The sequence below is a fragment of the Saccostrea echinata genome, unplaced genomic scaffold (assembly GCF_033153115.1).
Source record: "Saccostrea echinata isolate AGI-Se365-2 ecotype Australia unplaced genomic scaffold, CSIRO_AGI_Sech_v1 ptg000017l, whole genome shotgun sequence".
Lineage (NCBI taxonomy): Eukaryota > Metazoa > Mollusca > Bivalvia > Ostreida > Ostreidae > Saccostrea > Saccostrea echinata.
Genome location: NW_026889766.1, coordinates 6,023,466 through 6,167,644, shown reverse-complemented (window position 1 = coordinate 6,167,644; position 144,179 = coordinate 6,023,466). Strand labels below are relative to the sequence as shown.

The 144,179-nt window shown below is 32.3% G+C and overlaps 3 protein-coding genes across 3 annotated transcripts; all 3 read right to left on the bottom strand.

The window, feature by feature from the left end:
- Positions 1-45,908: 45,908 nt before the first annotated feature.
- On the bottom strand, positions 45,909-82,864 carry LOC133189289 (uncharacterized). Its single transcript, XM_061324688.1, has 10 exons — positions 82,794-82,864; positions 82,266-82,356; positions 69,579-69,717; positions 69,245-69,458; positions 56,822-56,846; positions 56,424-56,486; positions 48,468-48,507; positions 48,051-48,224; positions 47,483-47,558; positions 45,909-46,049 (listed from the first exon to the last, which is right to left on the bottom strand). The coding sequence occupies exons 1-10, from the start codon at positions 82,862-82,864 to the stop codon at positions 45,974-45,976; spliced, it is 969 nt and encodes a 322-aa protein (XP_061180672.1). The 3' UTR covers positions 45,909-45,973.
- A 22,191-nt stretch (positions 82,865-105,055) lies between these two features.
- LOC133189357 (kunitz-type serine protease inhibitor spermatin-like) lies at positions 105,056-112,681 on the bottom strand. Its single transcript, XM_061324746.1, has 5 exons — positions 112,637-112,681; positions 111,133-111,172; positions 108,433-108,606; positions 107,356-107,431; positions 105,056-105,216 (listed from the first exon to the last, which is right to left on the bottom strand). Exons 1-5 carry the CDS (start codon positions 112,679-112,681, stop codon positions 105,141-105,143), a joined length of 411 nt encoding a protein of 136 aa, XP_061180730.1. The 3' UTR covers positions 105,056-105,140.
- Positions 112,682-136,062: 23,381 nt separating this feature from the next.
- On the bottom strand, positions 136,063-141,799 carry LOC133189358 (kunitz-type serine protease inhibitor spermatin-like). The gene is made up of 5 exons (XM_061324747.1): positions 141,755-141,799; positions 140,108-140,147; positions 139,602-139,775; positions 138,524-138,599; positions 136,063-136,375 (listed from the first exon to the last, which is right to left on the bottom strand). Exons 1-5 carry the CDS (start codon positions 141,797-141,799, stop codon positions 136,300-136,302), a joined length of 411 nt encoding a protein of 136 aa, XP_061180731.1. The 3' UTR covers positions 136,063-136,299.
- Positions 141,800-144,179: the final 2,380 nt, after the last annotated feature.

The window sequence follows — 144,179 nt, the reverse complement described above, 5'->3', positions numbered from 1 at the left end:
ATTAAAGGTGTACATACTACAATAAATTAATTTTACCACAGAAAAGACTCAAAACTCTATCTATCCACTTGCAACACGTATAGGTACTTGTGGACAGGACCCCCCTCCCCTCCCCAACCGAATATACCCCACGGGTCAAAAATATTTTTATGTATTTTTTTCATAAATTATTCTTCTAGTACACATTTACAATGTATTCCATAAGAAAAATCCAAAAAATAACGCAGAATTAACCGTTTAATAAAAAATCATACCCGCGGTATTATAAAATAGAGAAGGTAAGTCACTTCCATTTGCTTACACTGGACCCCTCTTGGATATCAGGCCCGAAATATCATTTACCTAATACATGTCTCCAAAATGTGTCATGATATTAAAGATATTTCTGTCTTTAATCGTGATATTCAATTGCCCAGGCACTCCATAATAATCCGAGTATTCATCGTCAAACGTGAAACATGCTACAAGATTTGGAAATGTCAAAGTAGAAATTACGGAAGTGATGCAAAAACGACACCTAGCGTGTAACTCACGAGTTGCGAGTGTTATAGAATTAAGGGAAAAGTCAGAGGTCTACGAAAAAAAAGTTCGGGAAAATTTTGATAAAGAAGTCGAAATTGATTCATTAGAATTAAATTCTGCTTAAGATTTTCGAGATGAGCGAGGGTAGTCGTCAATATTCCCTTTAAAGGATGTTATCACTGATACCAAATAGCGGTTTAAAAATCGCTTAAACATTATCATCTTGACTTGTAAACCCACCCACCCCCCCTCCACCTCGGCCACCTTCCCCTTCTGTGTGGACATGGAATTTTCATTAAATTATGTCTGCGGAAAGGTGGATATCCGTTAAATTAATGCGGTAGTAAATATAATTTTAGAATGATAAACTAGTTTTAAAAATAAGTAAAGACAGAAATGTGATTATTTAAAACTGTACAATTTTTTTTTATTTGTTATGAATTCGCTACATGTATAATCAATATTGATTAATTTGGGGACGGGGGCTGTGCACGTCATTACAAGTTATAGTGTTGAAGAAAAACAATTGACCGGTTGATGAATGGTTGTACAACCCAGCCAATATTTAGACGTCAAAAGTTACGTACTACAAGTTGCAATTATCTAACTATGACTGTTAGATAAGACGTGCCTAAAGAAATTTTTTAAAAGTCTTTATTTTATAGAAGTTAAGCTTCCGTTTGTTCAATTAAAATAATAGCAGCTTGATATATATATATAATCAAGGCCAGAAATAAACGCAGTGCGACGCGAGAGTAAAGAAGAGCATAAAAATTATTTTTTTAAAAAAATGAAAAAAAAAAAAAATTAAAAAAAATGGTGTTCTGATTTTCATTCTTAAGGATTAATATTGAAAAGTCTCACACTTAAATTCCTTGGCAAATGATAATCATCGCATAAAAACATTAAAGTCGTGGGTTCGAATCCTTTGCGGGACGTGGAGACCAATTCTTCGGATGAGACTGTATAAACCGAGATCCCTTGTTGCAGTAGTTGTTGGCACAAAAAAAGATCCCTCACTGCTCAATGGCTTTAACGTCGACCATAGGTTAAAATTTGCAGCCCTCCACTGGCAAGTGGTGGCGTCTCCATATGAGTGAAAAATTCTCGAGAAGGACGTTAAACAACAAACAAACCCCCTTCTATACTAAACGTATAAAATAATATATTCATTATGTACTTACCGCCTGTTATAGGAACTGTTAACTTGAATAATAACTAGAATAATAAATCCAATTAAAACACACACTATATATCAATAATCCCAGTGGTAATAATGATGTACATACACCATGTGCAAAACAATAATGATAACGGTAAAAGTAGTGCTCGCAGTGTGACGTAATTCCACGCAAGAGTATAGAAATTTTCTAAAAAGGTGTACATTTGTAAAATTTATATTATAATTACATACAATTTTTTTTTCATAAGTTTGTGCTATCTATTCTAAATATGACAGGAATCGTGGATGAATCGTGGATGGGGGTTGATTTTTGACAAAGTTGACTGGGTCAAGATTTGGAAAGGGGTTCTCAGAGTCCTACCCAAATACTGATAAAAATTTGCACAAGTTGTCATTTTGGCATCTAATTTTTTTTAAGTTCATCAAAAAAGCTATGCACTAAAATAATAATAATATTTGTTGTTTTGACAATAAATTCAAGAAGTTCCAACTATAGGTAGAAAATTAACCAGCCCCCCCCCCTTTTTTTTTTACACAAATCTTGCAAAAATTCTCTCTTTATCAGAATTTACTTTATTAGGCAATATCAGACTGGTAATGAAATATTTATCTTAGCGGATCTAGAGGGGGGAGGGGGGGTCCGGAACTTATATACGAAATCCATCTACGAAAGCAACTAAAACTGGCCTTGGACCCCCTCCCCCTTAGAAAACACGGACCTCTGTTAAGTTGGTATGAAAAGTTATACACATGAAGCTTAAAAAGTGAGCAGCCAAACCCCCCTCCTCCCCCCTTCACCACCATCACCACCATGAAATAGGTTTTCACATATGGGAGAGAAGTTTAAGTGTTTTTTTTTTATTATTTATTTTTATTTATTTTTTATTTATTTATTTTTTTGTGCGTGTCAAGAAATTTCTGGGTTGGATCCCTCTGGAAAAAATTCCTGGATCCGCACCTGAGCATTTTATGCTTGATTTAAATGTGTACTTCCTCCCTGGTTACCAGAATTTGAAGGAGAGCAGTCAGAGCACATTTCAGGGACGTTGCAACGTTTTTGAAAGGGGGGGGGTGCAGCCAGAGAAAAAAAATTCAACTTACCTGTAAAAACTTGACAAGCCAATTTTTTTTTTCAAAACTCAAAAATCCTACTTCGTAGGGTGGGGTGGGGTTGGGATGGGTTCCAACTTCTTTCAGTACCCCAATTCTATATGTACGCTACTACATTTCCTTTATTTGACTATAATGCAACAAAAAGTGTAGGGGGGGACCACCCTTTCATGAACATTTTCAATAGTAAAAAGTTATGTTTCGAAAAAGGAGGGGGCAGGCCACCTCTGCCCCCCCCCCCCCCCCCGATGCTACGTGCCTGCTTTTGGGAGGCAAACACATTAGTGCGGGTATTACTGTCTTATGACAGCATCTAGTTTACATTTTTTTTACCATGGTTCATCTAGATATCGAATACTTGCCATTCATGTTGATATATTGGTGGTCTTTAATGAAGAATGAGAAGGGCGGAGATATTGAACTGCTTTAGTGACCGATCTTTAAAAAATCTGTCAACAATACAAAACTGTAAAGAGCCGTTAAAACGGACCCCTGGGAATTCCAGAGGTGGGATCAGGTGCGCCTAGGAGGAGTAAGCATCACCTGTTGACCGGTCACACCCAAGTTATTGCACTATTCCATATTTTACTACTGTAACAACGACATGTTTCATGTTCATTTACATGTAAGGTATACATTTTCTTTGCCTTTGTCAGGGATTTTCGTGAATAAGAGACTGAATTTGACTAAATCAACATCAATTTAACAATGAAGGATTAAATGTGAAAATCCTTGTATAAGATATTCATGTATATCGTTTCTGATATAATTTGTATATTTTAAGTGATTTATTCTAAAGTCATATTTTCCGTTTTCCCTTCCGTGCCGTTTTCCGTTCCGCAATATAGTAACACCAATCTTTTTGACTGGAATTGTCTATTCAACACCTATCCATTTATAAATACCAAAAACACCTATATTGCGAGTACTTTTTGTTTGAAATCACCAATGGGTTTTGGTCAGCTGCAGGTACTAAAATTGTAAAATGGCACCAACATTGGCAGTAAGGAAATGTTTAAGGAAACATCTGTTATAAACATAAACCAAGCTTTTATTGAGTTCATCCGAAATTTAAATCAGACAGGATTTATTGAATTTCTTTTAACTACCCCATTTTTAAATAAAATAAACAGCTTTGTTTTGTACAATTTAATGTCAATTAGACTTGCTTACATTCTTGGGTACACATGCTTTATAATTACTAGAACAGTAATAATGTCTATTAATTTAACAGAAAAACTAAAACTCGAATAAATACCACATACATGTAAAATTTTCCAGAGATGAATATCATTTTCAGCTGTAAAAAAAAGTGGAATAGGGGAGGGGGGGGGGGGGGGTCAGCGTCGCCAGCCGGCGTGACGACACCTGAGACTTTGAGAGAAGGTAAAGGTCGGCCATATCTATATGATTGTTATACGGATCAACATTTTTTCGAAAGCATAATTATTCTTAATTTAGGAATAAATTTAATGTGCACGGTTTTAAATAACATTTTCGGTATTTTTTAGTACATAACTTCAAAAATTCATGGGCTTTAGATCAGAACAAAGTTCTCAAACAATCTATTTACATATTACTCAAATCATTACTCTCTGAACACTCTATTATGAAATTCATTTCATATCTGTTTACTTTCGCATATTTCAAATTATTCATTTCTTGAGTGAAATTCCATCTACCTGTTTTAACAGAAAGATACTGGTTCAAATAATCTAGATTAAATGCTTGAATTAATACCAGACATGTGCTAGTTTTACAATTAAATTTGTCCGCTGGCGCTTGCAGAGGATACACCACCTCCCCGCCCTTCACAAAGTTAACACGACACATTTTTTCTTTTCAGTTTTGATTTCCGTCTTTTATTGAGTTTGGTCTTTCAATCATGTTATGTCATATTTGTTGCGAGAATGTACTAGTACCATTATAATGTGAGGTGTTATATATGCAAGTCCGTTTTAATGTGTTTTTTTTTTGGTGCTTTTTTCTATTTTATACCGGATATTTGGAGTCTACATATACATGAATATTTATCATCGTAAATGGCCGTCTATGTACAAGAGAGACGTTTACTAGGGAATTTGCGGGTGAAAACTTTTTTTTTTATTTTGAAAATTCAACTGTCGGACATCTTAATACCTCTGCTTTAATGTTAATATAATCGGATAGGAACGTTTGGCACATATTGATTGTTGTCATGGGTTTAATTTATTATAAATTTTATTAGGCTAGTGAATGACCTGTAGAAGAGATATATTTTGGGAGAGGGGCTCCGTTTATGAAACATGGATTTAGAATACATAGTTGTTCGTATACTTATTTTAACTATATTTTTACTCACTTTATCGCTAGATTCATGCTGAATTCTGTTGGCTTGTACTGTAATGACTGTATCATTTTTTTTTTTTTTTTTTTTTTTTGAATTTCCACTTATTTTTATGCCGTACTTTTCTTTTTCAGCAATACGGTGTAAATCTTTTTTTTTTATTCAGTGTATATACAACTAGTAAAAAAAAAAAAAAATAAATAAATGACTAATATTTTGAGCAGTATTTGGTATTTTTTGTAGCGCTGTATCATAGGCCTTAGTCATGTTAATTACGATAAAACTGTCATCAACATTCAAAATATGAATTTTATTGAAAGGTGAAGAAGATGGAGTGTTGTAAATTGTTTAATTAATTTTATTTACATCTACTTACTTTCTGAATAGAAATATTCATATATGGTCAATATTTGTCATTTTAAAAGCAAATGTGAAGGAAATGGGTAAAAAAACAAAAGAAAATGAGGGGGTTGAATGAAATGAATTTAAAACATGGTAGAAACTGATATCATTCAGGGGAAACCACCTTGTGATATAAAACTGGCAAACCAGGTAACAAGGATAATTTTGATTTATTTAAAATATTTTTTTCCGACGGAATTTTTTTTCTAAAAAAAAACATGGGAGTAATCGCTCCCGACAGAAAGCACAGGACTATTAATACTTCTACGCAAGTTAAAGTGAAATTTTCAAGGCAGGGAGCCATAAATTTATCTTTTTTGGATAATCAGGACGTGTTGATCTGACCAGCTTCATTCCTGCTGTTTTGCTCGGCATGAAATACATTACCATGGAAAATAATTCACTCGAGATAGAATGGATCAATGTTATACAATTTGGAAAGGTTGATGCGATTGTAAGTTTTCACATTAATCCTGTCTTAGCGATACTGCAGATGTGAAAGTATCACATAACGCTATGAAACAATGCAAATTCTTTATTATGCGAAGAATCAAACTTGAATCCAGCGTAATCAAATTAAATCTAGAGAGTCTAGAAAACGTTTAACTCCATTGTCATCAACATTGAATAAAACTCAGATATCAATTTATTCTAAATACAGAGTTACTTGTAATTTCTTTTCTCGTGGCCGTAGAAACCGGGCGTGAGAGCGGGAGGGGGATCACCATGCCCCCCCCCCCCCCAATAATCATGATATAAGATACTTAGTCTAGTATACTACAGAAAACAGCTTATTAGTCCCCTACCGGTGAAACCGGAGGGGACTATAGGTTTTTTATATTGATATGTCTTCTAAATCATGTGAATTATAACTTTTTTTTGTTTTTGATCGACATGCAATAATTTTTTTTAATAAACTTGTAACTAGTACGTAAATTAACATCTTTCAGTTTGAATTTTAGCACAAAAAATCAACATCCATATCTTTCACATGAATATTATAGTTTTGATTCCTGAATAAATCAAAGGTCTGAAAGATATGACTACTACTATGTGAAGACTTTTAAAAGTCTAAAGCTTAAGTTAAAGAAACGTAGTTTGCATTCAAAAAAGACATCTTTTAGAGTTATACCGCCAAGTGCTGACCCGACCAGTTTCATTCCTGCTATTTTGCCGCGGATCTGAATGATGAATGATGCATTCAAAAATGGCCAAATGTTATGTAACTTAATATATAATGTGATAATATTGACATCAGGTCTTATGCTCTGTTTCCTTTAGGTCATTAATCCTTATGATCTTCATGCTACTGATTATCGCAATAATTCTATTGAACTAACTGACCAACAAGACCTATTAAGTCTATAATGTCTGACGCCAAGACATTAGATAACAAGTAAATCTCATTAAAAAAACTTCCAAGGTAAAGATCCATTCATTCATTTATGGAATTTAGACTTTGGTTTTTTGTAATCTTGTTATTCAATCCGTTCTTTGCTCAAACTGCATCAAATTGTATTTATTGATTCAATTTTGTTGCAAAAGTATATGAATATTTCCATACATAAAAAAAATAGGAAAACAGGTGCGGATCTAGGAATTTTTTTCCAAGGAGGTCCCCCCCCCCCTAAAAAAACACCACAATTCCTTGTCAAGTCAAAAACGTGAACTCCTTTCCATACGTGAAAAACATATTTCATGGGGGGGGGGGGTCAAATCTTATGCTTCATATGTATAAGTTTTCTAACCAACTTAACAGGGATCTGCGTTTCCAAGGGAGTGGGGTGTCAAAGGTCACTTTTAGTTGCTTTATAATATACATTTAGTAACTCTGCAGATTCCAGGGGAGACCCCCTTTAGATTAGCCCATTAAAATGAATTCACATCAATGACGCTGCATTAAACTGAAATTATTCTGTTCCCTGAAAATAAAATATAGATTGAGTAAATATTGAGAATTAGAGAGCTGAAATAGTCACTTAGGTAATGTGGGAATAAGTTCAACACAACTCAATACAGGAAATTTGTGTATGCAATGGCCACATGCTGTGACTGGTGATAGTCTTGACTGGGCTAGGCGTACGAAATGTACACAGGACGGATCTTACAAATGTTCAGCTTTGTCTTCACTTTCTACTAATTATTAAATCCAAGAGCAACAAATAACGTTTTATGTGCCCACTGGACCATGCAGAAGGAGAATGGAAATAATTCTAATTTAAAGGTAATTCTTTTAAAAGATGCTAGACTCAATTTATTTGTTGAAACAGAAACTTCTAGAAGTAAAACTTTACTGTACTTCTGTTTAATGCGCTATTTTCAGGGAGTGAAAATATTCTATTTAAATCAAAGATGGGAATGCAGAAGAAAACGCAAGAACTTAGGATGGTGAATTTCAAGGAGCACGTACATCCTTTAGTGAACATGTAATTATATTCTTGGATTTACATTTCAAGTGGTGCAACATATAAGTGGTTTGGCTAGAATTTATCTGCGTTTTCTGTGTTGAATCATCATCATCTTATTTGAGGATTTCTATAACATTGCTTATTCTTCGAAGATGAAACAACTTCTCCGTTATATTTTACTATTTACTAAACATGCTAAAGCACTCTAAAAACTATAGTCTTTTAAAGTATCAAAAGCTGCTTCTGACAGAGAAGATAGTGGAAAAGTATTTTGAAAAGTTCAAATTTGACCAAATCTACATGTTCAACTGAAGCGGAACGTCAGCAGTACGGAGATAAATGAGACGTTGACGAACTAAAACAGCATTTATCTTCACCAAAGATCCAATCAGAAGTTTTACCTGTTGGTAGGTATCTCTCCTCTTTCTAGGACAGAGTAAAGAGTTATTGCTGTATTTTTTAACTAAAAGTATTAGTTTTTTTTTCTTCTTTTTAAATGTCATTGTTAATTAAGACCCCAGAGGAAAAGTGTGCACAGGAGGAAACATAGATAAAATTATTTCATTAAATTATTTGGTCTTATTTTTAGTGACATTTTATAGCGAATTTTAATTTGAATGTTAAACTGTCCTAGAAAAAAAATGTTTTGAACACCGTATCTGTCTATTTCTTCATAATCTTCATTTTTCAAAATTTGCTTGTCGTAAAGACAGAAATCATACAAAAAAATTGGTATATATTTATGACGTCGACATATTTTTGCTGTGAATGATTTGAAAAAAAAATGCTATAATTAAGAAATTGTAATATTTCTACGATGTCCAAAATTCCATTTTCTGCAACCATCCTTATTTTTCTATACAAATTTCTGTCATTTTAAATTAAATTATGTTGAAACTTTGGGAAAAAAAATAAAATTCAATGCGGTTAATATTTAATCTTAATCATATCATGAATTAAATTTTTGATAAAAGTTTGTATCATCCGTCCTTAAGCTTGACATATTTGGGTACATGTAGGTTGCTAAGGGCTATCAGACACAGTCTGTCTAAATCCACCCATTTCTAGACAATTCAGTTAAATGGAATAAGATGAGCGATACTTTGAGAAAAAATGACTTGATATACTGTTGAATTTTAAAAATGGCTTTAAATTTGATTGTTTTTTAATGGAATTTGTTGGCGTTATAATGGTAAGTCGCATTTATTTTGAAACTCAGAAATGTAATATGAAGAATGTGTGTCTATCTTGTTGGATATTTTGTAGATAAAGAAGTAAAGAACATTTAAAAAATATCAGGATTAATAAAATGGGACAAGTGAAATTTTTGTAAACAAAATGGGTTTATAATTTGATGAAGATCTACATATACTTTCCTTTTTTATTTGTGTGTTCAATCTACTAGTGTTGGTACACACAATTGTCATGTTAATACGCGCGTCCTTTACTTAGCCCATTTGATTTTTAAAAATTATATTCGAATACTTTTGAATCATAAAAAAAAAACTTTCGGTTTAATTTTTTGAATTAACTCATCGATACATGTGATAAACACACTCATAAAATGATTAAAACAAACAACATGGTCCAGAGAAATGTCTGAAAATTTTATATCAAGCACAAAGATTTCCGGGTTCTGATGTGAAAAAAAAAACGTTTTCAAAGAAAACAAAGAATTCAGGATATACTAGTATTTATTTGTTTAATTGGGGCTATAGGGAATAGGATTGGAATTTTTTTTCATTTGCATGCATTGTGGAAAAAAAAACCAAAGTACGTTCACTTTAGATCATGAGTACTGAGAGTCAAAGCCTACTGTTGTTAAATCTATAATTGATAGAATTAAAGATAAAATTCTAGCTAGTGATTCTCATCCAGCTATAAAATTTTGCTTAGATTCTATTGAAATAATTGATGATTAATTGTAAATCAATTTGTTCCTCGAAAGTGAAAATCAAATAACCCAAATTTCAGAACATTAAAATCCAGAGCTCAATTTTTGAAAGCAGAGAACAAACCTGGTGCAGTCAGGCCTGTAAGAATTTTTCGTAGTCATGTTAATGTTCTCATATTAAAAAGAACAAAATAAATCAAATAACAAAATTGTGAAAACTGTGTTCTCAAGCAGAGTCATTTTGTCAATATAATTTTGTAGCCCTCTCTCCCACAACAAACACACATGTACTATTTGAATGCGTTAATTTATGTATACGTAATGCATAATAAGTAAAATTTATTGAGAAGCATCCTCAGGTGGTGTAGATACAAATGTGTTCAAATCATCTGCCTGGTGTAGGGCAATGCACTGGAGATCAAATGTCGGGACAACTTTTGTATTTAAACTTTTCAATACTTAATTGATTTCAGCGATGTGGCCTATGGGACTCTTTTTTTAAATTCTGTTTACTGGAAATGAATTTAATTACTTGTTCAAAATTTGAAATTCTATAGAATATAAAAAAAAACAACAGAAAATAAGAATCATTTGAATTTTGTGCACCATTCATAGACTTTGTTCATGTACTTCTATCATAGGGCATAAGATGGAGGTAAACAACCCAGTAGGACCGCACCCACCAAAATGTCTAAGGAGTAAAAACAGAAAACACATAGATGTCTAAAAGATACATTTATAAAGAGACAAGAGAACAGTATTAAACAGGAAATCATCGGTATGATAATATTCTGATGACGGGTTTAACGTAAAATGGTTAACAATAGTGGTCCTTTTATTCAAAAACATCAGGGGAAGTACTCAACAGTTCATAGTGGAAGGATTGCTAAAAACGTGTATATGAAAATTCATATCAGATGTCAAATGATACAGATCAAGGCCCAACCACTAGGATTTTATCACAATGTTACCTACGAACTGGAACAAGGAAACCCGCCTCGCAAACAGAATTTGGAACAGTCAGTAATTTGGACCTTGACTCTAGCAAAGCATGTCAAAGTTGTGAAAAGGGATACAATAGTATTTCCATCAATCTTAGGGATAACAAAGACAAAAATGCATAATTTCTACTCTTGCATATTGTGTTGAGCTTGCATGTATAATTTTACTTCTATTTGGAATGACTTCATAATCTATAGGAGACTAATACATGGTCTATTTTTTTTATTCGTAAAGTGTGTGCGGTGTTTATTATTTCCTCTGAGTCTGTCCCTCCGTCTGCCTGTCTGTCTGTCTGTCCCTCTGTCTGTCTGTCAGTCTGTCCCACTTGGTTTTCCGCACTTTTTTCCTAAAAGCTTGCAGATATTGAGCTGATTTTTGGTATGTGAGTGTATCTTGATGAGTTACAGATCAAGTTTGCATTTCGTTCCGCTTCATTGATTTTTGACGGAATTACGGCCTTTTCAATTTTTACGGGTTTTCCACAATTTTCTTCTAAACGCTTGTAGATATTGAGCTGATTTTTGGTATGTGGCTTTACCTTGATTAGTTATAGATCAAGTTTGTATTTCGTCCCGCTTCATTAATTTTTGACGGAATTATGGCATTTTCAATTCTTAACAGGAACCAGATTACACTTGCCGGTAGGGGACTAGTTCATATTAGACATCAAAAGAAATTTCAAAGAATGCATACACCTATCTCACCAATTAAAAATGTACTTATGTATGTAATCATTCTTGTTATTAGTCCCCTACCGGTGAAACCGGAGGGGACTATAGGTTTCCTCTGAGTCTGTCCGTCCGTCTGTCCGTCCATCTGTCTGTCTGTCTGTCCGTCTGTCTGTCCCTCCGTCTGTCTGTCAGTCTGTCCCACTTGGTTTTCCGCACTTTTTTCCTAAACGCTTGCAGATATTGAGCTGATTTTTGGTATGTGAGTGTATCTTGATGAGTTACAGACCAAGTTTGCATTTCGTTCCGCTTCATTGATTTTTGACAGAATTACGGCCTTTTCAATTTTTACGGGTTTTCCGCAATTTCCTTCTATACACTTGTAGATATTGAGCTGATTTTTAGTATGTGGCTTTACCTTGATTAGTTATAGATCAAGTTTGCATTTCGTCCCGCTTCATTAATTTTTGACGGAATTATGGCATTTTCAATTCTTAACGGGAACGGAACCAGATTACACTTGCCGGTAGGGGACTAGTATTGCTAATGCAATACTCTTAGAATGCTTGTTGTATTTTGATTGCATCACCCACAGATTTTATCAGAGGAGTGTATGAATTGAAATGTTTAGCTCAAGATAATTTTTGAGGCTCCTATAACGAAATGGCAAGAGCGTTTGCTCGAGTATCACGCAGCTAAGTGTTAATCCCTACGTCGTGGGTTCGCATCCCACTACAGGACGTGCAGTAGGTGCAGGCACGGAAATTTTTCAAATAGCAAGGGAAGTTTAAGAAACAAAGTATTTTTTCGTTTATAAAAAATGAATTAAAGAACTGTTTCATTCAGCTATTTATTAGCGTGCAGATAAAACAGTATATGGAGGCATGTGGAGGGTTATTTTTATGTATTGTTTATATAATATTGTGTCTTAATTGGAGAATGCACATTTGTTTTTGAACTTTGACATTGTATTTCATATTTATTTTGATCATGTGTTGATAGGTCCACTTATTGTTGAATTTCGAATGTATCAACATAAAGTAAAGATGTAGATTTTCGACTTTTCTGTTGAATCCACCAGTTTTTTTGTCCTAATGCATAGAAAGGAACTTAGTCATTTGTAAAGGAAAACTACGAATGCTTTTTGATTTTAATGGTTTTGGTGGATCCACCAACCATCCCAACCCCCACTTTTAATAAATGCAAAGGCAATTTTGACAGTATATCATTCAAGTATCCTTGTGTATTCCTGTTTGTATTTTGGTGGATCCACCAAGTATTTGTAAGTGAAATTGAGAATGCTTTCTTATTCGATTTTTTTTTACAGTTTGGTGAGTCCACCAAACTCCTCTCTGTATTTAAGGACAATTTAGTCGAACTTTGGGTTACTTGTAGATTTTTGACTTTTCTGGTGGATCCACCGGCTTTTGCCCTTGTGTATATAAACATATTAAGGAAGTGTCACTAAGTCATTGTAAAGGAAACTTATGAATGCCTTTTGATTTTAATGCTTTTGGTGGATCCACCAAACTCCCCACTACTGATAAATACACGCGTAATGTTTACAGTATATCATTCAAGTATTCTTGTGTATTCCTGTTTGTATTTTTGATGGATCCACCAAGAATTTATAAGAGAAATTATGAATGTCTTGTTATTTAAATTTTTTGCATTTTGGTGAGTCCACCGACTCTGTATTAAGGACAATTTAAGTTTTTTTTTTTTTTTTTTTTTTTTTTTTTTTTTTTTAATTTTTTTTGTGGCTTCACCACTCATTTTCTTTCAATGGGTTGTTTCAGTGTCTTAAAACTGGTGGATTCACCAAAGTCGTTTTTAAAAGTATCATCATTATTAAAAGTAATATTGAGAATTTCACCAGATCGCTTTTATAAGTTTAAGCCAAATTGTCTATTTGTAATTTTGGTGGAATCACCAAGTTCTCATGAAGATATTCTAGTTGTTTTGTTGTTAAGTTCATCAATTCTTTGAATGGATTGTAGAATGGTCAAATTCACTCTTGTTTTCTTGGTGGAACCACCAAGATCAATCTTTATTTGAAGATATTTGATAATTCAAATTGGTGTATTCACCAATCCTTTGACTGTTTATATAGAACACCGATACCTTATTGATCTGTTTTAACATAAAAATTGGTGTTCTCACCAATTTTTAATCTATTCAATCAGGAAAATGAATAAAAAAAATCGTCGATTTCTGAAATTGCACTGTCTTCATTTTTCATTTTAAATATAAAAAAAGAGGACAGGAATAGAAAATCCTCTTTCTTAATGGAAACAGTTATATATAATGTAACTCTCTCTCTCTCTCTCTGTCTCTCTCTCTCTCTATGATTAGAAATTATTTTGTTTTGTTAATGAAAACTTTTTAGCTTCCTTGTTCATTTCATTTAAAAGCATTTTTAAATATCCTTGCAGACAGATTAATTAAACATAGAGAAAGAGCCTCAATAAGGCTTTTATGTGGTTCCTGGTTACTCATTAAATGTTAAATGTTAAACCTTTTTCATGAACCTTAATTGGATTGTGTGATGATCTGAAGTCTGTCTTTCTTCAGTGAACATCTAAAATGTCAAATTTTTGATATAAAGAAAAAACGAACACAGAGCTGTGTTTTAAAGAGGTTTCCCTTGGTTGATTTTTGGTTTATTTTATGGTTAGTTTTATTATCTAATGTCAACCCCCCCCCCCAAAAAAAAAAACAAAAAAACAAACAAACAAACAAACAAACAAGTGTCAGATACACACTTTACAGCTTTGTATACTTCGATAAAGCAGGTTTGTTCAGAGTTGAGTTTGAAATATAATGCATATTTTACGTGGATCAAGATTGTCTGGAAATATAAATTGAGTTTGAAATATAATGCATATTTTATGTGGATCAAGATTGTCTGAAAATATATTAGTTAACCAACCTTGCCCATTATGTTTTCTAAAAAACTATTATTTTGAATCGGTAAACTGACTTGATCAATACTATGGACCTCTTTATGACCTGTTTTAAATATGACATGTGGACCTGTAATATCATATTGAATGCCCCTGCGTCTTAATACGAAAGTCTTATTACTAAAAGATAATGTCTGATTTATGGTTCATACCTCTGTTGTGTCTAATTTATATTAAATTATCCCTATTATCCAGGAACGTGATTTAGATTTTTTAGGCTATAACAACACTTTTCTTTTCATTTTTTTTTTAGGAAACGCTTCTAGTGAGCATTTATAAATATATAAACATTTTATTAGAATATTTTGCAAAATAAGGTTACAATTTGTTTTAATCTAAACAAAATATTCAATACTGACTACACGTGAATTGTCAAAGAAACTGTTAAGCCTGCATAGTTAACGTGATAGGTAAGCCCAGTCAAAAATTTTCACTGTTATGAAAATATGATATTCGTAGATGACCAGATGTACATTGAATTTAATGATTAATCTTATACTAATTTTTAACGTGCATATATCGTGTGTATTATACAATGTACTATGAGTTCCTATCATCCTCTTCGATAACTAACGATCAATTCACATGCATGTTTACTTAATTCGAAATGCATTTACTTAACTCTTCATAGTGTGTACGATGTGCAATTCTAATATTATTATGTTAAATATTTAACACTTAATGCAAAATTTAGTTGATAAGATTTAATCGTTAACTTCCCTAACTTACACAGCTAGGTTAAGGACGCCCATGAAATATACGCCTTGATATATTCAGAGAAAGTAAATACAATTTTTTTTTTAAATGGCATATATATATATATATATATATATATATATATATATATATATATATATATATATATATATATATATATATATTACAGAATCATAATGCCTACTTTATAGAATTTTTCTTGATCCAATATTTGGACACGAGACCCTCTGGATTTTGTCATTCTAAAGATTACGATCGAGAAAAAATTTGGGAAAAAAACAAACAAAACACTCCCCCCCCCCCCCCCAATTGTTAATTGTCATGGAAAACGACCTTCTGTTGGTCAAGATTGAAAACACCATTGTCATGTTCAGACTTGAAAAGCCTGTTGTTATTGTAAAAGTACAATTGGAAATGTATTTTAAAAAATCATTTGTATTTTGTTTTGTCCTAAATGTTTTATAATGCCTTTTGAAAATATGTTTGAAAACTCAGTATCTTCGTCACCAAACTTTTGTTGCTTTTATTTGGAAATGTATATGAAAAGTTATCGAAGTTGCGATCTGATATGTAAAGAAAACAAGAATTTTTTTAACATTGATCAAGTAAAGTTGTACCAAATGCACCGTAACAAAAACAGTTCTGCTTCTAAAAATTTTGCATCAATGTTCTTTTGAACATAATTCTTTTTCAGTCGCTCTGTAATTTAAAAAAAGAAAACATAAATGATAAAATAATTTCGAATTTTTGAATACCATGAAGTGAATGTATTTCGTCGATTCAAATGAAAGAGCACAATGTTTAATTTTTCATTGAGTTCCTTGCGATAGAAACGTTCTCAGGACATAAATTTTTAAGAAGTCTAACTTATACTCACACGCAGGTGGCCCAAGGATACGCTGGACAAGTTTGATTAGAACAGGCTTCAATTTGACATGATCTCAGTGGACAGTCTAACACAAAGTAAAATCGTTTAAAGATACTATAATAATTTCAATATCACAAAGGATGAATTTCGTAATTTTCCGACAAAACGACAAAGTTTCTTTTTAGATATGTTGTTTTAGGTCAAATTGATTTAATTTACAGCTTCGATGAGCATAATAAGACTCTTAGCTTACCTCTGTTATTGCAAACCTTTTCACAGAGTTCGTTTGTTTTAAAATTGTTTGCGTTTCCTCCACAACATCCATAGTAAAACTTCTGACAAGTTGAACTGTTTATGTCATAGTAATATCGGGGACAACGGCCTCTGCACCAACCATCAGCCGCTTGTAAGCTACAGATTGCATTTGCTTTTTTTGGAAAGAAAATGTTTTCATGAGTACTAAGATTTTGTCGATTTTGTGCATCTTGTATCAAATTAAATATTTAAACTTTTACAGGTAGAACACAGATAGGTTTTGAATTCTTGGAAAATGTGGTAGATAGCACAGGCACTTGGGTATGGACCCCCCCTTTTCCAATTTTTTCTTTTTAAATCTGGGGTGGAGTCACCTTTTTCCTATTTTTATATTCTAATATGCACTCTATGTTATCAATAATGTAAAACTTTTGTCTCTATATGCTGTTTTTAAATATACCGTTTTCGACTGATACATAAAAAGAGAGAAGGCTTGCAACTCTTTTCTCGTCGTCTGCCTCGCCTGGCTTAAACTTCGCCTGATTATTTATCTAAAGCATAAGAACACATGGAATATGCATACATCAATAAATTTGTTACACATTCTTCTTCCTTTTCATATTTCCATTTAATTTTTATGTGCCCCCGATTTGTAAATATTTCGATAAATCAACCGCATCTAGAGTAAATTTTGTTGATGTGCACCAGCTGGGACGGAAGTGTCCGGTATTTTCGGGCGTCATCATTAAGTGTAATGTCATTCGAAACATTAAATGCAAGATGGGGAAATCCCGACTTTTCTCTTCATATTACATGTAACGGTAAGTGCATTTCGCCCCCCCCCCCCCCAAAAAAAAAAACAAAAAACAAACAAACAAACAAACAAACAAACAAGTGTCAGATACACACTTTACAGCTTTGTATACTTCGATAAAGCAGGTTTGTTCAGAGTTGAGTTTGAAATATAATGCATATTTTACGTGGATCAAGATTGTCTGGAAATATAAATTGAGTTTGAAATATAATGCATATTTTATGTGGATCAAGATTGTCTGAAAATATATTAGTTAACCAACCTTGCCCATTATGTTTTCTAAAAAACTATTATTTTGAATCGGTAAACTGACTTGATCAATACTATGGGCCTCTTTATGACCTGTTTTAAATATGACATGTGGACCTGTAATATCATATTGAATGCCCCTGCGTCTTAATACGAAAGTCTTATTACTAAAAGATAATGTCTGATTTATGGTTCATACCTCTGTTGTGTCTAATTTATATTAAATTATCCCTATTATCCAGGAACGTGATTTAGATTTTTTAGGCTATAACAACACTTTTCTTTTCATTTTTTTTTTAGGAAACGCTTCTAGTGAGCATTTATAAATATATAAACATTTTATTAGAATATTTTGCAAAATAAGGTTACAATTTGTTTTAATCTAAACAAAATATTCAATACTGACTACACGTGAATTGTCAAAGAAACTGTTAAGCCTGCATAGTTAACGTGATAGGTAAGCCCAGTCAAAAATTTTCACTGTTATGAAAATATGATATCACGATTATCATAAAGATTAGTTGTAATTTACCAATAAAGACGTAAAACATCCAAATTTGTAACAGACATGTCACACTCTGTGATGATTTTATTCCGAGTTTATTGGGATACATGTATATCGAGTCAATATAGGAATGAAAACAAATATTATTAATTGATAAAACTTCTTCGATTTAACTAAATGTTGAATTAAAGACCACGACAAGACACTTTCTTTACATTTAGAGGTTATTTTTAATGAGTTCTGTTTTATAAGAATACAAAACAGGTCTGCTAAAAATGGTAAGTATTCATTGGAATTCCAGAAGTTTGTAAGAGAACATTGTCTCCAAAAGATACATATGTATTGTGAATGGGGATTTCATAAATTTTTTAATACCAACCTCTGAGTACTACCATGTACATGTACAGTCAGAATGTTGTTAGCGAAATAAGTCTTCAGATGACCACGATATCTTAATTTCCGAGTTCATTTTTTATCGAAGAAGAAATTGTTTTCACTCATATGGAGACGCCACCACTTGCCGGTGGAGAGCTGCAAATTTTGTCCTATACTCGGCACTTACGGCCATTGAGCAGTGAGGGATCTTTTTCGTGCCAGCACCTACTGCGACACGGAACCTCGGTTTATACGGTCTCATTCGAAGGACCGGTCTCCACGTCCACAGTGGGATTCGAACCCGCGACGTAAGGATTGAAATTTTTAAAACCCACCATAGATATGGTATTTGAATTCATTTTGGCTGTTGAGAACATTACAAATATTTAGAAACTAACTGAAGAAATTTATCCTTAGAAGGGGAAATATGAGTATTCTGTCGTTGTTGAGCAATCCTCGAAATTCCAAATTATTTAAAAATATGCTAATAAAGTAAAAGGAGTGTAACTTAATAAACCTTTTGTTATCTAAATGAAAAAAATCCAAGAGTGGAAATGTGTTTGCCAAATGCAACAAAAAAGCGTTGAATGTGACTTATCAGACTAAGGGAAACATTGATAGTTTATTTTTATTAGCTTATTGTTATCAACGAACAAATTACGAAATTAAATTAGATCACCTGGAGTATTCTTAAACTAAATTAAAAAAAAAACCCTGATAAATTTAACAAAATTTACTCACAAGTAAAAACGGTAGCAATAATCCTAGAAAAAGCGTTCGCTCCATAATTATGTGTTGTCAGCTGTTTTTCATTGTATCAAATTCTTAAATTTATACTGGTTAGAATCGCGTGATTCTATCAGGGCTTCCACAGGGACAGCTAAATGTTGTGATGTGATGACAGAAATGTGGATATTATGTTTAGTTTATTGATCTCTAGGTTATCCTTAGAGAGCAGAGTAAAATTATACCACGATTGATGAACTGTCTACAATGAAATAACTTCTTAATTCTACTAAATGATATTTATAATAATGATACTTAAAAAAATTAACTGTAAGCAAAACATAAAGTAAAGAAGCCTTAAATTAATACGATTCTACCTTATGCCTGTAAAGATGCCTTGAAATTGATATTATTTCTAAATAATTAATTACAATAATTTTATTGATAAGTAAGGACAGGTAATGGCTGAGTAAGCTATTAATTAGTTTGAAATAATAGTAATACTTAAACCTCAACATTTATTTTAAAGATAATATTCGACAAAGAAATTAAACTTCATTTTTAAGATGATTTGAGTTGATTCCTTGGTAAAAAGCATACTAAATTTGAAACCTTGTGAAGTTGTTTATATCAATAATTACAACGTTCTTTGTTAAAGTTGAAATAAAAAAGAGGCACTGAAATATTCATAATATTCTTAAGATTATATCCTAGGCTAACTGGAATTAATATTGTCAGAATAGTACAGAAATTATTTTATGCAAGTATAGCAATGAGGTGAATGTTCAATAGATGTTGGTAAAGCCACACAAAAGCACTGCGAGACATTTTCTCAGTACTTTTCCTGTGTAAGAAAAATAAAAAAAGACCTGTGACCGGGTGCTTTGAGCGTATATCTCAATTTATTGATAATGATGCGATTTATTTGGCGACAGATTTGTTGTGCGTTAACGCACGCACAAAGGTAAATCTACACCCTTAATATTGGGATGTTTCTCTCAAATATGACACTGTAAAAACGTTAAAAGTATAACATTGAAGAAAAGTCATGAAGTTTTTTTTAATTAGTTAAATTATAGTTGACCAAAAAAAAAAAAAAATGAAAAAGAATGGGAAATTAAAAAAAAAAGATAAACAGAATAATTTATAGTTAAAGCCAGAAATAATAAGCACCGCCCTTAGATGTACCTGGTGTGTTTCAGCAAACATTACAGACTCTTTATGTAAAGTTATGACCAAATTCTTTGCATTGTATCAAGCAAAGATCATATTCCTTCAAAATCATATTCCTCGAAGAGACGTTATCTCTCATGTAATGGCAAAGGCGAAAAAAAGTTTTCCTGAAGGTCTGATTAAACATTAATAGTGAATGAACTATTCTTTTCCTGTTCGAATTGTGATTTAATTTGAAGATTATTCAAGGGGATTTTTTATCCTACCAAATTTTAATATTAGTGTGAAAGAGTTTTTTTTTGCCCCTGTAGAAATATTAAGAAAGTTAAAAATGAGTCTTTCTTAAATGATCAAATTAGTGATTCAGATTTGAATATAGATGGTTATGTATTTGAAAGAAAAGATCGACAAAATAAGACAGGTGGTGGAGTAGTTATTTATGTCTCAAATAATCTATCCTATAAACGTCGAAAGGATTTAGAAATTAGTAACATTGAGACAGTATGGTTAGAAATCAATTTAAAAAATACAAAGCCTATTTTTTATTGTTCTGCATATCGCCCACCATCTGCACCCACCTGCTGGGTGGAGGACCTAGCTAGGGAGATAAACCGTGCCTCCTGCTGTGATGACCAAGAAATCATACTTACAGGTGACTTTAATGTTGATCTGCTAAAAGACCCCCCTCTATCCTGGACAACTGCACTAGAAGAATTTGGACTAACTCAATTAATTACCACACCTACTAGAATTACTAACACCTCATGTACCCTTATTGATCATTTCTACACTACCCAACCTGACCTTATCTGTGAAATCCAAGTACCACCCATAGCTATGTCTGACCATTATCCTGTTTGCGCAACACGCAGATCTAACAGCATGCAGCGTAAGGGAAAACATACTGAAATTCAATACCGCGACTTTAAGAATTTTATTGAAGAAGACTTTCTCTCTGATTTACGAAGTGTCAATTTTGATGTCCTTATGAATTTGCACAATCCTGATGATATATTAGAAAACTTTTACAATATGTTTAATACTATTCTAAATAGGCATGCTAAGGTAAAAACTAAACGTGTGAAAACTGAGTCTCGTCCAAAATGGTTAACACAAGAGATTAATGATGCTAGACAATTACGCGATTACTATCATCAACACAAAGACTTTGAAAATTTTCGACATTGGAGGAATAAAGTTACGCTTTTGATTAATAATGCCAAGTGTACTTACTACAAATCAGCAATTGAGGAGAGCTCTAATCCTAAAGAAATGTGGAGCTATCTCAACCATTTAGCCTCAAAGCCAAAGTATTTTTTCCCCACTCATATTAAGGACAATGGATCGGAAATTGACGATATACAAGGCATTGTAAACGTTTTTAATGAGCACTTCACAAAAATTTCTAGCAATTTATTAAATAAATTACCAAAACACAGCTTTAAACCAGAAAAATTAAAAGAATTCACAAAGTCAAAACTTGGTGATGAAAATGTATTTAGCTTACTTCCTATAAGCCGAGACGAGGTCTTATCAATGCTACGCGCACTTGACATTAATAAATCGGCAGGTATAGATTTCATTGGTCCGCGTCTCTTAAGACTTTCTGCGGATATAATTTCTAAGCCTGTAACTCATTTAATTAATACCAGCATTACTAATGGCATCTTTCCTTTACATCTGAAACAAGCTAAAGTCACCCCTATATATAAGAAGGGCGATAAAAATGATCCAAGTAACTACAGACCAATATCTATCTTATCGACTCTGTCAAAAATTTTTGAAAAGCATATTGCTAAACAAGTACGTGAATTCACCAGAGCTTTTGACCTCATTATGAGCTCACAGTCTGGTTTTAGGGAATTCCATTCTTGCCAAATGGCACTAACCAAACTTACTGACAACTGGTTGCATGCAATGGACCAAGGAAATTTCATTGGAATAGCATTTCTAGATTTCAGTAAAGCATTTGATTTAGTCAGCCATGATATCTTAATTGAGAAATTAAGACACTATAACTTTGATCCACTTGCAATTAAGTGGTTTCAGTCTTATTTAGATGAAAGGACCCAGAGTGTTAAAATTGGCGCATGTTCTTCCGATATTTTACCTATCACAGCAGGGGTGCCCCAGGGATCTATTTTAGGTCCATTACTATTTTTATTGTATATAAATGACCTTCCTTTATGTGTTAATCACTGTAATATTGATATGTTTGCAGATGATGCAACTCTGCATTTATCTGACAGCAATGTACATAATATTGAAACATATTTAAATTATGATTTATGCGAAATTGAAAATTGGTGTATACAGAACCAAATGACTTTGAACACGAACAAATCAAAATCTATGCTTATGTGTACACAACAAAAGAGGTCAAAATTAGATATTCCAGAACTTCATACAGAAATTTCTGGAGAAGAACTGGAAAATGTTAAAGTTGAAAAACTCTTAGGTGTTCAGATAGATCAAACTCTTCAGTATAATTATCATGTAGATACAGTTTGTAAATCCTTATCATACAAGTTATTTACACTTCGTAAAATTAAGAAATTTCTTCCATTAAGTACCAGAAAACTTTTCTATAATGCATACATTTTGCCTTCAATAAACTATTGTCTTACGGTTTGGGGTAATGCATCTAAAACTAACATTGAAAGAGTCCTTAAACTTCAGAAACAGGCTGCTAGAATTATTCTTGATGCAGCACCTGACGAACCATCAAAACCATTGTTTGAAAAACTGGGATGGCTAAATGTGTTTGAATTAGTCACGTTACATAAGTGTATTTTATTGTACAAAACTTTTTATGGTATGAGCCCTGAATACCTCCAGGACCTTTTTGTTTTTCATAGCCATGACTCATATTCCCTGCGTTCAGAATTAAATTATAATCTTCGTTTACCAAAACATCGAACAATTCTATTTACAAATTCGATTCAATATTCAGGTGTACATTTATGGAATAACCTACCATTAAATGTAAAATTGTCACCATCTTTACATATTTTTAGAAGAAATGTGGAAAAAATTATTATTAGCCAACGTCTGTAAATATATGTTTGTATATTTCCTTTGTACATATTGTATGATTATTACTATTGTTTTTAAACTATGTCTCCTGAACTATAAATATTGACTTATCTATTTTGAGCCTATATTTCATTAAGTTGAATATTACATTTAATTATTCATGAATTAATGAACTTATCATTACATGTTTTATCTTTGATTGTATCATTTTATGTAATATATTGTTTGTTATTTAGAAGGCCCCGGGGAAGAATAGTACCTTGTACTAATCGGGTTACCTTCTCTAAATAAAGCATTATTATTATTATTATTATTATTATTATTATTTGATGTAACATAGTATATCGCACTCTGTATTGAATTTAGTTTGATTTTTACTGTGAAAAAAATTACTTGATCCTCCTCTTGATTCACATAAAATGCATCAAATTTTATCATGATGACGCCATGTCGACAAGTGCATTGCGATCAGTAACTTGTGTATACCTTGCTGCGTGGGATTTAACTAGTGACAAAAATAAATGTTGTTCATTACTCTTATACAGTTTAAAATCACAAATTATTTCATCTTCTGGTATTGTGAGGAATTGCTATTTTCGTATGATGTCACTGTAAACATTTTCCGTATACATTCCGCCCCGTCCCCCTTATGCAGCTTTAACAGTGCTGTAATTGTCCGACTTTGAGAAGTCAAAGATTTAGAGACTGCTATAAGAACAGAAGAAAACTATGCTTTCAAGCATGATAATTTACCATTCTGTTACCTATAAATGTTTAACTGAGATTGTTTTTGGATTGATCAATATTAACACTTGATTTATGGTGCTGCATCTAGGATATAATTGTTTACCAAATAATGAAAAAAGAAACAAGCCTGTCAAAAACGATTAAGCAAAGCATGCAATGCCAGATGATCGAAACACATGTGCTTGGAGTATGGCAAAAAGCTAAAAATGGCATAGGGTTTTATAAGATATAATCATATCATGGTAAAAAGAAACACAGAAACAACACATTTGTTTTCTCTGGAAAAAAAAAAAGAAAAAGAAAAAACCATTTCTTTCAGTGGTTGAATCTCGTTTATTACTTTAAACTCTTTTTATCATAAGGTAACAAAAATCATTGAATGATGAGACTGAGTTTTATTTTTTCAAAATTAGCGCAATGCTTACCTGTGTGCTGATTAGCCTCTGTTGAAACAGCGGTCTGTGACGTCTTCTCCGTTATATATCCAAACAGACGTGCAAGGACACACAGCTCTGTCAAGAACGAGTATAATGTAGACATATTGCATAAAAATATTGTATACAGTGGCGCCTCGTTTATTCGGACGCCTCTGTCCCCAACTAAATCGTCCGGATAAATTAATCGTCCGGATAATCGAATCACATCTCAAAAAGCACTCTCTAAGCATGTATATATGCACATTCTTGTTTCAAATGTTACAGCAAAGAAAAAAAACTTTTAATTATATTTTAGTTAATTGTTTTAAGGGAGCCGACTGGGGTTTTATTGTGTGAAAACTACTATAGAGAAACTCTTTAGTTTATACACTATATACCTTACATTGACTTCAGTATACATGCCAAGTTTAGTGAAAATCTACCGTCTGCTTATTTTTCAGGGACCGTCTCAAAATACGGGTACATTTACTATAGGATTATATAGGAAAATACCATTTTTTCGCACTTCGGAGCAAATTATACAAATACTACTATAGACTTTTTGCTCAAATTTTTTTATTTGATGGGTAATACTATATTGTACATTTTGTGCAAGAAACACAAAATTCTACCGTCTGGTTTCCAGAGGGGGCATCTCAAAATGTCAAAATTCATGATATTTTCCTGTTTTTATGGAGTAAAACAAAACATGACAGATACCACAGATTTACATAAAAAATAGTAACAATGATTGCTATATTCTCAATTTCCTTTGTTTAAAATTCCAAGAGCATACATTTTATACTTTTTATTTTATGGCATAATTAATGACCCCGCTTAAAGAACTTCGGTTATTCATAACGTCAAAAACACACTATTACGACGTCTTTCTACCCATCATTTGAAAAATCGTTAAAAAATCAGTTAATTAAAAACGTAATTAGATTTTTTGACCTCATATTTCCTAAATTTGTTATTTTTTATAAATTATGTAAAACTAGTTGCTTTAAAAGAGTAAATACGCTTTATTTTACTATGCTGCGCGAAGTATTGCGCAATGAAAACCCCAGTCGACCCCCTTAAAAGAAGTAATTGATTAATAAAAAATATATTAAAATGTAATTTACACAATTAAAAAAAATGGATGGGCAATCTTATGCCGAGACCTCTTTTTTTTTTTAATTCGCCTTCCCTTTGGCATGTGACTTCATGGGTTGAGCAAATTTTGATCTACTGTTGTTTTATTTTGCCATTTATTATAATTGTTGAAGCACATATGATAGGACAAAACTGTTCAGCATCATCATTGAAAATGTTCAAATATAAACTAACCCTGTATATTCCCCGTATATTCATTACACAGAGTTAGTATAAAATTAACTGAACACTGCAAACTAACTCGAACAAAGTATCAAAAACATTCGTAAACACAAGCCATCTTTATGATTATCAATATTAATTCTTTCTAGAGACGCTAAGTTTGAATTTCGATCATTAAAAAATACCTTGAAAAACGTAATCAACTTCTGTACGTAACGCCAGTTTCATATGTAATTGACGTTTGTAAACGGTAGTACATTAAATAGAGATATTTCTTCAATTATGTACCTTTCTATACTGTCTTGTGGGGAAAGGCGTTTCAAATACATTTACGTTTTTTTAGAAATGGAACATCGTATTTTAAACTAACGCAATCGACATGATAAAGAGCATTACGAAATCGCTCGTTATTTATTGTTCAGTTTATTTACAACTCTCCAAAATTCTCCTGAATTTACCGCTGTATATACGGTTAGCAATATGATTTTGAACGGATTATTATTTAATTAATGTACAGTGTCAGCTAAATTCTTTGAGCTTCATAATAAGGATAAACGTGTGATTGAATTGGGGTAAACACAAGCTAATTATAGACGCTTTTGTTTGTAGGTCACAGGTAACCGCCTTCAAACTGACTGCATGGCCAATTTTTTTACAACAATTAACACGAATGCAAGATAAGTGTGAAAATATTGTTTCTTGAAAAATTACCGTCCGGATAAACGAGTCATTTTTCAATAAACTATTATGTTTTGTAGTAAAAATTGACCGTCCGGATACGGAACGCGATTTTCCGGATTAATGAGACAAAATAACGTGGAAAAAATCGGTTCCCAAAAAATATCTTCCTGATGGTGAAGCATCCGGATAAATGGCGTCCGGATAAACGCGGCGCCACTGTACATACAGAACCGAAACAGCTGAGGTTACCAGAATAAGCGTCTTTTGACCATCCCATTTCATTCTTATCTGAATCTTCAAGTACGAAACTTGTCATATTTCAAAAAAAAATCTACATTGCAGAGGAGAGTGACTTATTCCTTAAATTTTACACAATGATGACTTTAATATACTGTTGTTATTATTGTCATCTGAAATCAGTAATGCCTTTAATGCTGAAACTTCTTGATTGTCTATTTTAATTAAATGTAACTTAACATGAAAATAATATTTTTGTATTTATTTTTTCAATTATTGTTTTTTCTACAATAGACTCTCCATACTTGTTATATTCCATAAGATCTAAGCAATGTCTAGATGTAAAAAAAAAAATAATTTTAATGAAAAAGACCGATTAATGAAAGTAATAAATTGTTACATGCAATATCTCTATAAAAAAATCATGTTGCCATATTAAATTATTATTATAATTATTACTACTTCTTTGCAAGAATCGTTTATAATTCCTACTTCGATCTACTTTGGGTACATGTATATATTTATATTTCAAACTTTTAGATCAAAAGGGAAAAAAATGTTATTTATCAAAACAAACTATAAACTCAAACTTAAAGATGTTAATTGATGCAAAGTATTGTTGTGACAACTTGATTTTTTTTTTAAATTTGGCCTTCATATAGTATTGTGGAATACGATTTAGTTTATATAGATATAAAATTAAAAAAAAAAATGAAAGAAAAGTTTCAACATAATATCATTATTATAATAGTTTCGAATAAGTTATCTTTTGAAACCTTAAGCATATTTTATTTATTTTAGAAAAGAGAAAAAAGGAATAATATGACTATTTCTTATGATTATTCCCCAGCAAAAACGAGACATGTTAGCCTTTGTTTCAAAGAGCACCTCGTATGCATTTGCTTATTTATTGCATTTGGTATAGATCAGTCTTCAGTTAAGTTACGTTTTCAATAGTCTTTATTATACTCACACGCAGGTGGCCCGAGGATACGCCCGGCACTTTTGACTAGTACATGCTCCAATCAGGCAGGCTATTGCTGGACAGACTGAAAATAAGTGCAATAATATGCAATCTCTTTCAATATTTGATCCTTATTTTCATCCCCACTTTTATTTTCCATGTTCTTTGTGCAAAATCCTGACTTTAACTGTATGTCTCTCGTTGCTTGTCAGATTTGACAGTATTTTACTGTCCGCAAAATGTAACAGGGGATAAGAATATCTATATAACAGGGATTTCGTAATTCGATATTACAAATGGCGTGTCAGATCATCTATTGTTGAAACAGAAAATGAACCAGCACTTCAGACGTTTAACATGATACACGTACAATAGGATCTAGAATTATTTTATATACCTTAAACATATGCCGCAATCTTTACAGAAAATACATGCTTACTTTTGTATCCCCCCCCCTCCAAAAAAAAAAAATGATTATTTCGAATTTGAAATTAAAATCTCAACAAAGATCAAAAAATCGATTCAAATGAAATGTGTGGAAAAATATATCAAAAGGAATCAATGTTAACCTTTATTTCTTCAAACCCTATTACAGAGTCCCCTTGATTGAAAATTGTTGGCATTTCCCCCACAGCAGCCGTAGGTAAACTGGTGACAGATTCCTGTTCTGATGTCGTACTAATATCTGGGACAGGAGCCTCTGAAGGGACCGGGATCACGAGGTAACGTACAGATTGAATTCGCTAAGTAGGCAAAAGATTAAATAGACACTTTCTATAACTTGTCTTGAAAAAGTAAGACATTATTACTAATTGATCAAATGTGAATGCAATAATTCATATTTTTCTTTGAATTTTTAAGGCTTTTCATATGGTTAATATAATAAAGGGTTTAATAAGATTTTAAAGTGTTGGATCTGTCTCTAAAGACTCAACACTGTTGCTATTAATTATGGGTTTTTTTCTAAATAGCATTATCATTATTATTGATTTGTAAAATGCATAAGTATCATTGATTTTGCTATTACACACCTGGAGGTCGAGGACGATATCCTTGTCCGCTGACTACAGCCTAAAATGAAGTAATGACATTATTTTAATTAGATATGTACTAAACTTATGAAACTTGTCATAGTTGACCTATTTTTTGAAATCCTAATTATATACCCTTAATAAACTGTTATGCTTGTTGCAGATGTGCAGCACGTCTGCTGAAAGCTTGACACAAACAGAATTGTTCGCAGGAAGATATATCTTTAGTTCACAATTAATTGCTGCTAGTTGTGATTTTGCATACAATTATTTCTGCAAGCTTGCAGAGAACTGGCATGGAATCAACATCTTTGAAGGAATTTTGCAAAAAAAAAAAAAAAAACACTCATAGTGATCGCTTATTCGCGGAAAATTGGAATCTTGTTACAAATTTTGGAAGAACAATAAATAAGTCCAAACAGCTGTTGTGCCTGCATTGCCAACTTATATTTTGTTTTAAAATAAATTTCTTAGTTATTTCCCTAGAGAAACTTAGAATGATTGTTTACATTTCGTGCGGTGGTTGTCCGTTGTTATGCTGATTTTACGAGTTACTGTTGTCTATATGAACCTTAAGAGTGTCCTTAGAATTGTCATAATGTTTCTAAAGTCTTACGATATAGTAAAGTAAAAGAAATTCTCTTGTGAATTATTACCGTAATTTTGTTGGATGCTTACTGGAAATGGCTTTTACACACTAATTGTAGAACCAGTATGGTAGAAAATACGGATCTCGGGATAAGTTGCTACATACGCCGACATACCTGTACACTTTCTATACAAAACTTTATAAATAAGATGTCTAGTCTAGATTAAAAACTATAGATTAATTAATGAGTTTTATAGATGTTTTATTAGTAAATAAAGTAATTCAAGTACATTGAGTAAAGAATAGTTTTTGAAGTTTTACGAGTTACATATGACGTAGACGATGCATCATTGCGTCATGGTATAAAAGACAAGATTCTGAGAGAGCGTTGTCAGAATCCCACCTGGTAGATCTAGAGAACTGAACTGCACCTTGCACCTTGATCTGAGGTATTATTTTATGTAAGTGAGCATTTTAAAGTAAAGATATTTTAAAATAGTTTAATTATAAGTTATAGCGCAGTAAGAAACAATTATCAAGTTTAAAAGTAATATTGAATATTTAGAAACTTAGATTTATTTCATATTTAAATTCAGCGATAGTTAAATAGTCGGTGCACTCGGGGTTCTGACCCTGGGAGACACAGAAAATTGTCTCTCCCAGTAAATTTATAGTTGTTATTTAAAGTTTGTAATTTGTTAGTAGTTTGAATTCGTATTTTATTCTATTTCAATTGGCAAGTAAAACTTAGTCAATTCTTATAGTTCGGTGTGAAGTTGCACCGTTTGACTGAAATTACGACAGTGCACCGTACTTGAATTAATTGTGTCTTTTGCATGAATGTATATGAGGTGATGGTAAATTTGCATGGCATACTTTTCATTTTAATGACATAGATTAATTTATTCTATAATCAGAAGTTATAGATTTAGGGTGGTGGACTTTAGTTTGAGCATGTACGGAATTATGTTTAGATAGTTGGTGCGCTTGCACCTTACACCGAGTCACTTTAAGAATTTATGTTCGGAGATTAGACCAAGTATATTTTAGCAGAAACCTAGCACCTAACACCGAGTAAGGTTAACACCAGTCCAGTAAAGATGGAACTTAGAACCAATTAGCTTATATCAGTAGCACCTAGCACCTGAACACCGGACACCTAGAACCAGTTTGCTCCAATATCATCGGTAGCACCTAGCACCTTAAACGGTACCACCTTTCACCGAGTATAACGCGCAACTGTGACATTTGAATGTGATTATTATTATTGTACATCACACTGTGAATTGGAACGTTATATAAAAATTTGTATATTAATTGAACTATTTATTAATTTAATAAATGTATTTTAATTGATTACACTTGTTTCATTTAAATTTACTTGACTGCACAGGTACCTTCGAACCCATTATTGTAACGTGCCTCATAGGTACCTACTAGACAAAGTGAAATCTACACGTTACAATTGGTGGCAGCGAACTAATATATTTACTTTTAAAACCCGAAACGTTACAATTGGTGGCAGCGGTGGGATGGTTTTGGATACCATTGGATAGCCTTAGATCGAATTGGATAGTTTTGGATTGCATTAGATTGCATTGAATTGCCTTGGAGATATCTTGTAGTTACGGAGTCTAGTGAATAGTAGTAGAGTACAACCAAGAAATACTGATTAAAAAAAAAATAGTATAGAGAATAGAAAGAAGAATAAATCGCAATACGTGGATTTTAGAAAATAGATGTACAAGTCCTGGAAGTTGAGTTGTCGTCTTTTTAATTTCTGATTACAGAAACAAATTGTTTCTAGGTGTTAAAAAAAATATGTGTACAGTGTAGAAGAAAACTGAACTGTTTACGATATCTAGGGTGCATGTAGATCTATAGACACAAAATGGCTGAAGACGATTCTAATACAGTAATTTTAGATTTTCGTAATAATGACGAGCACATTGACAGAGATGACGGTCATAACGCAACTGTAGACACACAAGATGATGATTATAGATCAATAGATGGGAATGATAGGGATTTGAATTTAGATTTCAATGAGAAGTATGACTCAATGATAAATGCGTTTGAGAGACGAATGTCGCGTCTCGAGAGGTATATGACAGAGAAATTTTCAGATTTAGACAAAATGTTAGGATACAGATCTCGAAATTCAAGATCGACTATTCTATTTTTACGACAAATATTGAGTAGTTCTCCTGTTAGAAGAACTAATTTTCACGAGCGTTCTGGCGAGCACAGCGATTAGAATAGAAACGAAAATAAGCATTTTAGCAGAATCTCAGGTTTTTCATCTAGTCGCGCACGTAACAGTAGTCCAGATTATCAAAATCATGATAGAATCAAAATGAAACCTCAGTTATTTGATGGAACGGGAGATTTAGAGGAATATTTAGCACAATTTGAAATTGTGGCTGAAATAAATGATTGGGATTATAGCAAGAAAGCTTTGTACTTAGCCGCAAGTTTGTCTGGCACAGCACTTTCAGTGTTAAGCGAGTTACGGTCAGGGGAAAGAACAGACTTCAATATTTTAGTTAGAACTTTGAAAGACAGATTCGGGTCAGAGAACAAGGCCGAAGTTTTTAGATCTAGACTTCAGACAAAAGTAAAGGGCAAAACTGAATCGCAGAGCTAGCACAGTCAGTGAGAAAACTAACTAGAAAAGCATATCCTGGTGCTTCTCAAATTTTACTAGATACGCTTTCGCTCGATCATTTTATCGATGCAATCCCAGATGCTGATATTAAACTTAGACTTCGAGAAGCGAGACCGAAAGATTTGAATGCTGCAGAGTCTCTCGCAGTAAGATTAGAGTCGTATCGTGAGGCCGAGCGTCAGCGTGGTAGAACCATTCGTACGACCGATACAAATTGAGATTCAAATACTACAGCTAGTGACATGAATAATATTAAGCAAGATCTTAGCTCATTAGCAACTTCCGTAGAAAAACTTCACAAATCTGTTCAGAGTTCATACCGTAGTAGGCCTGTTGGCAGTTTCACTCGCCAGCAAAATTTTAGTTCTAGACGAAATAATCAGAGAAGATATAAAAATACTAGTGTTTCTCAAAATAGACAAACTCAGAATTTCCAGAGGCATGAATCTAGACCCAACCGAACGGTAACGCAAGGGAATCGTTCGGAAAATGAATTTCCGTCGGGTTCAAGGGGCATAACTCGACCTCAAATCAGCAGCCCCAATCTATCACAATAAACAACTTGCCTCATAGTGAAGGTTTATTTCTCGACTTGGATATAGAAAATGTTACTGTTAGAATGTTAGTAGATACGGGAGCCAATCATAGTATTCTTTTTAAAGAAGTCTAGTTGACAAATTACAGTTGTCTGATACAAGTATCCAACCACTGAGAAATATCAATATCATAACAGCTACAGGAGAATCTTCTCCTTGTTTTGTTGATCTTACTCTTCCCATTACAATTGGAAATCAACAGTTTGCACAGAGATTTCTAATAGCAAATATTCAGAATGAAGGCATACTTGGGTTAGATTTTCTCTTATAAATTAAATGTTTGGTAAGATTAGAACCTCCAAATCTAGAAATGAACGGTTTACACGTCCCCTTAAATTGAGGATATGAAATTGGGATATCATGTTGTAGAATATCTGTTAGTCAAAACGTAGTTATTCCCCCTGAAACAGAAATGATAGTACCTGGAGTTATCATTGATAAACATCTTCCTGAAAGTTCTGTAGCGATGATAGAGATTAATGAACAATTATTAGACAAGAAGGAAATCCTTGTTGCTAAATCTTTGGTTTCACTTGGCAAATCTGTCATTCCAGTTCGCGTAGCTAATTTTAGCTCAGAAGCATGTACTTTACACATGAATACTGTGGTAGCTGCTTGTGAACCAGTTGAAATAGGAAATATAAATAAGCTCGATCTTGTAGAATCTGAAAAGGGAAACGTAGATAAGAATTGCGAACTACCTGAACATATGAAACCTATTGTAGAGAAGTGTTCAGTGCACTTGGATAAATTTCAAATGAATAAGATCAAAGCATTGTTAAATGAATATTTAGACATATTTTCAAAAGGTTCTAGTGACATAGGCTGTACTGTTTTGGTCAACCATGAGATAAATACAGGTTCAGCTGCACCTGTTAAACAGCCACCAAGAAGATTGCCTTTTGCAAAGCGAGAAATTGCGGATGCTGAAATCAAGAAAATGTTAGATCACAATATTATCGAACCAGCTAGTAGTCCTTGGAATGCAAACATTGTTCTAGTTACTAGGCCTGGAAAAGATCCAAGATTTTGTTTAGACTATAGGGGACTTAATGAGGTTACTATTAAGGATAGTCATGCATTGCCTAGAATTGACGAAACTTTAGATTCTTTGAGTGGTTCTCAGTGGTTTAGTACCCTTGATTTAAAGTCAGTATACTGGCAGGTCCCAATAGAAAAAAAGACAGAAATAAAACGGTTTTTTCTATCTTAGGTGGGGGCATGTGGCAGTTTAGAGTGATGCCATTTGGTCTCACAAATGCTCCTGCCACCTTTGAGAGACTGATGGAGAAAATTTTATCTGGATTATCATGGAAAATATGCATGGTTTATCTTGATGACATCATAGTATTTTCAAAGTCCTTTGATGACCAATTAGAAAATTTGAAACAAGTATTTCAGAGATTAAGAGAATCTAAATTGAAACTGTCCCCAAAGAAGTGTGTACTTTTCCAGAGACAAGTCTCATTTCTAGGTCACATTATTAGTCCTGATGGAATAGCTACTGACCCTAACAAAGTGGCATGTATAAAAGAATGGCCAGTCCCAAAGAATGTAAAAGAACTTAGGAGCTTTTTAGGGCTTTGCTCTTATTACAGAAGATTTGTTAAGGGGTTCAGTAACATGGCTAAATGTTTACACAAATTAACAAAAAAGAATGTTAAGTTTAGATGGACAAAAGACCATCAAGAAGCATTTGAAAAATTAAAGCATTTCCTTATTACATCTCCAGTATTGGCTTGCCCTTCGAATAAAGGTGACTTTGTGTTAGACACTGATGCCTCCAACTATGGAGCCGGAGCAGTGCTTTCTCAAATAAAGAATGGGGAAGAAAGAGTAGTTAGTTATTTTTCCAAGTCTTTTACTAAGTCAGAGCGTAACTACTGTGTTACAAGAAGAGAGCTTCTTGCCATTATTCTTGCTGTGAAACATTTTCACTCATATTTGTATGGACAAAGTTTAAGATACGAACAGATCATGGAGCCCTTACTTGGCTCATGAGATTTAAGAATCCTGAAGGACAAATAGCTAGGTGGCTTGAAATATTATCCACTTATGACATGACCATTGAACATAGAGCTGGTCGACTGCATTCTAATGCAGACGCATTGTCAAGACGCCCTTGCTTAGATGAATGTAGCCATTGTAGTAGGAATGAAATCAAAGAATTCAATTCGAAAACTAGAAATGTTTGTACTGATGAAGACTATATACAAAGAGTTCTTTAGATTTAATGCTATCTAGAGCTTCCTCTTCACAGCATTCCTGTTCCTATCCGATAGATGACCAGTCAAACATGCATTCAGAGAGCAATACTGATTGTGAAGTCCTTCATAAAAGCTGCTCCTCTTTAGCTTCTGTAAACATTAGTAAGAATGAAAATAAGTCTTCAAATACAAGTACAATTCCTGTTCAAGTAACATCAATGAATACAAATATTGAAGAACTATTAGGGAATCAGAAACAATTAGTTGATTTACAAATGTCTGACCCAGATATTAAGTTACTTCCGCAATGGAAGATAGCAGGAGAAAAGCCAGATTGGTCTGAAGTGCCACCTTGTACTTTAGCAGTGAAATGTTATTATCATATATGGGATACTCTTTCGCAGGCGAATTAAGGCTAGGTATAGGTATTTCTTTGCGAAAAAACTAATTTAAATGTCTAAAGTCTATATCTATTATGCAGAGAAAGTTAAAACTTATTGTCTAATACATACTTGGTACACAAGACATAAAATAGCCAGTACCCATTATGACGTCATATTATGACGTCATTGTTCTTTACTACACAAGATTATAATGGACATCAACGAAAAAGCTTCGGCGCAAGGGCATGCTCTATTTTATTTAACTGAAACAAAGTATATTCACAAACAAAATATTCCAAAGATTGCGGATATTGCTGCACAAATATCAACAGCTCAGTTGTATAATTTCTATTTGTAAAGTTTTAAGTTGAATCAGGGTAAAAATGAACAGTCCGGTATAAGTTTCCTCGAATTCCGATCAAATAAGAAAATGCCTAGGATTTGTGCAGCAGTTTTATTAATTCATAGAATATTCTTCTCAGCATTATACAATTTTTATGTAAAAATAAATAGGGTAATCCCTTGCGCCGAAGCTGTTTTGTTGATGTGTTTTATTACCTCCAGTAGGTAAGATTAATGACGTCATAATATGACGTCATAATGTGTATTTGCTATAACATATCGAGGATACTAAGAGTGCATAAGAAGATAAATCAAAACTTTCTCTGAATAACAAATATACTTATTATGCGTTTTTATTAGCTCATTTGCATAGAAACGCCTATACCTAGCCTTAACTCACATGCGTTGTTTGCGAAATTCAGTGTTGTACAGAAAATGGGAAAATGACAACTCAAAAGAGGTTGAATGGCATTTAGTCCTTCCCAAAGTTTTAATACCATTAGTATTTGAACAATTACATTGCTCAGTTACAGCAGGGCATTTAGGAATGAAGAAAACTTTTGACAAAATAAAGAAAAGATTTTTCTGGTTCAAAATGAAACCAAATGTTGAACATTTAGTTAGAGTCTGTGATACCTGTGCTAAAAGTAAAGGACCAGGGAAGATGAATAACTTTAGCGTGTAGCTTTAGATATAATGTCTGGTTTACCACGTAGTAGTTCTGGGAATAAACATCTTTTAGTCATAGGCGATTACTTTAGTAAATGGGTCGACGCCTACCCCATTAGAGACATGGAAGCCACTACAGTAGCTAAAGTTTTAGTAGAAAGATTTGTTTCTCAATTTGGAGTACCCAGTGAGATTCATAGTGATCAAGGGACTAGTTTTGAGTCTTCAGTATTTAAAAATATGTGCAATTTATTAGGTATTAGCAAGACTAGAACATCCCCTTACTATCCACAGTCAGATGGAATGATAGAACGTATGAATCTTACAATCAAAAACATGTTGACATCTTTTGTTTCTAAAAACCAGAAAGATGGGGATAAACATATTCCTCTCTTGATTATGGCCTACAGAAGTTCTGTCCATGAAGCTACTGGTGTTTCCCCTAGTCTGTTGATGTTAGGGAGAGAAATTAGAATGCCTATAGACTTAGTTTTAGGTAGACTATGTGATTCTAAAAATAATGAAATGGACATGTCAGAGTATGCTTATCAACTACAAGAACAAATGGAGAAGATACATTCCATAGCAAGAGAAAAGCTAGCAATTTCTGCCAATAGCATGAAATATTATCATGACAGAAATACGACCTTGAGTACCTACCAAGAGGGAGATGTTGTGTGGTATTACTGCCCACAAGCCAAACCAGGTCTTAGTAGAAAACTACTAGCAAAGTGGCAAGGTCCCTTTGTAGTCACATAGAAATTAAATGATCTATTGTATAGAATACAAGAAAAGCCTGGAAAGAAATCCAGAGTAGTCCATTATAATAAATTAGCTCAATATAAGGGAGATAATCTTCCCACCTGGTATCAGAGCAGAAAGTAAAATATGACTAAAGTACATAGAACTAGATAATTTTGAGGAGGATTAGATGTGGATCATATAGTTAACATTATGAATTGTAAGTAGTGTTGACATTAAATACATGTCTGCTGCAGGTTGCAGAGTTCAAATAGAAAGCCTTAGACTGTATGGAACTTAATTATGAGCAGATTTTACAGAATTTCATAGCCCTGGGTGCATCCCCTATGATCCTATGGATTCCGTGAGAAGTTGAACGTTTTGAGAATAGTTGAAGTTTATTATAATAGATTCCAGTAGAGGTACATTAGCCCTAGGTGTATCCCCTCTGATCCTATGGCCTCCAGTAATTTACTGGAATATGACGATGTTAGATTGGCAGAGTTCACATATTGGGATGGGCCCCCCAAGAACTTTTGCGGAGTAGTTTTGCATGGCCATGCCTATTATAGCAATGTGCTCGGATTTGGATTTTCTTATAAACCTACCGGTAGTCGCTTTCATGAAGTGTTTTATCTACTTGATGTAGAGTTTATTTTATTTGAGGAGTTGAGTAGAGTTGTGAGTGAGTGTGGAATGCTGTGTAGAAATTAGAACATGTATTTAAAGTTGGAAATCCTCCTCTGTCAGAAACAGTTCTATAGAAACTTTTACACCATGGTTAAATAGAAGCAGTGACGATGCAGATTAACAGCTTGATTCATAAATAATAAACATTCGTATTGAAAACTCCAAGATTTTATAAAAAAAATTTGCCTAACCACGGTTACAAATACTTTGTGAATTGTCATGTACTATTTTCCTTTCTAATTCATTTTCAGAATGTCTAGAGTAGATGATCCAACAAAGTTTAAATGCGGAGTATGCAGATCGTCGCAAGTTTTTGATAGGAAGTTTTTAGTTCGCAGACACATTTTAGAGCAGCATTCTGGGTTTGCCTTTATGTGCTTGGGCTGCCAGATGATTTTCCCAAGACAGGACAATCACTCTAGCTGAATAGGGAAGTACAGCACCACTAGGCGGATGGAAGTGATTCGAAGGAGTGGTGGCCTTACAGGACTAGAAGCAGAAGAGGCGCTTGAGGCCTATAAACGTGGCATGGAGGTCCACATAGTGTATGTTGAGGGCCGATCTAGAGCTGTGCACAGAGGTTTTAAATCCCTTCCCAGAGCTGCGTCACCTGAGCGGGAGTTAAGCCTACACCCCTCGGGACGAATCTCTCCTTCCCCAAGAAAACGCAGAAGGAGTCCCTCTCCAGAGGTCAGGCGACGTAGCAGATTGACTAGCTCCAGTAGCTCTAGCAGCAGCAGTAGTGGAGGTACTAGTCCTAAGCGGAATCCATCAGCCGAGGTGGTGGCCTCCGTTTCTACTCCAGTACAGCCCTCTGTTTCTGTTCCAGTACAGTCCTCTACAGTGAAGAGGTTTGAACTAATGCCAGGGCTGACTCTACTTCTAGATGTTGCTAAACTGAAAGAAGTTTTGTAATTAAATAAGATATGCAAAGCTAAAAATTTGATTGCAATAAAATTACTTGATCCCAATTCATTTCTTATTTCACTTGCAGATATGAAGAAATTTAATAAGTATAGGAGAATTACAGATAGTAACTATGATAAGTTAAGTACAAATCAGACTTTCTTTTTACGCCCCAGTTCGGAGACCAAACCCAGAGTAGGTGGGGGCAGTGTTGTGCCTGCATTGCCAACTTATATTTTGTTTTAAAATAAATTTCTTAGTTATTTCCCTAGAGAAACTTAGAATGATTGTTTACGTTTTGTGCGGTGGTTGTCCGTTGTTATGCTGATTTTACGAGTTACTGTTGTCTATATGAACCTTAAGAGTGTCCTTAGAATTGTCATAATGTTTCTAAAGTCTTACGATATAGTAAAGTAAAAGAAATTCTCTTGTGAATTATTACCGTAATTTTGTTGGATGCTTACTGGAAATGGCTTTTACACACTAATTGTAGAACCAGTATGGTAGAAAATACGGATCTCGGGATAAGTTGCTACATACGCCGACATACCTGTACACTTTCTATACAAAACTTTATAAATAAGATGTCTAGTCTAGATTAAAAACTATAGATTAATTAATGAGTTTTATAGATGTTTTATTAGTAAACAAAGTAATTCAAGTACATTGAGTAAAGAATAGTTTTTGAAGTTTTACGAATTACATATGACGTAGACGATGCATCATTGCGTCATGGTATAAAAAACAAGATTCTGAGAGAGCGTTGTCAGAATCCCACCTGGTAGATCTAGAGAACTGAACTGCACCTTGCACCTTGATCTGAGGTATTATTTTATATAAGTGAGCATTTTAAAGTAAAGATATTTTTAAATAGTTTAATTATAAGTTATAGCACAGTAAGAAACATTTAACAAGTTTAAAAGTAATATTGAATATTTAGAAACTTAGATTTATTTCATATTTAAATTCAGCGATAGTAAAATAGTCGGTGCACTCGGGGTTCTGACCCTGGGAGACACAGAAAATTGTCTCTCCCAGTAAATTTATAGTTGTTATTTAAAGTTTGTAATTTGTAAGTAGTTTGAATTCGTATTTTATTCTATTTTAATTGGCAAGTAAAACTTAGTCAATTCTTATAGTTCGGTGTGAAGTTGCACCGTTTGACTGAAATTACGACAGTGCACCGTACTTGAATTAATTGTGTCTTTTGCATGAATGTATATGAGGTGATGGTAAATTTGCATGGCATACTTTTCATTTTAATGACATAGATTAATTTATTCTATAATCAGAAGTTATAGATTTAGGGAGGTGGACTTTAGTTTGAGCATGTACGGAATTATGTTTAGATAGTTGGTGCGCTTGCACCTTACACCGATTCACTTTGAGAATTTATGTTCGGAGATTAGACCAAGTATATTTTAGCAGAAACCTAGCACCTAACACCGAGTAAGGTTAACACCAGTCCAGTAAAGATGGAACTTAGAACCAATTAGCTTATATCAGTAGCACCTAGCACCTGAACACCGTACACCTAGAACCAGTTTGCTCCAATATCATCGGTAGCACCTAGCACCTTAAACGGTACCATCTTTCACCGAGTATAACGCGCAACTGTGACATTTGAACGTGATTATTATTATTGTACATCACACTGTGAATTGGAACGTTATATAAAAATCTGTATATTAATTGAACTGTTTATTAATTAAATAAATGTACTTTAATTGATTACACTTGTTTCATTTAAATGTACTTGACTGTACAGGTACCTTCGAACCCATTAGTGTAACGTGCCTCATAGGTACCTACTAGTTAAATCTACACGTTACAATTGGTGGCAGCGAACTAATACATTTACATTTTAAAACCCGAAACGTTACACAGCAAACGAATTGCAGATTGTGCCTAACTCAACACAGAATTTGCCATTTTGTTTGAATGAAATTGAAGACTTTTTGTAATTTTGTAATTTGTAATTAATCAAGAAAATGAACCACGCAGCATTGTTGTGTCTTCATAAAGGAGGCGTGTTGTTGTTTATACGGGAAACGCTTACTATGACATCACGTACGCAAAAAATATCAATTCTTCATAATATCATGAAACGAAACAATTTGCGAGTTTAAACTGGTTAATAGTGCTAAACTACTTCAAAATGTACCACTTCATTTATTTTTATCGATAGTAAAATCCCACACAACAAGATATAAACTGATCTCAATGCACTTGTCGACATGATGTCATCAAGGTAAAATTTGACAATTTTTTTTGCAGTGATTGGCGGATCAAATGATTTTTTCACAGTGAGAAATGCATTGTATTATTAAACAGAAAATTATTTATATACGTTTATAAGACCATTATTTCATATGTATAACATTGATTAAATGCCATTGTTAAATTTTTATCGAGAAAGTGTATTGAATTTATTATCCCGTGTTTTGTGTAAAGGAATGGCACGTTTAACATCGAGGTGTCTCGATAAATCGCCCTAGCACCAAAGCATACACTTAATAGATTTTGACCATTTTTTTTTTTAAATGTAGACAGAAGAAATGTCCCTTAGCTTGAAAAGTGCTGCTGCTTTCGTGAAATCGTAATTAATAAAAATATAGATCAAAAAGTAAAGGTCACACATTTTTCAGGTGGGGTCCCATTTCTTGAAATTTAAACTAATAAAATGTGAATTCTGGTTAAAGCAGCAGCACTTTACATAAAGCCCAAGATGTATAGAAAATATTTATGAATTAAAAATTTACTTTGAATGAGGGCATGCCCTTGCGATATTGAGATTTGTTAATGACCTCCATACAGTGTACACATTATATGCATTTATCACGTGACTGTCAATTAAGGTGACCAAGCTAAATTCACTATAGTTGGGTATACTATGTAATTACAATTAATATTAAAGTCATGTGATAAAATAATGGGTATACAAAAACAAAGTCATTTAGAGAAAAGTATCTATTTGTGCAAGTTAATATTCCATTAATTTCCTCTTAGTATGCCTTCACAGTGATGCACATTATAAATGTTTGAAAAAAAAGTTCCTTCATGAAAAGACATGTATTTTGTCACATATAAAATGTTGACTGTGCTACCGTTAGGGCGAGCGCAGATACATTTTCCATGTTTTCAGTGTACTGTTTATAAACTGTATTTAGATCCTTGTCTTCAAACCACACGTGACATTTGGTAAGTTTGACTATGACGTCAAATGACGTCGTATTTAGGTTATATTACCGAACCGAAGCCTGAACAGTGCTGATTTTAATGAAGAACGTTTTATAGTATATATTATTACCTAACCTACTATATAAATTGTAATTAGGCATTTTGAACTGTTTCCTGATTCTTTTTAATGTTTTTGCAAATCATGAAACAGTCAAATCTGTTTACCCGGTCACAGAATAAACTGTTGCATGGCTGAACTGTTCCATTATGACGTCATAGTTAATTTCGCGTACTTTACAGCTATAATATTGAATTATATATAAATTGAAGCATTTTTATTCAATTTGAAATTATCATCTGAAAAGTAAACCTGATACCAATTTAAATATGTATTCAATTTAATATCATTTCAAAGAAGAGGCCATGAACACCTTTTCTGAGGGTAGTTTGGGAAAAATGTAGGCCCCTTTCATTCAGTATAGATCTTTGCCATAAACGTGCAATATTCAAATCTTTAAGACATCATTATGTTGTTTACTACATGCTTTTTTTTCAATTTATTAGTGCATGATAATATCACACCCATTAATTTTTCTGATTTTACACCAATCGGTGTGAATATTTAATTAATATTCATCTTGTTTAGTTTGGTTTTAAAAAATAATACAAACTTTTGTCAATGTATTTTAAAAGCCATTGATTATTATGTCGATATCATTACTTTAAGAAATTATATAGTAGGTTAGGTAATAAAACACTTATTTCATGACAACTCGGGAAACAGTCAAACTGTTGTCCCTCGATAATGGGGAAGACCTCGTAGTCATGAAATAAGTGTATACTATTTTATCTGCAATGTATCCACTAAATCAAGGCGAGTTTATTTTTTGTTGAACTTTTGTTGTTATTCTCGAGAGAACCTAGCTTTAACAAGCGATGCATTGTGGGTCCAGAATAACTGTCTGCGGAAAGAAAATCATTGGGATCAATGTGCAAAGTCCGAATTTTCTCTTCGCCCAGGCGTTGTTTTAAGAGCTAGAGGAGACGAGCGGCGATTTGCGCCGCTCGCCATTAATTATTGTTTGATTTCAAATTGAATATCATTTTCTTCTTTCTAGTTAAACACGCTTAATTAGCTAATACATATTTCCTTGATGCATTATAAGTTCCGGGTCAATTATAGTGCCGAGTAATACCTAGGTCACATTTAAGAAGGTGGTCGGGCGAACACATTTTTTCGTATCTTCTGCTGAAAAACATGATTGGCCGACATTAATATCGGGCGACGCGGAGCAGTCACGTTAATTCCCAGAACAACGATGATTTTAAAAGTTTAAATATTTATAAGTCGGTCAATCGTCGACCGATCAAATTCGCATAAAACAAATGCCATATACGTATACATATTCAATATTCTTAAAAACTTTTTTGATGGTTTGATTTTTTGACGAAACCTTAAAAATTATATTTTATTGAAATGTTATTTAGATAACATCGACTATTTTTACCGTGTTAATCGAAATACAAACCAAATACATCATAAAAATGCATTGCTTACATTTTTTTTCCTGCAGACTCTTTTAAAGAGTGCATATTCTGTATATTTTGCATTTTATTGAGTGTACATTATGTATATTTTGCATTTGTGATATTAAAATGCTTTTTTTGCAAACTTGATTACTTATGCCTAGTCAAGTCATTTAGACTGAAAAATATGTTGCGTTTCTGCATCTTTTAATCGGGGCATTTGATGTAAAGGTACTAATGGAATGCATGCAATTGTTTTTTCAGCTAAAATTCTAGTTAATTTGCAGTTCTTACTGGTTCCGTCTCTACTGATTCAGTCTTAGTGTTCTTTAAATTGATCTGTTAGCTGCACTGAGACATGGTTAGTCGAGGGGGACTGTCGAGGGACTGCTGCTGGTCGGACTAGGGAGGAATAATACAAATTAAGAAACATTGGAAAAATGTCCTTAAGCAAAACCTGTCAGATTTGCGAAAACTCATATGGTGACATTTTAACACGGATCAAATACTATATACACTATATATCCAGTACATGCACGTACAACTATTACATAACAAAGAGTCACGTGATCTAATTGAAATGTATTAATTTACTTTGTACAATGTGCAATCAAAGCAATAGGTTTGGTAAATTCCATGCTTCTGTACTTTTTCAGTAATTCTAAGTAAATTTCTGTACTTTTTCAGTAATTCTAAGTAATTTTCTGCTTTTTTATGTCTGCTATCATATATCAGCTTAGATTTGTCACTTTATCGTACACATTGTATAAGGGAGGTAGCATTGTATGTAACTCTCGATGCATTCAGAGGGTATCGCTGCCTGAGTTTATGCAGTAATACAATTAATCTTTTCACACCATACATTAATCTATTGATTCATAAACAGGTCGAGTAATCTACCTTATATGGCAGTTGTTATTATGGCACAGAGCGGAGATTGTCCAATCCGATAAAGGAATTGCAGAGCATGATGGTATACTAGATGTTTTCATTTTACTACTGTAACAGACAAGTGGTTCGGGTCACGAACTATGTACTCTAACTCTCGATTCCCGCCTACCCAGGTACATTTTACACACATTTAATTCAATATAATGTTAATTTGGTCATTAAAACTACTTTGAATACAAAGAAGAGTTCAATGGTAATTGATTAATGATTTTAATAACAGTGTCAATTTATTAATTACCCTTAATTAAATATCTTTTTATAAGAGGGTAGACGATGTTTTCCATTGAATCAGGCTTCACATTATCAACAGTTTTTAAAATATTCTTTGATATTAATAAATGTCCCTTAAGTATGTTTGTACAAATAACTCCTGTAAAATTAAACATAAATTATTGATAAAGTACATTTTTTTAGTTGTTAACCCAGTTAAAATTTGTGATAAAATGATCATTTTTGCTGTTTTTGTCTCACATTATGCCCCCCCCCCTTGAAACAACAAAATCTTTGGTATGAATTAGATAAATAAACGATTCTTAATACATATAATAAGGAATTTTTGTTGGGGTGGATGTGTTTTAAAAATATTTTCCGTTTTCCATTGATTTCTATAGTGAAAAACACAAGTTTTACCAAAATTATAGAGTTATCTCTCTTTTTTTCCAAATAAATTATGTTTTGTGAAAATCCATATAAATATCTATATAAGTATGAAAATTTATTCAAATCTGTTAACATTTGAAAAATTACTTAGAGGTACATGGGAGAACAATACTATCGTTCGCAGTTCTTTAGGTGGTAATCTTTATTCGACTAAGGGAAAGACAATTAAAACTAATTTTCATTGCTTTTATAAAAAAAATACAAAGATAAGGTACAAATAAAGATGTTCCAAGCTCACATTAAAAATCGAAGTTGTGTTTGTAAGTTAAATAATAGATTAAAATCCCTTCACCAAACCATCACAATACTAGTATTTAAAACATGATAATAGGTTTGGACAATTTAGTGACTATTATCTTGGTCCAGGGAATCCACGTGATTTTTTTTTTCACTGATACTAGAAAGTGGAAATATATACAATCGTCCACAAATGGCCTTAGACAATAAAATGGATAAAAGTAGAATTCTACGTTTATTAATCAATTGTTTGTAAATGTGAGCATGAAAATAGTAGATAATTACATACATATTTTACTCAATCTTTGAAATACATAAAAAAATATAATGTGCTCCTCAGAAAAAAGTATTCTTGTAGTAACCCATAACGCAATTCAAATCATTAGCTGACTGGTTAGTGTAAAGCTACCTTGGTACCTTATTTACAAATTAATTTCGATGTCAGGGTATATAGTTTCCCCGACATGATAAATTCTAAAACGAAATAATATATGCAAATTTACATATTCAAACCAACAGGCATGTGACAATTGTAAGCAGAGTCCGACTTTGAAAAGTCAAAGATTTAGAAAAAAAATGTTTTCAAGTTTGCGAATTTACCATTCTGTTACCTTTATATTTTTAATGAAGATTGTTTTTCTGTTGATCAATTAACATACTTGATTCATTGTGCAACATCTAGAGTATAATTGATTAATGCGATATAACAAATAATGAAACATGAAACAATTCTGTCGAAACAGATTTAACAAAAAAATAAGTTTCTGCAATTCGAGGAGATCGATACTCATGCTTTTTATGTATTGCAAAAAGCTCAAAAGGGTATAATTCTTATAGGGGATAAACTTATAATAAAAAGACGCACAAAAAAATCATTTTCTTTGAAAAAAAAGAACCCCACTAATTTGCATGGTTGCATTCTCCTTATTTGCTTTAAACTGCGTATTATCATACTATTATAAAATCATTGAATGATGAGACTTTTATTTTTTTATTTTTTCAAATTTCGCGCCATGTTTTCCTGTGCGCTGATTAGCCCCTGTTGTTACAGCGGTCTGTGACGTCTTCTCCGTTATATATCCAAACAGACGTGCAGGGACACACAGCTCTGACAAGAAAAAGTATAATGTAAACATATTGCATAAAAATATTGTATACATACAGAACCCAAACAGCAGAGGTTGCCAAAATACGCGTGTTTTGACCATCTGCTTATATTTCATTCTTATCTAAATCTTCAAGTACGAAACTTATCATATTTGAAAAAAAAGTCTACATTGCGAAGAAGAGTGACTTATTCCTTAAATTTTACACAATGATGACTTTAAAATGCTGTTGTTATTATTGTCATTTGAAATCAGTAATGCCTGTGATTCTGAAACTTCTTGATTATCTATTATAATTGCAGGTGTTTTCAAAATACAATTGCAAATAACATTCTCATCAGTATTGGTAAAAGGAGCCCAAATGTAATATAACATGAAATAATATTTTTGTATTTATTTTTTTAATTATTTTTTTTCTGCAAGACTCTCAATACTCCTTGAATACAATAAGATCTACGCAATGTCAAGATGTAAAAAAATCACTATGATGAAGAACGCCAATTGATGAAAATAATAAATTGGTAAATGTAATATCCGTATAAAAAAAACCAAGTTGTCATATTAAGTTATTATTATAATTATTACTACTACTTTGCAATAATCGATTATAATTCCCACTTCAGTCAATTCTGTATATACATGTATTTGTATTTCAAACTTTTAGATCAAAAGCACCAAAAATGTTATTCATCAAAACAAACTATGAACTCAAACTTAAAGATGTTATTTAATATTTAGTAGTGTTGTGACATCTAGAATTTTTAAAATTGGTCTTCATGTAGTAATGTGGAATACGGTTTAGTTTATATATAGTTTTTTTTAAAAAATGAAAGAAAAGTTTCAATATAATTTCATGATCACAATAGTTTAGCGTACGTTATCTTTTGAAACCTTAAGCATTTTTTATTCATTTAAGAAAACAGGAAAACGATTAATATGACTATTCCTTGTGATTACCCAACAAAAATTACTATGATTAACTATAGTTTACTATAGTATCAAAGTTTTTTTTTACTATTTTTTTTTTACTATGGAAAATCAAACTATTTTTACTATGGATTTCAAATTGTTAAATATTTTGTTCTTCAATTCATATATGCACATATTAAATGGAAGTATTATTGGTATATAGACATATTATTTCCACATTTTACATAACTGTTATCGAATTTAAGAGATTTTAAGCTTTGAAATCTCAAAAAAGTTCCAGAGTAAAGTTTCATAGTAAATCAAAGTATCAAAGTGTTCACCATAGTTAACTATAGTAAACTATAGTTAACATTAGTGAATTTTTGTTAGGGATATTCCCCAGCAAAAATAAGACATGTAAGCCTTTCTTTCAAAGAGCACCTCGTATATATTTGCTTATTTTTAGCATGTGGTAGAGATCAATTTTAGGTGAAGTAACCTTTTCTATAGTCTTTATTGTACTCACACGCAGGTGGCCTGAGGATACGCCGGGCACTTTTGAATAGTACATGCTCCAATTAGGCAGGCTATCGCTGGACAGACTGAAAATAAGTGCAATAATATGCAATCTCTTTCAATATTTGATCCTTATTTTCATCCCCACTTTAATTTTCCATGTTTTTTGTGCAAAATCTTGACTCTAAGAGTTTGTGTGTCAGATTTGACAGGATTTTACTGGACTATAAATCTAAGAATATCTTCATTGCGGGAATTTGTGGGAATTTGTTATGTCTATAATACAAATGAGACATCTTTTGATGCAACAGAAAATGAACTAGTACTTCAGACGTTGAGCATGATACATGTGCTATAGGATCTATAATTATTATATATACCTTAAACATGTGCCGCAACTTGTACAGAAAATATATGCTTACTTTTGTATTTGTCACCAAAAAAGTTTGATTCATTTTTTGGACATTATCAACATTCAACTTTTAATATTAAAACGTCATAAAAGATGATAGTGATATCCTTTAACCAATTCAAATGAAATGTGTAACACATATACATTATAAGGAATCAATGCTTACCTCTATTCCTGCAAACCCTATTACAGAGTCCTCTTGATTGAAAATTGTTCGCATTTCCCCCACAGCATCCATAGGTAAACCGCTGGCAAGTTCCTGTTCTTGTGTTGTAGTAATATCTTTGACAGGAGCCTCTGCAGGGACCGGGATCACGAGGTAATGCACATATTGGATTCGCTAAATAGGCAAAAGATTAAATAGACGCTTTTTATAATTTATATTGAATAAGTAAGACACTATTACTAATTGATCAATAATGGGTTTAATAAGATTTTAAAGTGTTGGACCTGTTTCTAGAGATTCAACACAATCGTCATTAGTTATATATTTTTTTTTCTAAATAGCATCATTAAAATTGATTTGTTAAAAACATTAGTATTCATTTATTTTGTTATTACACGCATGCGCACTATTGCTTACCTGGAGGACGAGGACGGTATCCTTGTCCATTGACTACAACCTAAAATGAAGTGTTGATTTAATTTTAATTACATAGGTACTAAGCATAAACTTTTTCACTGATGACCTCTTATCTTTTTAATAGTAATCATATATAATTTTCAAACTGCTATATTTGCTGCAGATCTGCAGCAAGTCTGTTAAGCGTCTGCAGCAAATAAAATTGTGTGCAGAAAGAAATAATATAGTTCGCAGATAATTGATGGTAGCTGCGATCTTGCAGCAAACATGAAGTAAATTCTGCAAGCTTGCAGAGAATTGACAGAAAATCAATATGTTTGAAGGAATTTTCAAAAAAACATACATGCCAATCTCTTGTTCGCCGCAAGTTGCAAGAAAGATGTTACAAATAGAATGTTTACAGAAAGTTCGCAAGAAAAGTAAATTGAATCATCCAAAGAATTCCAGTTTATGCTTAAATCAACACAGAACTTGTCATTTCGTTCAAATGAAGTTAGACTTTATAGTATTATATCAGGAAAATAAACATTTTAAACTTGTAAATAAAAGTCTAGTCCTTCCCAAAAAGTTCAAGTATTTTGTCAGACATTCATTATTGTTTTATTAACTGAGGTAGATCAAGCCCACTGATTTCAATCTTTTTAAACTCACATTTGCATGTTTTTATTGCGTTGTTTTTTATGCAATATAGGTTCCTGAGCAATTAGTATAATGTCTCTATATGTTTTAATAGGTATTCCTAATAAGTACTAGAGTATTTGGAAGTTAGTCTTAAATATAGAAATCTGAGTTGATGTCCTTATCTTTTGTAAATGAATTAAGAAATTCATATAGAATATACATCAGAATAACATTTATCTGTAAAAAATATATATACGAGAAAACCGACTTACAAACTCTCTTACAATTCATGTTAACTTTAACAACCTAGTCTGTTCTAAAATATACATATTTTTCATTCGTTGAGGTGGTCATATTCATCGTTGAAACATTTGTGATACAGAGAGAGTACTTGTTTGCCTAAGGATTTCAACATTACTACCTTATTGTTACAAGTTTCTGGAAAGGGTGTGGATTTTCAATATACATAGGAGTGAATAAACTCATTTCACATAAATGAACATTTACAAATATGCTTTTTTTTAAGCAATCGTTTACAAGGTAAAAGTTGTAAAATTTCTATGAGTTAAATAGAACTGATGTTAACTTGTTTTTTTACGACCAGCAATACTTGGAAGTCTTAATTATTGGGAAAATGCCCTTTCAAAGAGGTGTAACATGATGACATGTTTATGCATTTCATGTTTTATTGATGTTTACGTCTCACTTCATGTATATGGAAAATCAGAACAATAAATCCTAAGGATTTCTTTCTTAAAAAGATAATTATATAATCAATGAATAGTTAACAATAGATTATTATATCAAAGTTTTTACAGTATTAAAACGAAGAATTATAGAGTAAATAAAGAAATTTTACTATGAATTTCATTTTTTATATTCCATTCTCCAAGTCTTACATACAATTTTATGACATTAAAAGGAAATGTTACTGGTATATTCACATATTATTTCTATATTTTACTTCATTGATGTTAAATAACGAAATATCAGGACCTTATGTCTAAAAAATATTAAAATTTAAAGTTTCCAATTATCAAAGCGTATTCTATAGTTCGCTATTATACATTTATTGACTGAATTTGAGGGCAACACGCGTTTTGTCGGACTGAAGAACCAAACAGTTTTGTTCGAGGGGTCGACAAAATGCATTTTGTCCGAAAACACAGTCAATAATTGTTTCGTTATACCTTTTATTACTTTTTTTGACATACATGTATCTTTTGCTGGCTTGCATGAGGTAATTTTTTTTTACTCGCACTGTGGTTAAACTAGGTCAATTCTGTCACTGTCGAACACCAACGAATGGAAATAAGATTTAGCTGATTCACAACCCCTCCCCCCTCCCCACAGTGTGAAATGCTGTCCGATATCTCACTCTGCGGTCAACATTCGATTTATTTTTATGACCTGAAATTCTAGAATTTTTGAAGTATAGATTTATATTTGAATTATATAGGAACCAATTTTCAAAGGTAAAACAAAATATTTTTTGAGAGGGAAACTACACATTTCCAACAGTGGTTACTTGAAGGCATGATCTGATATGTTTTACATGGGCAATGTCCTTAGTTCATTTCCTCATAAATTTTCAAAATTTAAATACTTTACTCAAAAAAAAAATCAATCTATTTCATTCATCTCATTTAAACATGCGTATATTGACAATTCATCGAAGGTTGATTACCTCATCCAGACTTACATTCCTGTCTACATTATTACTCCTCATATATTATGAGGATGGGAATTAATTTTTCTAAACATTAAATCTCATTCAGATCCTACATAGTTAAAAAATATGTTGCTGAGCACCAAAAGATTTTTCACAGCTAAAGGATAATAAGTTCTTGAAATGTAGAGAATTCAAAGAATTTTAAAAAAATCAAAATGTTCAGATGTGAAATGAATGATTTATCGGAAAGTTATAGTGAAACACACTTTATGTCACTTGAAAGAAAACTACACAAAGTGAAAAGGTGTTTGCTGACATATAAAAACATCTCTAATGAATAAACAATGAAGACGGAATAGAATGTAGTGATTTTTTTAAGTGTGGGTATAAGTTTATCAAAGGATAGTAAAAAAAATTGATATTGTTTATTTAAAGCCTAATTTATTCTTCCTTTAAAAATAGAAACCCTGAAGAAATTCTTTTCAAAATGTAGTCCAAAATTTACTTACAATTACAAAGCTCAATAACAATCCAAGTATAAACTTTCGCTCCATAATCTCTTTCGTCAGCTGTTCCAATTTGTATTAATATGCATACTTTATATACTTGTCAGTTAGCTACAATCACATGATTTTCACAGATGACCTACCTCGACAGATTTTCCTGATGATTAATATCAATAGATTATGATTTTATTTCTGTTCCTTTAAGCAAATTATACAAAATTGATTGTATTTTCTAACAGAACTCATATTTTCGTGATATGTAATTTATAATCATTTTCATTTGGATGTAACATTTGAACTTAAATAGATATTAATATACATGATAACCATATCTGTATTTGACTGTAAAAGTTTCAAGATTCTTTTAAAATATAAAGAAAAATAGTTTGATTACATTTGAAAAAGATGAACCCCTTCATGATTAACATAAACAACAAAACTAAATCATTTCTAACTTTATAAAATACTGATATTTTATTTATAGGTATAAAATTTAATCTAACTGGTGTTATATTTGAAGGCTGAAATAAATTTTGACAAATTCCTTTGTAATATAAAACTGAAATATGAACATAATGAACAGTAATCAAAGTCTCAAGGTCCATTCTGGTTTTAGATTTAGATTGATGAAAACAATGAATACTGCTATTTTTTCTCCTTCATGGATCTTCGAAGTTCCTTGAATGCAGATCTCGTCTTTTTTTTCTTTTTTTTCTTTTCTTTTTATCTTTATCAACCACAAAAAAAAAAAAAAAACACGATATATCGATCTTTTTGCACTTATTAGCACGCATCACAGACGTTTAGTGCACAGTTATGACAAAAACTTTCACAATGCTATATCAAGCTAAACTTTATTTATCTCTGAGTCGTGATTTTACTGGAAACAGTAAGGAAAGATGTTGAAATTAATTTTGGGGAATTAATTTCATGGAGTTTCAGACAAAAAAAAAAAAAAAAAAAAAAAAAAAAAAAAAAAAAACCAAGTTGATGAGACTGATCTAGAAAAAATCAAGATGGCGGCGATGTGTACCTTGTGAATTATTTGGTATGGGGTTAAACATTTTTAATAAGAAAAATATGTAAGGTCAAGTGCTTGTGGCTAATACTGGTTCTACAACACTGTGTTTCATTAAGAAAAAAACTGTAGCATTTAAAGTTGGTTTCTGTCATAAGAAATCATTTGAAATTTTGCAATTATTTTAGATTGGGCCTTTTAGATCGTTGGTCGCTGATTTCTTATGGCGAATAAGGATGGGGTTGGTCATCTTATAAATTATACACTTGCATCCACTCAAAAAGATTGATTTTTTTTTTTTTTTTTTTTTTTTTTTTTTTTTTTTTTTTGCTTTTGTTGATAAGCTTCACAATGCGGCATTTAAACTGATAAAGATCTCCATATTTAACAAATCGGTTCTTTTTAAACAGAAGGACCATTTCTTATTTATTTATAAAAAGAATGTGCTTTTTACATTTAACAAGTATTTTATTCAAATAAGACAGTTTTCTCTGTAATTCTGAAACAGTCATTTTAATATATTGTTAATTATTAAATTTTGTTATTTATCAATGCTGGAATTCCATATTTAAAGCCTCAGTTTATACAACTGCAATTAGACAATGTTAACATCACTCTTAAAAGAAAGCAACACCGTTTCATTTCGTTTTACAGGCTTTCCATTGTTAAGAGGATTCTGTAACTTTCTAATAAATAGTGTTTGCATTGAATAAATTCGCGATGTGTATATAAACCACCTGTTGCACGATGAAACGTTATCGTCGATCATACCGTTTTGAATTAATGAGACTCATTTCCCTTGCCTTGCTAGAAGGTTGTTTTAGTCCAATTCGCATAATTTATGGTAATGTAATATGCTGAAAAAAACTGCTGCCTTAGGAAAAAGTACCCCGGTTTATTGCGCTTTATATTGCACAGAATTGTTGTGACCCGAGTTAAATGAAAAAAAGTGAAGAAAACAAACAGTGATTGATCTCAAAAAATCTTCAAGCAATACAAATCTGTGAACAAGGCATAAAACAAGGACCCTCGGAAATTCCAGGGTTGGAATCAGGTGCCTAGGAGGAGTAACCATCCTCTGTCGACATCCTCTCTGAGCCCTATGTATTGATCAGGTAGACGGAATCTTCCGTAGTTAAAATTAGTATAAAAACAAAGGCGTAACAATTGATATGAAGAAAAGTCAGACAGAATACAACACATTGGTATGATATATTGGCTAAGAAGGTCATAACAACATAATAACCATAGCATTAACAAAATGCTGAATTTTAAATGAGGTTGTTGAAATCCCTGGAACATTGACTCATCTGTCAGTAGACTGCCTCGGATTAAAAATGTTTCGTACTCAGAGTATGCTCTTGAGTATCGAAGAAGTTTTGAGACGTAGAATCTATGCATTTAATAGCGGAATATTGCTACATAAATAAGGAAAATGGAAAAGCTGGAGTCATCTCGATTGTCATAAAATTTAGTTGTTAGTTGGCCCTAATCGTATGATAAACAAATTCAAAGGTCAAAACATTCTTGTTCCAAAAGTGGAAGAAAAGATTTGTCCGAGTTCTTTGAATAAAGGCAAGTGTTAGCCACACTTAATGAAGCGACTGGTTTTAAATTCGTTGCATAGGGGAGACCTGTACAAGAATTTCGTAGAACATTCTTTTTTCCCTTTGATGCTGATTGCTTTGCAAATAATCCTACGATTCTGGAAAAATTATGTAAATTTCGATCTTTTTTTTAATTCAGGGCACTGTCAGATATCATTATGTTTCTTCGAGACCCGCTGTTAAAGGAAAACAAATAAATTAATTTTATAGAATATTGAAAAACCTTCCTTCCACTGAGGATCAAATCTTAGCTCATTATTGTTTGCTTGTGTTTACTATTGTGCTACCTTGAGGAAATACTGAGAAAAAACCTTTCCAATCTTAACCAAAACAAAAAATAAACAAAATAAATCGTGAACCTTAAAGATGATTTATTCATGAATGGCTAAATAACGTAAAAGCTAATAAATTAATAATTAGCATTTCGCGACATTTAAATTTCTCTGCCCTTGGGTATTTAGCAAACACAGCAAATGCATGGATATGATGTGCAAGGGTTCTTCTTCCTACATTACATGTATGAGTTTCTCTGCCCCTGGGTCAGGGGCTTTGGTGTTAGGGTGGGACTCTATAAATCATATAGTGAGAATGTACTAATTCGTTGAAAATCTTCTTCTGTGGTCCTAGGTATCTTGCAGATAAACTAAGTATAAAGTATAAATGATGAGCAAGTATGTTTTTCCGAATTTGTGAATTTCATGGCCCACAAGATCAGGGAATTTTGAATTAGGGTGTGCTGTGTTGAATCTAGAGTAAAAAGGATTATTTCTTTGAAAATCTGTTTTTCTGCTCATGGGCAAACAGAGTACAAAAATGTAATAATCAAGGAGTATTTTTACCACATTTGTGAAATTCTAGACCACTTGGTCAAGTGCTCCGGTACATGCTGGGCAGGGCTCTTTTTAATTGTATTCTTCTGACAGAATTTATTCCCATTTGTTATTCACCTGTGATAATAATAATAATCAGTGGTAATAATGTCAATGATTGTCAATTGATTATAAAATTATGCAAGAATTTTTATAATAATACTATATAATACAAATAGTACTTTCAATGTCTTTAGTGGTCAACCATATTTTTAAATTACAGAAGAATAAAAATGAAACAAAAATACCTGTTCTTTATATGTATTAAATATTCTTCAAAGACAAAGAGAAGCCAATTTGAGAGGGAATAAGATTGGCTAAATAATTGTGCTAAAGCACTACTTTTTCTTAGTAACTGAGTACTAGACTAATTATTTTGTTGATCCCTGATCATCCTTTTTCTCTTCCTATAGGGTAACATAGATTCATCTATCAGTTTTATTTAGCTATACTTCTACGGATCCTTTATAGTGTTGTATTATATGCAGGTGACTGTTAAAACCCTTGGTCCTCTTGTTAAAGGATATTTTGGAGAGATTTGACATTGACTTTCTTAGTAGTCGGTACAATTTGAATTTTCAGATAAATTCTCTTATGGATTTAACTATGTTTCAAATAAAATTTTGGAAAATGACACTGATATATTATCTTCTATTAACAACAAAGGTCAAGGTATGGTAACGGCCGAATCTGGTCCTTTATTTGATGTAAAAATCAGAACACAGTTAAAATTGTGATAGTTTATAGTAAAGAACTTAAAAGGATGCTTGTTTTAAAGCTAGCACTAATTTTGATTCAAAGCTTACACGGAGACCACAAGATGGTGCAGAAGCAGGACATTTTCCCGAATTTTCTCAACTCTGGTGGAAGTTCGTCAAATTTGAGATACTTTTCACTTCAGGAAACATATAGCACAAGCTTGCCTATCGGAGATTTTTATACATAAGATGTATCTGATACTAATGTATGAAATATATAAATTTGGTAGATGTGCTGTATGTTTTCTGAAACAAAATGTGCTGTAAAATTTGCATAAAAATGAAGAAGTTCGGAAATTGACATATTTTCTGACCTTCCTGTGACCTCAGTGTATCCCATAACTTAGAACCAATACTCATTTTGTGGCAGGGGTGACAACAGGTTTCTATTGATAAACTGTTGCATCATTCTAAAAGACACCCCAAACCAGGGACCAAAAAGGGGTCTAAGCCTATCTTGTCCTTTGTTGCTACTGCTAAAAATGTCAATTTAGATCAACGCTACACATTCTTATGCAATTATAGACAACGGTATGGCTTTATACAAAAAAGGCTACGAAAATCAATTAAACCATTTCTTTAGAAAATCTCTTCGAAATAATAGCTTAACATAGGAAAATTATTTATTCGTTTAATTTTAATTAACGGGCATACTACTCTCAGTTGGGCAAATTTAAAACAGGGCGAAATCAAAGACTACATAATACTTTCCTAAATAGAACTGTGACTGGGCGAATTTAAAACGGGGCAAAATTGGTTGCAAATGCGAAAGGGTGAAAATAATGGGGGGGGGGGGGTTAACCCCGTATACAGTAAATATATATTTTAAATTCAAAGCTGCAATTCTGTTGAAAATTCAGAAAAAGTATTTTCTTTCCCTTTTTTAACTTACATGTAGGTCTCACTTGGAAAACGTGGACATCCGTGAACTGGTTAAGCTCCAACAACGCAAAAGATGTTTGGACTTTCTACAAAAAATGTTACATGAACATCAATTATCGAGTGAATTCAATAAAAATATTGTTTTTATTGATTTCAACATATCAACGTAAACCTTGATGGATTCACAAAAATATGAACATTTTTTTTTTCAATAGAGATGAAGTTTTGACAATTGAAGAGGGAATGAAAGTTAAAGAACAGATTAAAATTTGAATGATTTCCTTTTTTCAGAAAGTGGTCCCGACGTTTGCAGAGAACACTTTTTAATCAATTCTACAGGATTCCCCCACTAACTTGAATTTGCTATTATCTATTCAGCATTAAATTTCTTTTTTACCATTTCTAGACCTTGGTTAATTACCATAGCTCCTCCCCGTCGCCAATACCTGAAATTGGACAAAGAATTGCACTCAACGTTTTGGGTAATAAACATGTTTTGAAATGGACCAAAATAGTCATCGCCTACAAGAATTAGGTTTTATTTTCTGTGTTATATTTTTGTGAAACATATAGAAAGATTCTTTTAAACATTTTTTTTTTTCTTTGACGGAGAATTATTGCACTAGCATTATTTCAAACATCTTTATTGTAAACGTCTTGTATTGTAGGTATTTTGTTTTGAAACCAAGCTTGTTTATTTTAAAATTATAGCATTACAATGATCCGATATATGATCTTATATGATATAAATGATTTACATATCTGCATTGTCAACATACTAAACTCGAAGGCCTTTCAAAAATCACGCATAATTTGCTATTACTTGCTTTTACAGATAGTAATGCAATTTCACAAAAAATATATAGGATTTTTGCGATGCGATCCCTATGACAATAACTGCAGAAATGACGCCTATTGATTTGTCGAAGCAACACACTATTATCAAATTATTTGTAATGCTCGAGAAATACGCAAGCATAGACCCAAATATGCTTGATAAAACAAGTAGTAAACCAGCGGGATTCCCGACATATGTCTACATATAGGAAAAGAGAATTTTAGACGGATAGACATAAAAAAAAAAAGGGAATGCAGGAGGGGACGAAAAAGATCATCGAGGAAATTAATTGAGAGTAATCACATGCTCAATATTTTTTTTTCAGAAATTTCAGCAGTTTTGTGGTTTAAAATAAACTAAAACACACTATACGAGTTTTATAGTTTTAAGCTGGACAAGAAATGATATATATGGAAGTTTATTCTGATTGGATACGGTAACCCAAACTGTACAGCATCAAACACTAAGGGAAATGTTGAAAAAAATTAAAGTCCCATTTTCTATAATACCTGTGACGTTGAAGATTTTACTACACCGTGACGTCATAATGTTCTTTTTGGAATTCTTTGACTTTGATACGTATAGCATTAATTAGAGTAATTTAATTAGAATAAAGTACAGGTAATTAACACCTGAAGAAAATTTCTTTCTAATTTGCACATTACATTCCTCTGGAATACGTATTTTTTTTCTTTTCCTTTTTTGAAAACATACATGTTTTGAATACATTTATTGCACCATTCCCATACATACTATTCGTTATTAAGGTGAAATAATCATCGTTTTGTCGTTGTTCTTCTAATATCAAAAAAGTAATTGTAGATCATTATTTCTGCTATAAGAACTACATATGATTTAAAAGGGGGATTGGATATTCGATATATATGCTTAAGCTTAAAAGTTTTACGTCACTTATTTAAGATAGATTAAAAGTATTACGTCAGTTATAAAGCTTTAGATGAAATACATGTATGAATTAACTGATACTTAAATATTTGAATTATAAAAGAGTGAGAGAGTTTTTTCAAGCATACAAATCAAATCCTATCTGTATTACAAAATACGATACAAATACAATACAATAGATGTTGGATGAAATGAATGCTCTTAACATTGTATTCAGTGAGCATTTCTTTCAAACATCACATTTTAAAAACAAAATAAATGAAGTGTCTTTCTCAATCTAACGCTGGCGAGTAAGGCCTTGTCATAACTAGCTGACTATCACAATACATGATTAAGAATAATAAATTTCTCTCTGTCGTAAATATACTTTAACCTTCCAAGTGCGTAAATTCATATCTTGATCAAAAGGTGTTATTTGTCCTTCCATTTGTCAAGCTGCCAAATTTCAAAATTTCCTGTTTTTGTATTTTTTAAATGTTTATTTTTTGATAATTTATTTATTATTTATTTATTTTGCTCTAAAAAATCATATTTTTTGTTACTTATGATTTAGCCTTTTTTAATGTTAATAAAAAATAATAAATAGATAAATAAATAAGTAAATAAACAGAATAAATAAATAAATAAATAAATAAATAAGTAAATTAATTATTAAGTTAATTAATAAATAAAGACAATTTTATGTGGTATCTGTCAAGCGTGCAGGAATGTCGTCATCTTGTTATATTTGTAAAAGGAATATTTTATTTAATAAACAAATCGCAAATTAGAAATATGTGTCCACATACTCAGTTGATTGATAGGAAATTTTATCAAATATGACGTCAGAGTAATTATTTTGGTTTTTATAATGCATTCTCATTTCCCGGCCACCTCAGCTGTCAACAATGTCATGCAAGTGAAGTTCGAAAAAAAAGAGAGGAAAATATCCTTTTAAATCCTGAACAGGTTAATACGTAAAGAAAACAGGATTGAAATGTTATACATTGATTACATGTCTGGAAAGTCGGTGTTTCATGGGGAATATATTGGGACTTCTTGTTTAAATTCTTGATATTCTGACATTCTACATATCAAAAAAATGGTAAAATCATTTTGGAAGGGAATGAGCTTGTACACTTGCATCAAAAATTCTTACAAAAAGCAATTTTTTGTGTTCTAGAACTATTTTTATTATTTTTATATTGATTATTTATTTATCTATTTATAAATTTTTTAATTTTTTTTTTTTTTTTTGAGGATTAGTAAAAAAAAAAAAAAAACCACAAGATACAAATTCAAGACTGTATTTTTTACTTATTTATTGCAAGTGATAAAAATAGAGGAATTGCTTTTTTCTGAAAGAAATAATCAGATCTATGACAATCGTAAGTTGTATCAAAAATTAATTAATGAAATAAATTAACTAATTAAATAAATAAATAGAGAAATAAAAAATAAATAAATAATTTAATTAATTAATCAAAGGAAAACGTAATCAAACAAATGAGTATTCACTTTATGTATTATTCATGAAATGAGAAATTAAATGCGCCGTAAATATTGACGGTACTTTATCTTCAATCATAATGAGTCGTATCATTCAGTTAGGACAGTGCATATATCACACATTTATAAATTAAAAAATAGAAACGTACAAACATTAAAGCCAATGTCAATCCAAATAATTTTTTTTTCCATTTTTCCAAAAAAAAAAAAAAAAAAAAAAAAAAAAAAAAAATCACGTGGTTGTGTCAGGCCACTGTGTCAAGGAGTGCTTGATCAACATTTTGTATTTTCTAAAAATCCTGTTTTTTTTCTGTAGTGATACAAATAAAAATTGACAAGCTTACAAAATAGCTAGGAGAAAAAAATACAACAAAAATTAATTAATCATAATTCATTGGAAAATTGTGAGCATTGTTTTTAAAAGAAATCAGTTTTTGAATACAAATCACAATTGTATAAACATATGTATTATAATCTGTCTGGTAAATTTCAAGCAACAATGTAAAGGAATACTTATAAAAGCAAAAGACTTTCTCTACACATTTTAGTTTTTTGAAGAAGAATAATAGGTGCCATCTAGTCATTTTTTGGGATTGATTCAATTCAATTCAAAAAAAAAAAAAAAAAAACAAAACAAAAAAAAAAAAAAAAAAAAAAAAACAAGAGGCCCATGACCCTCAACACTCAGAAAAAGCCATGGGCCACAACCCTCACAAGAGTCATTTTGGTCCTACTGTTCTTCATCAGTAGATTTTTTTTTTTTTTTTTTGAAATTCTCTTTTAATTCAAAATGAATGATTCCATATTGTGGGCTGAAATTTAGCTATAAGGGAGAAATGATTTAATCAAATTGAAATCCACAAAAGATCTAGATGCTTGAAAATGAAAATGAACATGGCCCAGCTGACCTTGAGAAGAATGTGGATATCCATTTCTTAAAATTTGGAAATCTATTTTCACCCAAAACTAACTCATTTACAAATTTACAAAAAAAAGAAAAAAAAAAAATAACAATACTTTTATTCGTTGAAAGTTTTAAATTCAGATATCAAAATTTAACTATAAAGGGGCTCTTAAATTAAAAATTATTGGTCTTCTTCTACTTTGGTTCTACCGTTCACGATAGCTCAGTCGGTAGAGTGCTCGCTCCGTGATCGGGAGGTTGTGAGTTCGAATCTCGGCCGCGATTGACAAAAGTTTGAATTTTCACTCGTATAGAGACGTCACCATATACCGGTGAAAGGCTTCAAATGTTGACCTTTACTCGGCACTCAGGGCCATTGAGCATTGAGGGATCTTTATCGTGCCAACGCCTGCCGTGACAAGGGGCCTCGGTTTTTAAGGTCTCACTCGAAGGACCCACAACTTTCACTTCAAAGTGCCTAGCGCATGGCGAAGGAACAGTTGCTACCCATTTTTTATCGACTTAGGTCAGTCGCGGCCGAGATTCGAAGTCACGACCTCCCGATCACGAAGCTAGCGCTCTACCGACTGAGCTACCGTGAACGATCACATTCCTTTGAGAAAAAGAAATCCTTTGAGAATTTTTATAAGCAAAAACACTGTTTTGATTTTTTTTTTTTTTAATTTTTTTATTATTATTTTTTTTTTGCCACTCTTATACATCAATGTATCCAATAGTGTTGTAGTTTTTCCTTTACTTATTACTAAAACAGTTTGAAAGAAAAAAAAGCATTTTTTCTTCTCAAGACGGAAACAATCACTTTTCTGAGTAGAAAATTTTCCTCTACAAATTCCATTCTTTACAAGTCTTTTCATCCTTTGCCCATATCTTTTTTCTATGTAAAGCAGGGACCTTTGGAATTTCTGAAATTTCATTATCAAGTCTTACTATTTTATTATTAATTAAATTTTGACGAATAATTCCAAAAGCTTTAAATTGATTGATGTACATTTGACTAAACTTTTACACTTCTGATGATAACGTATTGGAGATCATTCAGAAGTCTATATGAAATATATGGTGCTGCATTTGATTTAAATTATCTCATGCCAAGAGCCTTATTTCTTTTATATTCATATACGTTTGGTAATATGTAATAGTTTACATGGATCAAAAAGATAAAATTATACATCATAATAACCCAGATTTATGTGATGATACTACAATTTTCAAAATTAAACGAAGATAGAATTTTCTTATCCTTTTACAAATATAAAATCAACCAAATAATTCATTGTTCAATGAAGGAAGATAGAATTTGAAATGAAGTCCCAAGTCTAAAAGACTCACTTTTGTTATTTTACAAAGTATAAAAGTACTGAATGAAGAAGGCCTATCCTACATTCATCTACACATGTCTTTAATTTCAGTATTGGGAGCATTTGTACAGGGCTAGTTATATTGTAAAAGACTCAGGGACTATGAAACCATGCAAAGAAAACTCCTTGTTTGCCATTCCATAATTTAATTTCTAATTTTTTATCACCTCCGAATTAGTGAATACGGAAGAATATATTGTTCGCACACTGCCTTATAACATCCAAATATGATTTTTCAATTTATTTTCGAAACACTTAATCCTTTCTGACAAAGAATTCAGTTGCTTTTTTGCATGCATATCCCAGCAAATGGCACAGTCTTCGACAGAATTCATAAAAAAAATGTAGTCCAAAATTCATTATAGGAATATAGTCCACAAGACAATCTTAAGGCTTCCCGGAGGTTTAAATGCGTACAAAACATAACACTGCATTACAAGGCCGATTTGTATTTTTATTTGTAAGTTATGTACTAAGTACGGCCAATTTATATAGAGAGTTCTCTAAGCTGTATATAAACGTATTTGTTACGATATCACATGACCCCGTTGATCACGTGACAGGTTTTTTTTTTTTTTTTTTTTTTTTTTTTTTGAAGTGTTTCACATGAATCGCTTCGGCGCAGCTGATTAACACAATTATTATTAACTTTTGTCAAATAAATAAACTCGTTGCATCCTTGTAAATCCGAAATGTGCTTGGGAAAAGTTATACCATTACTCTGGTACAAAATATTTCACAATAAATTCAATTTACCGAAAAATTTGAGAGTATTTTCCACTCAATATCGTCATCTGTATTAAAACAAAGCCATCAGACATTTTCCCAAGCAAGATTCAGTTAAAGGGGAAACTCTTCTTACAAATTTCCACAGAAGATCTCAAATAATTCTTCATCAATCACCTGCGCCAGGCTCTTTTATACACATATTATAAATTCTACTTCTATTTCAAGGGTATAAAAAAGGGTAAATGTCAAACGTATATTTTCATATATATTTTGAACACGCTGACTTTTAAACAAGAGTAATAAAGCAAAGTTATCTAAAATATTCGGATATATAATATTTTTAAAAAAGATTAAATCATGTTTATTTTACACTACCTTTCTGACACTTTATATGCAAGTTGAAATAAGGTGTAAAGTAATTACACTCTCTCCATCATTACAGCTCAGGTTTGCAGTGACTTGACGTCATTTTTAATTATGACGTCATACATTTGTAGTTCAGAGAAGGCACAGAGTACACTGCGATATTCTCTGGGAAGCCTTAACGTACCTGCGCATTGAAAAATTTCAAAGGAACCGAGTAGTTTAATGTAAATGTGATGAAGACCTAATTGTTAAAAAACGTAAGACAAGAGTGAATCAAAAGAGACATCATGTATATTTGGTCTGCTGTATGATCGATGTCCATGACTACACGTCTAGGTGTATTGTTAAAAAAGACATCACATTCAAATTGGCACATTGTGCATTTGAAATATTCCGTACCTTATTTATGGACCATACGGAAAGCCTTGCCTAATTTCCTGATCTAGTATTCTTCTTGTTATCTACGGAATTGAGTGCTCAAGGCGGAACTGTTCGTTGGATGATATGTTTTTCGATTATCTTCTAACCTTCATTGAAAAAATGAGTTGTCAGGCGAATTAATATCTTAACAAAGATGTTGATAGTCCCCATTATTTATTTCAAACCTGTGCCCCAACATTCTCTTATTGAGTAAACATTCTGTTTACCAACGATAAACCAGTCCGCATGGAGTACATTCAATTCCATAAACAACGTTTCAAGGTTTACAAGTCAATTTTCACCAGTTTTAGTATAAAACCTTTGCCCAGTAAGGCTGCTACAGATCTTTGTTATGAAAATTTGTTATGAAAATATCACAGGTTTTGCAATTTTAAGTAGAACATTTGGAAATGGAGCACACAGGGTCCGAAAAAGATTTATCAGAAATAACTCTGATTGAAATCTTACAATATTTAATTTTAGTAAAGTTTTTTTTTTTTTTTTTTTTTTTTTTTTTTTTTTTTTTTTTTACCAAAAATGGTATTTTCTGAGTGTATGTATGACAAGTTGTTAAAGTCCAGAAAGAGAATCTGTGCCACTTATAGGCTCTACAGATTGACACCTTTTTATACTTGGCGCCGTGTCAGCCAGTATGGAATCGTTTATCTTTTCAATATCCATAGTTGAATATATAAGTATCCTCGGGGACGGCCTGTCCACTGTCCACTGGCAGAGATACATTCTATGTGGTTAAAATGACAAGGTGAAGACATAAAAAAAAGATCGATAAAAATCTACAAACAATACAAATTTGTGAACAGATACATGTAAAACACGGACATCTGGAAAATCCAAAGGTGGGAGTTTTGTAATGAAATACTAGGGATTTGTCAGAAAGTTGCGAAAACAAAACAATATGAAGATTTTCTTTTTAAATTTCACGAGGCATCTACATGATACACACACAAAATTTGAAAACATTTCAAAATAGATCAGTTAAAATAGCAATGAACAATTTACATTCAATGCTTTAGATGACATTTTCATTTGATATATTGTTCGTTGCTCAGGTCTCAGATATCATTCGTTGCTTACTTTCCAACCCTTATTTTTTCATACTATGTCTTTGCGCTGTAGTTTCGCTTTTCTCTCCTTGTTTTGATCGTTCTCTTTTGTGCATGAAACATCTTTTTGTGTATGTTTAAAAGTATGCTTAAATACGTGTTTATTGATGCATTGTGTCAAACAAACATATACATAACATTATTTCAATGGTTTAGAGAAAAATCTCAGATACCATGTTGTCAGCAGCAAATAAATACAACTTATTGCTTTAAAGTACATTGATTGCCATTGCAAAAATTCGCGAAGGGTTCTAACGGCTTCTGCATGCATGTATATAAATAAATGTTCTTTAAATAGATTTCACCTAGGAATGTGTTCCTTAATTTATTGAAGAAGACTGACAAATATTTTCTGTTAAATGTTTACAACATCTTTAATCCATCAAAGTAAAGTTGATCTTTATTATCAGCACTGATATTCAAAGGGAGTTTCATCAGGTGCCCCTATCAATATATAGATAAAAATACAATAGATGTTACTTCGTGCAAGATTCTCAATACATTTGTAGTAGGCTGAAAATTATCAGATTTAAGATATTTTGCGGGCAATAATATTCTATTGCGAATATTTTTCTTTGAAACAAAAGAAAAACACACACACACAAACACACTTTAATCTTCAATCCGTGTCTGTGACTAAAACATAAACTACGCAACATTGTTATGGCTAATAAAGAGAGGGGAATATTAACTGGGACATCACAAAAAATACATACTTCCAGAAAATTTAATAATTTGCGTTTCTAATTAATTTAAAAGTTTTAAACCACGTCAAAACGTTCCAATTTATTCATTTTTGTCCCTTGTTAAATCAAACACAGTAAGGTATTAACATGGATCTGGCTGTAATACACTTTTCGTCGTGAAGTCATCATGGTAAATTCTGACATCTTTTATGTGCATAGAGGAGTGCATCAAATATGTATTTTTCACAGTTAAAATGCAATATTTTAACGTTTTTTACGACAGATTTACGAGATTATCCCCCCACCTTCTCAGGTAAATCTATTTAAGGTTAGATGGAACTAAATCTTATCGAAGTTATGTCCATGGGACAAAAAAAAAATAAAAAAGTCACTAAAACAAAGAAAAAAAAACAAGAAAGAACAACTAGCACTACAAATAATCTACTGACCCTTCTCTATACGCAGGTTTACACGTTTTACTTGAAAGTTGAAACTGTCTCGGGAGAGATTGATCTCTGGGAAGAGAGCAGTATGTTCCATTCAGTCATACTAATTTTATATCTCCGTAGCTAAATGTAAAAAAAAAAATGCTCGTTTGATCATAGAAGAACAGAAGACATGTAGCACATGTACAAGGTAACTAAAAGGTTACCGTTTTCTGAGTAAAAGAGCATTCATTGATTCGTATTCATATCTATTTATTTCACAAAAATTTACATCAATGATTTCCCGTGCAATGTTTATTACATCTGTGTAAAATTTTACATAACACCACAATATCTATTTCATTTTATTGCTTATTGTTTTGAACAATTTTTTCCATGAACAGAATTACTTCACGAATGATGTATGACTGTTCTAACTCCCTTGTGATATGTGTTTCATATTATCCTCATTTCGAAGCAGGAAGGGGATGTAAAAAGATTTTATTAACATCTTTCAGTTTTTTTCTTGGAAACATTTTCTAGCAATATTTCTCCTATCCATTACATTAACAAAGGGGTTTATTAAAAATAAATAAATTGCTTAATCATCATAGCTACTGGACTAAACAACGGGATATGTAAGCATCACTCAGTTGTTCTGCTTTGGCAAGAAAATACGAGAAGAACAAGATGCTACAAAAATACATTCGATATTATTGTTAATAACAATGGTTGCTCCTAGACTTGAACCACACCTCTCGATCCAATGTTTTATCTGTACTTTATTTTTTGTTCCTTACGTGCCATTTACATGGTTTTGAAAGGATAAATTGAACAAAACAAATAAAAATTACAACTTTGTGTCCAAAATTTTCCTTGCAAAATTCTGAATTCTATACATGAAATTATTCCTTATTGAAGCTTCCTTGTTTATGAATAGCTGAGAAATTCCCTTGAATTCTTCTGTGAACTTCATGTTTTCTTCCATAGTTGAACAGTTTTCAGAAACAAGGCACTTTTTGCTACACTGCAGTACAAAGAATATATTTCTAACTTATTCTTATCATTAAGAAAAATGTGTTTATATCCCTTCAGATCACCACCTCTGGTAATTAATTGAAGAGATTTATCCAAAAGACTTCTGAGGTCGGACATGATTAAATGAATAACAGACTTTTCTTAATCTATTTACAGCAAACACTATAACAACAAAATCGGGTGACACATTTTGTAAAATTTCCAAAACAAACGGTATAGCATCATCTCTTAAGCCTGTTGTATCCCCCAAAATTTCTTTTCCTGTTTCATATATCGTAATTTCTTTGGTAAGGGACTCTGCTTCTAAATTGCTTCCAGATTGTGCTGTATCTTGTTGAAGCAAGGTATCGATGGGCGCACTTTTTCTTGATCCTACAGGTCCAGTAAAGACGATTCCTTTTTTTCCTTATCACAAGGGATCGGAGGCATTCTTACGTATTGAAACAAATAAATTAGAAATTATGAAAAATTAAGAAAACATCTCTCTCACTGAGAAAAATAACATATATTTGAAATTCTTACTTTTGTTGCCAATACCCCAGTGCTCATCACTTCATTTTCTCTTTCATTTAACAAACCTAAATCTGTTCCATCCAAGGAAGCTTCGTAGCAAATTTGAATAAAATTGGAGTACTGGTTCTTAAATTAAAGATTAAAATGTGAAAACTCTACTACGAGGACGATAAACTAGTGACAAATATTGGTCAGAATAGCTCATTAATGCTCTGTGTAGCTAAAATGTCATAAAAACCTCCTGTTTGTCATTCCAAAATACAGAATTTGTTAGGTAAAGGCATATATAGTTTTTTCCTCCAGAATTTAGGATTCATTTTCGATATCCTACTGAAATATTGAAGTACTATGCATGTTGTGCAAGTTTCATATGAAATGCATGCATGTAAATATGTATAAGCTTTTTATAAGGAAGTATGTTGAATGTATACTTTTCAAGCCACATTCACATTATGATCATTAAACTGTTAAGGTATACAGATCATTCAGGTGATCAAGTCTTAAAATACAAAGTCTTTAAATAAGGAGCATTAACTCATAGGCAACAACCTTTGCCAGATACAAATACTTTTATTCTCATTTGACATGTTTCACTTGAAACTTGAAACATTTTATTTCACTAAATCCCCAACATGGGGTATGTTAGTACAATGAAAGTTTAAAAATTGAACAAATCAGCATGTGAACAGTTAACATAATGAACTACAAAAAGATCTATGATATGGACAGTACTGACATTTAACAAATTTATCTTGACAGCTGAACATTTAAATACACGAACTCTTTTCAGTGACATAGATACAGGACATTCATAATTTTTAAATGCATCCTTTTGTTAATCAAAAATAAGGTGATATTAGTTTCTTTTTAATTATTCCTAGAATTTTTAGAGTGAAAATAATCCATACGACTTGTAAATGTTGGAAACACATATCACATATTTAAAAACCATCAGGTAAGAGAAAGTAAAAATATACGCAGAAGTTTGAATTTTTTTTTTCAGGTCCTTTGAAAACCAATCTTTTCAAATCCAAGCATGATCTTTTTCCGCACGAGAGCTCTAGATCTGTCTTCACGTTTGAGTCGTTTGTAACATCTGAAAGAAGAAATAAATTAACCTGATGAAAAAAAAGACAAATTAGACAACAGGTGCCATGCGTACATTCATGAAGTTCCTGACTACAATTTTAAGTGGTAATGAGAGTCCGTTTTAATTTTAAACAAAACAGTTTTTTTCTGTTATTTTGGATATTATTATTATATTCTAGCATGCATTATCTTAAGAAATGACTTTCATACGCTTTTCTGATAAGTTAAATTTTTGCATTCCTTGTAAACTTCTCAATTACTAAATACATTATATATAAATGAACATTCTCAATGATAGCATTTTCAAAATGTTGAAGAATTATATTCTCCAATAAGAAATGTTTGGAATATTTTTCTAAGGAAAAAAGTTATTAAAAGACCTTAAATTTACGTCTGTGTGGAAGAAAGATTGTTCGATTCGAATAATTCCGATATCTTTAAACATCTTTTCCTGCTTGTGGCCTTGTCAATGATAGGTAAAACTTTAAATATATTGCAAGGAAAAAATTGCAGAGAAAAAGTAACATTCTAAAAGTCACTAATTTAGTGTGGTAAAATTGTAAAAAAAAAAAAAAAAAAAAAAGTTCTTTGAGAGAAACGGAGGAACATGATACTGCAGTTTGAATTCTTTGAATACGAATTTGTAGCATTCTTTATTCCACCAAAACAACAAAAATGAACCCATACAAAATTCATCACAGTAGTTTAAATATAAGGAAATGCAAACTGTTTGCCTAGTTGTTTACTATCTTGGATAATACTCATCACAGTCTGTCCAAAATATAAACAGAAGGAATAGACTCCTCAATCTAAACGTTTTAATCTTAACCATATTGACAAATTTGAAAAAAAACAATAATAATTTAAGATACAGCCATTTAACATTGATTAATTGAATGTAGCTTACTGTAGAATTGAGTAAATGATAATAGTACATACTGTAATTTTATTCCGGCAAATTTTAGAATTTTTGCAGATGCTTTGTATTTTGGTGTCTCAGCTTTGTCATTGGCATAATAAATCACTTTACTTATTCGTGATTGGGCCAGCAGTTTGGCACATTCATTACACGGAAACAGTGTAACATACACGATGCAGTCTTTTAAACTGGTCCCATGTCTATTTATAACAGCATTCATTTCAGCATGACAAACTAAAAAAAAAATCTCAGAATTTTCACAATATAAAACAGACATTTTAACCTAATTTAAGTTTGTTAAATAGTCTTGCGAATTGGACATTTTATTGGCGTATGAAGTAGCAAGAGGAATACCAAAAAGACTTTGCTCTGCCTTGTTTTTTGAAAATGTTGGATCATTTTCCCGCTTGCTCTTTTTTCTCTCCGGGTCAATAAAACCATTGTATCCAGTTGTTACGATTCTTTTTTCGCTGTTTATTATGCATGTTCCAACCTGAAAGTTTGACGTGATAGAATTACAAGAAGTTTGAATTATACAATATTAATTTTTTATACGAGAAAATATTTTAAAGGATATTTCTTTTTTAAATGCGAATAAAAAAAACTTTTTGTATTGTATTCTTTGCAGAGACTAGTTTTCAATAGCATCGTATGATATCTAAGGTAAAAGATAATTTCAGTTAGGATTTTGAAGGACAGTAATTATAGCTTATAATTTTTAGATTTCGATAAAACATGCATATGTGTATTACTAGTATAAACCAAGGGGATGTAAAAACAGAAAATGATTTTAATTTTGATGTAAATTAATACAAGAAATATTTGATTCTTTGCAGTTAAACACTAAATTGAAATTTTGTATCAAACTTTTGTTAGTTTTTATCATGGCATGCAGAGGAGGTCATAAGTAGGTAACGATTTATTTAGATTTATTCAAGGATTTTTTTTCATACATTATTACCTTGAAATGGTGCTCGAGAATTATAAAAGATAAATAGATAAAGGGTGGATAGATAAATTTTGGACCATTTTAAGCATAATAGCAAGTTTAATTCTTAATTAAGTGTTTATCAAATCAGAAAGATCTAACTATTAACCTTTTAATTCGTTCTGGGTGTCATCGGAAACATCCACTAGAGTACAGACTTGGACAAGTGAATGCAACAAAAAAAGATAATGTGCCAATAGAATTCTCGGTAGATTGACAAAAAAAAAAATAAATAAATATGCGAATTTTACACAACGTTTTGCATATACTTAATCTTTGATATATTTACCTTCATTGAATACCACTTTTACCGAAAATAAGATCATATGTTAGATATATAATATAGTTTTTGGTAGGGTCACACAGTTTACATTCAATTTCCATTCATTCTTAGCCCCGCACCCACTTTCGAAAATACAAATGGTCTTCCTAATTATAAATGATTGTTGCTTACATGGCTTGAACTCACGTAACTCACGTAACCTTTCATAACCTTGCTCACCTGTCCACTCACGCTTTACTTTTTTTTTTCTCAAATGTGATCAACGCTACTTGTCAGCTCTTATCATCGCAATGTTTGGCTTCGTTTATATAAGTAGATAATAAATCAATAGCTTCGTAAATCGTTGATTATAATAAAATAAAAATTACCGCTAAAAACTTCATAATAGTATTTTGATAATTACCCTAGTAATTGATTGCTTGGTTTGTTAACATATGAACCTTCCTTATCGACTGATAAAAATTGTCACGTTGTAAATATATCTATTCTGTCTTGATATATATCCCTGAATTGTAATGAGACCTTCATTTTATTCATCAATTTTTTCATAAACAACAAACAGTCACAAACAGAAACAAAATTTGATGTTTCAGTGTGTAAAAAAAATGAACGGTAGTGCAGTTTTCCTCATAATTTTAAAATATCCGAACTTTCGAAATCTGTTTATAACATGTCTTTTTAATTCATTCTTTTCAAAATTATCCTAGATTTTTTTTCAAATCCTCGTAAAAAAGGTGCCCCAGACATAAGTCATGGCAATTCATCTTTTGTTTCATTAAAGTTGCATAATGAGACAAAACCATGTGTTTCTTTTAAGAAAATTGCATCACAAAATAAAAGATTTCTGTGAAATATGATTATGAATATATCGAAGTTTGACAACTCAACTCAACTGCACTGTAAAGCAAGAAAAAAAAAACTGCAAAATATAAGTGCCGGAAAAACAAATGTTGTATCTATCGCTTTGTTTTTATCGTCAATGTCAACAATGTCAAGGTCCCGCGTCCTTTATTTTTTAGCGTGACACTTGTAAACAACATTAAATTGGGGCAAGCAGAAGTAAGGAATAAGTTATGATCAATTTTTTTTGAAGATTGTATCAAAATTCTCAGTCATCCGACTTTTATATCTCTGGAATTGAAATCAAGGTAAATTCTTACGTGGGTGGGTTAAGGCTACACCCAGAGATATCCTACTTGCCTCTACAATATGACGTCATAGTAAGCTGTATGACGTGAAGTATAGAAATAATGATTTCTTAATATCTATATTTAAAGTTTAATTTCAGGTCCAAGAAATGAAAGAAATCATTCAAAAACATAATATAAACAAAATCTTGTCGTTTTTGGGTGGTATAAATAGCTAAGTATTTATCACGGAGGTTAAATACCAGACCCATGACGTCATAACTATTGATCAAATATTTGCCGAGTGAAAATTAAACGAGAATTCATGTAAACAAATATATAAAATAGGAGTTTTAAAGCATATACCGTGAATGTTATGTGTGATTCATAAGGAATTAAAGATTAAGAATCAGATACGCTGATATTTTCTTATCATGTTTTCTTATAATGAACACAGGCAGTGCTTTGAAATCCCGATCAGCCTTTCCTCTGTCGTTCTATAACAATAAAGTTGCAAAAGTTCAACACTACGCCGCATACTTTGACACATAATTATTGTTTGTATCGAAAGCTTGTATTCTATAGTACTTGGAAAGTGCTGCTACAATCGTGTGATTAATATGAATTGATGACAATTCCTTGATCGTTTGTACAAAATGTAATAATTTTGGTAAGGTTTCATGCGAAACTTTGGAATAATTTTTTCTGTGTCGGGGGAGTAGGATGCTAGCAGCACTTTTCATGACCCAGTGATGTTTTTACATAATTATTTTCACTAAAAGAAATGAATTCTCCCCGGGGTAGTGTTGAACTATTCAGTTTTTCATTAAGGCAATTTTTCTATTTATAGAGGTCACGTCGTAGTGGAGTGCTTCTTTTAGCCTATGACTCAATGACGTTTATACATTGGAAAATAATAATATATGTTTTATCTATGGCTTTTCCGATTTATCAATGTTACATTTTACGAAAAAAGACTAAATTCGCCGAAATATGATCTGTGTACTGCCTTAGCATACCTGCGTAAACTTTTCAGCGCAAGCGTACAATAAAGAGGAGGAAGTGAAACAATATTTTTGTGATGGGTTATACAGATTTTTTTTTTTACTTTTATTTTTCTCCATTAAATTGGATTTTTTAGGTTTTGAAACCTGTAATTTTCTGAAACCTAATATCTTCAAGAACTGAACAAAATTTGCATGTGTCCTGCAAAAATTCTACTGTTGTCAATTTTCCGTTTGTCCGTCACAGTGTCACTTTAATTTTTTTCTTTTTAAAGAGGAAATGATTATTTTTTTCTACAAACTACGTCATGCGTTAGGCTACAAAAAAGCTTCTAACATTTACATGTATGCTTTGAGAAAGTTCAAAATTAAAGAATTGAAACGATAGCCTACCGTTCGAACGTCATACTTGCTTCTTTTCGCCGACAGAAAAGCGACTCCCATAAAATACTCATCCCATGAAATAATATCATCTTTCTGTGTGCTGAAATAATTTATGTTATAAGCAATCTTTGTATCATTAAAATTTTGTTTTAGACATTATTGTTTTACTTACTTATAATTACTTAAAACAATTCAATAGAAAAAAAGGATAACTATTGATATTAATTGATAAAGATGACGTAACATGTTTATTTTTCCTTAGCCAGATTACTTTTACAATCATCCCATTCCAATTTATTATATCATTATACCTTTTTCTTTTGCGTTGCCCTACTCTTTTATCCTTTTTATCGTCACTCATTTCTGATTTTCGAGTATTAGGCATGTTAAATGTTTAAAATTTATCTCAGATATGATATTACTATCTGTTTGAAAATTTTCAATTATCTACATGATTTATGTACACAAGGAAATTACAAATACTTGACATGTGATCAGTATATACTTTTAAAAAATCCTTCTTTAGAAAAATACTTACAGGAGTAACCTAAAATATCCAAGCCCTTTATTGAGAATTTCAAAAGAGAAAGAGAAATTTGATTTCAAATGCTTCCAGGGTAAGTCAGTGCTATATACACTTACCTTTGTATGTATCACATATAGATTGAATTTAAAATATGATTAAAACTACGCAGATTACCCGGGAATTCATTTTCGGAAAACTGCGCAGTTTATTAAAGTATTGTGGGTAGCCCTTTTTTCAACAGATATTATGCAATTTTTAAATGCAATATCCTTTATCTGTTAGAATTTTTTTTTTTAATTGGAATTTGACTCTTTCAATGTGAATGAAAAAACGCAAAAACCTTTTTAGTTGAAATAAATATTTGTGGTTATTAAAATATTTAAACATTGAATTTATCTGTAATTAAAAATAAAAAAGGTATTAAACCTATTATATATGTTATTTTAATGATGGAGAAGTCAATCACAATGTAAATTCCATCGAGAATAAAACACAAATTAAATCCTTGTATTTTATATAACAAAAACAATATTCAAGTAGGATTGAATTATGATTTAAATCAACTTGAACAGTGGTCTAAACAGTGGCTATTGAAATTTAATCCTTCGAAAACCAAAGCTATCTTTTTTAGTACTAAGAAAAATTTCGAACTACCAAGGCTTAAATTTCAAGACTGTTATTTAGATTTTGTATCATCACACAACCACTTATGTATTCTCTTTTCACACGACCTTACATGGTCAGCGTACATTGATTCTATCGTTGCCAATGCATATAAAAAATAAGGTCTACTTAAAAAATTGCAGTTCAGGGTAAGTGCTAAAACTTTAACTCTTTTATATACTACTTTAATAAGACCTCAGTTAGAATACGCAAATTAAGTTTGGTGTGGGTGTTCTAGTCAAGATTCCGAAAAACTAGAAAAATTACAGTTAGCAGCAGCAAGAATAGTCACTGGATTAACTTCTTTAGCATCGCGAGATTCTCTCTATTTTGAAACTGGATGGGAACCACTTGCTATTAGAAGAATGTCGAAAGTAAGAACAACTATGTACAAAATTTTTCATAATATGGTACTCGAGTATCTGAAAGAAATATTTCCAAACATTCGATCACACGAATCAAATTACGTAACAAGACAATCACAAAATTATTGCATCCCTAAGTGTAGATTAAATATTTATAAATCATCTTTTGTCCCAATGGCAATAAGGGAATGGAACTCTTTACCTCTTGAAACAAGACAATCCACTACTATAGGTTCCTTCAAAAATTGTATAAACTCTCAAAAAACACTTACTCCTGCCTTTTTTTTCTTTTGGTGATCGTTACTGGAATGTAATTCATACTAGATTAAGACACAATTGCGTTCTGAATAAAGATTTATTTAGGTGCAACATCATTGACAGAACATTATGCACTTGTGGAAAAATAGAAGACGCATATCATTACTTTTTTTCTTGTACGAAATACACTGTCCCAAGAAACGATTTGTTTAATGCTATTTTTAGAATGATTAATTTACGTATTGTAGACACTCACGTACTGTTATGGGGAGATGATTCGATTAGCATTTCTGAAAATAAAAGTTTATTTTTAAATGTGCAATTGTTTATTAAGATATCTGGTCGTTTTTGAATTTATATATTTAATTCATTTGTACATACTACATCAAGTCAACTTTGTACATGCACAACCTGTGTAAGATAATCGTATTGACCTTTGGTTCCAGTGTAGTTTAATTTTTAACATTATTTTGTGTAATGAATTGTTATAAAGGAGAGGACGTTCTAAGTTTTAAGAACTTGCGTTCGATCCTTTTGTTGTAATATCTAAACAATAAAATATGTTCAAACCAACAAAAACAATTTTTCGAAGAAAGAAACACGTAGGTTTATCGGACTAATAATGTAGTCAGCATTGAATTCATTAACTACACGAATCATCTGATTCAGCAATTAAATGTAATTCAGTTTCAGTTTTAAATACAATACAAGCTGGTCAAGGAGAAAATATACTTTGATAAGCAAAATGAGATATCCCCCTCGTTTATAGATAAATCACAAGATTAGTTTTATATTGTTGCCATTATATCGGACAGTTTATTATCTATCTCTCTAATTGGGTTAAGGACCTCCACGCTTACATCATCCTATACATGGATCGGACAATAATTATGAGGTCACGTTAAAAAAATGTAAATGAATACGTATGAATAGATATAAAAGTTCTATTTTCTAAACACTCAAATACTTTCCTTTTCCATGTCATGTACCTAACATTAACCAGACATAGAATGAAAGCTTACTGGATCTTGCTGTATACTGAATGACGTGACGTCATCGACTAGTTTCTCTGCATTGTTGGCGTGGATTAAGTTATTATCGTACTTGACAAACAGCTGATGAAAGGTACGTCGGTTAAGCAACACTTAGCAGACATGATATACATAAAAAACAAAGAACAAAATTCCCAATTATGAAAGATATGCTGTTTAATATATTCTACAGTGTATACATTTTCACTGAATATTTTAGGGTGTAGTTCGTAAATCCAACTGCACCCCTCTCTCAAAGAAACGAAAGCACAAGGAATTATTGAACTGTTAGGAGCTATTTCCATTAATCTACACAACTATTGAAACTTATTTACAGACGTTTTAAATGCATTAATATCCTTCAGCGCATAATCTAATGTGCGGTGTAAAAGCACATCCAGGTTGCAGTTTGGTAGATGATGCAATAAGATATGAAGAAAACAAATAGTAATCAAGCTCAAAAGTCCAACCATTGGTCTCTAAACTAAACTGATAATATAAATGGTCAATAACACTTATGAAAATGTAGAAGCAGTAACCTTTGTGTAAAACAATAAATGTCTGTAATGGAAGCCCAGTGATTACATTCAGAAAATATAAATTAGGATCAGTTTATCAAAAACGTTGTCAGGAAGAAGATACTTTTTTTAACAAATGATCAGGTTTTACAGATCAGAAATTATTCAAATAAAATCATTATCATCAGTAGTAGGAATAGAGGCATGTCCTAAACTTTTAATGTTTTTAACGTTTTTTAACTCCTAAAATGTACTGTTTTTTTTTCTGTAAAAAAAGAATATAGTTGCTTCGTTCTTTTTCTAATGGTCCAGAGTTCAACAGAGCATTTTAATGGAACATTTACATAAATTAAAAGTACATGTTCAATTGAATCAGAAAACAAGTAAATACGATTGATGAAAAGTAGAAAAAGTTCTTTTTCTTTTGCTTTATTTTATAGTTTTGATTACGGGTACATGTATTTAAAAACTTTTTGGAAAAGCAATTTCTTCAAAATCTAGAAAGATTTCTTTCCTGCCTAGAGCTCTACTTTCTCCTTCTTCTTTGTAGCTTCTACAAAAAGAGAAATTTGAAGATAACAAAAATTAGTATTTATAAGAACAGACAAAAAAACTAATATTTAATTTCCAGTTACATATTCTATAAAGCCTAAGGTTTCAGAGCTCATTTCATTCCTGATAATATTTGAAATAAAAATAATTTTGAATTGTATCTTTGCTAATTTATCATATTTTTTAATATGCACAAGAATTTTTATTCGATAATCCTTTCGTGAGGGGACCCAGAGCATAGCATTCATGATGTTTTCAAAAATTATCTTTTAGATATTCATTTTCAATGATATATTTTTAATTCAAAACTGAAATGTTTAGAATTGGCTGTGTTGAGAAGCGTTTTATAGAAAACTTAGTGCCTGTAATTATGAGTATTTTACTCTATATTTTGTATAAAAGGAGCCAGATTATTCTTGATAGTGACTTTGAACTATAATAAACATTAACATTAAAACACTGCGATTAGACATTGTGTAAACTATCTGGAGCTACAGTGGCTGCAACGTTATTGTTGACAAACCAATCGTGTAGAATCGTTCGTGTAACGTGCGTGATCGTTCGTGTAAAGTGCGAGATCGTGCGTGTAACAGACTCAATCGTTTGCGGTTTTAATCGTGCGTGATCGTGCGTTAAGAAACGTGTAAATTTCGTTTTGTAAGTTGTTATAGGAATGTTATTTGTTATACAAGCATTTCGCTTGTCTGTTTTTTTTTTTCAATCCAAATTTTTAATTTCTTTTTAAGAAATGAAGCGCGATTTACTTAATTGAAAACAGAACGAGCTAATTATCGCTTGGAAATAAACAATATAGTAAGTCGTACAGTATTGTGTTCTCGTCAAATAGCATGATTTTTCTTTCTGATAAACCGTATTAGATGTTTGATTTTTTCCTCTGATGTTAATTATATGTATTGCTAATTATGGTCAAGATATTTTCAAAATCAATAGATCAAAAATAGACATTTTTACAAATAAATAATTCTCAATGCTTACATATGTATTTAGTCGGCGAATGTACATGTATACGACATGATTCTCGGGGTTTCGTTTATCAGTGTTATCTCTGGAGGTTACTTTTAATTATTTTTATAATTTCTGCAAATAAGTGATTTGCAAAATAATTGTTGATTTTAGAGATTCACAAATTGAAACATGGATATAACTTATAATCTAATTCATTTTCATGCCATTTTTTTTTTCAAACTTATCCCTTTCTGCATATTATGAAATCCAATTCAATCAAAACTCACGGTCCACCTACATGTAAATCTTCTGATAAAACGAAAAAAAAAAATCAGTTTTCTAAAGTCGGAGAATTTCGTAAATAAGTATTTGTAATCTAAAATAATTCATAAATCTTACATGTATTTAGTTCCAGAAATATCCATTTCTATTTTTCAAAGTCGATGAAATAATAAATTATCAATAATTATTTGAAATCTAAAATAAGTATTAAGCCTTATTTCGTTTTGAAAATATCCATTCCTACAGCATTTGAACTATTTTGCGTGAAGAATCGTGCGTTTGCGTTAGCAATCGTGTTAGATCGTGTAACGTGTAGAATCGTGTGCGTGAAGGATCGTTCGTGTAACAGACTTTATCGTGCGTGAATCGTGCGGAATCGTTCGTGTAACGTGATCGTTCGTGTAAGTTGTCAACAATAACGTTGCAGCTACTGTATGAGGAAAACACAAAGTTTGCAGGAAGAATTAAACGTATTCATGTCGCTGCATGTGCACTGATATCTGTTAGTTAAAATCTTGCATGTTTATATCAGATACAGTGTGTTTGGGTAGTCTTTTGCCATTCATTGTTCACTATAGTTGACAACACACAATTGTCTTTTGGGGCAAAACTTTTCTAAAGTTTAACACTTTAAATGTTGCCTACTTTCAAACTTGTGTAAATACAGTCTGTAATAAGTATACATACTGTAATTGTATTTTTGCAAACTCCAGCATTTTTCTAGATAACTTGTATTTTTGCTCGTCAGATTTGTCGTTGGCATAATATATAACTTTACTTATCCGTGACTGGGCAAGCAGTTTGGCGCATTCATTACAAGGAAAGAATGTAACGTATGCAGTGCAATCCTTTAAACTGGTACTGTGCCTGTTTATAACAGCATTCATTTCAGCATGGCAAACTGAAAAAATAACAGAATATGTTTTCTTTTCTCATAAATACAACAATTATTCTGCGGTGAGATGTTTAACTTTGTACTTTTTTAAAATAATCTTTTCACGACAACTGCAATACCAATCTTTTGCAGGACAAATTGAAAAAGTTTGGTGAAATATGACGTAAGATCAATTTTTGTTAAAAAACGTTATTTGATTATCAGCCAACAAACACTGCCAAACGTTATCAAGTTTCCATCCTGATGAGCAGTACCGCACTTATACTGAAAATGCTTATTTTAGATTACTGTCAGTCCCTCCAGTCTTTTTTCTATAGCACTTTTATTTTCTTCAACAGATTTAAATGAAATAAGGGCTATCGAGTTAATTTAGGAAAATATTTTTGCAAACCGGATAATTGCAAGAGAAGGAAGTAAACAGAAAGTTACCAGATTTACTTTTTTCCTCTTCTGAAAATAGTTCATCATTGTTTTGATTTCCTTGCATTTCCGGTGGGTCAATATAACCATTATATCCAGTGGCAACTATCCTTTTTTCATTGTTAACTATACATGCACCAACCTGAAATTATTATATATATGAAAACTCATTTTCATATCAAAATTTAAATGTAACTATAAAATATGTTGGTAAGTGAAATGAGAAAACTTAAAGGATAACGCGAAACCGTATTTAACTTTGCATCAAAGAACTACGAACGAAAGTATTGATCTTCCGCCTACCTCAACATCAATTTTCAAAACTAAATATATATATATATATATTTTTATTTATATAGATATTTATGTGAATCCCCCCCCCCTCCCCCCAAAAAAAACTTATTTGGGAAAACAAAGAGAGTTAACTATAAATATTGGGTAAAACTTTCCTTTTTCATTTTAGAAATCAACGGAAGACGGAAAATATTTTAAAACATCTTTCCCCCGTGAAACAAAAATTCCATTTTACAAGTATTATGAATTTTTATTCCACAAATTACATGATCAATACGTACTGGTCCCTGCTGACAAAGCAGGTAACAACATTGTCTTTGTTTGTAAGGCTCATTATATTAAATGTATTTTAGAGAAACTTGGATTTAATTGTACAAGTGGTGATCCAACTGATACTCATAGTTCCCTTTCTAATTTTCTAAGGAAGAAATGTTGCAAAATCATATGTCAGTTTTGAATATTTTTAATATTCCAAACAACCAAAATGAATTTGAATTACCATATGTATATTGGATTCCGAAACTTCATAAAAATCCTTACAAACAAACATACATAGCGGGTTCCAGTAAATGTTCAACCAAGCCTCTTTTTTTACTTTACTACTCACTAAGATATTAACAGTAGTGAAGAAACTTCAAGAGTACTGTGCAACAATATATTCGAGAAGTGGTGTAAATCAGATGTGGATACTTAAAAATTCCAAGAAACTTTTGGAAAATTTGAAATTACAAGATTTTACAAAAATCAACAGCTTAAAAACTTACGACTTTTCAACTTTATACACAACCATTCCCCACGATAAATTAAAGTCCAGGCCTTTTGGTATCATTGACAGCTGCTTTTTCAATAAAAATGGAACTCGTAAATTTACATACCTTGTCATTGGTCATTTGCAAAATCATTTTGTTAAAATACATTCTGATTGTACACACAGTTACTTTGAAGTTGACATTAAAAAGATGCTTGAGTTTCTGATAGACAATATCTATGTGGTTTTTGGAGACCAGGTCTTGCAACAATCTATTGGAATTCCCATGTGTACCAATTGTGCCCCGTTATTAGCAGACCTTTTTTGTATTCATATGAAGCAGAATTTGTCCAAAATCTTATACGTGAAAAGAAGAAATCACTTGTTGTGGCCTTCAACTCGACATTTAGATATATCGACGACGTATTGTCAATTAACAATGGATATTTCCATATCTATGTCGATACGATATATCCTGGTGAGCTTGAGATGAAAGACACCACAGAGTCTGACACATCTGTTTCACATTTAGATATTTTACTTGCAAAAGACATTAATGGTAATCTAACAACCAAGCTTTATGATAAACGTGATGACTTTAACTTTTCAATCGTTAACTTCTCTTACTTGTTCAGCAATATATACCTTCATCGCCTGATTACGAGGTTTATATCTCTCAGTTGATTCGATACGCAAGAGCATGCTCTACGTATGCACAATTTCTAAACCGAGGTATATTATTGACAAACAAGTTGATGAAACAAGAGTATCAGCAGTCTCGTTTAAAGTCATCATTTCGTAAGTTCTATGGTCGATACAATGACCTTGTTGACTGACGTTTTTCATACTGATTGTTAGACCATTATTTACACACTGAATTGTCGACGGATTTTTCTGTTATTTCCCGATGATGACAAGGGGCACACGGCGGGTGTGACCGGTCGGCAGGGGATGCTCACTCCTCAATAGCACCTGACCCCACCTCTGATGTTTTATAGGTCCGTGTTTGCTCTGCTCCAACATTTAGATTGTTTAATGGACTTTTGATCTTGAATACTGTTCATTATCTCAATATATTTCATTCAAAGTTTTTGCTGTTTCACGGGTGGGGGGATATATTTACAGACTAAAAAAAACATCAAAAATGGTCATTTTATTAAAAATTTCAAATAAAATAACATGTAAAAATGCATTTACCAATCTTTACATTAAATTTCACAAAAAAAGTTAAACATACAGAAAGATCTATGTGTCATTTATCCATTTAAATGCTTCTTTGAAAATCAGCTGATGCTTTTAAGCCTGATTTCTATAGTTAAAATGTTCTAACCCCCACCCACCAACCCTCTTATGAAAACAGTTTTAAAATAGAGCAATTAACTTTATGACACTGGTTTAAAATAATTAATCAATTGCTAATATTCTGCTCTTTGTAATCCATTAAGTTTCAATGGACTAAATGTGGATAAATGTGGTCAAAAATGGGTGTAAAATGTAGGCGGGAATCGGGAATTAGCGTGCGTAGTTCTTTGTTGGAAAGTTTTGTCGCTGCTCTCTTTTCTTTTCTTTTCGTTCTTTAAGATCTCAAGAATTCACTTTCTACAGATATTGTCCAACGATACATATAGGCATAACTACTAAGAACTCAATTTAAGGATCACAGCTGTTAACGAAAAACATTTGCAACGAAAAGAAAGAAAAAGAAAAAAGAAATAGGGAATTGTTGCCTAAAAATACCTTTCGCACTTCATACTTGCTTCTTTTTGCTGACAGAAAAGCAATACCCATGAAATACTCATCCCAAGAAATAATGTCATCTTTCTGTGTGCTGAAATAGTTCACTCAAATAAATGATTGACAAAATTTACTAACATTGCTGAGTAAAAAGAATCGTTATCAAAATTTGTTTTTGATTTCATCAATTGGAATAAGTTGAAAAAAGGACTCGTAAAAATTTTTAATCAATAAACAAATTTCATAAGCAGCAAGATCATTTGTGAAAATTATTTTTTTTTTTTTACAAGTATGGCCACCCTGTAATCGCTTGGCTAAAAATAAAAATGAAATGAGATACAGGAGTATTTATTAGGAAATTTTTGTAAACAAAGATTATGGAGTTACGAGGCATGAACATAATAAGTTATGAAATCATGTCAAAAAATTGTGCAAAAACAAAAACAAAACAAAACAATGAACAATGTATATATTTTTCTTTCTTATAGAATTATTTTGATGACAATGTCTGTTGCTTACTTTTTTTCATACCTTAATCTTTTGCGCTGTTTTGTCCCTTTCTCCTTTTGATTTTTCAATTTAGATTTTTGACTGTCAGACATGTTTTCGTTTACCTTTAAAGATATCCTTAAATATACATACTGTGAAATATACACTTACAAAACATTATTTAAATTGTTTATCTGAATAGGCGCAGATCAGATATCATGTTATAATTCCGGGGTCAAACAAAATTCAAGTTATTTCTTTAATGTACCAAAGTAGATAGATTACCATTGAGGAAATTCAAGAAGAGCTCTAATGGGTATTACATGCATGTATATGGGTAATAGGTTTTTTAAAAATAGATTTATCTAGATTGGCGATTGTTCAATTGTACTGAGGTAGACCGGGAAATATTTTGCTACCAAATGTTTACAATATCTTGTGGCCTTCAATCCACCAAAATAAACTTGTTCTTTATTACCAGTGCTGAAATTCAAAAGGAGTTTTAGCAGGTTCCTCATGAATATAAATGGATGAATATTCAATAGATTGCTCTGTCGATTTGAAAGTAGGTTGAAAATTTCTGTAATTAGTTTAAGATATAGTTGACTAAAATATTTTACTGCGAATATTATCCTTTAAAACACTTTATTCATTATTAACAAAAACTGAACAATTGAAGACCTTTTACTTATTATGTTAGGGTATAAGAAGACAAAACAAATGCTGCACAGCTTTCATGTCAAGGATACTTAATGTATCGTCGGTTTGCTTTTGACGGGTAATGCCCTTGAAAGAAAGTCAAAATGCATATACCAACGGTACTGGGCAAGTAAAATTACTGAATTTTTTGTCTTGAATATTATCTAAAGATGAAACTACATTTAAGCAAATTGTGCATAAAAACGAGAGGGAAATTATTGGACGCGTTAATTTAATAAAATGCATGTACATTGATGTCTGACATTTCACATATACTTATTAAATATTGATAGGAAAAAGAACCTGCAAATTTCCTGATATTTGAGGAAGCAAGTATTTCCAAAGACGAAAAGAAGAAAAGAGTTTACAGTACTATGTCAAGTATTGATAATTTGGACTCTATGTTGTAGTTGGCCTGAGAAAGATGTTTCATGCCCATTTCGAAATTTGTTTTAATATTTTCTTTCAAATTCTTGCTAGGGACCTCACCCCCTGCAAATGTTCCATTACCTAAAAGTAAGGTTATGATAATTTGCCTTACGGTATCTTTGTTGCTCTAATTTTTAGTCTTACATATTTACTAATGCAAAAGATGAATGATGTCAAGAAAATATATAAAAAATATTTGGTTAGAACGTCTGCTCTAGAGTCACAGAATAAGGCGTTGATCCTTACATCGCGGGTCAGATACCACTGCATGACGTGGAGAACGATCCTTCGTATGAGGCCGTATAAACCGAGATCCCCTGTCGCAGTAGGTGCTTGCACGATTGTTTGATTGATTGTACGTTGTTTTACGTCCAATTCGAGAATTTTTCACTCATATAGAGACGTCACTATATACCGGTGAAGGGCTTCAAATTTAAACCTTTACACGGCACTCAGGGCATTGAGCATGCAGTGAGGGATCTTCATTGTTCCAACGCCTGCCGTGACACGGGACCTTGGTTTTTAAGGTCTCATCCGACGGACCCGCAACTTTCACTTCAAAGTGCCGAGCGCTTGGTGAAGGTGTAACGACGAAAACTGACCCCCGTAGAGTATTGACCGGGGAAAAATGACCCCCCAGTCAATTTTCTACGGCAAGTAGGGTCATTTGTCGACCGTAGAAAACCATTCCAGGCCGGTAATTCTACGACTCTAAACACGTTGAAAAATGACCCCTTAGAAATCTAGCCCCCTACTTTTGCACTATATTTTATAATTAAACCTTTAGAAATGAGACGTGATATGCGTTAATCGGAGGTTTGGGAGGGTTGGTGAAAGCCTAGAGTTTCCTGAATTTTTTTTCTTTCAAATGTATATTGGGGGAGAAGCAAAGTATCTTCCCCTCCTTAATTGTTTTTTTTTTTCTTGGTTTTTGGTGGATTTTTTTTTTTCACATATTTTGTTCCGAAAATGACATGTTTCTGACAACGATTTACTTATATGGAATGCATGTTATCGGAAACCATCTAAAGGACAAGTTAGTGGCCCCATACTTCTAGCTTAAAATTTGTGCCCGCTTTCAACCTGCCTCCACCCCAGCTTTTACCCCAGCTCAATTTCTGGATACACCAATGCATTGCACCAAAATATGTATTGTATTATTATTTCTAGACAAGGAAAAAATGAGAGAAAGCACGGCATATGAAGCGTCCAATATGAAGAAAGATCCTAATTAAATATTTTAAATGCAGATGAGTTATGTTTTCTTTGCTGTTTATAATACATAACATTACAGAATTAGAAATTGAGAAAGGATTGTAGATTCAGATATATGTATTCAAAATGTATTAACTGTAATTACTGCTTCATTTTTAATATCATGTAACATCTTTTTCCCTCTTTTAGGTTCATTTATATTTATTTATTACATGAATATTAATACCCCCGCTCCGAAGGAAATGGTGGTATATACCTGTTGTGTGTGAGTGTGTGGGGGGTGAGTGTTTGTGTTTATATGTCTGTCCGAAACACTTTTTTTCGTTGCAGTTTTCTCTATCACACTCTTTAGTTCGGCATGCCATTTGGTGGTATTCATTTTGGTACAAATCTTATTCGTATGTGTGCGGGTTGGGTATCACTAGAGAGCACGGGCTCATAGATTTCATGTTTCCCCAGTAATTTGTGTACTTACAATGCATTTATTGTCTGTAGAATTGCATTATCTGTATTGTGGGGAAAACGAATGTATCTAAATAAAGTTAACCATGAAATACTATATATATTGTTTGTATCAGGTTCGCTATATGAAATACACTCATAGTCTCTAACAAAAAAAAAAAAAAAAAAAAAAAAAAAAAAAAAATATATATAATTTACCAAAGTTAATTATATTTTAATGCAGTATGTAAGTTTTTACTATAGAAAATTAAAGATTTTTTTTGTGATATATGTTTGTAATATTTTATGTTCTTAAATTTATATGTGCACATTTTTTTATATTTTAGGGAACTACGAGGTGTGATCAAAAAGTTCGTAAACTATCCCTTTATTTACAAATCTACAGTCCAGAACAAATTGAAATTTGGCACACATTTAGTCATAACCATGTTCTGTAAATAGCAGATGTTAGCAATATAAAAATTACTCAATATGTAGATGACGTGACAAAAAAATGGTTGACTCAGTCGTACTTGAGCAACGAACGGCTTTGAGGTTTAACTTTTATCTTGGAAATTCCTTTGTAGTAGCATATAATACTTTGTACAAGGTCTATGAGGACAAAAGACTTGCCAGAAGTTCAATTATTAATGGGATTGATTGATTATGTGAGAAAGGGATATAGTTAAAATGATGTTTGTTCTGGTGCCTAGTGAAAGTAAGCTTGGGAAGAGATGTATCCTCAGTTGAAGAATTTGTTACGGAAGATCGCCAAATTACAGTTAGAAAAATAGCTAAATATCTTAACAACAATAATATAATTATTAAATCCCTAAAATATTGTTTACCTTAGATTTTAAATATATCACATATGATAAAAAGAAGGCACCCATACTTTATCCACAATGGATAAACGACGCACCCAATATAAAAGAGTCGGGTTGTGATGGTCACCATGCTAATTATGGGAAAAAATATCCTAATCCACCCATCCTATTGCCAAGATATGGTCATTCGTGACAAATGGACTATTCTTGTTATAAAAAATAATTTTCATGGTTAGAAATATAAGTCTCGGAAAAATCTTTGAACTTCTGTGAACAGAACGCTACGGAGCATGTCACGTGGCCGCCTGGATCACGCGATTCGTGCATGGGCAGAACGATGGCAGATGTGCATTCAAATCGGAGAGGACCTCTTTAAAAAATAAACACTGAAAACTCATTTTATTTCTTTTAAAGAAGTAATTCAATTAGTTCGTGAACTTTTTGATTACCTCTCGTATTTCTGGTATATTAACATATCACCCAACACATTTTACTGATATCAATGTTAAGAAAGTTTGAGCTTTGAAATCTCAAAAAAGTTCCAAACAAAGTTTCATAGTTAAGCAAAGTATCAAAGTATTTACTTACTTTAATAATAGTAAATTATAGTCAACTATACTTTACTATTTAGTAAATTTTTGTTACGGTTTCCCTTCGATTGTGATAGAAATTCTGGCAACATACTCCTCTTCCTTGATCATTATATAGATACATGACTGACTTTATAATCTACATTATCATTCACATATGCATTATGTAACTACTTATAAGTAGGATTTTTGATGTAAGAAAAAAGAGTTTTGTTTACTTTAGCCTAAAATCTCTTGTATTTTTAAAACCTCGTATCACACATCAAGATCGCTTAATTTGTGTATAGGAAAAACATGGCCAGATGTTTTTAGGCTAGCAAATTTAAAGAGTGAGTTACATCCTCGTTACCCAGTCCCTCAAAACTTACTACTATAGATACACTGACACAAATCACGTACCTCATTTGAACACAATATGTGTTACAATATTTTTTGCACAGTTCTATGCTTTTTGCAAACGCAACTTCAATTGTGCTAATAATGCCAATCCTACTTAAGGAGAAAAATAATATATACATAAGGTAGAGAAGCTTTTTCATAATGCAACATTCAGTTTTTTTTCTATTGGTAAAAATTATTACATGTTACTAGAAAGGGGAAATACGTACAACTGTGTATAAACTTGTGTCAATTTTTAGTATACCAAACACCTCTTTTATTAATTAATCATTTTTTTTATGTAAAAAGCCTCATTTTGCTTAGGCTTTGTTTACACCAGCAAGACATTGGTAAAGATTTTGAGCTAACCATTTTATGTGTGCCTGAGATCGAATATCAGAGGAATATTGATTTAGTCCTATCTGTTATTTTTACACAAATTTAATCTTCCTTATATTTTGATGAGAAATTTTATACTAGAAAATCTAAGATATATATGAGATCAAATTTTCTTAACAATTCCATTTTCTTAACAATTACATTTTTCACGCAAATTTATTTGGGTAGGGTTCGAAAACATTAATCTTTCTTATAACTTCTGAAGAAGAAAAACGCTTGAGACTTTATTTTAATTCTTTTTTTTTTTTTTACATTATTTACCCAGAGTAAAATTTAAAGAGAATCATGACATTATACACAGAAAGCATGCATTTTTATTCATAATATTATATAAGTGTCTCTTTCTGACACCAGTTAAGTAAATAATCTTGTTTTCTTTTTAAATGATGACTGTGGAAACATTTTACAAAATGTTATAAAATAAATCTAAAAACACGTGTATTTTCGCTCTTATAGTCATCGAACATAATAGTAGCCTAGTTATTTGTTTTCCATTGATGAGATAAACATCTTGTATTATTGTGTACATGTAAGGTATAGAATGACCTTTTGTTATTTAAACTTCAAAGCTTATAGGCTGCGTGATCTACCCCTATGTAATTGTCTAACGAGAATATTCCTACCAAAACCATTTTTTTTTTGTAAAAAGACACAGGGTCATTAATTTCTACAACCCACACGGAGAAAAATGACCCCCAGCCCATAATTTCTACAAAAAAGTGGGTCATTTTTCTACGTAGAATATTGACCAGGGGGTCAAATTTTTACGTAGAAAAATGACCCCTGTTCAATATTCTACGGTGGTCACTTTTCGTCGTTACAAAGGCACAGTTGCTACCTATTTTTAGCGACTTAGGTCAGTCGCGGCCGAGATGCAAACTCGCGACCTTCCGACCACGGAGCGAGCGCTTTACCGACTGAGCTACCGTGACGGTAGGTAGAGCTACCGGATGGTAGGTTCGTGCTAGCACGAAAAAGATCCCTCGCTACTCAATGGCTCTGAGCGCCGAGTACAGGTCTAAATTTGCAGCTCTCCATCGGTAATAAGAGGTGTCTCCATATGAATGAAAGGTTCTCTAGAGGGACGTTAAACAACAAACAAACAAGCAATATACACATGTAGTATTGTATCGCCTATTGATTCACTATTCAGCAAATAAAAAAAAAATTTCAATGCATGTGACTGAGGAAATTTGAAGCATTTTAGAAAAATACCAAATACCATTTTTTGCAGTGTGATATATTTACATCCATGGAATATGTTCTCCTTTTATTCTTAATAAAACCATTGTCGTTAATCAGTCAGTTTACATCCACTGAATATGTTCTCCTTTTTTTCTTAATAATACCATTGTCGTTAATCAGTCAATATATACCGGTAAGCATATCAGCCGTACAGATTTCTTGAGCAGTGGCTCTTCCATCAATAAAACGTACAATGATGATGAACATATAAATAATAAATTTTACCCATTGAATCCTACTTGAGATTATTATTTGTACAGCTATAAATACACACAATAAAATATCATTGTTATTTAGTATGGGAAGAACCGTTCCAGCTATCAAAATACATAATCCGCTTTTCGGGAATCTGAGAAAATGAAAAAGACAGTAAAAAACAGAAAATATGCCTGCAAATCATTCACAAGATTTTGAATTTGGAAAACTTTGCTCGTCTTTGTCTTTTTTCTATACAAATGTGTACAAATCTACTAAGAGATATCATAAATTTTAACATTTCGATCCAGTCCTGATAATGGTAAGGCAAAGACAGGACTACTTAATCAAATGTTGAGACATTCTCTCGATCCAGTCATGACGATGGGAAGGCAAAAACAGGACTACTCATTTGGTGTTATTTTATGATTTCTATCTGATCCCTTTTCAGTATCTGCACATAAAGCAAGCATTTTTTTTTTCTAATTCATTTAAAGAATCACTGTCTAGTTTGTTGGGTATTTATCTGGCAGCTGGCGACATTTGGAAACGTGGGGTTATATGCATAATAGGCGACAAACTAGACAGTGTTTCCTTATACTTATATGTGAACTAAAAGTGTGAATGTAAATAAAACTATTGTTTATACCTTTAAAATATGCGAGGCATTTCATGCTAATTTTCATAGTCGCAGCCCACTGACTTTAGATACAAAGACAGCCGCAAGAGATTGACATGCATATTAGAACTAAACCTTTCTCATGGAGAAATATACCTTTTGTATTTGTGGAGAAATCAACACATCTAACTTTCTCTGAGTAATTATATAGAAAGCAGTTGGAAATGTAATTATATTTCATAAACAACTCTTTACATAGTTATAAAATGGTATTCTTTCACAGTTATTGCAGAGATTAAAGAAATGCCGCGGACATTATTCACCATAAATTACGAACGTCGTCAAAATTATCAGATCAACCAAAATACATTTTATATTTTTAATGGATATTATAGAAACTTAATATCGAATGTTTAACCTTGGATTTTGATTGTCCAACAGAACTTCAGATTGTTGTGGACGTATTTGTTATTTCATAATAATGATACAGTAGGAGAAAACAATGCTCTGGTAAAAGTCAAACGTAAAAATCAATATCCATTGGTAATTTTCTACTCTGTAAATGTCTTCTTTTTTTTTTAATTTGCATATTGTTTCATATTGAATCTATTTTTTTTTTAATTTGCAATTTTAAAATCAACTTATAAAGCTGGATAAAACAGCATATTCCACATTAAAGCACCGATTTTTGTATGAATTGTGTCCTAGAAGTCATTCAGGGTTGGCCTGTCTCTAAAGGTATGATATTTGCATTGGGGTTAAAATTTTAAAAAAAGAAAGAAAAAAAAACTACGAAAACTAAGGAGTTGATATTTATGTCTTCTATTTTCATAGTCAAGATCGATAGCTCATGATTTTGGAGTCAAGCTACGAATACATCTTGCGGCACACTACTACAGTTGAAGACTCTTGAAGTTTAAAACACAATTCTATTATGTGTGGAGGGGCTTCGATAGTTTCCTTCAAGTATCTATCTTTAACGCAACTAAATTCTTGATATTAAAGAGAAAGAAAGTCGTAATTTAATGACTTAGTTACTAAACAGTCATGTGAAACTATACCCCACTGTAGAACACTTTTTTCGAGGACAAGAATTAAACACTTGCTGCTACTCGATACAGGTTTGATATCTAAAAGGAGATGCTATGGACTATTGTTGTACATGCATTTGATGAATTTTGTTCTTTAGAATTTAATCAATTCGGTGTATTTGCTTGTATTAAGCCTGCACAACTAAGTGCTTGTCTGGGTTATTGAACTGGAATGTAAACGTTGTGCCTATGTTATTTGATTTGAATACATGTACTTTTGAGGTTAATGATCTAAATTCAGTTCTTAAATTTTTTAACAGTAAGACTATATATCAATAACTGCACTAGTTTGGATTTCATTTATAGAACTTGCGTACATCAATGGCATTTCTAATTTCAATGGAATCCAATGTGTAAACACAACACAAGGAAAGAATTTTAACAGCACAATGAAATATATAAATTAACCTCAAAATGGGTTGACAAAATCAGTTGCTGTCTGTACAAAAGACCCTTTTATCTCTATATACTACATGCACAGATAAGAAATAAAAATCTACGAAGTACTAAATGTATATAGCCTCGCTTTTTTGCAAGTCTTCAGACAAATCCAAGCCCTATTTTGACGCCTTTGCTACATTTTGTAGTTCTTTTTACTTTAGTTATTCAGAGTACAATATTTATACGCATGAATAAAAAAAGTTGATGCATGTACTTCAGATAAAATTTGTCATTACAAAAACATACTTCTCTAGTGTTTAATATTATTATTAATAGCACTTAGTTAATCATCTTGCTTGTGGTATGACGCACTTCATACACCATCTGACCTTGCTTCAATATAGATATCAAAAGCAATGACGAAATCAGAAAATACAAGCATACGTTCATATTCATGTGTAAATGCAAGTTGAAAAATGAAGATCTTCGTGTTGACTCCTTGCCGTTCTTCCACCTATTCTTCGTCCTGGAATGGTATGCTCTCTGATTGGTCTAAAGATTTTGTTGACCGTTTTTTCATAATGTTTGTAAAATCAAACATATCCAACAGATGGTCAAATCCAAAACAGTCTATACCTTCTCATGTTATATTGTAATTTCCTATTTTACGGCTAAAAGTGTTTTACAGAATAATGCAGTAAGATAAAGTATACAGATTATAAATGATGCTATTTATTTTCTACTGAAATACGCACACTAGAGTATTTTGTTAAAATATTTAATTACTGATATAAAGCTAGAGTTTTTGGAGTCCTCTTCATTGCTAAAAAACATGCGATGAAGAAATTATCAAAGTCATAGTGTAAGTCGATATCATAAATACTTGCACATAGAAAACCTAATCAATTTATCCTCAGTATTTACCTCCAGCAGGAGAGATAAAGATTATTTAAATCGAAAGCGGGCCGATTGCACGGATATATGCACATTCATGACACTGTATACAATTAAAATGGTGGAGGCTCCTGATTCTCGAGGTCAACATTTCATTACGTGTGAAAGGTGTGTGGACAATGCCCAGTTCTATTGTAGACCCTGCAAGATAAGACTTTGTGTAAAATGTGTTTCACCTCATCTGGAAACTAACGCACCAGACCATAATATTGTGTATTATCACAAACGATTTGAGACGCCTATTAAATCTCTCTGTGAACCCTACACTATACGAAAAATATCCTTCGGACATCATAAAATACATTGCATCAAATATGCCGGCAATAGTCAGATTTTTTTTAGTTCGCAAGTGTCCTTCGATATAATTTTTTTTCGCACCGATGGAACTTTGTTCAAAACGTTTTCAGCACAAATCTTGCCTAGTCATTTGACACCATTTCAGGACGGTGTGTTGTATACAGGCAGTGGAGAAATTAGAAAAATCAACGATCAAGGAGATGAAACATTTTTACCCATTGAGGGATGGTTGAGAGGTATTGAATTCGTGGAACCTAATTTCATATTTGTTTGCAACTCTTCCAAAGTTGAAAAGTACCCGACTGGAGGAGAAAGGCTTTTAAAAATTAAAAACAGCGACCAAGGAGAGCCGATATATAGAACACCGGAAAATATTTCAATAAATAGAAAGGGGGATATTTGTGTGTCTGAGTACGATGCCGCCGGCTACGACGACCCTGTGATAACTGTCGTCGATGAATATGGAAAATATCGGTTTTCGTATTCTCCAGATCCTTCCTCTTGGCCAATGGATCTCTGTTGTGACTCATGTTGCCAAATAATCATAGCTTCTAGAACAATACACGTGATAGACAAAGATGGGAACTTCCTCAGATACCTAGCTTATGATGGGATTAAACAGTCTTGTTGTGTGACTATTGATAGTGAGGACAATCTATTTGTTTCGGAAATGTCTGACGAGCACATCAGAGTGATTAAATATATGTATAAAGCATTTCTTAGGAGTACTACTATATAGCTCCATGTAAAGACTTAATTCCTGTAATTGCATCCATGTTCAGTAAATCTTCGATGACTAAATTTTGAACATCTCCAAATGGTGCGTTCTGTAATGCAAAATAAAAATTGTTAATTACTTTAACTATTAAGTCAGAAAAGTACTGACATTCCCATTTTTACTGTAAAAATTATACAATTATTGACAATGTGCTGCCTTTACTGCAAAACTTAGACAATCACTGACCTTTTTACTGCCGCTGCTGATAAACTTAAAAAGTGTTGACAATCTTAGTCGTTGCTGATAAACTAAAACAATTACTGACCCGTTTACTGTCCCTGCTGAAAAACTTAGACAACGCAGCACGGTTAAGGCTGCAATAAGGAGGCGGGGCCTAATTTTTACGGGAAATGCTTACTATGAAATCACACAAAAATACATGTTCTTCAAATTACCACAAAATGAAATGATACGCTTTTTTGAACTGTTGTATAGCTTTAAACTACATCAATACTTATTATTGCAATTATTTTTGTCTGTTGGTTAAATCCCACACAGCAATATATAAGCAATTCACTGATCGCAATGCACTTGTCAATGTGACGTCATATCGTAAAATTTGACGCTGTTTGTATGCAGTGAGAGGCAGATTAAGTCATATTTTATATAATGAAAAATGTGTTTTGTAATTAAATAAAATAGTAGTATTATTTGCAGATATATAAGAGGCCATTAACTTTGATGCGATGTCTATTTTATGATTTTATTCATATACTTCTAATACATTCCCCAGCCAAGTGAAACTGCTGTACATTTGTATGCAGATTCATTGAAGGGTAATAGAAGGGTCGTAATAAATCGATATATTGCAACGGCAAACCCTCAATGAATTACGACAAGCTTTTACACATAAACTCAAGAGGTATGAAGATAATTGAAAAGTGCTGTGAACCCAATGAAATCTTGCAAATGAATTAATTAAATCTACATTTAATGTACTTGACCAGCAAAATATTCAACATACGGTCTAACAAATGTAATTTTAGCAATTATATAGTAGAATCCATATAGGTTCGCAGCACTTTTCACAAACTACAAAGAGTGTTGAAAATAATTATAAAATGAATTTAGATTTTTAACTTGGTTATGCCCTTGCAATATTGGAATTTATAGATGACCTGAATACTGCAGGTATATTTGCTAAAATCACGTGACTACCACATTACGTGACAATTCTAAATAAGAAATCTAAACGTCCTCAGCATGTAGTTTTCAGCCTCATTACGTTTGTCCGATAATAGTAAAGGTCTAAAAAGAATCGCCCATCCTTGTAAAGAATGTATTTTGTGTCTAAAAAATTCGTCGATATCTCCATTTGGCACCTTAACAGTACTGCAAAGTGCTGACAACTACTGATAAGTACCATCCCTATTGTTCTAGCAAAATATGGCCTTTTACAGAGATCTTTTTCTCCTGATTAAATTAATTTTTTTTATAATTATTATATTTTTTTAAAATTTATTATTATTATTATTTTATATTCCTTTGATTTACGTGTACTCCCTCTTTTGTTTTACTTTGATGTGATACCATACAAAACAATCATTTATCAACACCGATATTTGTTATTCGAAATTTCAAGCGCAAGTCACAGTACATTACGCGAAAACTGTCATGGCCGTTGAATGATTGATTGTATGTTGTTTAACGTCCCATTCGAGAATTTTTCACTCATATAGAGAAGTCACCATATACCGGTGAAGGGCTCCAAATTTTGACCTTTACTCGGCATTCAGGGCCATTGAGCAGTGAGGGATCTTTATCGTGCCAACTCTTGTCGTGACACGGGGGCTCAGTTTTTAAGGTTTCATCCGAAGGACCCGCAACTTTCACTTTAAAGTGCCGAGCGCATGGCGAAGGAACAGTTGCTACACATTTTTTAGCGACTTAGGTCAGTCGCGGCCGAGATTCGAACTCACGACCTTCCGAACACGAAGCGAGCGCTCTACCTACTGAGCTACCGTGAACGGTACATGGCTGTTGAGGATAAAATACTAGTAAACACGCAGCTTTATTTTACCTGGTTTCCGCGTATAAAGGGCTACGTTGTTGACAGTCAATACAAATTCCTTACTGGAAGTAGGTTGAATGCAAAAACAATGTATTTTGCCTGAAGTCGTTAGTCGTTCATATCTAAAAATATATATCCGCACCATACCGGAGATACCGTGGAATTGTAGTCTCTCCAGAAAATATCAGTTTAAAAAATAAAACGGAGAGGGCTACATTATTGCAGTTAACAAAATCGCATTTTTTAAAATTCATACAATTGTCACTGCAATGATTTTCAATGCACGGCAACTCATTTGTACTAAGTGATAAAAAATAAATGAATGAACTAGTTAAAAAAATCAACTGTTTGACACAAATAACATCAGCATATATATTTCAAAACAATTTGGATCAAAGGCGATACATATAGAAGAGTTGTCCCAGAAAAATCGCGAATATTTTCAATATTTTTGTGTCACTAATAATATAAAGTTAAAAGTTGGCATGCATTAAAATCAACATTGTCAAAATAATTCACAAAAATGTCAGTAAAATATCTCTATCAATAACATTTTTCTCTTTGGTAAACGAATCATTCATAAAAGCTGCCGGCGCTACACCGACGACGTTAAAACATTCCTCGTGGAGTTTTTGAATTTGTTCAGGAATCGTGAGTCTTTTAAAAGTCGTTCGAAACATAAATTCAATACTGCATTTTAGTTTGTTTTAGTTACCGAGTTATCTATTTCATAATTACTACAGTTAAGAATAAATCAAGGAAAATATTCTTTTCATAATCAATTTCCTAACCCCGATCACAAACCTAATTGCTCGAATAATTAACGGTGGTCTCTACGTTTGACGTCCAGCTCCAGTCTTTTCAGTTTGTTGTCATTTTTGTTGGTCTTCCAAACGCTTCTTCCATTGGATAACCAGTGTATTCATTTTTGAACCTCTTTTACTAAGTATAAACCGCGATCGACACATGCATTTTTGTCGTTCCCTGATTCCAAACTTTTTTCCCTTATGAACAGGAGTCAAACCACACTCCACACAACACTGAGTGATAATTTGGTGTGCCGCATTATCGCCCGACGTCGTTGTTTTTATCAATATCTAATTAATAGTGTTTCTGCATATAACGTCATATTTTTGGTATTTATGATGTCAGAGTAAAGATTTGTTTACAAGCGAGTAGTCTAGATCATTATGTTTCAAATGATATAATTTTTATCACATTATATTACCGTATACCCTGCTAATAAAAAAAAGATTGCTGTCAATGCTATTTTTGAAAGTGAGAAATTGCCCTGCACCGACCACCGATATTTAACACCCTTTAAATGTTGCTAATAAATGCACATGGCATTGGAACCTAACATTATTAAGCCAAAATTAAAAAAAAAAAAAATATCATTTCCCAGCATCATGCTAAAAATCCACAAATTTGGTCAGGTAGTCTATGAAATATTTAAAAAGATATCTTTTTTTCTGGGACAACCCTCGAATTGACTGACCTAGAGCAATTCTTGGTTTTCAAATGAAGTAAAAAAAAAACTTTTTGAATTATAAATTCAATATTTTCTAAACTTAACTTGTGATGCGGCATCTTGAAGTAGAATTTTTAGTAGACATTAATATCCATTAATGATAGTTCTTGTCATATCATTTTTAGAAATTTAGAGAGGGGAGTGGGGTGAGGGTGGGGGGGGGGTTCGACACGTGTGATCTTATAAAAAAGATGTCTTATAACTGTTTTCCTCAGATGGAGCATACGTGCTTAACAAACATGTCGTGTTTCATTAATACTCATGTTTTATCTGTTTATGTCTTCGTGACATCCTAAATGTAGTGGAATGTACTGTTGATAACACAAAAAGCGAGAGACATTGACATAAACCTTGTAAAGTTTGAATTAGTGAAGTACATAGATAAGGGGGTATTCCAATTTTATCTTTTTCTAGTGTGTTTGGGGCGAAAAGTTACGAGGTTTGTGAAATTTTTGAACCATAAACAATCATATGTAATTTTTGATCTTGTGCGATTGATTTGTCAACAAAATTGAGAGCATTATTTAATAGTTTTTCGAATGATTGATTGGTAAGGTATTGATGTCTTATCGAGGTGTGTACAATTCGTTAGTTTATACAAAGTTTGTACATAGATCAGAGATATAAATATTTATGTCTTTAATTATCAACTGTAAATCACGTTAATGATAAAATGTTTTTAAAAGATCGTATTTACATATGTATCAGATGATCTTCGTACCCTATACAATGAACCTGTATATATATATATATTTAATTCTATGTATAAAAAAATAATTTTTATTGTGATTATTTATAATTTTATTTTCCTTAGATTTATTTTAAGAATTGCCAGCAAGGTTTAATGAATCTCAACGCGATTTCATCAAGGTATTAAATCGACGTTTCATAGTCTAGTCAAGATATTTGTTAAGTCTATAAACCACTTTGATTTTACTGTAGTACGTAATGTACTTATCAATCATCTTAAATGATTCAAGTTTATAAGCTGATAACCAGTTGATAACTAGCAAAATTATTGAACTCTGTGAAGCACATTGCGTGTAGAGGAAATCGTCTGAAGCGATCCAAGTGTGTACGGTAGCGAGAAAATAAGACCATAAATTTGAATATATATTATTTAAATGTATATCATTATATTTCTTAACTTGAGTGGACATTGATGTCCAATTTTCTGCTATAAATTTTGAGTAAATTTGGTTTTAGTGTAATTTTCATCGGTATTTAATGACTGTAAAATATGTGTGTCAGCCTACTACATCTGTACTATGCATCTCCTTTTTGTTCAATCACTGGAGAAATACAATTTTTTTTTATTTCCCATTTAAGCAGAAACCATTTTTAGATTAATTCAGCATTTTTTTAAAGAAGAATTTTGCTCTGAACTTAATTGTTACGACATGATTATTTCTTTACATTTCAGACCCAGCTCTTAAGGAGGAAGTCTACAAAGGGGCCATATGCAAAGATAAAGCCAATTCTAGCAGTAACACTACAGTCTGTTCCACCGAAGATAGGATTGTAACACACTAGTTCCTGTACCTGAAAAGGTACTAAATTTTTCAAGGTAGTCTATTTAAGATACCATGCTTACGGTCAACATTGAACAGAAAGAAGATGCATATGAATTTTCAAACATCATTCACATTTTTTCTTCAAACAATTGTATATTTGATTTATTAATAACACACATGAAATGGGACAAAACTTTCTTCAAGTAAATGATTCTCATCGTCTTACTTGTAACATGCTTTAATTTTTTCTGCAAGTTCATATTTGGAAAGAAATAGAGGAAAGGGATTTTATCTTTATAAGGTCAGAGATGGAAGAACAATTTCAAGATGTAAAAAATCACGATATCTTATGGGCACATATAACAAAAAGCCTTAATAATAACAAAATTCTGGCAACGTGCAATCAAGTAAAGAACAAACGGAAGAATTTAAAAAAGAATATTAAAAAAATTGTTGATGAGAATTAAAACAGGGAACAAAAAAATTACTGGGAAATATTTTTGAGGAATTTAATCAATGTACGGTGACAGAGCCTCCACAACAGCAAAAGGGACAATTACCAGTCCACCATCTGATGAAAGTTCTAGTGAAGTAAGAATGGTCTGTTTGCCATCAGCATCCGACAGCAAGAGAAAAAAAATTAAAGAACCAGACTGATGATAGCGATTTGGATTCTGAAAAAGCCGAACTTGAAAAGAAGTCCTTTGCAAAAATAACAGCCCAGGGCGAGGAAATGATTGATGAAATGAAAAAGCAACATGCAGCAAACATGGAGTGCTTGGAAAAAGAAATTTAATTTACCTACATACTGGCTTTAACAAAATACCAGTATTCGGGTAAATGTATTGTTTCTTGTTATTTTGATATTGGAGAAATTTATGTTTTGATATTGCAGGTAGCATCTTCTTACTAATGAGAAAAGTCGGATGTGTTTTTTAAGTTGCCAAAAATAAATTCAGTGTATTTTTAGTTCCCCAGTAATATCTATAATTCGATTCTGTCATGCGTATTTGTTAATATTTTTTCAAAGGTTCCGATGTTCCATTATAGCTTGCAATTTAATGGTTTCTTTTTAAAATGATGTGTTTTAACTTTTTAACAATGTATTTTGTAAATTGATCAAATGATAAATTAAAATAAGTAGCATTATATCACGGTATTCGATTTTTTTTATAATGTTTATCAAATATGTCAAAAAATTACCGATAGAACAAAATTATGTGCATGCAAAAAGTTTATATTTCTATGTAATTAACAACTCTTCAAAATATAGTAAAAATAATGTTGTGTGAAGTAGATATTATAAAACTGACACAATAGAATATTAGACCTGTTCTAGAGATTCCACATAGTTGAGTTTAACTGTATTTTTCTGAATTGTATTTTGATTTAATTTTTTTTAAAAAGAACAGTTCCAATTATTCATTTCTACAGATTTTCCCGTTATTTACCGATCACGACAAGGAGCACACGATGGATGTGACCGGTCGGCAGGGGATGTTTACTCCTCGATAGCACCTGATCCCATCTCTAAATTCTGAGGTCCGTATTTGCTCTGCTCCCGATTTGTATTGTTTTAATGGACTTTGAGCTTGAATACTGTTCGATATCTCTATATTTCATTTGATAATCTAAGCATGTGTACTATTGCCTACCTTGAGGTCGAGGACGATATTCTTTTCCGTTAACTTCAGTCTAAAACAAAGTGATAGAGTAAATTGAAATGATTCATGACGTCATCATGGTAAAGTTTGACGCATTTTATGTGCAGTGAGAGGCGGATCAAGTAATTTTTTCACAGTGAAAAATGCATTTTATTATTAAACAGAATATTATTTGAAAATCTTAGGTAGACCTTTAATACAAATCTGAAACATTTGTTTAGTGTCATTATTTAAAAACTATCGAGAGAATGTATTGAATTAATTCTACCGTGTTTTTGTCTACAGGGTGTGCATGTTTCACGCCGAGGTGCCTCATTAAATCGCCTTTTCGCAAGGGCATACACTTAATAGATCTTGACCATTTTTTAAATACATATAATGGACATATTCTTTAACTTGAAAAGTGCTGCTGCTTTCCTGAAATCGATAGCATAACTTAATAAATACATAAAATACTTGGTAAAGGTCACACATATTTCGACATTAGCAAGATAACATGAAATTTAAACTAATAAAATGCGAATTCTATTTAAAGCAGCAGCACTTTCCATAAACAACAAGTTATGTAGAAACAATCTATTACTTTGATTTTTAATTTTAACTAGGGTATGCCCTTGCGATATTGAAATTTGTTTGTGACCTACATACAGTACACTTAACATGCATTAATCACGTGACTATCAAATAACGTGATTAAACCAAATTCAGTACAGAGCGAGGTATACAATGTTATTTCAAAGACTGTTAAAGTCATAAGATAATATAGTACCTTTACAAAATTCGTTTTAAAAAGGTATGTATTTATACACGTTTATATTCTGTTGATTTCTTCGAAGTACGCCTTAACAGTGCTGCGCAGCAAGAAAACTTATCATTAAGTAAAATGCTGACTGACTTTTCATACTAATAGTTAAGCCATTCTTTAGGCACTGAATTGTCTACGGACATTTCCGGTTTTTCCGATCATGACAAAGAGCACACGGATGGCAGGGGATGCTCACTCCCTTGCCTTGTTAATCTATAAAATCAAAGTTCATATTCTACAGTTATTTTTCTTCTTTATTGATTTCTTGAGTAAAATGTCCTTTATCAGTTACGTTGATAAACGATTTAATAACATGTGTTTTTTTTTTTACTTTCAGTTAAATACAGGCCTTTTTTGGAAGATGGTTAAACCTTCCGGCTTGGTTTATCAGGATTAGGTCGACTACAGTCTTTTTGTTGATTTTAATGTTTTTTGTTTTGTTTTGTTTTGTTTGTTTTTTTGTTTTTTTTTGTTTTGTTTTGTTTTGTTTTGTTTTTTTTTTTTTTTGGTGAAAGAAAGAGTCTTTCTCTTTGTTGACTCCAAAGTCTTAATGATTGTCTTATACACATTTGATTCCTATACCTCTCATGCAAAATGATGCAAAATGATTAAAGCAATATCTATAATAATTCTATTATTCTCTAATTATCATCATTATACATTTTCAATCCATTGTAAACTAAATTATTACTACTGATGATGTCATTCGAGTACGGACCTAAATTAACTGAATATATCATGAATATTATTTTCGAAATGTTAGTTATGTAGTAAGATGAACCATTTACTTTCGGATTTAGCACCAAAGTATGTTCACAAAACGGTTCTGTTTTATAACGGTGCCCTTTTTAATTTCTACTGTGTTGTAAAGTATTGCAGATTATTTTTAATTATTATCATTACTTGATAAAAAAAAAAAAAAAAAAAAAAAAAAAAGATCAACAGTATCGTTCATTTTTATGATTGATTGAATAAATAATACTGATAAACAAAAATGATTAAGGGAGTAGACTAAGGAGGCATTTTTTTCCTGCTGTCAAATCTCTTTTTAGTTTGGAAAAATATCATTGTTATTTTTTTTTTAATAAAGGAGCATTAACCAGTCAGGTCGCGTGCGTGGCGCAGTGGTAGAGCGCCTGCTTTATAGTTGTGGAGTAAGGAGGTGATCCTTACGTCGCGGAATCAAACCAAAAAAAAAAAAAAAGAAAAAAAAGAAAAAAAAAAAGAAAAAAAAAGAATGCAGAATATAAAAAAAAATAGCACTATGAAATAATTTTCTCTCTGCATTGACGCAAATGATATCATTAAGTCTCATTATTATTATTCTATATAACGCGTTATATGATTGGTTCTAGATTATGACGTGACAGGGCTATAAAACTTCATATTTCCCTGCCGTCGTCATGCTTTTTATCATATTCAACGTCTTCGGAGACCAGCTGCATTTTCCTGCAATAGTTATCGTTCGTTGAAAGAAAACTCCCGAGAGTAGAAGAAGTCACAATAGCTTAGTGCACGTCACAAAATTGCTGATGGACTTCTGTAAATTGTTTCATTAACACTTCGTTAAAATTGAAAGTGAATTTAAGAGCGGTGCCAAATTTGAAAGTTTATGTCAATTTTTTGCTTGTTTCGGTATAATAAACAATTTATTGCATGAATGTTTGGGAAAAATGAAGATTCATTCAGCCAAGAAATATAATATTCTTCTCGAGGGAAGCCCTCGGGGAATATGATTTTCTTGGCTGAATAAATCTTCATATTTCCCTCACGATCATGCAATAAATGTATAATTTCTTTATTTCTTTTATTTTTAATTATTACGTTTTTATTTCAGCAAAAAAAAAAAAAAAAAAAAAAAAAAAAAAAAAAAAAAAAAAAATCCTGTGATCTGTTTCGAATGGTATTAAAATTCTTAAACGTTTTTCACTGCATTTTTTTTAATTCTACTGTCTTGTGCCCGTTCACGTTTGTTTGTTGTTTAACGTCCCTTTCGAGAATTTTAACTCATATGGAGACGCCACCACTTGCAGGTATAGAGCTGCAAATGACCCATACTTGGCACCCAAGGCCATTGAACAGTGTGGGATCTTTTTCGTGCCAGCACCTACTGCTACACGGGACCTCGGTTTATATGGTCTCACCCGAAGGACAGGTCTCCACGTCCCACAGTGGGATTCGAACCCGCGACGTAAGGATCAACTCCTTACTTCGCGACTCTAGAGCAAGCGCTCTAACCACTGTGCCACGCGGGCGACTTTAGTTATTCAGTAGTAGATGATTTTTAATCTATTTATGATATATCCATAAAGTGTTTATTATCGGTTGTTAAATGTGCGTCTTTAGGCAATATTTTAAATCATAAATTGATTGACGTCGCCATCTGTAATTGATATCATTAAGTATCATAATTGAAGTATATATCATTATTTGCAGCACTGTTGTTGAATAATGATACAAATATGCCATAAATGAATATAAACTAATCCACACATTCTAAATTACCGTATAGCGGGTAAAATTTGGCGTTTCGCTTGGCTAAAGGTATGCCAATAATTTTGGCGTAATTTATTTTCGCGGGCACAGGGTTCTAAATCTTTGCAAATTAGCACTAAGAAGAACACTGAATATTTTAGCGATTAAAATTTAAGCGGACTACTATCAAAACGCCAAAATAAGCCAATATAAGCACCGCGCTAAAATAAACTCGCTATTCGGTATGCCGTATATCATTTCATAAGTGAAAACAACAATGTTCCATTTTTACTTTTTGTCTCCATTCAAATAGAATCAAATACTGGGCCTTTATTTTAATTTAATATATATTACCTCTTTATGAAATATCCTGGAAGGCACCTGATTAATTCAATCTGTTTCACTTTGTCTCGACTTTGCCCTGTTTCTGACTTCGCTGAAGGCTGCTTCACTGTTTTATACTGATGTAAAGTTATTCATTTTTTTTTTTAAATTAATGTACTTAATGTTATTTGCCATTGACCAAAAACATAAATTTTGACCGAGGCGAAAGATATTCTATTATTTTCAATTACAAAAAAAAGATGTAATGTTATACAATTATGGACTCTTTTGATGGTGAATGTAAATTTTATACGGTTTCGATTTTGATGCACCAGATGCGCATTTCCACAAATTATGTCTCTTCAGTGATGTTCATGCCGAAACGTTGGAAATCGGAAATACTTGTATCTAAACAAAATGCATGAGGGAATTTTTCCTTAATTTTGAAATAAATTTCAAAATTCTACCACAGTAATGAAATGTATATTCGTATTTTAAAGCTAGTACCGAAGTACTTAGCTACTGGGCTGTAGAGACGCTCAGGGACTGAACAGCCCACCAGCGGAGGCCTCGACCCAGGGGCCATAATGTAAATCTTATACGGTGCCAATTTTGATGCATAACTTTACTATCTCTATAGGCGTTACCTGTACATGTACTTGGAATGCCAGAGATATTTCATTTCCTGTCAAGAGATTTGTCTTTTTTTCACATGGTATCAGAAGAGTTTTTGATGTTTTGCATCTGTCTAAACATCAAAACACTTCTTTTTACAAGGGAGAAACCATGCAACATAACCCCTGATGTACCACAGAATATCACGTCAATGTTTTCACAACTGCCTAGTTTACAAAATACACTGAGCTATTGAATTTTCTCAACAATTTTTTTTTATAATCCTTATAAAGTTATCTTAAGAAATTTTGCATGAAAATTCCAACATTATATATTTTAAATGTAAGCAAACTAAAAAGCTAGAGAACGTGAAAGATCTAGTACATGTTATTATTCGGATTCGGTAAGATACAAAAATGGACATCTATATGTGCTTGACTAGCCGAGCTCGGCAACTGACCATTCGATTATCTCGATATCTCCTATTATAGATCATATACAACTGATCTTATCTTGCAGCATCCTGGTTTCACAACGAACGTAAGAAAATAAAAGAATTGAAATATTAATCAAGATACAAGATCCAATAATAAAACATTAACATAAATATAATATTCTTGGCAGATATAGATGCTTGTTAGAAATGTATTGTACTGTATAAAAAAGAATAGAATATCCAAAGATGACACAAATTTCTTTCGGAGATATCATGAAAATAGAACGTGTATATCCGTTTTAAAATAGATGTGAAAATGTTGTATATGCTTTTCAAATCACAAAATATTTGATTAAAATTATTGCATTTTCGTTATTTCTTTTAAATTGTTTATTTTCGTAGCACAGGAGTAATTACAAAAATAGTTTTTAAATCGGTATATGTCCAATTTTGTGCCATGTTCTTCTGTGAGTTGATTAGCCTTTGTTATTACACTTGTCAGTGACATCCTCTCCGTCATATATCCAAACAGACATACAAGGACAAACAGCTCTGTTAAGAAAAAAACTGTATTGTAAATTATATAGGTAAATAAGCAAAAAGCAGAAATAAATAAAAGATTACTTTTTATAGGTATTTGCAAAATGCACTTGTGAATACCATAGATCATCACTGTATTAAATATCCTAAAATATGATCAGTACTGAAACATTGATAGCCACGTGTAATCTGTTTTATTTTGTTTTTAGCTCACCTGAGCCGAAGGCTCAAGTGAGCTTTTCTGATCACATTTTGTCCGGCGTCTGTCTGTCTGTAAACTTTTCACATTTTTGACTTCTTCTCAACAACCACTGGGCCAAATTCAACCAAACTTGCCACAAAGTATCTTTGGATGAAGGGGATTAATTTTTTTTCAAATGAAGGGCCACGCGCTCTTTCAAGAGGACATAATTAGGAATTAGTGAAAAAAAATGGCATCATTTAAAAATCTTCTTCTCAAGAACCACTGGGCCAGGAAAGATGAAACGTATGTGAAAACATCCTCAGGTAGTGTAGATTCAATTTTGTTCAATTCATTACCCCCGGGGGTAGGGTGGGGCCACAATGGGGGATCAAAGTTTTACATAGAAATATATTGGAAAATATCTTTAAAAATCTTCTTCTTAAGAACAGCAAAGCCATGATTGGTCATATTTAAATGGAAGCATCCTTTGGTAGTGTAGATTCAAATTTGTTCAAATCATGACCCCCGGGGGTAGGGTGGGGCCACAATGGGGGATCAAAGTTTTACATAGAGAAATATAGGAAAATATCTTTAAAAATCTTCTTCTTAAGAACAGCAAAGCCATGATTGGTCATATTTATATGGAAGCATCCTCAGGTAGTGTAGATTCAAATTTGTTCAAATCTTGACCCCAGGGGTAGGGTGGGGCCACAATGGGGGATCAAAGTTTTACATAGAAATATGTAGGAAAAAATCTTTTAAAAACCTTCTTCTTAAGAACAGCAAAGCCATGATTGGTCATATTTATATGGAAGCATCCTCATGTAGTAGATTCAAGTTTGTTCAAGTTATGACACCCCCAACCCCCAACCCCCCGGGGATAGGATGGGGCCACAATGGGGGATCAAAGTTTTTCATAAGAGTATATAGAAAAAAATCTTTTTCTCAAGATCAACAAATCCATGACTGGTCATATTTCTATGGAAGCATCATCAGATAGTGTAGATTCAATTTTGTTTAAATCATGACCCCGGGAGGTGAGGTGGGGCCACAATGGGAGATCAAAGTTTACAGAGGAATATTTAGAAAAAAATCTTTTTCTCAATAACAGAAAAGCCATGATTAGTCAAATTGATATGGAGGCATCCTTGGGTAGTGTAGAATGAAATTTGTTCAAATGAGGGCCCCCGGGGGTAGGGTGGGGCCACAATGGGGGATCAAATTTTTACAAATGAATATATGGGTAAAAAATCTTCTGCTCAAGAACAGCAAAGCCATTTGTTATATTGATATGAAAGCATCATCAGGTAGTTTAAAATTCAACCCCCCCCCCCGCCCCCGTAAACTTTTCAATACTGAACTGATTTTTGCTTTTTTCTTAGCCAAGGTGCTCAGGTGAGCGATGTGGCCCATGGGCCTTTTGTTGACATGTGTTTTTTTTTTTTATTTTGATATTCATTTGCTTTCCATTTCGTCTTTATATAATAATAATGAAATCGATATATTGTTGAATAAAAAAAAAATCATCTCTTTTACTGTTTTATTATTTATTGAAATTCTAAGAGTATATTCCCAAAGGATTTCTAATTAAAAAAACGAAATGATTTATTTTTCGTTTTGTCAAACACGCTCTATTAACCTATTTGGAAGTAGTTATGCAAATCATTGTGTTGCAGTCTTTTATTATAAACAGAGAAGACTACCTGCTTTTGCCTAAAAATAAATATGATCTTTGAAAAAAATGTTGTCAAAGTTGTACATGTTCTCGGAAAAAACATTTTTGATCAATCACGTACTGAGTTGTACAGTATAAGATGTAACAAAAATATGTCTTTTGAATTGTCCAAAGAAACGAGACAACAAATTTCACTGAATCACGGAAAAAGCACATTTATTTATTAGTTTCCTTCATTTAAAGATGGCAAAATGCATAAATCAGCTAAATAAGCAGTTTAGATTGTACTCACACACAGGTGGCCCGGGGAAAGGCTGGACAGGTTTCGGTAGTACAGGCTCTATTAAGACACCCTATCCTTGAACAGACTAAAACAAGTCAAGTAAAAGCTGTATAACAACCAAGCACATGGTTGAGCTTAGACATTTAACCAATATTCTCATTTCGACTTACATTGTAGCTAAGTCCAATATTCAATATTCAATATTCTTTATTCAATAACCTCGAAATTCGCCGCCTTCAAATGTGTATCAGATTAGACTAGTTTAACGGAATAAGCATTCAAACAGGCTGTAAAAAACCAAATTTGAAAAAAAAACATTGAAGTTCAATTAAAAATATGAAGATATTATCATTTGTTGATGTCTTTAATCTTATTTGAGCCGCGACATTTCTTTCTTTCGCAAAAATAAACCTGTGCGGTTGATGGCTATACAGTACATTAGGACTTATGGTTCTGTATATGTCTAACGCATATGCCGTTTACGATTATATAAAGTACTGTAGATTCCTAAATATACACCAGGAATTAATTATCGCGTAATTACGCGAGAAGCACCACTCGCATAATAAAATTACTCGCTTTTATTTTTATGGCGCTGAAATCAATGTAAAATCCCTTGATCAACCGTCCACTCGCGTCCACTCGCGAATTATTGTTCTCGCGATTTGACGTCAAGGAGTCATTTCGCGAATATAAGTACTCGCGAAAAAATAAGGAATCTACAGTATAAAACTGCTTACTTGTAGATCTCTATTGTCTATTGTATGATGGTCTCACTTTTTTTCTATTACACCAAAAAAAATTCCATTCTTTTGTTAAATTTTTTTTTTAAAAAAATTGTTTATTTGCTTGTTTAACGTGCCTTGGAAAAAATTTCACTTATATTGAGACGCCACAATTTGATCTCCATTTATATGATTTCACCCGAAGGACCACTTTTCACGTCACACATTGGATTTGAACCCGCGACGCTAGGATCAACCCCTTACTCCGCGATTCTAGATCAGACGCTCTAACCACTTCGCCACGGTGGTGACCCTTATCAACTTAAAAAAAGTAAATACATAATAAAGATTGTCTGCTTACATTTGTTCCTGCAAACCCGATTGCAGAGTTCTTTAGTTCGAAAATTGTTTGCATTTCCTCCACAGCATCCGTAGATAAACTCACGGCAGGTGCCCGTTTTAGTGTCGTGATAATACCGGGGACAGTAGCCTCTGCACAAACCGGGTTCCGCAGGTAAACTACAGATTGACTTTCCTAAATTGACAAGAAAAATGAATTATAATAAATTACATTTCGTTCATTTTTTTTATAATATGTATCAAGTTTGTCAAATTATTACTAATTGAACAGATCATATTTCTTTGTGAATATACAATCTCCAAAAAAGGTAGGTATAATAATGTGTTAGTTTAGTATTATACTCAAGACATAATAGAGTATATATTTGATCTTTTTCTAGAAAGTCGTCACAGCTGAGTTTAACTGTATTTCCCTGGATAGTGTCGATTTTTGTTTTAGTAGACAGCATTACCAATTATGCATTTTATTGTAACAGGCATGCGTACATGTACTATTGCCTACCTGGAGGTGGAGGATGATATCCTTGTCCGATAACTGCAGCCTAGAAAGTGATGGCGTAATTTAAAATAAATAGATACTAAGTTCATAAATTCATTTTTGTACCGTTTGCTTTGATACAAATGTGTACTCACTTTTTATACGAAAACAATACCCCAAAAATATTCTTTACATCTATAGAAAGGTGACATTTTTGTACAAGGAAATGAAAATTGACTCAGAAGCTTTGACCGTAAGTTAGGATGACCGTAAGTTAGGATGTCTGAACCCCCCCCCCCCTTCCAAAAAAATCTAAGTAGAAGTTCAGACCAAATCATCATATAAGTAAAAAAAAAAAAAAAAAAAAAGATGGCATATAAAATCTAATCGATTTCTGCAGTTTATTATCTACCATAACAGTGAAATTTAAAGTTTTATTTTTTCCAAAAAAGAAATATGACTCTTTAAACACTTGTATATGAAATTATATTATTCTAATTTAAACTGTCACTCAGGGACTTAAACATGCTTATTTATCTATTACTGCTTATACCATTTACAATGTGCATTTTACACCAGAAAGACAGTTAACATAGGAAGAATCGGGAAGGTTTCAATGAATAAAAGTTGAATTAGTGTATAGGTCGTTTTAAACGATAAACAAGTTAGGTCATCTCGTTGGATCAGATTAAGTGTTTATATAAGAAATGCCGGGTATATTTTTATAAGTCTTTTTTTACGATAAACAAGTTACCTCATCTTGTTAGATCAGATTAAGTGTTAGTATAAGAAATGTCGGGTATATTTTTACCGATTTTAAGTTTGAACATAGGTAGTTTTCTGAAATCAATAGATAAGATTATGTCACTTTCTATTTTTTAATACAGTAAAAGACGTGTCATACAATGGATCGGTTTCTACTCTTCTTTTCTAACTATTTTTTTACGTCTCACTATATGTATTGAATAAAAAGCGTAAAACACTTAAAAATAATACCTTTCAAATCTAAAAAGAACTTCATAAAATTGATTTGTATGAGTTTTCCTTATCTGAATACATATTAAACGGGTTAGCTTGAAGTTAATTCTTTTTCCTTGAGCAAAAAATTACATGAAAAGTATTGGGTCATTTCCTCTTGAACCTTTAAAAATGAAATAAATTACTTACATGTATATTTTCTTTTAAACACAAAAAAAATTGTCAAACTTTCATCCCTCATTTTGGCGTATTATATAACTAGTAGTTATGTCTGCTAAAATATTTATAAAATGTCCTTAATAGAACTCACATCTTATGTATGTTTTTATATTGTTAAAGACAGTTTGTTGGAGGTGAGCGGAAAACAATTACCTAAGGGTAAAGGATGATTTGTTATTAAAATATAGTTGAGTTTCTTTATGTTTGATGTTTCTTGCTTCAATGTTATAGACAAAGGCTTCTTATGAATGTATCTTTCTTTTTAAATCTAATTTTAACAAAAGGTAGTTGTAGAAGTGAAGAGGATGCACTAAAGCGTTGTTCATCGATAAACGGTGAAAAAAAAAAAAAAAAAAAAAAAAAAAAAAAAAAAAAAAAAACAGTGGTATAGAAAGAATCTCTTTTGGATATAAATTATACTCGTTATACTGAATTATACACGTTGATTCCGGAGGATAAAAACAAACGATACTGTGTTTTTAATTGCTAACTTTACTCTTATTAAGCTTGGGGAAATACTTTAAGGAATAAAAACAATATTTACTTACGATTACAATAGTCAATGTCAAGCCAAGTAAGATTAAACGTTCCATAATTGCTGTTTAAAATTGTATTGATAAGCATACTTTATATACTTGTCGGCGAACGCGAATCACGTGACTTGAACAGGTGCTCTACGTTATATTTTTTAACGATGATCCGTAATTAACATTTCACGATTTTGCTACTGTACCTACAGCTACAGCCTACAGATGTGAATTTAAGTAGACTGACTCCAGAGTACAGTGATATTATATGTGGTTCATGAGATCTAACTATAATAAGAAATAAGGTAGGTATAATAATGTGTTAGTTTAGCATTATACTCAAGACATAATAGAGTATATATTTGATCTTTTTCTAGAAAGTCGTCACAGCTGAGTTTAACTGTATTTCCCTGAATAGCGTCGATTTTTGTTTTAGTAGACAGCATTACCAATTATGCATTTTATTGTAACAGGCATGCGTACATGTATTATTGCCTACCTGGAGGTGGAGGACGATATCCTTGTCCGATAACTGCAGCCTAGAAAGTGATGGCGTAATTAAAATAAATAGATACTAAGTTCATAAATTCATTTTTGTACCGTTTGCTTTTTATTGTGTACTCACTTTTTATACGAAAACAAAAGATGGCATATAAAATCTAATCGATTTCTGCAGTTTATTATCTACCATAACAGTGAAATTTAAAGTTTTATTTTTCCAAAAAAGAAATATGACTCTTTAAACACTTGTATATGAAATTATATTATTTTAATTGAAACTGTCACTCAGGGACTTAAACATGCTTATTTATCTATTACTGCTTATACCATATACAATGTGCATTTTATACCAGAAAGACAGTTAATATAGGAAGAATCGGGAAGGTTTCAATGAATAAAAGTTGAATTAGTGTATAGGTTGTTTTAAACGATAAACAAGTTAGGTCATCTCGTTGGATCAGATTAAGTGTTTATATAAGAAATGCCGGGTATATTTTTATAAGTCTTTTTTTTACGATAAACAAGTTACCTCATCTCGTTAGATCAGATTAAGTGTTAGTATAAGAAATGTCGGGTATATTTTTACCGATTTTAAGTTTGAACATAGGTAGTTTTCTGAAATCAATAGATAAGATCATGTCACTTTCTATGTTTTAATACAGTAAAAGACGTGTCATACAATGGATCTGTTTCTACTCTTCTTTTCTAACTATTTTTTACGTCTCACCATATGTATTGAATAAAAAGCGTAAAACACTTAAAATTAATTCCTTTCAAATCTAAAAAGAATTTCATAAAATTGATTTGTATGAGTTTTCCTTATCTGAACACATATTAAAAGGGTTAGCTTGAAGTTAATACTTTTTCCTTGAGCAAAAAATTACATGAAAAGTATTGGGTTATTTCCTCTTGAACCTTTAAAAATGAAATAAATTACTTACATGTATATTTTCTTTTAAACACAAAAGAAAAATTGTCAAACTGTCATCCCTCATTTTGGCGTATTATATAACTAGTAGTTATGTCTGCTAAAATATTTATAAAATCTCCTTAATAGAACTCACATCTTATGTATGTTTTTATATTGTTAAAGACAGTTTGTTGGAGGTGAGCGCAAAACAGTGACCTAAGAGTAAAGCATGATTTGTTATCAAAATATAGTTGAGTTTCTTTATGTTTGATGTTTCTTGCTTCAATGTTATAGACAAAGGCTTCTTATGAATGTATCTTTCTTTTTAAATCTAATTTTAACAAAAGGTAGTTGTAGAAGTGAAGAGGATGCACTAAAGCGTTGTTCATCGATAAACGGTGGAAAAAAAAACAAAACAAAAAAACAGTGGTATAGAAAGAATCTCTTTTGGATATAAATTATACTCGTTATACTGAATTATACATGTTGATTCCGGAGGATAAAAACAAACGATACTGTGTTTTTAATTGCTAACTTTACTCTTATTAAGCTTGGGGAAATACTTTAAGGAATAAAAACAATATTTACTTACGATTACAATAGTCAATGTCAAGCCAAGTAAGATTAAACGTTCCATAATTGCTGTTTAAAATTGTATTGATAAGCATACTTTATATACTTGTCGGCGAACGCGAATCACGTGACTTGAACAGGTGCTCTACGTTATATTTTTTTAACGATGATCCGTAATTAACATTTCACGATTTTGCTACTGTACCTACAGCTACAGCCTACAGATGTGAATTTAAGTAGACTGACTCCAGAGTACAGTGATATTGTATGTGGTTCATGAGATCTAACTATAATAATAATTATCAGATGGATGTATACCCGCCACTCCCCTATCCCCAAAATGGAGTGAAACAAGCAAATGTACATTGTTGTCCTTTGTGTGTTTGACTATTGATAAAAACAAACTAACACTACCAGCTTCTTACAATTCTTGTGAATATAGCAAAGAAAAATTACTTGAATGCATTGAAAAAAAGTATCTGTTGGTTGATTTTCTTGTCTTGTGTTTGTTGCTTGCTTGGATTTTTTTTTTTCGTTAAAACATAAGAGTTATTTCAAAATTGTATTTACCAAGTTTTAATAGACGGAGACAGTTTTCACAAATCACCTTAAAGGGATCCCATAAACATTGTACAGATCAAGCTAGGCTAGTGGTAGGGCGTTCGTGTTGTGATCAGGAGGCACAAGTTCGATACTCGTTCCGATTCAAACCTTAGACGTAAACATAGTACGATATTGTTTCCTCACCAACCTCTCGATGAAGGAAATGAAACTCGCAGGTCCTACAAATGAGACCTTAAAATCCGAGGTTCCATGTCACGGTAGACATTGGCACGAAATAATACTATGATCTAGGGTTGGTCGATGGACGATTCCATAACTGCTTCAGCTAAAGTAATACGCAGAAAAAAAAAATTAACTGGGCACGACGGACACAAAATTGCTCGGCGACAAAAAAGAGGTCAAAATCGGGCAAGACAACAGCAGATGATCTGCCGGTTGTTGTCGAAGAATCACATTTTTTGCCTCAAAATCCGTCGGCCGTTGGTCGTTTTTGGATATGTGACTGGGGTTTAAAGGTCAATAGGGGATGCTTACTCCTCCATGGCACCTGATCCCTCCTCTAATATTTTTAGAGGTCCGTTTTTCCTCTGCTTCCGATTGGTATTGTTTCAATGGACTTTTGAGCTTAATTACTGTTCATTACTTACTATTTCATTAATTTATGTTGTTATTACAATATAGTCTTTAAAGCATTTTTAATTAAATTAAATTTTGAATTTTTGTAGCATAGTGAGATGAGACAAAACATTTTAAGATTTTAAACTAAATTGTTTGTAGAAGACAATATCTCTTTAATAACACTTCATCCAGTGAAACTTTAGTAGCAGCCATATATATGATAAAGATATTCACTAAAAAAATGTATTGTTAAATTAGTAGATGATTTCCAATCCATCTATGATATATTTACTGATGCATACTGTATAATTCTGATAATTTACTACATTTATTAAAATTAGGAATCAGTGTATATCTTTGAAATTCAAAATCTTTGAAACAAACATCTTATATACATAAAAAACAAATATGATACTTTATTCAATGAAACATTTGTAGAAACTGCATAAGATACAAATAATCACTAATAATGAAATGTTACCTAGGTACAATGTAGATGATTTCCAATCCATTTATGATATATCAATATAATTGTCATCATCGGTTTAAGATCGTGCATTCAAATATTTTTTGTCATAAATGGATTACGGCGGCATCTCAAAACGATACAGTTTGCATTTGAACTTTCTTTCATTATTTGTCATAATGGTGGTTGAAAAATTATTCAAATAAATCATTAATGGTTAAAGTTATCTATGTATTCTACATTAGAAACATAATCTTTTATTTCGAGCAAGGTTCGAGCTATGGTTTGGTTTCAGTTTGTAAACTAAGTATACATGTACAGGAAATATTCGAAGAGTTTTACCAGGTATTGTAATAATAGATTTTTTGTATGTCACATGACTTTGTTGATCACGAGTCCTAAATGTTGCACAAAAAATGCATCGACACAAGTGATAAAAATTTTTTGTGAACGTTTTACTGTGGTTTCATCAATATTCGTTGACCACCGATTTTTGAGGATTCCGTGGTTGAGCAGATCTACGAAACTAAATGTTCATTGACTTAAGAAATAATGATATTCATTTGTATAGGCAATGCTTTTGTACACGAAATTACGTAACCTCGAAAACGTACGTTTTACAAAATACACGAAAATTGATACCAACTAAAGTTGACGAAAGTGCAGTATTACATACCAGGGGCGATCAAAAAAGTTTGCGAACTGTCTCTATATTTACAAAACCGCAATTAAGATCAAAATGAAATTTGTCAGACATATAGTCATACACATGTTCTATAAATAGCAGTTGTTAGGTAATATTTTGCTCCATTTTTGTGACGTCACAATGTGAAAATGACATCAATATGTGAGTGACTTATGACAAAAAATGGTTGACTCCATCTTACCCGCGCAAAAAATGGCTTTAAAGTTTAACGCATATCTTGGAAATTCCTTTGCAGTGGCAGATGATAATTATTACAAGGTTCAGGAAGATGAAGGATTCCAGATGTTCAATCATTAACGTAATTAATTGGATTAATTGGATTGATTGTATTAGTGAAGAAAGGGGGATGGTTAACATGATGTTTGTTCTGTTGTTCAGTGAAAGCAAGATGGGGAAGAGATGTATCCTTAGTTGAGCAAATTGTAATGAGAGATCGCCAAGTTACAATTAGAAAAAAATTGAAAATGTTGACAATATAATTATTAAATCCCGAAATATTATTTACTTTAGACTTTAATCATATTAGATATGATAAAAAGAAGGCCTCCATACTTCATTCACATTGGATAGCGCAGTGGTTAGAGCGTCTGCTCTAGAGTCGCGGAGTAAGAAGTTGTTCCTTACGTCGCGGGTTCGAATCCCACTGTAGGACGTGGAGACCGGTCCTTCGGATGAGACCGTATAAACCGAGGTCCCGTGTCGCAGTAGGTGCTGGCACGAAAAAGATCCCTCACTGCTCAATGGCCGTAAGTGCCGAGTATAGGACAAAATTTGCGGCTCTCTACCGGCAAGTGGTGGCGTCTCCATATGAGTGAAAAATTCTCGAGAGGGACGTTAAACAACATCACAACAACAACACATTGGATAAACGAGGTTCCCTCGAGATGACTCGGGTTGTGACGGTGACTATGTTCATTCTAGGAACGGATATCCTTATCTACCCATCCTATAGCCGAGATTTGACCATTTCTGACAAATGGACTGTTCCTGTTATAAAAAAAATAACTTGAATGGTAAGAAATATAAGACTTGGAAGAATCTTTTAGTTTCTGTGAACAGAGGGCTGCAGAGCATGCCACGTGACCGCCTGGATCACGTGATTCGCGCATGGGCAGAGGGAGGCAAATGTGCATTAATATTGGAGAGGACTACTTGACAAAATGATGAACACTGAAACCTAATTTTATTTGTTTTATGGAAGTAATTCAATTAGTTTGCGAACTTTTTGATCACCCCTCGTAAGTAAATTAATTGTATTCTATATGAAGTCATTGGAGTTTGGACTTCAACTCATACATTTTCCACTCTTCATCGCAATTTGTACAAAATAGGCTATTTAACATACCCCCCCCCCCCCCCCCAGCACGATTCAGATAGACGACATGAATCATGAATTCTTCCTGTGTGGACGAATATGTGACGGGGAGCATTTTATATTCTACTTTTTGTCATTGCTTGGATACTCTGTATATTAGACAGGAGAAAGGAATAACGATAATATATTGCAAAGGTTCAATATCATAACAGAACTCTGAAGCTTTCATCAGCAATCCAGACATCTTAATTCAACATCAACGTTTAGAGTTTTCTGAGTGTTATATGACAGGAATGACACTTTCCCCGTCATGTCATCTAAAGTTAGCTGTAACGACGTCATTAGCTATTATGACGACATATCTACGTAGGTCAAAGAAGTTACTGCAGCTGTTACACTGTATTATGTGATGCGCAGCCTTATCCTAGACGAGTAGGTAGGGAAAACAAAGTTCTACGTCTACATTATCAAAATATAAAGTGCCTTTATTTCACCAAACATCATTGATAGCACCTGATGTTCATCAATAAAACCTGTTGCATTTCGTGTTGATTTTGTCTTTTTTATGACAATGATTAAAACTGCATTGCCGATTTATAGATACTAATGTATTACTTTACATCTTTTTTTTTTATTTAGGTGTTTGATTTTATTTGACATTTGACCAAAATATATTATTTTTGAATAAGGCGAAACATATGTTGCTTTTTTCAAACTGATGTACGTGTTTAATTCGATGATATGTAATGTAAAATGTGAAAATGATCAATATAATTTAACACTCTTTAAATAATTACTCTTTATTTCTGAATGAATTATATAAATGAATATTTTGATGCTAGTGTGATTTAATTCTTTTGCAAGAATTTTATTTGTTTTTCCAGATGGTAGCAAAAAAATGGTTCGTTTTGTGTATTTATGAAAAGTCAACTACGTGTTGAAAACCTATTGTTTACGAGGAAGATAACATTGAATGAAACCCACAAAATTTCACTGTCTGTGTTTACACAAATACCCTTTTCACACAATAATATGGGTTATTGAACTTATATTGGTGAATATTCACCAATACAAGTTCCATAACCCTTTATTATATAGCTAAAAATTTATATTGATTATTTCAATTGAATGACTCTAATCAATAAGAATTGTCAGTATCGGTATTATTAACGTCCATCCAGCACATGTTCAATATCGCATCATGCCAATGACCCTACCAAACGTGATGATTTGCTTATTTAAGTTTTATTGAGTCAAATACGTACTAATTAATTAATTTTAATTTTGTGTGAATATAAACACATCTTACCTATCATAACCTAAATGCCACTACCTATCATAAATCTGCCTTTTCGAGGTTGACCGAACGATTTTTTTTTTGTTTACTACGGGGCCTTCAATTTTGAACGCTCGTATTCGGAATGTTTTGGGCACACTCCTATACGTAATAAAAACTCAGCGTTCAATAAAACGTCAAGATATTGAACGCTTACGTTCTCTAGACTTTTAGTATTTTTTTTTTATTACAGACTATTTATTAGCTATATACATGTCATTAATTAAGTTACTGAATGTACTCAACAAGTGATTTTAAGATGCGTGCTATTAATGTAAGCAAACTTTCGACTATAGAATGTTTAATATCTAGCAAATGTACACACAAAAATTCCATTCAATATTTTTTTGATAAGACAATCGTTACAATTGAAAATTCGATTATCTATTTTTCGATTGGTCATTTACCGTGAGAAAGGTGAAGCTAACGAACAATGATCTATCTATGTTTAAAAATTGATCGTACTCAGAACATGCCCTTAAGCATTGATAAGATGGGAGTCATAAACGTCATATGCAGGTGATAGCAGGATATAACTACATAAATTAGGAAAGTTGACGATGGAAAGGCTGAAGTAATTTCGTTTGTCATACAGTTAGTTTGTTTATCAGCTGGCCATTATCGTCTATATTTCGAGTTCACTGTGATATATCGAGTTGACATATGAATAAAAGTAACAATTGTTAATTGATTAAAGGTCATCAATATATCTAATTATCCTGTTGAAGGCTACAGTAAGTGTTTTCTTTTCGTGTAGAAGTTTTTGAATAAACTCTTCTTCATAGGAATATAAAACAGGTGGGCAAATAAAGGAGCACAATTAGTTACCATCAAAATACTAAGTTTGATACAAAACCTGGTCTCAAAAAACTAGATAGATGTTGCTAATGAGGGACTCCAGCATCCTTTTAATATTAACTTCAGAGTATCTGTGTGCAGAATCAGAGTAAGCTTTTAATAAGTAATTTTGTTGACGACCAAGTTCCATTTTCACTGAAGAAGAAATTTCAATGAAATCAAAAAGCCTAGTTCTTAATTTACTTTGAGGAATGGTTGAATATAGTGTAGAAATGTCATGTTTTGATGTTACTAACTTTTGAGAAAATATAATTTTTATTTTTTAAAAATTCTTTGGAGTTTTTGAGAATCTACATTTGTTTTACATTACTTTTAAAATATGCTGTAGCAAAGTATTTCTGAAGATTCTTCTTCACAGCAGTCAACATTTTTGTGAGGAATAAAGATAGGGGCTGGTAGAAAACTTACTGAACCCGGTAACGTACTGTTGTGTGTAAGGATGTTTATGAAAGTTTGGGAATCCATTATAAGTAGGTTAGATCAAGACTGTTTGACTGGTATGTTTAAAGAATTTAAGACGGATGTATTATTTTGAAGAAATTCATCATTAGAAAGTAATCTGTGAGTATCAGTAGGGTTTCTGCCAACTGCCATTCCACCCCTATAAAAACACTTCTTAACGTCAATCAGTGGAATAATGTTTTTGATAATTACGTGTCTTTGTACATCACAAAATTCCCATCTCTTGCTTCATATCTTATTATGTACGACAACAACATTAGAAAATTATCAGTAGACTATGGTTTCCAGGCAGCAAGATTCTACGATGAAGAATTTAGAAAACTCGTCAAGTTTATAAACTTGAGTGGTCGGTTATGCATGATGAGTTGTGGCGGGTGGCAACAAGCCAGAACAAATCTGGAATTTACAACCTCTTCTCAAATTCAAAGCGCGTCAAAACCCTCTTTCAGGGTAAGATCCAGAGATTTTCTAGTTTCCGGTTTTACCAATGGCCTTTGTGTTGGCGCAGCACCTTCTGTACAGTCGGTTTTAAAATGTAGAAATCATAAAAGTGCTATTGACAAGTCTGAAATTGTCTGTGATAAAATAAATAAGGAACTAAAATTAGGAGGATACAGAGGTTCTTATGATCAACCCCCATTTCCAAATTTTGTCTGTTCGCCTTTAGGTCTGGTTCCTAAAAAAGAAAAAAATTCGTGTCATTCATGACTTGTCCTTTCCTATAGGACCGTCTGTTAATGATTCAATTCCACGAGAGTTTTGTTCCGTTTCTTACGAAAATATAGAGACTATTATCGGTTTAGTTCAATCACATGGTTTTAATTCGCTTACGGCGAAAGCAGACATTGAGGATACTTTTCGTTTACTCCCTATTCACCCTGATGAGTGAAATATATGAAGATAACGAACAGTATTCAGGCTCAAAAGTCCATCAAACAGGAGCAGAGCAAACACGGACCTCCAAACATCAGAGGTAGGATCAGGTGCATTGGAGAAGTGAGCATCCCCTGCCGACCGGTCACACCCGCCGTGTGCTCCTTGTCACGATCGGGAAATAACGGAAAAATCCGTCGACAATTCAGTGTGTAAATAATGGCCTAACAATTTGTTTGAAAAACGTCAGTCAGCATTTGACTCAATGATAAATTGCATTTGCTGACAAGGTCATTGTATCGACCATAGAATTTACGAAATGATGACTTTAAACGAGACAGCTGATATTCTTGTTTCATCAACTTGTTTGTCAATAATTTACCTCGTTTAAGAAATTGTACATACGTAGAGCATGCTCTTGCGTATCGAATCAACTGAGAGATATATACCCCGTATGCAGGTGTCATTTACTTGGCTTTGTATGGGAAGGTAAATATTACTATGACACATATTTACCTATGGGTAACCCATTGCTAATAACTGCATTGTTTTTGTTAGCTTTTTACGTTTTTTTAAGAGTAGGCGAGATCACTGTCAAGTCGTCCGCCGTTTTACAATTCGAAAATCTGTCCTTTGAATGAGATAACTCATCATTACTGGGAATGTCAATAATTCTTGTTCACTATAAACATAGTGACCTTCACCCTAGAACTATTTTTATCCCATGGCAGTGTAATAAGCAGGTTTGCCCAGTTTATGCACTTTACAAATACGTGAAAGCATTCCATCACTCTAAAGTTCCCCTGTTTCAATTTAAATGCGGATCTCCTTTTTTACGTTCGTTCTTCAACCCAGTTCTCGGATCAGCTGTTTCATCTATATGTCTGGATAATAGATTTTATAAAGGTCATAGTTTTCGTATGGGAGCAGCCATGTCTGCGGCAGCAAGGGGAGTCCCGTTAAGCGTCATTCAGAATATGGGAAGATGGACATCACATGCCTTTCTAAAGTACATTCGTATGCATAGTTTTTGAAATTCAACATAGACATTATTTTGAATTTCTGATTACCCATTCCCCTAGTATATGGGTTAGCGTTGCCTGCCAACAGGGACCATAAATTAGTTTGCTGGGTCAGCACTGCCTGCCATTTTTAAGCGCTTAGCGTATACGCTAATCGCTTTATGTCATGTAACCAAAGATCTTACGCAATTTTTGTCGACACCGGAAGCTTCGTCAAAGCGCTACATATGCGACATCGGAAGTTTCGTCAAAGCGCTACCTATGATCTGTTTACCATCGCTACCTCTACTGCCTTTCTGACCCTGACAGGTTAATACCAAGATAATCGCTCGGCTTGAAGTTTAGGGGTTACCTGCAGAGTATTAACTCGTCGGTAAATCCTGCAAACGCGATTTATAGTTACTGTTTATTTTTGGGAGTTGAACGATTTTGTATAAATCATATAGCACCTCTCATGAACAATTTATAGACTGCCCTAATTATTTGAAATAATTATGCCACGATGGGCACTAGATGGAAGGGTTCATTGCTGACTAAAGGGGTTGAAGGTTATTACCAACTGCAAAACGTAGGCGAAACTTTCGTGTTTGATTTTCTCTTACGAGTTTATCCCAAAGTATTTAGACATACGTTTTATTAAGTGAAGTAATATACGAAAAAGAATTTTTTATTAAAAGCCGTAATTACATGTTAAGTTTCTCTAAATTGTACAACTGTTTTAGTAAAAGATTTTATAAAAGATTATAAAAGTTTAGCTCACAGGGGTACATTCTGTACTCTTTTTTTTTCTAATTACAAAAAATCATAAACGATCACATACTTTTATTTTTAGAAAAAAATATTTTATGGGAAACTGAAAATAGTAAAATTAATTCTTAAAAAAAATAGAAAACATATAAAAAACTTAAATCGGCAGAGTGATCCTCTTCTAAAATTCAACCTTAAGGTTATAAAATATGCAAACGTTTAGCTGAGAAGGTTTTTAAAAGATAATGAAGGAATCATAAAAAAAATCTTGGCAATTGACAAAGATTTTAAATAATAATTGATTATTATTTGAAAACTTGTCAAATGTCTAGATCTGTTTAAAAACATGTAAGTTGTAAACATATTATACTGTTAATTATGATTTTTATTTTGAGTCTTTGACACAGGCTTATTTATAGAAATTCACATACTTGTTATTACATGTACTAAAAAATATCAATGTAAATTGCTTTGCTGACATATTAATTTGAATATTGAAGAGAGTGACATTGTTAACTGGATAATTCTTGCGAAGGACAAATAAACCGTTAATCAAACAATTACTTTAAGTGTACATGTGAAATCATATATACTAGTATAGCTGGATTAGACAACAACTTTACTTTTCATGCGTTTCTTTGACATCAAGAGTATTGCATGAAAAGTATGTGCCAAATATTCAGTAACTGTCCCCGTATATATTGTGCAATATCCTTGTCCTACTTTAAATGATTGTTGCATAATCATTTACTCATTTGAACATTTAAAATGTTTGCATGGTCAATAATGTACATTTTTTAAAACTTGATTATCTAGTTTACTTGTCCGTCTTCCACTGAGGGTAGTGCCTTAGTAGCACATAATTTAAAACGGAAGTACTCAGTACCTCAAAAATACAGAATCCCTTTATGAACTTCAACATTTAAATGTACAAGGTTAAGATAAGGAACAGTGATCGATCTCAAAATATCACGAGTATAAACATACAAATATGTTAAGATGGCATAAAACACGGACCTCTGAACATTTCAGAGGTGGGATCAGGTGCCTAGGAGAAGTTAGCATCCGCAATTGATCGGTCACACCCGCCCTGAGCAATGTATAAAGTTTAAATCTATTAATAATAGGGTATTTGTTTTGTTTTGATCCGACTAGTTTACCTTCAATCAAAATTATAGCTACAGAACTGAAGCATTCCGAAAAAAAATACTGACAAAATCTCTTTGTCTATCCCAATTTTTTCAGACCAGCGAGCTTAAGATCTGCAGCTAATTTAAATTCATATATTCAAATATTTTAAATTATCAATTTTTTTTTTAAATTGTGTGCTAGCAACCTAACAATTACCTGATTTCAGAAACTATAGAGCATGGTAGATAAATCTACATCAATTTACTTTTTTCGTCCTGGGCACGTCTGGTCGCTACCTAAAGTGTTATTTAAAAATTGCGCTTTCTGTCTTTCAAACTCAAGAAATTACGCTTTGATATTTCTAAACATGCATTTGTGACATCAAACGATAATAGATGATGTCTTGGTGTATGAATGAGATGTAAGTGGTTTTGTCATTTAGTAAAATATTCCTAAGTTCGGAATGTCTGCTTCTTCTCTGATGACATTGAACAACAGCTACACGTACTTTAATATCATTTCATGCAAAGTTTTTTTTTTTTTTTTTTTTTCAATCTTAGAATCTTAGATGAAAGCATGCTAACCGCTTTTCAGTACTTTCAGTACTTTGATTAACACTAGTACTACGTATTTAATATGTTTATTCTTGTTTTAAGGCTGCCAGGTCAGCACTACCTGCCATCAGCAATTTTCTTACATTACATTATTAACTTTATATAAGGCTGGGCCAGCATTGTCTGTCAGCAGAGAAATTTGTAGATGTACCTATACTCTTCTTTGGTCATTATCGGTTTACATCAGCAATTTTGAACATTTGGAGAAGTGTTTAACTTTGTAATCTGGGACAGCATTGGATGCCAGCAGTGAACTACATAAACATATTTTCTGGTGTGTGTACCAATTAAGTGGCATTACAAATAGTCTTTAAATGTTTTACTTGTAGATGTATCACAGGTTGGCTCGGTTTAAAACTCGTAAATGCATTTTGAGCTTTATATATAATATAATGTTTAGTTAGTTATGAAAGGTATTAGCGCTGGAATTATTCTGCAAATCGCTTTTTCTGTACATTTCGTTTTAGCTATATTATTATTTTTATTCTATTTTAGTTTTTATTTTATTTGACCTCCCTTATTTTCTGTCAGAAATTCTAGATGCTTTTTTTCTAAGGTGGTAACATTATTTATTCCCACCTTTGCAAATTTATGTCATTTATTCAATCATATCAAATCATATTAAATGATGCACTTTTTAAATGCTGATTATATACTATTCAATTATTTGAATAATGTACTTTTGTGAATAAATGACCTTTTCACACAATATGAGACTTGTGTCTATTTTACGCAAAACAAGCTCGTACTCTGGCTGTGTATAATTTAGAAGTACATTGTTTGGCATAAATATATTGAAGCTCTTCTAAAAATACGTTGATATTATCATTTGTGGAATTCTATTTAATTAACCCTCTGCATACCAGAATATTTCTGTTTTCGGAAAAAAAAAAAAAAAACAAAACAAAAACAAAAAAAAAAAAAAACAAAACAAAACAAAAACAAAAAAAACAAACAAACAAACAAAAACAAACAAACAAACAAACAAACAAACAAACCAAAAAAAAAAAAATCATGAGTTTGTTATTATATACCTATACATGAATATATGCTTATTTTTACATTCTTAAAAAACTTGTATGCTAGTTTGATCTTTTTACGACAACATGAAAAAATCATGTTTTTTTTTTTTTATTGAAAATGTTATTTAGATAAAAATGATTCTTTTTACCATGTTAATCGAAATACAAACCAAATGCATCATAAAGATTCATTGCTTACCTCTTTTCCTGTAGACACTTTTGCAGATTTTTTTTTTCCTTTCTTTTGTTTTAAAAATTGTAACTTGCGTTTCCTCCATAGCATCCATAGAAAAACTGGCGATAGGTTCCCGATCCAGTGTCTTGAAAATACCGGGGACATTTTCAATCTTTGAAAATTTAATCATACGGTGATATGTCAAAAATGTGAGATATATAATAAAATAGTAAATGATTGATTGATTGTATGTTGTTTTACGTCCCGTTCGAGATTTTTCTCTCATATAGAGACGTCACCATATACCAGTGAATGACTTCAAATTTTGACCTTTACTCGGCACCCAGGGCCATTGAGCAGTGAGGGATCTTTATCGTGCCAACGCCTTCCTTGAAACTGGGCCTCGATTTTTAAGGTCTCGTCCGAAGGACCCGCAATTTTCACCTCAAAGTGCCGTGTGCTTGGCGAAAGAACAGTTGTTACCTATTTTTTATCGACTTTGGTCAGTCGCGGCGGGAGCTCGAATCTTCCGTTCAAGGGGCAAGCGCTCTATGAATAAGCTACCCGGTAAATGAATATAAAAAAGATATGATAGAGTACATTGTATGAGACCCCTTTCTAAAGATTTGTCACGGTTGAGATTACCTGTTAGTACATGTATAAACCTGAATAGATCTTTATTGATTTCGTTTTGATAAAATGCATTAGCAATCATTGTTTCTAAAGTTGTGCGCATGTACGTGGAAGCCATGGACGACATCTTTGTCCGTTAACTACAGCTTAAGATAAGGTGACGACACAAATTAAAAAAAAAGATCTTTAATTATTAAAGCTAATGTACTCAAGATATATATTACTTTTTGTGGTCACTTCCATGTCTTTTACAATAAGATGATTAACCAGCATATTTACATTTGCAAATGATTTTTCTTACAGAACAGCTTTTGAACACGGCATATTCAAGCTTGTGTATAAACAGGTTCATCGCATGGCAATAAATTTATTGTTTAGTCATGGATGATCGACGAAATTTCACAGTAACGTCATAATTGGTCGAACATATTTAAGAGATTCAATTTATATTCTTGAGGTTTGATAAACTAAATAATTTCATTGGTTTAAAAATATTGTAATAGAACTTGCTTATTTATTTACTTTTTGGTCACTTTTATAAGCAACCGATACATGCATTTCTTATAAGTCTCGCAATGAAAGCACCTAATTTATCAATTATCCTTGAGAGTAATCTGATCTTAACCTGATGTTCCTGAAATCAACCTGTCGCCCTGCCATTTTCTGACTTTGCTAAAGACTTTATTGTCCTCACTTTTTTTGGTGCTGATGATGATTAATTGTACAAGTTTGACCCGGACGACTCTCATAGATACTGTTAACTTTTCAACTCCAATAATTTGATATGCAGTAATCTACTTTATCTCTCTTTTAAAAAGAGTTACACTCTTCTAGAGCATTAAAGTTGTTTGAAAAATTAGAGACTATTTTCAGTCATTGAATTTATCACTTTCTTTCGAAATGGTACCACTTAGGTGTTTTATATTTTGCATTTGTGATAGTAAAATTCTTTTTTGCAAACTTGATTACTTATGCCTAGTCAGTTAGACTGAAAATAAGTTGCATTTCTGCATTTAATGTAATGGTACTAATGGAATGCATGCAATTGTTGTTTCAGCTAAAATTCTAGTTAATTTGCAGTTCTTACTGGTTCTGTCTCTACTGATTCAATCTTAGTGTTCTTTAAATTGATCTGTTAGCTGCACTGAGACATGGTTGGAAGAGGGGGACTGTCGAGGGACTGCTGCTGGTCGGACTAGGGAGGAATAATACAAATCAAGAAACATTGGAAAAAAATGTCCTTAAGCAAAACCTGTCGGATTTGCGAAAACACATACCGTGACTTTTAACACGGATCAAATACTATATTACCCAGTATATTTACACTATATGTCCAGTACACTTAAGTACAACTATTACATAACAAAGAGTCACGTGATCTAATTTAAATGTATTAATTTACTTTGTACAATGTACCATCAAAGCAATAGGTTTGGTAAATTACATGCTTCTTTCCTTTTTTTCAATAATTCTAAGTAAATGTTTATTTTTTTTTTTTTATATCTGCTATCATATATCAGCTTAGATTTGTCACTTTATGGTACACATTGTATAAGGGAGGTAGCATTGTATGTAACTCGATGCCTTCAAAGGGTATCGCTGCCTGAGTTTATGCATAATACAATTATTCTGTTCACATCATACGATAAGCTATTGATTCATAAACAGGTCGAGTAATCTACCTTATATGGCAGTTGTTATTATGGCACACAGCGGAGATTGTCAAATCCGATAAATGAATTGCAGAGCATGATGGTGTACTAGATGTTTTCATTTTACTACAGACACGTGGTTCGGGTCAAGAACTACTTACTCTAACTCTCGATTCCCGCCTACATTTTACACCCATTTAATTCAATACTAATGTTAATTTGGTCATTAAAACTACTTTGAATACAAAGAAGAGTTTTAATAACAGTGTCAAATTATTAATTACTCTTAATTAAATCTCTTTTTATAAAAGGGTAGACGATGTTTCCATTGAAATCAGGCTTCACATTATCAACAGTATTTAAAATATTCTTGGATTTGATAAATGTCCTTTAAGTATGTTTGTACGAATAACTCCTGTAAAATTAAACATATATTATTTATAAAGTATATTTTTAGTTCTAAACCCAGTTGAAATTTGTAATAAAATGATAATTTTTGTTGTTTTTGTCTGACATTATCACCCCCCCCCCCCGTGAAAGAACAAAAGTTTTGGTATGAATTACATAAATAACGATTCTTAATACATATAAAAAGGAATTTTTGTTTCACGGGGAGGGGGGTGTTTTAAAATATTTTCCGTTTTCCATTGATTTCTATAGTGAAAACCACAAGTTTTACCAACATTATAGAGTTATCTCTCTTTGTTATCCCAAATAAGTTATGTTTTGTGAAAATCCATATAAATATCTAGATAAGTATGAAAATTTATTGAAATCTATTAACATTCGAAAAATGACTTGGAGGTAGACGGGAGAACAATACTATCGTTCGTTTGTTTGTTTGTATGTTGTTTAACGTCCTTCTCGAGAATTTTTCACTCATATGGAGACGCTACCACTTGCCGGTGGAGAGCTGCAAATTTTGTCCTTTACTCGGGTCGTCCGCGTGGCGCAGTGGTTAGAGCGTTCGCTCTAGAATCGCGGAGTAAGGGGTTCATCCTTACGTCGCGGGTTCAAATCCGACTGTGGGACGTGGTGACCGTTCCTTCGGATGAGACCGTATAAACCGAGTTCCCGTGTCGCAGTAGGTGCTGGCACGAAATAGATCCCCTCACTGCTCAATGGCCCTAAGTGCCAAGTATAAGTCAAAATTTGTAGCTCTCCATCTGCAAGTGGTGGCGTCTCCATATGAGTGAAAAATTCTCGAGAGGGACGTTAAACAATATACAAACAAACAAATCCTATACTCGCCACTTACGGCCATTGAGCAGCAAGGGATCTTACTTAGTAAGGAATCATTACAAAAGAATAAAGCTTTTCGGTTACAAAATCATGCTTATTCTTTTGATTGTTTAAGAATGTAAACAACATTTACTTACAATTACAATGGCCAATACCAATCCAAGTACAAACAATCTTTCCATAATTATTTGTTTGGTCGGTTGTTTCTTATTGTATTGATAATCATACTTTATATACTTGTCAATTCAACCAGGATCACATGACTTTAACAGGTGCCCTACCATGACAGCTTTTCCTACGATCATTAGAAATCAGGGTTTTATGTTTCTGTTTCTGTTCTTGCCACTACAATATACAAATATTAATTTACACAGAGTGACTCCTGAGTACAGTGAAAATAAATGTAGTTCGTGAACTTTTTAAAATAACAATACAGGAAATTATCATCTGCAATCCCCTTACCATGTTTTGTCAATTTTTTTCTTTCGTAAAACCTTAAAATTTATTTCAAAATTATAATTCAAAAGTTAAAATAAAAAAAAGACAGGTATCATTGATCATTTTTAAGGGATCTTAGGAAAACAGCTATACGCTCTGAAGCGTAAAAGTGTTATCGAAACATTGTGAAACGTTCATCTCTTCATGATTATAATAAAAACGGAGAACTAATATATTTCTAAGATATAAAAAAAACAAATGGATAAAATCGTCTATTCTAAAAAAGCTGGTTTTAACATTTTAAGAATAATAACCCAAAGCAGCCAGTATAATTATTTAAGGAATGAACTTAATGGCTACCCATTCAAGTTATACTGTATAACCTGGGTTGGGGTAGTTTTCACTTAAAAAACCGAAAAGCATAAACTGTTCCAAACAAGGTTATATATGCATTCCTTGGGTAGTTTTTAAATTTTTTTTTCATAATTTAATTTTATTTCATTAAGTGTGAAAATATAAGACAATTTCTCCCTCAGAATTGCCTTGAATTTGCACATTTTTGCAACGTCAAGAAGATTTTGACGTTTTTGACGTAAGTCACTGTGACGTAGGCAACACAGGTTATACAATACAAACACATTTTTCTATCCAATCAAATAACTTGATACAAACAGAATTAAGTTATTTAAAAATAGTTAAAAGCAGAGAGGACATCATTTAAGGAATGGAAAGGAAAAAAAAAGACGTAATCGAAACCCTTCTTTACTTAAACAAAACAGAATGAATCGTTTTTTCATCGGTAGGGTGATATTGATCGTGATTAACTGCAATAGCGATAAAAATAAATTTAATTGATTATAACAGGATGTACTTTCCGACAGATTTTTTTTTTTTTTTTGTGATTACGAACGCACAGATTTAAATCATTTTCTTTTTTTTTATTATAAGGACATGCTACAGCAGACACTGAACAAATTTTATAGATATCAATGACGATAACTTTTACCTGAAATGATGTATTTTTTAATACGCAGATTAACAGCGATGTCTTTGTGACATAGAATAGGAAAAAAAATCAATGAATAAAAAAGGCAAATGATGACAAAAGCCCGATTTTATGAAATTTCCTAATTTTGGTGTCCTCACCATCATTTTCTTTTAAGGACAGTTTTTAGGCGGGATTTTCAAAGATGGCAGACACCCTCTTTTTTCAAGTTTCTGGACATGCTTCCATCTCAGTGACAATTTTACTCCTTGGGTAGCATACTCATCGTATTTCTTTCTCAAAACAACGATAGTTTATGATTAAGGGAAAACATGATTAAGTGATTAAATAAAAATAATTAGTTTAGAAAATCTAACATCTTTTTGTCGACAGTCTGGGAGGAGAGATAGTTCTCAGTGGAATAAATGACTATATTTGTCCCTCGATAAATCAAAAGACAATTTTTGGTTTAATTTTGCGCCACAAAGTATGCGAAATAGTATGCATTTTAAATATGTTAAATTTCTTTTGGAAAATTATAAGGATTAATAAAAATTTTTTTAAAGAGCATTAAATCTGTTGATATTTAACCCTAAAGCAGTGAGATGTAGGAATTTTTTGGACGAAAAAATAAGCATAGACAATCATCTCAATTCTGAGATTTCCTATCTACCTTTGAATTCTACATACAAGTACTCTGAAGATTATATTCAAAAGATGCTTGAGTTTTTGATTGACAATATCTATGTAGTTTTTGGAGATCAGGTCTTCCAACAATCTGATGGAATAAGCATGGGTACTAATTGCGCCCCCTTATTAGCAGGCTTATCTTTGTATTCATATGAAGAAGAATTTATTCAAAAACTTCTACTTAACAAGAGGCCCATGGGCCACATCGCTCACCTGAGTAACTTTGGCCATGCTGTTCTTTACCAGATTTCCCCCCTTTTAATATACCTATTGTGGCCCTGCCCTACCCCCGGGGGTCAAAATTTGAACAATTTAGAATCTACACTACCTCAGGATGCTTCCAAATATGTCTCAGCTTTATTGGTCCAGTGGTTCTTGAAAAGAAGATTTTTAAAGATTTTTCTTATGTATTTCAATGTAAAACTTGGATTTCCTATTGTGGCCCCGCCCTACCCCCGGGGGTCATGATTTAAACAATTTATAATCTACACTAACCCAGGATGCTTCCATATAAGTTTCAGCTTTTCTGGCCCAGTGGTTCTTGAGAAGAAGATTTGTAAAGATTTTTCTTATATATTTCAATGTAAAACTTGGATTCCCTATTGTGGTCCCGCCCTACCCCCGGGGGTCATGATTTAAACAATTTATAATCTACACTAACCCAGGATGCTTCAATATAAGTTTCAGCTTTTCTGGCCCAGTGGTTCTTGAGAAGAAGATTTTTTAATGACCCCACCCTATTTTTGTCTTTTTTTGATTATCTCCCCTTGTAAGGGGACTTGGCCCTTTATTTTAATAATTTACACTCCCCTTCACCCAAGGATACTTTGTACCACTTTTGGTTAAAATTGGCCCAGTGGTTCTTGAGAAAAAGTTGAAAATGTGAAAAGTTTACAGACGGACGGACAGACGGACGGACGACGGACAACGGGTGATCAGAAAAGCTCACTTGAGCTTTCAGCTCAGGTGAGCTAAAAAAAACACTTGCTGTGGCCTTCAACTCGTCATTTGAATATATCGTGAAAGTACCGGTATTATCAATTAACAATAATTACTTTCATTCATATGTCTACTCGATATATCTCAGTGAGATTGAAATAAAAGATACCAAAGTGTCTGACAAATCTGTTTAATATTTGGATATTTTACTAGAAAAAGACGTTAGTGGTAATCTAACAATAAAGCTTTATGATAAACGTGATGACTTCATTTTTCAGTCCTCAAATTCCCTTAAATATCTTACATATATAGCAGTATACCCTTATCACCTGCATATGCAGTTTATGTCACCCAGTTTATTCGATACACAAGAGCATGCTCTAGGTATGAACAGTTTCTGAAACGAGGCAAGCTATTGATAAACAAGTTTTTTTTTAAACAAGGTTATCAACTGTCTCGTTTGAAGTCATCATTTCGCAAGTTTTATGGTCGATACAATGACCTTGTCAGCAAGAAAACCTATCATTAAGTAAAATGCTGACTGACTTTTCAGACTAATAATTCAGCCATTATTTAGGCACTGAATTGTCTACGGACATTTCAGGTTTTTCCGATCATGACAAGGAGCACACGGATGGCAGGGGATGCTCACTCCCTTGCCTTGTTAATCTATAAAATCAATGTTCATATTCTACAGTTATTTTTCTTCTTTATTGATTTCTTGAGTAAAATGTCCTTTATCAGTTGATAAACGATTCAATAACATGCTTTTTTTACTTTCAGTTAAATACAGGCCTTTTTTGGAAGGTCAAACCTTCCGGCTTGGTTTATCAGGATTAGGCCGACTTCAGTCTTTCTGTTGATTTTAATGTTTTTTTTTTTTTTTTTTTTTTTTTTTTTTTTTTTTTTTTTGCTGAATGATAGTTTGCAGTATCAAGGTGTTAAGAGAAGTTTTTCAGTAGAAGTGCTTTAAATATTAAGGTGAAAGAAAGAGTCTTTCTCTTTGTTGACTCCAAAGTCTTAATGATTGTCTTTTACACATTTGATTCCTATACCTCTCATGCAAAATGATGCAAAATGATTAAAACAATATATATCATGAATATTATTTTCGAAATGTTAGTTATGTAGTAAGATGAACCATTTACTTTCGGATTTAGCACCAAAGTATGTTCACAAAACGGTTCTGTTTTATAATGGTGTTCTTTTTAATTTCTACTGTGTTGTAAAGTATTGCAGATTATTTTTAATTATTATCATTACTTGATAAAAAAGATCAACAGTATCGTTCATTTTTATGATTGATTTAATAAATAATGCTAATAAACAAAAATGATTTAGGAAGTAGACTACGGAAGCATTTTTTTCCTGCTGTTAAATCCCTTTTTAGTTTGGAAAAATATCATTGTTATTTTTTTTTAATAAAGGAACATTAACCAGCTTGGCGCAGTGGTAGAGCGTCTGCTTTATAGTTGCGGAGTAAGGAGGTGATCCTTACGTCGCGGGTTCAAATCCCACTGTGGGACGTGAAGACCGGTCCTTTCGATATGACCGTATATAAACCGAGGTCCCGTGTCGCAGTAGGTAATTGGCACGAAAAAGATCCCTCACTGCTCAATGGCCCTATGTGCCGTGCATAGGTCAAAATTTGCAGCTCTCCACCGGCAAGTGGTGGCGTCTCCATACGAGAGAAAAATTCTCGAGAGGGATGTTAAACAACAAAAAACAAACACACATTAACCAGTCAGAGTATGTATGTTGCATAAAACATCAAAAAAAAAAAAAAAAAAAAAAATGCAGAATATATAAAAAAAAATAGCACTATGAAATAATTTTCTCTCTGCATTGACGCAAATAATATCATTATGTATCATAATTATTATTCTATATAACGCGTTATATGATTGGTTCTAGATTATCACGTGACATGGCTATAAAACTTCATATTTCCCTGCCGTCGTCATGCTTTTATCATATTCAACGTCTTCGGAGACCAAGTGCATTTTCCCGCAATAGTTATCGTTCGTTGAAAGAAAACTCCCGAGAGTAGAAGAAGTCACAATAGCCTAGTGCACGTCACAAAATTGCTGATGGACTTCTGTAAATTGTTTCAGTAACATTTCGTTAAAATTGAAAGTGAATTTAAGAGCGGTGCCAAATTTGAAAGTTTATGTCAATTTTTTGCTTGTTTCGGTATAATAAACAATTTATTGCATGAATGTTTGGGAAAAATGAAGATTTATTCAGCCAAGAAATATCATATTCTTCTCGAGGGAAGCCCTCGGGGAATATGATTTTCTTGACTGAATAAGTCTTCATATTTCCCTCACAATCATGCAATAAATGTATAATTTCTTTATTTCTTTTATTTTTAATTATTACGTTTTATTTCAAAAAAAAAAAAAAAAAAAAAAATAATAATAATAAAAAAAAAAAATCTTGTGATCTGTTTCGAATGGTATTAAAATTCTTAAACGTTTTTCACTGTAATTTTTTAATTTTACTGTCTTGTGCTTTGTTTGATGTTTAACGTCCCTTTCGAGAATTTTAACTCATATGGAGACGCCACCACTTGCAGGTATAGAGCTGCAAATTTTGACCTATACTTGGCACCTAGGGCCATTGAACAGTGTGGGATCTTTGCTAGCACCTACTGCGACACGGGTCTCACCCGAAGGACTGGTCTCCACGTCCCACAGTGGGATTCGAACCCCCCTAACAAAAATTTACTATAGTTAACTACAGTTTACTATAGTTAACTATATTGAAAACTTTGATACTTTGATTTACTATGAAACTTTACTCTGGAACTTTTTTTCAGATTTCAAAGCTTAAAATCTCAAAAATTCGATAACAGTAATGTAAAATTTGGAAATAATGTGTGAATATACAAATAATATTTCAATTAAATATAAAAAAATGTGCATGTATGCACTGAAGAACAAAAAATATAACGATCTGAAATCCATAGTAAAAATACTTCGATTTACTATAGTTAAAAAACTTTGATACTAAAGTTAACTATAGTTAACTATAGTAAACTATAGTTAATATAGTACTTTTTTATTAGGGCCGCGACGTAAGGATCAACTCCTTACTCCGCGACTCTAGAGCAAGCGCTCTAACCACTGTGCCACGAGGGCGACTTTGATTATTCAGTAGTAGATGATTTTTAATCTATTTATAATATATCCATATAGTGTTTATTATCGGTTGTAAAATGTGCGTCTTTAGGCAATATTTTAAATCATAAATTGATTGACGTCGCCATCTGTAATTGATACCATTAAGTATCATAATTGAAGTATATATCATTATTTGCAGCACTGTTGTTGAATAATGATACAAATATGCCAGAAATGAATATAAACTAATCCAGACATTCTAAATTTCCGCATAGCGGGTTTTTCTTGGCGGGTGTAAAATTTGCGTTTTGCTTGGCTAAAAGTATGCCAATAATTTTGGCGTAATTTATTTTCGCGGGCACAGGGTTCCAACTCTTTGCAAAATAGCACTAAGAAAAACTGAATATTTTAGCGATTAAAATTTTAGCGGACTACTACCAAAACGCCAAAATAAGGCAATATAAGCACCGCACTAAAATAAACTCGCTATTCGGTATGCCGTATATCATAAGTGGTAACAACAATGTTCCATTTTTACTTTTTGTCTCCATTACGAGAGTTAAATACAGGGCATTTATTTTAATTTAATATATATTACCTCTTTATGAAACATCCTTGAAGGCACTGATTAATTCAACCTGTTGCACTTTGTCTCGATTCTGCCCTGTTTCTGACTTCGCTAAAGGCTGCTTTACTGTTTTATGCTGATGTAAAGTCATTCATTTTTTAAATTAATGTACTTAATGTTATTTGCCATTGACCAAAAACATAAGTTTTGACCGAGGCGAAAGATATTTTATTATTTTCAATTAAAAAAGATATGTAATGTTATACAATTATGAACTCTTTTGGTGGTGAATGTAAATCTTATACGGTACCGATTTTGATGAAACCAAATGCGCATTTCCACAAATTATGTGTCTTCAGTGATGTTCATGCCGAAACGTTGGAAATCTGAAATACTTGTATCTAAACAAAATGCATGAGGGAATTTTTCCTTAATTTTGAAATAAATTTCAAAATTCTACCACAGCAATGAAATGTATATTCGTATTTTAAAGCTAGTACCGAAGTACTTAGCTACTGGGCTGTAGAGACGCTCAGGGACTGAACAGTCCACCAGCGGAGGCCTCGATTCAGGGGCCATAATGTAAATCTTATACAGTGCCAATTTTGATGCATAGCTTTACTATCTCTATAGGCGTTACCTGTACATGTACTTGGAATGCCAGAGATATTTCATTTTCTGTCAGGAGATTTGTCTTTTTCAGATGGTATCAGAAGAGTTTTCTAAATATCAAAACAATTCTTTTTACAAGGGAGAAACCATGCAACATAACCCCTGATGTACCACAGAATATCACGTCAATATTTTCACAACTGCCTAGTTTACAAAATACACTGAGCTATTGAATTTTCTCAACAATTTTTTTTTATAATCCTTATAAAGTTATCTTAAGAAATTTTTCATGAAAATTCCAACATTATATATTTTAAATGTAAGCAAACTAAAACGCTAGAGAACGTGAAAGATCTAGTACATGTTATTATTCGGATTCGGTAAGATACAAAAATGGCCATCTATATGTGCTTGACTAGCCGAGCTCGGCAACTGACCATTCGATTATCTCGATATCTCCTATTATAGATCATATACAACTGATCTTATCTTGCAGCATCCTGGTTTCACAACGAACGTAAGAAAATAAAAGAAATGAAATATTAATCAAGATACAAGATCCAATAATAAAACATTAACATAAATATAATATTCTTGGCAGATATAGATGCTTGTTAGAAATGTATTGTACTGTATAAAAAAGAATAAAATATCCAAAGATGACACAAATTTCTTTCGGAGATATCATGAAAATAGAACGTGTATATCCGTTTTAAAATAGATGTGAAAATGTTGTATATGCTTTTCAAACCACAAAATATTTGATTAAAATTATTTCATTTTCGTTATTTCTTTTAAATTGTTTATTTTCGTAGCACAGGAGTAATTAAAAAAATAGTTTTTAAATCGGTATATGTCCAATTTTGTGCCATGTTCTTCTGTGAGATGATTAGCCTTTGTTATTACATTTGTCAGTGACATCCTCTCCGTCATATATCCAAACAGACATACAAGGACAAACAGCTCTGTAAAGAAAAAAAACTGTATTGTAAATTATATAGGTAAATAAGCAAAAAGCAGAAATAAATAAAAGATTACTTTTTATAGGTATTTGCAAAATGCACTTGTGAATACCATAGATCATCACTGTATTAAATATCCTAAAATATGATCAGTACTGAAACATTGATAGCCACGTGTAATCTGTTTTATTTTGTTTTTAGCTCACCTGAGCCGAAGGCTCAAGTGAGCTTTTCTGATCACATTTTGTCCGGCGTCCGTCTGTCTGTCTGTAAACTTTTCACATTTTTGACTTCTTCTCAACAACCACTGGGCCAAATTCAACCAAACTTGCCACAAAGTATCTTTGGATGAAGGGGATTAATTTTTTTTCAAATGAAGGGCCACGCGCTCTTTCAAGAGGACATAATTAGGAATTAGTGAAAAAAAATGGCATCATTTAAAAATCTTCTTCTCAAGAACCACTGGGCCAGGAAAGATGAAACGTATGTGAAAACATCCTCAGGTAGTGTAGATTCAATTTTGTTCAATTCATTACCCCCGGGGGTAGGGTGGGGCCACAATGGGGGATCAAAGTTTTACATAGAAATATATTGGAAAATATCTTTAAAAATCTTCTTCTTAAGAACAGCAAAGCCATGATTGGTCATATTTAAATGGAAGCATCCTTTGGTAGTGTAGATTCAAATTTGTTCAAATCATGACCCCCGGGGGTAGGGTGGGGCCACAATGAGGGATCAAAGTTTTACATAGAGAAATATAGGAAAATATCTTTAAAAATCTTCTTCTTAAGAACAGCAAAGCCATGATTGGTCATATTTATATGGAAGCATCATCAGGTAGTGTAGATTCAAATTTGTTCAAATCTTGACCCCAGGGGTAGGGTGGGGCCACAATGGGGGATCAAAGTTTTACATAGAAATATGTAGGAAAATATCTTTTAAAAACCTTCTTCTTAAGAACAGCAAAGCCATGATTGGTCATATTTATATGGAAGCATCCTCATGTAGTAGATTCAAGTTTGTTCAAGTTATGACACCCCCAACCCCCAACCCCCCGGGGATAGGATGGGGCCACAATGGGGGATCAAAGTTTTTCATAAGAGTATATAGAAAAAAATCTTTTTCTCAAGATCAACAAATCCATGACTGGTCATATTTCTATGGAAGCATCATCAGATAGTGTAGATTCAATTTTGTTTAAATCATGACCCCGGGAGGTGAGGTGGGGCCACAATGGGAGATCAAAGTTTACAGAGGAATATTTAGAAAAAAATCTTTTTCTCAATAACAGAAAAGCCATGATTAGTCAAATTGATATGGAGGCATCCTTGGGTAGTGTAGAATGAAATTTGTTCAAATGAGGGCCCCCGGGGGTAGGGTGGGGCCACAATGGGAGATCAAATTTTTACAAATGAATATATGGGTAAAAAATCTTCTGCTCAAGAACAGCAAAGCCATTTGTTATATTGATATGAAAGCATCATCAGGTAGTTTAAAATTCAACCCCCCCCCCCGCCCCCGTAAACTTTTCAATACTGAACTGATTTTTGCTTTTTTCTTAGCCAAGGTGCTCAGGTGAGCGATGTGGCCCATGGGCCTTTTGTTGACATGTGGTTTTTTTTTATTTTGATATTCATTTGCTTTCCATTTCGTCTTTATATAATAATAATGAAATCGATATATTGTTGAATAAAAAAAAATCATCTCTTTTACTGTTTTATTATTTATTGAAATTCTAAGAGTATATTCCCAAAGGATTTCTAATTAAAAAAACGAAATGATTTATTTTTCGTTTTGTCAAACACGCTCTATTAACCTATTTGGAAGTAGTTATGCAAATCATTGTGTTGCAGTCTTTTATTATAAACAGAGAAGACTACCTGCTTTTGCCTAAAAATAAATATGATCTTTGAAAAAAATGTTGTCAAAGTTGTGCATGTTCTCGGAGAAAACATTTTTGATCAATCACGTACTGAGTTGTACAGTATAAGATGTAACAAAAATATGTCTTTTGAATTGTCCAAAGAAACGAGACAACAAATTTCACTGAATCACGGAAAAAGCACATTTATTTATTAATTTCCTTCATTTAAAGATGGCAAAATGCATAAATCAGCTTATGAATCTTTAAGCAGTTTAGATTGTACTCACACGCAGGTGGCCCGGGGAAAGGCTGGACAGGTTTCGGTAGTACAGGCTCTATTAAGACACCCTATCCTTGAACAGACTAAAAAACAAGTCAAGTAAAAGCTGTATAACAACCAAGCACATGGTTGAGCTTAGACATTTACCCAATATTCTCATTTCGACTTACATTGTAGCTAATTCCAATATTCAATATTTCAATATTCTCTATTCAATAACCTGAGTCGAAATTCGCCGCCTTCAAATGTGTATCAGATTAGACTAGTTTAACGGAATAAGCATTCAAACAGGCTGTAAAAAACCAAATTTGAAAAAAAAAACATTGAAGTTCAATTAAAAATATGAAGATATTATCATTTGTTGATGTCTTTAATCTTATTTGAGCCGCGACATTTCTTTCTTTCAAAAAAAATAAACCTGTGCGGTTGATGGCTATACAGTACATTAGGACTTATGGTTTTGTATGTGCCTAAAGCATATGCCGTTTACGATTATATAAAGTACTGTACATTCCTAAATATACACCAGGAATTAATTATCGCGTAATTACGCGAGAAGCAACACTCTCATAATAAAATTACTCGCTTTTATTGTTATGGCGCTGAAATCAATGTAAAATCCCTTGATCAACCGTCCACTCGCGAATTATTGTTCTCGCGATTTGACGTCAAGGAGTCATTTCGCGAATATAAGTACTAGCGAAAAAATAAGGAATCTAGAGTATAAAACTGCTTACTTGTAGATCCCTATTGTTTTCTTTTTTGTATGATGGTCTCACTTTTTTCTATTACACAAAAAAAAAATCCATTTTTTTGATTAAATTTTTTTTTTTAAATTGCTTGTTTGCTTGTTTAACGTGCCTTGGAAAATTTTTCACTTATATTGAGACGCCACAATTTGATCTCCATTTATATGATTTCACCCGAAGGACCAGTTTTCACGTCACACATTGGATTTGAACCCGCGACGCTAGGATCAACCCCTTACTCAGCGAATCTAGATCAGACGCTCTAACCACTTCGCCACGATGGTGACCCTTATCAACTTAAAAAAAATAAATACATAATAAAGATTGTCTGCTTACATTTGTTCCTGCAAACCCGATTGCAGAGTTCTTTAGTTCGAAAATTGTTTGCATTTCCTCCACAGCATCCGTAGATAAACTCACGGCAGGTGCCCGTTTTAGTGTCGTGATAATACCGGGGACAGTAGCCTCTGCACAAACCGGGTTCCGCAGGTAAACTACAGATTGACTTTCCTAAATTGACATGGAAAATGAATTATAATAAATTACATTTCGTTCATTTTTTTTTTATATAATATGTATCAAGTGTGTCAAAATTATACTAATTGAACAGATCATATTTCTTTGTGAATATACAACACTCCAAATAAGGTAGGTATAATAATGTGTTAGTTTAGCATTATACTCAAGACATAATAGAGTATATATTTGATCTTTTTCTAGAAAGTCGTCACAGCTGAGTTTAACTGTATTTCCCTGAATAGCGTCGACTTTTGTTTTAGTAGACAGCATTACCAATTATGCATTTTATTGTAACAGGCATGCGTACATGTATTATTGCCTACCTGGAGGTGGAGGACGATATCCTTGTCCGATAACTGCAGCCTAGAAAGTGATGGCGTAATTCAAAATAAATAGATACTAAGTTCATAAATTCATTTTTGTACCGTTTGCTTTTTATTGTGTACTCACTTTTTATACGAAAACAATACCCCAAAAATATTCTTTACATCTATAGAAAGGTGACATTTTTGTACAAGGAAATGAAAAATGACTCAGAAGCTTTGACCGTAAGTTAGGATGACCGTAAGTTAGGATGTCTGAACCCTCCCCCCCCCTTTCCAAAAAAATCTAAGTAGAAGTTCAGACCAAATCATCATATAAGTAAAAAAAAAAAAAAAAAAAAAAAAAAAAAAAAAAAAAAAAAAAAGGTGGCATATAAAATCTAATCGATTTCTGCAGTTTATTATCTACCATAACAGTGAAATTTAAAGTTTTATTTTTCCAAAAAAGAAATATGACTCTATAAACACTTGTATATGAAATTATATTATTTTGATTTAAACTGTCACTCAGGGACTTAAACATGCTTATTTATCTATTACTGCTTATACCATATACAATGTGCATTTTACCCCAGAAAGACAGTTAATATAGGAAGAATCGGGAAGGTTTCAATGAATAAAAGTTGAATTAGTGTATAGGTTGTTTTAAACGATAAACAAGTTAGGTCATCTCGTTGGATCAGATTAAGTATTTATATAAGAAATGCCGGGTATATTTTTATAAGTCTTTTTTTACGATAAACAAGTTACCTCATCTCGTTAGATCAGATTAAGTGTTAGTATAAGAAATGTCGGGTATATTTTTACCGATTTTAAGTTTGAACATATGTAGTTTTCTGAAATCAGTAGATGAGATCATGTCACTTTCTATGTTTTAATAATAAAAAGCGTAAAACACTTAAAATTAATTCCTTTCAAATCTAAAAAAAAAGAATTTCATAAAATTGATTTGTATGAGTTTTCCTTATCTGAACACATATTAAAAGGGTTAGCTTGAAGTTAATACTTTTTCCTTGAGCAAAAAATTACATGAAAAGTATTGGGTTATTTCCTCTTGAACCTTTAAAAATGAAATAAATTACTTACATGTATATTTTCTTTTAAACACAAAAAAAAAAATTGTCAAACTGTCATCCCTCATTTTGGCGTATTATATAACTAGTAGTTATGTCTGCTAAAATATTTATAAAATGTCCTTAATAGAACTCACATCTTATGTATGTTTTTATATTGTTAAAGACAGTTTGTTGGAGGTGAGCGCAAAACAATTACCAAAGGGTAAAGGATGATTTGTTATTAAAATATAGTTGAGTTTCTTTATGTTTGATGTTTCTTGCTTCAATGTTATAGACAAAGGCTTCTTATGAATGTATCTTTCTTTTTAAATCTAATTTTAACAAAAGGTAGTTGTAGAAGTGAAGAGGATGCACTAAAGCGTTGTTCATCGATAAACGGTGGAAAAAAAAACCCCAAAAAAAACAGTGGTATAGAAAGAATCTCTTTTGGATATAAATTATACTCGTTATACTGAATTATACACGTTGATTCCGGAGGATAAAAACAAACGATATAGTGTTTTTAATTGCTAACTTTACTCTTATTAAGCTTGGGGAAATACTTTAAGGAATAAAAACAATATTTACTTACGATTACAATAGTCAATGTCAAGCCAAGTAAGATTAAACGTTCCATAATTGCTGTTTAAAATTGTATTGATAAGCATACTTTATATACTTGTCGGCGAACGCGAATCACGTGACTTGAACAGGTGCTCTACGTTATATTTTTTAACGATGATCCGTAATTAACATTTCACGATTTTGCTACTGTACCTACAGCTACAGCATACATATGTGAATTTAGAGTACAGTGATATTATATGTGGTTCATGAGATCTAACTATAATAATAATTATCAGATGGATGTATACCCGCCACTCCCCTATCCCCAAAATGGAGTGAAACAAGCAAACGTACATTGTTGTCCTTTGTGTGTTTGATTATTGATAAAAACAAATTAACACTACCGGCTTCTTATAATACTTGTGAATATGGCAAAGAAAAATTATTTGAATGCATTGAAAAAAAAAAGTATTTGTTGGCTGATTTTCTTGTCTTATGTTTGTTGCTTGCTTGGATTTTTTTTTCGTTAAAACATAAGAGTTATTTCAAAATTGTAATTACCAAGTTTTAATAGACAAAGACAGTTTTCACAAATCACCTTAAAGGGATCCCATAAACATTATACAGATCTAGGTAGGCTAGTGGTAGGGCGTTCGTGTTGTGATCAGGAGGCACAAGTTCGATACTCGTTCCGATTCAAACCTTAGACGTAAACATAGTACGATATTGTTTCTTCACCAACCTCTCGATGAAGGAAATGAAACTCGCAGGTCCTACAAATGAGACCTTAAAATCCGAGGTTCCATGTCACGGTAGACATTGGCACGAAATAAAGACCCTAACTGCTCACAGGCCTAGGGTATAGGTCTAATTTTGAAGCCCTTCACCGATATATGGTGACGTCTTATATGAGTGAAGAATTCTCAAATAGGATGTAGATCAACAATTAATGAATCATAAACATAGCTTTATTCTTCCAAAAAGCATAACACTATTACCGAGACCTTGTAAAACCTTCATCTCAACATAGCTACAATAAAAATAGAGAACATATTCCCAAGATAAAAAAAAGAATGGATAGAACTTTTTTTTTTTATAATTAGTATGTTTTTACATTTGAAGAATAATATCCAAAAATTAAAGCGAAAATAAATACATGTTATAAAGCATAAGTGACTTTTGGTTTAAGATATTTAAAGGAAAATGATGTAATGAAAAAAGAAAAAAAGATGCAACTGAAACTCTGCATTAAACATGACAATATAAATCTCAGTACATTGCTCATTAGTAGTGTGATATAAATGGTGATTACAGTGTAACTGCTTGGAAGTAAACAATATTGATTGAATATAACATAATGTATCTGACGACAATTGTTTTTAGTGATAATGCTCGCACAGATTTATATCTACACAGCTATATTAAAGCTGCCCAAAGCATTAAAATCCATTCAAAACAAATAATACAATTTCCAGCTCGATTTTGATTTTATATAATTATGTAGACTATGAACATGAATAGAGACAATTTGCAAAAACGGATATCTCGACTACATATCAACACATCTATCTCATGACGGTCAATTATATGTTTTAAGTGTTGCACATAGATTGCTATTGCACAAAAGCTTAACACAATATTTATTTCATTTTGTTACAGAAATAAAGTTATTGTAACCTTATGTTACTCAAGAATGCTTTGCTCGAGCAATAATCTGTTATTGTCTGATTTTTTTATGTGAATTTCACTTTACAAAAAGTTAAGTACCACTGTAGGCGTTGAATGATAAATATTCTTTTCTTCTCAGTGGCTCCTACTGCGGAATAATAATTGGATCACATTTAAGCCGATAGTCCGTCGAAAAATTTTTTTCTCGTATCGTCGGCTGAAAAACATAATCGGCCGACATAAGTATCGGGCTACGGGGAGAAGTCACATTAATTCCTAGGAATATCGATGACTTTAAAAGTTTAAGTATTTATAAGTCGGTCAATCGCCGCCCGATCATCGAGCGCTGAGCCGCAGTTTGATTTTCATCGTCGACAGACATTAACGAAAAAACAGTACCTAAATGTCAACCGATCGAACTGTCTGCAGATGGTCGGACTATGATCTAGGGTTGGTCGATGGACGATTCCATAACTGCTTCAGCTAAAGTAATCGACCACATACGCAGAAAAAAAAATTAACTGGCCACGACGGACACAAAATTGTTCGGCGACAAAAAAGAGGTCAGAATCGGGCAAGACAACAGCAGATAATCTGCCGGTTGTTGTCGAAGAATCACATTTTTTGCCTCAAAATCCGTCGGCCGTTGGTCGTTTTTGGATACGTGACTGGGGTTTAAAGGTCAATAGGGGATGCTTACTCCTCCATGGCACCTGATCCCACCTCTAATATTGTTAGAGGTCCATTTTTCCTCTACTTCCGATTGGTATTGTTTCAATGGA

Coding starts and splice junctions, on each gene's coding strand:
- LOC133189358 (XM_061324747.1), bottom strand. CDS start 141,799: ATGGAACGTTTAATCTTACTTGGCTTGACATTGACTATTGTAATC. Junction 140,148..141,754: donor TGACATTGACTATTGTAATC/GTAAGTAAATAT, acceptor ATCACTTTCTAG/GCTGCAGTTATCGGACAAGG. Junction 139,776..140,107: donor ATATCGTCCTCCACCTCCAG/GTAGGCAATAAT, acceptor ATGTCAATTTAG/GAAAGTCAATCTGTAGTTTA.
- LOC133189357 (XM_061324746.1), bottom strand. CDS start 112,681: ATGGAACGTTTAATCTTACTTGGCTTGACATTGACTATTGTAATC. Junction 111,173..112,636: donor TGACATTGACTATTGTAATC/GTAAGTAAATAT, acceptor ATCACTTTCTAG/GCTGCAGTTATCGGACAAGG. Junction 108,607..111,132: donor ATATCGTCCTCCACCTCCAG/GTAGGCAATAAT, acceptor TTGTCAATTTAG/GAAAGTCAATCTGTAGTTTA.
- LOC133189289 (XM_061324688.1), bottom strand. CDS start 82,864: ATGTCTGACAGTCAAAAATCTAAATTGAAAAATCAAAAGGAGAAAGGG. Junction 69,459..69,578: donor GGCAGAGCAAAGTCTTTTTG/GTATTCCTCTTG, acceptor TTTTTTTTTTAG/TTTGTCATGCTGAAATGAAT. Junction 46,050..47,482: donor TATCCTCAGGCCACCTGCGT/GTGAGTACAATA, acceptor TTTTCTTGTCAG/AGCTGTGTGTCCCTGCACGT.